This window comes from Pantherophis guttatus, chromosome 8, assembly GCF_059756535.1.
Source record: "Pantherophis guttatus breed Tessera chromosome 8, ASM5975653v1, whole genome shotgun sequence".
NCBI lineage: Eukaryota > Metazoa > Chordata > Lepidosauria > Squamata > Colubridae > Pantherophis > Pantherophis guttatus.
Genome location: NC_142070.1, coordinates 26674464 through 26796359, shown reverse-complemented (window position 1 = coordinate 26796359; position 121896 = coordinate 26674464). Strand labels below are relative to the sequence as shown.

Genomic DNA, 121896 nt, shown 5'->3' with positions numbered 1-121896 from the left:
TTCTTTTATATTTTTTTCAAGTAGCTAGGCAAATTTCTAAACAAAATTGAAGGTTGTAGACACTCACCTTTTCTATTTTCTATAAATTTTATGTATGTCTGTACATACATGTCTGTATTTTATGTACGTAAGTTATTCTGGTGAACAGTGATGCTAAAGGATGGTATTTTAGTTTGTAACTGCTAACTTCCTTTTTTTTTAAAGTAGGGCAGGGAAAATAATGAGCTAAGATAAGGTGACTGTGGACACACTGGCACAAGGTGGCAAGCTCTATTTTATTCTAAGAATGACTCTAATGATACAACAAAGAGTACATTCCTAGTAATCAAAGGCTCAAGGTTTCATATGAGTCATCTGGTTTGAGATGTTATGGTGAAATTTGTTGGGCTGTGATATGCAACAGATTCCTAAGTTCATCTAGAAGACTTCAGATGAACTTCACTGGTTTGTGAAACTGAGAACAAAATAGTTTCTGTTAAGAGATTTGGCAATATGCAAATTGGGAGTTTTTGATTCTGCAGCCATCATGATCAATATCTCAAAACAAACATGCACACCCCAAGGAGATTCTCCCATAGTGATATAATCCTATACATCACAAAAAGGTAATATGATTTTGAGGGGTCAAAGGATGAATTCTGCTATACTAGCTTAAACAAGTACATAGAATAAATCTTAATTAGGAAAAACTTCTTTTTGAGGACATTAGCTGTTCCTAAATGAAATTTTCCAAACCTGTTGCAAAAATCTCTCTATACGTAGAGTACATACCTAAGATTAATATTTTTAGTTTGATATGAATGAATATAAACTAATTCTCAGGAATTGTTTGGCTAAAATAGGGCAAAATACTTTCAACTGTCCAGGCTGACACTATTCCTACAGAAGAATGTAAGTCTTTCATGACTTAAATTGTATAAGCCTGGAATATACAAACAAAATTTTTAAAAAACTCTTTCAGAAGGCAACAAAGTGTAGTCATTGATTCCCAGCTGCTATAGTTCTTAAATAATTAACTTGTTTGGAGAGGAGCTTTTACAAAAATAAACCACATTATAAACCACCAAAAATAAACCACCATATTATGCTTCTCTTTATTTGAGAAGCATAATAATCTTTCAATAAAATTTTAAGACTAAATATATTATTGGTGTTGAGACAACTCTTTTTATAATGTAGCTTAATGCATAATCTTACAAAGTTACTGCATGCAAAATATTTATAAGATCATTCTGAATTTACTAACTTTGTGTACATGAATTCAGATTTTTCATTGTCTATTTAGAGCAGAGGTCTTCAAACTTCAAACAGAATCGGGATATGAACTAGCTGCTATTTATTTTTAAAATTATTTACAACTAAGAGTAGATCTGTAACTGTTTCTGGAAGCAGGTGAGACTATTGATTTCTCACACAATAGCTCTGCAATTTTTCTCAATTCTTTCTGTTGGTACAGCTAAACCTAACCGGTTCTATAATAAAAAACAAAAGAGCGGTAATTGTTCCATGTTATGAGGCTAGTGGATAGGTGCTTTCCATGTGCAGTGAGATATGAGATGATTTTCATCTATCAGTTGCAGAGATCTGCTATTTCCTCAAGGTTATTGGCAGATATAGTTCTTTTTCCATGCCATCATCTGGTCACATGTGGAGAATGGGACATGTGAAATATTGGTGATTAATTTTTCATATATCTTAATGTGTAATAATTAACTAATAATTGACTAAAAGTATTTTAATATCTGATCCAAATTATCCTTCTTCCTATTGCTACTATTAAATAATATATATAAAATCACATATATGACAATTTATTCTATTTCAATATTCTTGAAATATTTGCTGGTTGCCCGATTTCATCGAAGGACAAGACAAATCTTACATGATTCCAAATTTAGTTCCTAGGTATAGTTCTCACAATACTTCCATATGTGAACAGAGACATCAAAGTCCAAAAGGAGCTGAACAAACAACCTGTTCTACTGAACAATAAAAGATGATACTTTGCTATACAATAAGTTATGTATAAAATATTTTGGATGACTTGAGTTAGAGAGTTTAGCCTGTATGGTTCAGGATTAAGTTTCAGTAAGGTAAAGAACTGGATATGATACAGAAAATATACAGTTTTAAATTTAGATTTTAAATGATTTGATTGCATATTTCATCCTGAGACTACCAACTGCCTACCAAGCTACTTATGTTGAACGCCTCTAGAAACATTCCACTCAAGACAAAGGCATATTTTAGAGATGTCACCCTAACAAAGAAGCATTGATGCACCACAAAGCAGAATTTGGTCAAATGACCATTTTGTTATAACACAGCCTTTTGTTTAAGCATTTCATATCACATAGAGTTAAAAAAAAAAAGCCATCATTGTATTTCAGAAATATTCCTTCAAATCTTGGATATAAAAAAGCTGCTATCAAAAAAATAGGGCTAAGCTTTGTATTTCTCTTCATCCTTTCCTTCAAGATACTACATGTGAATTAAAAGAAATTTCAGGAGCTCAGCGGTTATAAGACAGGTTTGAAAAAGTACTGATATTTTATATTATTTACTTTTATTTAAAAAAATATAGATTAGAGGTGTATTGAAGAGACTCAAATAGGCATCCTAACCTACTGTACCCATCTTATACCCAAAGATACTTCACTTCTTCCAGACTCAAAAATAAAACTTCATTTTTATTGCTTTCACATACAGCTTTAAGAATAAAACATTCCTAGCTACCCATAGCTTATCTTCCGAAATTTCAGAATATTCAAAATGTTCTTTTATACTGCAATGAATAGTTTAGTTTCCTTAGCAACACGGTACTCATATTTAATTGAATAAAAGGATGTACTAGCTATAAATGACCCTTCAACCTTCTCTGTCTTAAACAGACAATTATGCAAAATCTATTTACAAGATTTAATTTTTATCAAACCAATGATCATAAAATCAAAATGAATTCTTTCAGTGTACTTCCCTAGCTTGTAAATCTGCAGTAAAAGTTTGGCTGTCTGTAAAGGCAAAGCTAATGAAATCACGGAAGTGTCCGTTACTCATTTAAAACGGCAAAGACAGCTGGGGGATTTGAAACATTGCCCACTTGCAGGCAGGGTTAATTTTTTTGCCTATAGAATTGTCCCAATCCAGGGTTTTTCTCATATTCGCTTTACGGGGTAAATACAGGACCACATATTTACCCTGTAAAATAAATGCCTAGACCAGTGATGGTGAACCTTTTAGACACCAAGTGCCCAAACTGTCTGTGCACGCATGCCCAAAGTGAAAGGTGCATGTGCACATACACATGTGTACACACGCACATGCGGACAGGCATGATCATGCACACATGCGCAGCAGAGACTCGAAGATCAGCTGGCCGGTGGGAGATAGGGCATCCCAACACCGGCAGCACAGCAAGAGGTAAGATCTTTTTCTTTCGTGAGCTTTTGTTTCATCATTTGCAAGGAAACAGAAGCTCACAAAAGAAACGCCACGGAGATCTGACCTGGTGCGACAGTGCACATGCCAGCAGAGAGAGCTCTGTGCCACCTCTGGCATGTGTGCCATAGGTTCACCATCAGACTATAATGTTATTATTTCTAGTGAACTCATAATTTGCCTTTTCAATAATCTTGATGAAAGTAGTTGAAGGGGAGAAAGCAATGAAAATTAAGCCTATCATTTGTTAGTGGAGAAAAAGTAGAGTCATTTAACAGCTTTGCACAAGACGTGAACTATGGCTTAAAGCTGAAAAGTATGAGTGGCCAATATATAGTATAATGTGTGATTTGAGGAGGTGTTATTTTCAAAAGCTAAACTGACTATTGTATTTCAGTCATTTATCAGAATATGAAACTAATATAACAAAGAAGGTCCAGTAAATATTCTGGATAATCAATAATAAATTGATCTAAATAAAGAATATTTCCAATTTCTATTACTACGAGTCAGCTATTTCCATACACTTGTCTATTGTTAAAGAAAGGTTGGAGGGAAATTAAATGGGAAAGTAATTGGAGAATAGGCAAGGGCATCAATTTCTTAGGTAGAGTCCAAATTCCCTTAAAGATGTAGCTATTTGTTCTCAAAACAAAAATACTCTGTAAAGTATGCTTCTTCATTTTCAGTGCAGGAAAGAAATGACAGAAAGACAAACAAAAAAAAGAAAAAAAAAGGGTTATCTTGCTTTCTCTTGAGGTTTATAAGGTCCAAACGTAGGCCTTTAAATAACATCTGGACATTTTAAGAATTTAGACTCTCTGAGGCGCAGAGGAAATGTAAGGTCCCAAAATATACTTGAGTCACCAGAATGTCAAAGAGAGAGACTCAAGATGAGGCTTGCAAAACGAAACAGATTTTATTTATGGCCAAAAACAAAATGGCCAAAATGGGTGGGACTATATCCAGAACACACAATTGCATGTGAGGAGATAGTCACACCTTGGGGAAGATATGGCGTCTTTTTTATACCCTTAGAGACATCAGCTTAGTACCCAATTCTGGCCTCCTAGTTTAGGTTTGTGTATTCCTTGTTGCCCTGCAAAGGAATAGAAGCCTCCCAATTAGTGTTATCTTTTTCTTGAGCATTCCTTTGTTCTTCCAATTGCTCATTTCGCCCTCCTGGGCTTCAGGGAACAGATCAAAGGTTTAAATTAGGGCTGAAGTGTAAATTATCTCTTGGATGATGTCTGCAATTCCAACTGAGATAGGTACCATGCTCTTAGATGGCACAAGAAAAATAGGAAGAAGATTGATATGGGTTCAGATCAAATGACAGGAACATATGTTTGACAAATACCAGATACATTACAGAGGCCTGATAACAGAATACGTTTGTTACAGGAGATACAAATATAAAAGCACAATATACAGTATGTGATACAAATACAAAGGCATATTTGTGTTACAGATATAAAGGTACAATATATGTATGTTATACAAATACAAAGGCTATATATGTATTACAGGAACCTAATGGTTACAAAATAACAAGTTTCTACTAATTCTAGTATACCAGTATATCATGTTCTAGTATTATTTATTATATCCTTATTACTGTTTCCCTTCAATATCCTTTGTCCCTCCTAATTATTTTCCAAGTTTAATTAGCTTTCCATCATCCTTTAACGGTAGCCAACTAGCCTAAATTAGTTACTCCCAATAAATATACAGGGAGGATTATTTTATGACATATTTGGAAGTATGTATGGGTTGTATGCATCAAATGCATATGAAGAGAACTTTCAAGCTATAAAGTTTTCCTCACCATCCTTTTGCTAATTTGGATAGATACCAAAACTCAGCTGATCTGAGGTATCCCCTTACATGTAATATGTGATGCAAAGTAAAAGTGTTTCAGCCCAACCTATGATAAACTCACAATGGGGCATGCATCCTAAAACTCAGTTTAAGAATAAGTCCAGGACAAAGCTACATCATTAAAGAAACAAAAGTTACTACATCTGCTTAATAACCATGTCACTATGGTCAAACCTAAATGCTGCTATTTTCAATGTGTGTTTCCATTTAACAGAATCCTATGTAAGGTCCCTTTGATGACATTCAAAGCCTTTTATAAGCTTTGCAAGCTTATCTAGAGGGCATCTCTCTTTTGCGAACATGACCTCCTGACAGAAATGTGAAACTGCACAGGGAATTTAATGAGCTACCAAGCCAAATCCAGTTAATCAGGGCAATGAGTTCCTGAAGACAGAAGCAGAGAGTTACATTGTGGAACAGAATTATTTTATTAGGTGCCAGTGTGCATTTGTGCTTAGTCATTTTAAGTAATAATAATTATAATTTATGAACAAAGGAAATTGTTAAATTGTTTCAATAGTTTATCAATCAGTTGTAAAGCATTTTTAAAAACATCCTGCTGAAATCTCTCTTCTAATTTCATTTTTAAAAAGTCTTCTTTTGTAAAGAGGTTTCAGTTTTCTATCTCATTCATACGGCTCTTGAGATCTTCTTTTAAATTCATTTGAATTGCTGGTTTTGAGCTTGACTGCTAAACAATGGCAGGTGTTACAATTCCACTTAGTGGGATGGGCTCCACCTTGCTGTCACTTCTAGAAGCCTGATTTGAAGAAGCCTAAGGGGAAGAGTTTCCATATAATATTTTCTCTAAGGATTTAATTGAAGTGGCAGGTGGCAGGGAGACTGTAAACTACTGGAGAGATGATAGTATTAGTGGAAAAGAAGATGATCATAGACAAATTTTGATTAATTTGTAACCACCATATGTATTAAGAGCCCTAGATCAGACCAATACAGATCTTACCTTAATGTTCCTTCTTTCCAGATGTAGGGAAAAAAAGCTTTTCATTTTTCACATAATTAAATGTAAGAATGATTGAACAGCATAAAACAATGCAGGAGACAGGTTTCTGCTTAGCTATATACCAACTAGTAGGGGAAAAGGGCTCATAAGAAAATACAAGAGTGTTAGAGCAGTTCAAAATTTTTCTGTTAATAATTTTTTTTCAAAAGAAAGTCAACTATACACTGAAAGGAAGTTCAGAAGAAGTTTGTTTTCCCATTATTCCGATATGACCAATATTCATTATAAGAATGGAGAACAAATGTTATGATTGGCATTATGATTTATCATTGCTATAGCCTGATTTTTAATGAATTTGGGCAATGCAATTTTAAAGCCTTTTTGTATGGATATTGTGATTTTCAGGCAATGAATGTAATATTTAAAAATGAAGCTTTCTGTGAATATAGGCCTGAGTCCAGTTGCCTTTTGAAAAAGCACCTTTAAGACAACTATGACTTGGATAACTGAGTATCTCCATATATATTCCTACATTGTTTAATTCCTGACTTGGCTCATATGGAAAGGCTGACAAAAAATGAACATGGGAATATACCTATATATATGCTTAGCTATCCAATAGCCCCTTAGTATCTGTTGATTGGCAATAGCTTTTCTTGTTGTGAATAGGATATCTTACTATTGGCCTTCTGCTATATAGCTTCTAGAAACTGAACCAGAGGAGATAATTATGATAAGTTTATACTTATTGCTGTGTTATGATCATTACCCTAAGACTTGGGTGACTGATAATGCTTTAAACAGGGTTGGAGATCCTGTAAACTTCATTCGTTCTTGCCATCAATTATTTTGATACATGTTTTATTTTATGTAATATCTTATCACAGGAAGTGGGTATAGAATTGCAGCCATAGAACAATTGTTTCAAAACTATAGGGACACATTTGGCCTAATAGAACGTTGCATTCTGGATAAGAAATGAAAAGATACTTTGGAAAGTCCTGAAATATGAACATTAATCACTTAAGCATATCATTACATTCTTCTGAGTTTGTGTGACTGTCCACCAATCCTAGAGGGAAAAAAAGGATATTTTAAAGAAGTATATAGAAGTATTAGGTTCATGCCACTGTACACTCCAAAATATATTTTGGAAACTGAAACAGAATGTTGCATAGCCATAAAAGAATGCCTCTGAAGTAAATACTTGGAAGCAATAATTAAGACCGATATTATTTTCAATGAAAATCTGTTGGGAAGACCAAAAGTGACTTTCACCTAACCTTACATATTGGCTTTACTGTGTTATCTAAATAAATATTAAAAATAGTTCTATATTTTCCTTTGTTTTATTTAATCAATTTAATTCTTATTTTAAGAAGAATTAAGAGCTCATAACAAATTTGAAAAGAAATTAGATAAAGGGAATCGGGATTCCGTCCATCAGCAAGATTACTTTCTGACAAAAGAAGAAAACATGAGACTTTTCTGCCATGGCACCTGTCTTTCCAAGATGAGGAAATAGTTGGTATTATTGTATGCCACCCAGAATCACTGTGTGGGATGGGCAATCATATAAATGTGACAAATTTAAAAAAAAATACTGTTATTAATGTTGTGACATTAGAGACGTTTTTTTGGTAGGGTATGCCTAGTTGTTAAGGGATTAGAAACTGGGAGGCCTTATGCTCTCGATCTCCTTTTTACTACCATAAGATCAGTACCAATACATTGGTATTTCCTGCTTTTGGTTTCAAATACATACAATTGCTATGGTATGGCAGTTAGTGGTTTACAACAGGAGACAACAAATCAAAGCAGAGTCTTTGACAGATCCTTACCTGAGTGGTTTGCTTTTAATAGGTGCATGCAGAAGAATAGTCCAGATTCAGTACAAGGTTCCAAGAGTTGAGTCAGGATTGTCAGCTAGTCTATAAGTCAGAAGTTGAAGGTTTCTTGCACAAACAGGATTCACAGGAACAACGTGAAAGAGTCAACAAAGGAACATGGGTCAGAGCTGCCTTTTAAAACAGATTGCTAGCTTTTTTGACAAGAAGCATCATAGAGCAGCTCTATTAACAGGTGTGGGAGCTGGGAGGTCATTTTCCTTATCTGACTTCTCCAGCTGTTCAGGTGATGCCTATGCTTGATCAGCATCATGTGATTCTTGGCTTTGTGTCTCCTAAATCTGACATTCCATGGGTCTTGCTGAAGCAGCTTCTTTGTATTCAGAATTATTGTCTGATTCCTAGGTTTTAACAAGTATTGGTATTCTGTGAAGTTGTTAAGATGATGCTGTTTGAAGAGGCATTGAGAATTTGATTCTGAATGTTACATAATTTTATAGCAAGTGGGCCATTAATAAGGTAGGTTTATTGTTGTAGCCACATCATAACATACAGCATGTCATGAAGACAACAGAGTAATAGAAAAATAGTAAGATTGAAAAATAAAGTAATAAAAAGAGCATTCGATGTAAAAACATTATAGCAAACAAAGCAAAACCACAACAAAGAACTTAAGCATCTCTTTCTAAATTTTAATGACAGCAAAAAGAGCAGCTTGGTTTGTGACAGCTGGAAACACATGCTCAAGATAGTTGGTCTGACTCCAGTTGCCTTTTGAAAAAGCACCTTTAAGACAACTATGACCTGGGTAACTGAGAATCTCCATAGACATTTCTACATTGTTTAGTTCCTGATTTGGCTTATCTGGAAAAGTTGACAAAAATGAACATGGGAATGTACCTATATTTAGTTATCTAAATAGCCCCTTAGTATCTACATTGATTCACTGAAGATTGTTGATTGACTGGAAATTGGGGTGATTGAAGGATATGTTCTGACAGGATGGGGGGAGGGGGAAATGGAAGGATTGTATTTCTTTTCAGTCATCTGCTCGTTAGCACTCTCTCTGAGCCATTGAGGCCACTTCAGGGTTTATCTGTGTCTTCAGGGTCACCTGAATCAGAATGCAAATGGTTGTGGAATCTTCTTGGAATTGCTGAAAGGAATGCGTTGTAAACAAGAGATCAGTGTTGTTGTTGAGGGAGGGCTTTGAGGGATTTGAAAAATGGGTAAAAGAGTCCATCTATATTAGAATTGAATATAGATGGACTCTTTTACCCATTTTTCAAACCAATGATCCTTTCTATCCAAAATGTGGACTATGTTGTTTTCAAAAGAGTGACCTTTGTCTTTCAAATACAGATGGACTGCTAAATCTTGTCCTGATGTTCTCCTATGTTGTGCCGTGTGTTTGTGAAATGATTGTTTTGTTTCTCCAATGTAAAAATGTACACATATCTCACTGCATTGTATGGCATATATCACATTGCTCCATTTGTGTTGGTGTAGGTGACACAGCTGAGACTGCTGACAATTGATCAGAGTTGAATTCCCTCTGTGGATTTTGGGGAGCCCATATATGCATGGAATAGCTGCTCCAGGAAATTGATGACCTACCAGGAGTTATAAGAAAAAAATAATTGATTTCCTGCAACAACTACTGAAGGACAATGCCATTGACAAGCCACAATATTATCCCCTTTACCACAGGGAAGCCATTCTATGTATATATGAATTCCCCAAAATCCACAAAGAGGGAACTCCAGTCAGGCCAATTGTCAGCAGCCTCAACTCTGCATGTACAACTTTGCAAAACATTTAACAATTTAACTTATTAACTCCTCTGGTCAGCAACACCACCCATCACATAAACAATTCACAGGAGTTTGTCAGCAAGATTTGAAATTAAAATTGGATCCGGATGAGATTATGGTTTCTTATGACGTCCCTCCACTCTTCACTTGCATTCCAACAACTGAAGCTCTCATAGTAGTGAAGAAACATCTGCTACAAGACAGCCCATTGGGCAATAGAACTAATCTCAGCCCAGACCACGTATGTGCCATGCTAGACTTCTGCCTGACCACTTTATTGATTTAAAAAACAATAAAGGTTTCTACAGTCCAAAATATGGCTGTGCTATAGGTTTGCCTGTGTCTCTCATTGTGGCCAATCTCTACATGGAAGACGAAGAAACCAAAGCCCTTCACAGAATTTCCACTCACTCACTGTTATAAGTATGTGAACTATACTTGGGTCAAGATTAAAACACAGGAGGTAGAAGCTTTCACCAAATACATCAACTCTGTGGACAGATACACTAAGTTCACAGGGGAAAATGTTTAAGGACAACAGTCTGGCTTTCCTGGACTGTGACCTGCATGTTAAGGAAAACAGAAGGCTTAACACTGAAGTTTACAGAAAATCCACACACAGAGATCAGTATTTACATTTTGATTCTCACCACCCACTGGAGCATAAAATGGGAGGGATCAGAACTCTACCCCACTGGGCTGAAAGTTTGTTTACCAGTAAAGAAGGGGGGGGAAACCTAAAACACACCAAGGAAACTCTCAGTACTTGTGGCTATTCTAACTCGGCTTTCATCAAATCCAAAAAAAAGACCCAACAGGAGCTCCTCCATTACAGACAAAGAAGAGAACAACAAATGAAGTAACATTGGCATTCCATACATCGCAGGAATATCTGAAAAGCCCAGGAAGATTTTCAATCAAACAAAACTGAGCAATGTGATACATACAATGCAGTGAGACATATGCAGACCTGTACATTGGAGAAATAAAACAACCACTTCACAAATGCCTGGCACAACATAGGAGAACAAACCCATCAGAACAAGATTCAGTGGTCTATCTGCATTTGAAAGACAAATGTCACTCTTTTGAAAACAATATAGTCCACATTTTGGATAGAAAGGATCATTGGTTTGAGAGAGGGATAAAAGAGTCCATCTATGTTATAATTGAACAGCCCTCCCTCAGCAGAGGGAGAAGAATACGACATCACTTACCTTCCGTCTACAACACAGCCCTTTCAGTAGTTCCAAGAAGATTATACAACCATTTGCATTCTGATTCAGGTGACCCTGAGGGCACAGATAAAGCCCCCAATGGCCTCAACAGCTCGCAGAGAGTGTGCTAACTACCAGATGACTGCAAAGAAATGCAATCCTTACACACAGACACACACACACACACCCCAATGCTGTCAGAATTTATCCTTCCATCATCCCAATTTTCAATCACAATTGATGAAGCTTCTTTGATGAGAAGCTGCTGCTTCTTCTTTCTCAAAAAAAATAAAATAAAAAAAAATCCAGTTGCCTTTTGAAAAAGCATCTTGGAGATAACATGATATACTTTTCAATCCTTTTGACCACATATTTTCCCATTGTTTCATTAGTATATTGTGCCCAAAGTTCTTTGCCCATTTTATCATACAGTCTTTCACTTCTTCTTCTGTTTCAAATTTTGGTAAGTTAATACATTTTAGCAATTAGATGTTCATTGCTTGTACTTCAAATTCTAATTTCTGCTGCTCAATTCCAAAAGTCTTATTCATCATCATCATCATCATTTTATCTATCCACTGCAAGATGAAGGCCTCTTCCGCATGTTTCCAACCAATACAGTCCTGAGTTTTCTTTTGCCAATTGAGCCCATAATACTTGCTGATGTTGATCCATCTTGTTTTAGGTCTCTTTCATGAATGCTTTTTATCAAGTGGGATCCATCCTGTGACTGCCTTGGTCCACCTGCTATCAGTTCATCTTTCTATGTGACCAGCCCATTTCCATTTCAATTCTTTTACTTTCTTGATGATGTCATATACTTTTGCTTGTTCTCTAATCCATGTGCAGGTCTTTCTATCTTGTCTCGTAATGTTGAGCATGTATCTTTCCATGACTCTTTGCGCCACTCATAGTTTTTGTATCGATTGTGAGTTTAGTGTTCGTGTTTCACTTAATCTCTGATTAAACTATTGATTTAATGAAAAATGAAAAAATGATGGACAATGAAGAATACTGGAAGCTTCACTAATAAACTGGAGTATGTTGAACTTTGCAAGACCATTTGCAAGAAAATGTATCCAAGAAGAAACCTGTCAGTTTAACATGAAGCTTGTGAAAAAAGCAATTGAAGAAAACAAAGGGATTAATCGAGCAAAATGCAAACTTATAAATACAAGAAAGAAGGTTTTTGCATTAAAATGTGGAGATGGTTCTGTGTGTAGAACAAGACAGGAAATGTTAGAAATAATTGGAAAATTCTATTCAGAGCTATACAAAGATCAAGATTACTCAAAAATAACAACACCCATGAAAGAGGAAATGCTGGATATCCTAGTGGAGGAAGTATCAAGTTCCATAAAATCAATAAAAAATGGCAAAGCCTCAGGAAATAACTATGTTACAATAGAAATGCTGAAAGCTGGTGGTCACAGTTTATACAATATACTAGCAAAACTATACCCAAGATGCCTTAGAGAAATATCTGATGCAGTGGTGGGTTGCTACCGGTTCACCCTGCTTCGGGCGAACCGGTAGCGGTGGTGGCGGAAGGCTCTGCCCACCCAGCCAGATGTCATCAAATATGTTCTGCGCATGCACAGAAGTGCTGCATGCGCAAACCGGTAGCAAAGGTAATTGAAACCCACCTCGACCCAATGCATGGAAAAATGCTGAAATTATTCTTATACACAAGAAAGGAGCCCAAGATAATTTAAAGAACCATTGCCCAATAAGTCTTCTTTCAGTCATCTACAAGGTTTTCACCAAAATAATAGCAAAAAGAATTTAATGAAAACATTAAATGATGCACAACCAAAGGAGCAGGCAGGGTTCAGAAGTGGCTACAGCAGAATGCATCACAGCCAGGTTGTGGCTGTGGTTATTCAGGTTATTCGGCAAGTCATTGAAAGACACGAGTACACCATGTCTCTGTGGTTAGATTTCATTAACTACAAAAAGGCTCGGTATTCCAGCAATCAATAATTAAGGCATTGCTCAACCAAGGCGTCGGCACTGCTTACATAAACTACGATCACTCTATGAAAAAACACTTTAATAATCTTAAAATGGAAATCAACATACAATGAGGTGTATGAGAAGGCGATACAATATCACCTATCCTTTTCTCAGTCTGCCTTGAAGGAGTATTTCACAAACTAGACTGGGTAAAATGGAATAAAAATCAATGGTGCCTATTTAAGTCACTTAAGATTTGCAGATGATGTTGTTCTCTTCTGACAAGACCCAGAAGAGCTACAAAGACACACACAAGAGCTGCACAAACCATTTAGCTTAAAAATAAACCTGAAAAAGAGCCAGATTATGTTTAATAAATTCACCAAAGAAAGGCAACATCTCTTATTATCTACCTTAAATCTTTCTCTTAACTGTGCACATGAAAATCATTGAAAACTAAACCCCTCTACAGCCAGTTGCTCTTTTAATTTCATTTTATATTGTCCATGGTCCTTTTCTAATAATTCTCAATAAATTAACAAATTTTCTTTATCTATTGTTCCTTTCCTATTAAGTGCTTCTTGTGCTGAAAGCCTAAACGCATTTTCACATATAGGCTGGGTTTATATCTTTTCCAAATTCTCAGTATGGCACTTCTAATATAGTAATTCTTAAAATCTGCATTAATTTCAATATAGAATACTATACCATACAAATCTCAGTTCATGCTCTTCTAATTTGAAAATTCAAAAGTTACAATACATTTGTAACGTTTTCCATCTTCCATGTCCTTAATTTCATTCCATGTCATAAATATTAATTATTGTGGTATAACATATTATTCATGTTAGTCATGTCGATATCCAAGTATTTCAGTTTTTTGTCAATCTTAAAATCATTTTCCCATAAATTGCATTTGTTTTTTCACTTTTATATTCTTTATTAATATCTTCATCTTTTGTTTATTAATTTTAAAACCAGCTAACACCCCCAAAATCCTTTAGCTTTTTTCATTAGTATTGATATTCCTTTCAGAGGGACTTCCAAAATTATTACTGTGTCATCATCAAATAGCAATAGTATTTCGACTTATGTATAGCTTCACAGGGCTTAACAGCCCTCTCTAAATGGTTTACAGAGTCAGCCTATTGCCCCCAACAATCTGGGTCCTCATTTTACCAACCTCAGAAGGATGGAAGGCTGAGTCAACCTTGAGCCGATGAGACCCGAACTGCCAAACTGCTGGCAGCCAATGATCAGCAGAAATAGCCTGCAGTACTGCATTCTAACCACTGTGCCACTGTGGCTCATATGCCCATAATTTATGTTTCTGATTTAATCTTCACTCCAACTCTTCTTTCATCACATCTTATATCTCTGTTCAATATTTCCAGCATTAAATACTTTTAGTACTTAAGTAGTAATGGTGACAATGGATATTCTTGTCCCTTTTTGTATCTTACAGGGTTCTGTTAATTCTTCATTCACAATTATCCATGCCTTTTTGAAGTATAAATAGAATTTATAGGCTGATAGCATCCAGGCCATGCCGCATTGAGGCAGTAATTGATGCAAAAGGGGCCCAAACCAAGTACTGAGTAAATATGCATGCTTAACTTTTCAGAGATCCGATATTGTTCTATGTACAATCCTTGTTTTATTGATTTTATGTAATATTCTAATTTTCTGAGATTGTGAATTTGGGGTTTTCATGAGCTGTAAGCCATAATCATCAAAATTATGACAAATAAAGGTTTGAACAATCTCGCTTTGCATGTAATGAGTCTATCTCATATATTAGTCTCACCTTTTAAGTTGCATTACTCCTTGGATAAGCCTGAAGGAAGCGTCAGTAATTGTAATAATTAATATCTTGGCTTTTATTGTTTTCTAGGAGTCATTTCTGAATAATTTGGCACCATACTTCATACAATCTTCACCTCAGATCAGTTTTCAGATGATTGGGAAGTGGAATAGCTTATAATCCTTAATAATGCATTAATAGCTCTAAGGTGAATCATTTTTTCTGATGTTGTATATATGTAATTGGATTAGCTCCCTCTAACATTGACTTGTTTGGATTCTCTGTGCATCTTCCTTTGGCTTGACAAACTACTGACTTAGCTTTGATGTTTTTTAATTTCATTAATCAATCATTTTTCCTTTGATTTAGAAATCCTTTAATGTTCCTCTTGTATGCTGATTATTGGGCTGTTCCTGAGATTAAACTAAAATTTGTGACTTATGCAAACACTATGGCTAGAGAGGTTTATCACAAATATACAGTCAGGTCCAGAAATATTGGGACATCGACACAATTCTAACATCTTTGGCTCTATACTCCACCACAGTGGTGGAGTTGGAATGAAACAAACACAATGTGCATTAACTGCAGACTGTCAGCTTTAATTTGAGGGTATGTACATCCAACTCAGGTGAACGGTGTAGGACTTACAGCAGTTTGTATATGTGCCTCCCACTTGTTAAGGGACCAAAAGTAATGGGACAGTTGGCTTCTCAGCTGTTCCATGGCCAGGTGTGTGATATTCCCTCATTACCCCAATTACAATGTGCAGATAAAAGGCCCAGAGTTCATTTCAAATGTGCTATTTGCATTTGGAATCTGTTGCTGTCAACTCTCAAGATGAGATCCAAAGAGCTGTCACTATCAGTGAAGCAAGCCATCATTACACTGAAGAAACAAAACAAACCCATCAGAGAGATAGCAAGAACATTAGGCGTGGCCAAAACAACTGTTTGAAACATTCTCAAAAAGAAGGAATGCACCGGTGAGCTCAGCAACACCAAAAGACCTGGGAGACCACAGAAAACAAGTGTGGTGGATGACCGAAGAATTCTTTCTCTGGTGAAGAAAAAACCCTTCACAACAGTTGGCCAGATCAAGAACACTCTCCAGGAGATAGATGTATGTGTATCGAAGTCAACAATCAAGAGAAGACTTCACCAGAGTGAATACAGAGGGTTCACCACAAGATGTAAACCATTGGTGAGCCTCAAAAAGAGGAAGGCCAGATTAGAGTTTGCCAAACAACATCTAACAAAGCCTTCACAGTTCTGGAACAAGATCCTATGGACAGATGAGACCAAGATCAACTTGTACCAGAGTGATGGGAAGAGAAGAGTATGGAGAAGGAAAGGAATTGCTCATGATCCTAAGCATACCACCTCATCAGTGAAGCATGGTGGTGGTAGTGTCATGGCGTGGGCATGTGTGGCTGCCAATGGAACCGGTTCTCTTGTATTTATTGATGATGTGACTGCTGACAAAAGCAGCAGGATGAATTCTGAAGTGTTTCGGGCAATATTATCTGCTCACATTCAGCCAAATGTTGCAGAACTCATTGGACGGCGCTTCACAGTGCAGATGGACAATGACCCAAAGCATACTGCAAAAGCAACCAAAGAGTTTTTGAAGGGACAGAAGTGGAATGTTATGCAATGGCCAAGTCAATCACCTGACCTGAATTCCATTGAGTATGCATTTCACTTGCTGAAGACAAAACTGAAGGGAAAATGCCCCAAGAACAAGCAGGAACTGAAGACAGTTGCAGTAGAGACCTGGCAGAGCATCACCAGGGATGAAACCCAGTGTCTGGTGATGTCTATGCATTCCAGACTTCAGGCTGTGATTGACTGCAAAGGATTTGCAACCAAGTATTAAGAAGGGAAAGTTTGATTTATGATTATTATTCTGTCCCATTACTTTTGGTCCCTTAACAAGTGGGAGGCACATATGCAAACTGCTGTAAATCCTACACCGTTCACCTGAGTTGGATGTACATACCCTCAAATTAAAGCTGACAGTCTGCAGTTAACGCACATTGTGTTTGTTTCATTCCAACTCCATTATGGTGGAGTATAGAGCCAAAGATGTTAGAATTGTGTCGATGTCCCAATATTTCTGGACATGACTGTATCTGAAGCATTGTGTTGACTTGCAGTTTCTTATGAATACAATTTAAGGTAGTTGTGATAACATATAAAGCCCATGCAGTTTTGCACTTAGCTATCTAACAGAGTATCTTCTATCACGGATACCTACTTACCTTTCAGTTCCCCCGTTGTCCTACATAGCTATTGTTTTTACAACCACAAATAAACCTAATTGACTGCCAACCTACAGGTTATCTTCATTTAGTGACTGTGTCATTTAGTGACCCTTTATACTAACAGTGGTGGAAAAAGTAATTTAGCAACTTTCAACGAACTCTTGCATTTACCACCTTTGTAAGTCTCTAAATCAAAGAAAAGCTGAAGTAAAATCATAAACACGGTGACAGTTTCATTTAGTAACCACTTAATAACTCACTTAATGACTGAGTTAATTGTGGTTGTTAAAGGAGAACTACCTATACTTCTTTTTGCCCAGTTGCTTTTTTGCAACAGTATGTCGCAAAGATCTGACTGAAAGATCTGTAGAAATTAAATTCTTGCACATTTTTGTAACTTTGGATTTGAGGGAAAGGAAGCTTACTGCTAACTGCTTAAGAAAGATTGATTTTGCCAATGCAGGGGTGGACCTAAGGAGAACAACTTGAGATGAGCGAGTCTCAGAGATTATCTGCCTAAGAGTTTATGCTGGAAATGAGGATCTCCAGAATTCTAGCCCCGTCACCAGAAAACAAATAGTGGAACTGTAACAATTGAAGTTTTCTTGTTCTGACTGTCCACTATGATTTACATGTTGAAAAACAATTATGCTTCTCTAACACAGAAACACACACACATAGCTGGTTTCAAGAAACTTATTCTAAGAAAATAAATATCTAGGATCAAACCTGAATTCAGATTTTGGGATACAAAAACATAACAATATAATTCATAATACCTGCTAATTTTAAAAATGTGTAGCTGGGGAAATGCCAAAGTGTTGGGAGAAAAACCCTTAGAGCCCTATAATTATTCCATGTCCAGGAGCTGAGATAATTAGATAATTGGGTTAGACAGGAAATTAGAATGAAATGGCTGGAATTCATGTTAGAAAAAAAAAAGTCATTTGAACTTTAATTGCAAGAACGAACATAATGATCAGTAACATGTTGAAGAAAGTATCCTGCATGTACTTTTTTTTCTTAGTAGTTATCCAGGTCATAAAAGATAACTCCTTTTAGAAATTATTTATAAAAAGGAAAAGCTTTTATAATTCAGGTAATATACAGGTACAAAGAAACAGCTAAGCTATTTCACAACATTTATTTATTGAATGTCAATACTGGGAATTCTTAGTAGAATTCAAGATATGTTGACTTAACAGAGTCAAACCATTCAAGACAGAACTGTCAAAATATGGTTATTCAGCTTTCATACTATGGGAAGCCATCCCTCCCCCCCCCCCGAAGAAATATTTTGGGAAATATTAAAAAAAGAGGCAGGATAAAATATTTCCCTCAAAGAAAAAATGAAAAAAAAAATCTTAAGGGAGACAGAAATCAGATCCAATTTTCCTGCTCCAGAAATTGAGGAGACCAGTTTTTAGAAATGTAGATTTGTTAATCCATTCAGAAAGACTGGGTCAAGACAGAAACTCAGATAAGGAACAAACAAAAGGTGGACAAAATTAACTCAGACAAACACTTAGGATTTGCATTTCATCTTTTGTCTATATATCCAGCTATGACCCTTACATAACCCTTACATGACCCATAGGAATCTGACAACAACCAATAGAATATTAAAGGATATGTTCTTGCACAGTAACAAGAAGCAAAAATACAAAGCCCAAAGAAGTTATAAAAACCCACCCACTCTAAACTCCATTTTGTCAGCTGTCCCTGAATCACATGTGGTTGGCGGCTCTGCTTCATCAATAAAGGGAACCTTTCTTTCCAGTCAGCCTCCAGACTCCATTTTATAGACAGTGCCTTTCCCTCGGCTTGAAACTGGACCTGGAAGTTTCTTCCAACAATACTATTTACCAAAGTATTTGCTTTTATAATTACTACATGTATAGAAGCATTTAAGGAAGCAATGTGAGTACCATTAAACTCCCAAAATTCTGACATAGCTAGAATATCCGAAGCTGGGCTACCCTATTTTAGTCTTTTAGGGCTACCTTCTTTTTCCCAAGTATCCAAGATTCATTTATTCATTGTACACATGACCCATTTTCTCTTTTAAAGTTCCAGGAGGTACACATGGTGCTATCTGAGATTTTATCTCCATTAAAGATAAAACATTAAGACTACAAAACTTTGCAGAATAAGTGACCTGTGAATAGAAATGCTGAAAATAATTTGTTTCAATAGAAAAATCAGAGGTTGAACTCACGTTCTTTTCTTACATGTTTATGTTATGTTTCTCCGTAGGAATGTTGGTTACTATTACTATTTTTGCTTTTGTTGCCCCCTCCCCCAGTCAAAATTAGGAGATTGATAGCTATATAAATCTAAATACATTGGTATTATTATTATTATTATTATTATTATTATTATTATTATTATTATTATTAATAGTACTGGTGTAGTTGTAATAGTAGTCTGTCTGGAAGGAAATAAAACTTTATTATGTAGAAATTTCTATTATGTAGAAATTCTTGCCAAACTAGGAGGAGAACTCTTCCACCCATGCTACAAATTTTTCTCCCTTTCTCAGTTTACTTGGTTATTCAACTTAAAAAATGTGAATATTTCATTGGTTGGAGGCGTATTAAGCGCATTCAAGTATCTGCATCAATTCCTGGTACTTCATTGTAGCAGGGTTAGGGGGCATTGTTCTAATTTTGCCAGAAATTCAAATTCTAAGTATGCCAAGAGGGCTATGATATATTTAATATCAAAGGTGCTTATAATCTGGCCAAATCTGGAAAAGGTCTTTATTAATGGCCAATATAATAGAGCAAGTAAAAGTCTTTAGGAAGAAAGGGGACAATTGTTATAGAAAGGCCAGGCAGTGTGTAAACAATGAGTTCTATTATTTATTTTCTTTGGTAGAAATGTTTGAATAAAGTGCATTGTGATAGTGCCGTCTTCCAGTGCCTGGCTGCATGCTCGCCCTGACCTTCAGTGTAGACAAATAAAAATTGACATTCTAAAAACAGGATTATATTACACATACATTATAAAAAAGCATATAAAAAGTATATAAGCACTGCTGTTGTGTAAGATATTTGGAAAAAAGAAAAAGATAAATAAGTGCAGCGCAGAGTATAATTTGTGGCTAATCATAAGATAGAATTTCCATTTTCATTCATTAAGCATACAGAAATACAGATGAAAATGTATTTTATTTTGAGTCCCAAATTGGATTTCCTGAGAACTCAGTGACTATGCTAAAGAGATCCAGTTTGGTGTAGTGATTAAGGTGCTGGCCTGGAAACCAGGACACTGAGTTGTAGTTCTGCCTTAGGCATGAAACATGGGCTTGTCACTTTGACCTTGGGCCAGTCAGCCCAACTCACTTCACAAAGTTGTTATTGTAGATAAATAGGAGAAAGAAGGAATATGCAGTGGTGGGATTCAAGTAATTTAACAACCAGTTCTCTGCCCTAATGATTTCTTTCAACAACCAGTTTGCCAAACTGCTCAGAAAGTTAACAACCGGTTCTCCCGAAGTGGTGCAAACTGGCTGAATTCCACCACTGGGAATGTGAACTGTAAATTTGCCACCTTGAATTAACTGCAAAGTAATAAAGGCAAGATAAAATAATAAATAAGAAAACAATATAAAAGTCTCTATCATAGAAATACATACTGTATCAACAAGCAATGTTTAGGCTTTAGAGCGATGGAATAGATGTATGACAGTTGCCTCCAAAACTTCATTTTGGACAACATTTAAATTATGCTTTCCAAAAACAAATTCCAGATACAGTATTTTGGAAAGATTGAAGCAAAGACTGTTTGAAGGAGAGGGAACTGTGACTTCTTGAATGTTCCTAAAAGGAAGAACAAATTATCCTAAAGTGGCAGGTTTTCTTCACTATATATGAATGCTTGAATTTGATTCCTGGGTAGTATTCAGTAATTTCAAAGGAGCCTTCTAACTCAATAGTTCTTTCTTTCTTTCTTTCTTTCTTTCTTTCTTTCTTTCTTTCTTTCTTTCTTTCTTTCTTTCTTTCTTTCTTTCTTTCTTCCTTCCTTCCTTCCTTTCTTCCTTCCTTTCTTTCCTCATTCATTCATTCATTCATTCATTCATTCATTCATTCATTCATTCATAGATTTATATGCTGCCCATCTCCTCTATAAACTTTTATATACAAAGCACTGCAGGCAGAATATAATAGTATGGTGACATATACCAAAGCAGTCTATTTATCTATCTACTCCAAAGACTGTCTGGAAAAAAATTATCTAATTATATCCTAACTGGAAATGCCATAAACTTTGACCTTCAGCATATACATCCATCAAGTGGTAAAATACATTTTTTTTTACTACCGGTTCTGTGGGTGTGGCTTGGTGGGCGTGGTGTGGCTTGGTGGGCCTGGCAGGGGAAGAATATTGCAAAATCTCCATTCCCACCCCACTCCAGGGGAAGGATACTGCAAAATCCCCATTCCCTCCCCACTCCTGGGGGAGGGATATTGCAAAATCTCCATTCCCACCCCACTCTGAGGCCAGACAGAGGTGGTATTTGCCGGTTCTCCAAACTACTCAAAATTTCCGCTACCTGTTCTCCTAACTGCTCAAAATTTGCGCTACCGGTTCTCCAGAACCTGTCGGATCCCGCTGGATTTCACCCCTACATCCATCACTGTAGTCCCTTTTAGTAAGAGAAATGAACAATCAGTAAAATACTTTAAGTGAGCAAAAAATGAAGACTAAACCTCTGGTCCCAGTGACCGAACCAAACTGGATCTTGCAATATTATCCTTGGACAAATATATTTGGTTTTATTCATTAAAAAAATGAACACTTGGTAAACAAATACTACATAGTTTGGGAGTATTATATTGTTAATCTTAAGAAAAAACAGAAAATTTAAATCATCCATATATACTTACAGATAATCCTTGAGTTATGATAGCAATTGGGACCAGAACAGCCATCAAAGCTCAACATCACATGACTGCATTGTTTAGTGACAGCACTCCCCATTTTCATTGTAAACTGAATTCCACAGGTGTTAGGCAAAAACCCAGCCAGATCCAAATCAATTTTGGTTTGGTCCTTCTCAGTCCTAAGCCTCAGCTCTTCCAAAGTAAGGAACTGCCTCCCCTTCAACTCCCCACAATTGCCTATTCCCCCCATCTCTGCTCTTCTGACTACCTTCCCTCCTGCCTTGTATGGTGGCAAGCAACCCGAAGAACCACGTAAGTCTGGAACTGCTTTCCAAAATGTGGTTCAGGGTTCTGAACCCTGATACAAAATGTGTATCATGGCTCTGGGGCTGCAGGAAGCCCTGAGACATAATGCAGTATGAAGTCGCAGCCACACTGGCAAGTCGCGACCATTCCAACCCAGTGTTCTGCCCCAGTGGTGAATCTAAAATTTGTTACTACCAGTTCTGTGGGCATGGCTTGGTGGGGGGTGATGTAATGTGATTGGGTGGGCATGGCCAATTTTTTTTCCCTTTTGGAGGGAAAATACACATTGGTGATTGGCTAGCTCCCTAGCCAGAAAACTATATAAAGCGAGCTATCTTGTTGCGTCTTTTGCTGGATTCACACTGTGAAATAAAGAGCTGTTGTTGTTCATGACCTGGCTCCTGTTGCCTCAATCACCCAACTTAACACTGGCGATGAGGATGGGATCGAGGTAGACAGGTAGCAAACAAAAAGAGCTGACAGCAATGAATTCAGCCAGGCGGACAAGCCCAAGGTGCCCAGCGCGACAACCACGATGTCTGCATTCGCACCGCCAACGCCTTTTGACCCATCAAAGGAGAAATGGGGGTCGTACATGACTCGATTTGAGTGTTTCCTTGAGGCCAATGACCTGCAAGGACTCTCCAATAATAGAAAGCGGGCCCTATTCCTGAGCCACTGTGGCCCCGAAGTCTTCGACATGGCTGAGTCACTATCTGAGCCAACCCCGGTTCAGTCGGTACCGTGGCAGGTATTGCAGACCTCGCTGAGGGCACACTATGCCCTGGTACCATCTAAATTTGTACAGAGATATGAATTTCGCCAGTGACTGCAGCGAGAAGAGGAGCCGATCAGTGCTTAGATGGCCGCCCTGTGCAAGCCCGCTACGCACTGCGAATACCGAGACCTCAATGATGCGCTCTTAGAGCAACTAATCTGTGGCATTAGAGATATTCACCTACAGAGACGACTTCTAGCCAAGTCAAATCTAATCCTATACATTGCGCTAGACGAAGCCAGGGCACACGAATCCTCCACTAAGGCTGTGGAGACCCTGCAACGACCAGCGCCACCTCAAGCAACCCAAAAGTCAGCTCCGGTGCACAGCGAAGTGGCCCAGACGGACAGTGAGGAAGAGTCTGATGAAGACGTCTTCAAAACCGAAAAGCACAAATGTGATCCTAAAGATCGTCGAGAGGTCTGTGCGAGCTGTGGAGGGTCCCACCAACAACAGACCTGCAAATTCAGAGATGTAGTCTGCAGACGCTGCTACAAAAAAGAACACTTGGCAAGGGTGTGCTGGGGAAGCCATCCATCCAGCCATAAGCAAAGATACACTAGCCAAATTCTTTTGGCCAGCACCAAAGAATCTACCCCTCACTTCCCATATAAGATATTTTACAGGTGGCATCTACCCCCGGCGAGGATAGCTAGAATGTTCCAGAATAAATCGGAGAAGGGTTGGAAGTGTCATCAGACTCCAGGATCTTACTACCACATGTGGTGGACATGCGCAGAAGCAAGGAGATATTGGACTAAGATACACATGTGGTTGGAAAAAATGACTAAGAGACATATCAACTTTAAACCAGAGACATTTTTATTAGGGATCTTACCAGAGACATACAGTAAAGAATTGCAATATTTAATTGTGAATCTTTTAACAGCGGCTAGAATTTATTTGCTAAAAATTGGAAAGGAGAAAAGATATCTATTGATGAAGAAATTATTAACAAAATGATTGAATGCACTGAAATGAGTAAACTGATCTTTGAAATTAGAGAACAGGGACATAAATAATATTACTTGATATGGGATTTATTTTATCAATTGATAGACAATAAATCTTGGAGATAACTATGTAATAAGTGGAAGTTGATATAAATTAAATGATATAATTTCTAAAGGAAGTGAGCTTGGGACGTCTAGTGATAATTACAAGAGGGGAGGAGCACAAAAGAATGTCACCAATCGATATACTGTCTGTGATTGTATAGAATGATGAACGTTTTTATGTTTTGTTTTTTGTTGTTTGTTTTAAAATAAAAAACTTTTATACAAAAAAGAAGAAGAAGAGAGGAGCATGCTTTCTGAACAGGGGGACAGAACTACTGTCATTTTACACTAGGAAATGGGATAGATTTTGAAATATTTGGATGGACCTCACCTTGACTCACCATGATTGTAAGTCTGTGTTTGAGTATACCCAAAATAAATATAATCTGCATGAAAACCTGTTTGGTAGAGTTTATCTGCCTGTTCCCAGAGGAGCCAGATGCCTGGGGAACAGAACATGTTTTCTTGCAGATGTTTCATTACCCAAGCATCATCATCATCAGTGCTGATGATGTTACCTAGTTTGGGTAATGAAAAGCCTGCAAGAAAAAAAACCAAGCTCAAAAAGCTCTATGGACTGCTTAACCCTGAACTACAAATATTCTTATTCATTAGTCTTTTATGACTCTGCTTCCAAACTTCTAATTTATTTGTTCCTTTGTAATTGCTCTTTTTCATAATTTGCCTACCGAAGTGCTTGCTGACGTGGTTGGAACTTGGAAGCCAATATTGCATTAGTAATCTAATTACTGATGTGCATGATTCTAGATTCACGCTGCCCTGGATCTCTTCCCCTGCTGATCAGTACATCCTAGATTATTAATCCAGTTTATATAATTCACATACATCCATGCACCTGCACATACACTATATGGTTTAGGAAAATAGAAATTCCTGAATTACCCATTTATAAGAGACCATGTAGCTATAAGAATGTATAAATACGAATAAAAAAAATAAAAAGTTACACAAAATAATCTGTATAACAAAGAATTGATGCAGGGAAAGAGAATGTGTGTGTGTGTGTGTGTGTGTGTGTGTGTGTGTGTGTGTGTGTGTGTATAAGAGAAGCTTTTAATAAAACCCATCCATTTTACATACCATTCACTGTCACATTCTTAAAGCTGAGTAAAAAATTGCACATTATGGATAGTAATAGTCCTTTGGATTACTAGGAGTGAAGAAACATTCCAATCATCACCTCTACTCGACAGTTGCCTTATCAGGGGTCAGATTAATATGGCTTGTAAATCTCAATAAAATTACAGTATGGTAGATGTGTCATATACTGAATCTTCCATAGCTCACATGACAAAAAATATTCATAGTAGATGAATTTTTTACTTTAAAAAATACACTTATACACCTCATTGACAGAACAAAAAAAAATGAGGAATAGCAGCATACATCAACAATCATTTAAAAACAAAACAAGTATACATAGACAAGGAGGGAAGGATCTTAATGACTGAAATACAAACAACAAAAAACATTACTACTGGTCTCAATTTATGCACCAAACAATAATCAAAATGAATTTGATAAAAAGATACATAACAAGGTAAAAGAACTAGAATATGAAAACATCTGCATAATAGGCGACTTTAATGCGATCACAGATGTGAAAAAAGACTATCAAAGCAACAAGAAAAATAAAACTAAGAAAAAGACATTACCAGACACATTTCACGGGAAAAAAATCTTCACTGTAGTTATCTCTAGGAAAAATTTCCTGAGTCCATGTCATCAATCATCCTCTGTCTGTTAATAGTTAGAAGCTGAATGAAATGAAAATATCCTTTTTAAGGGGAAAATTAAAATCAATTTTCTATGCAATCCTATATAATATTAATATTGAAAAGGAATGGTGAAGCCTAGAGATCCACATAATGGCAAATCTAGGAAATCCAGGTTATAGAAAGTTTTATTTTATTGTCTATCTGTTGTAAAACAACAACAACAACCCACCTAATTTGTATGTTGAGAAATGTGATATAAATTATCCTTCCAATGTTGTTTAATAATGGCTCTTGTCTCAATGTTTTATAGATATATTATGCTTAGCCTTTCAAGTTCCCTCAGAGATTATGGCCGTGGCACACTTATGTGAAATATTGCAGCATTTGGGATCTTAACAGAGAAGGAAGGAAAAGGATTATTCTTTGCTATAACAATTGTTTATATTCTACTCAGTAATGTCAATGTGTGACAACATAGATTTGATCTGTCTCTTATCTGTCTTCAGGTCTTTTGGTATATTAATACTCTTTGTAGTACTTTAGACAAATGAATGGTACAATGTAGTCCTGTTGTATATATTATTGTTTAAAAATGTTTTGTGAAGAAGAGTAAGAACTATCATGTTTGACCTACATGCCTGGATATTTACTGGAAAAGAAAGGAATGTACTGTCTCTTTCATCATTGGGAAGTTAAAAGTAAAATTAAGCAACTTTAGGCTTGGCATTGATTATGCTTATTAGTGTCTTCAAACAGTAATTTTGTCATAATTAGTCATAATTATTGTATGTATAAGAGATATTATCTGTACTTAAAAGAGATTGTACCCAGACAGTACACTGTTATTGTGAATATAGAAATTTTATATGCAACCCAAGAAACTTGTACCATAAAAAATAATAATATACAACAAAAAAAATGAAGTCATAAATAGCTTTTGGGGGTGACTCATAACTTTGTACAGTCTCTACTGTACTGGTCATAAAGCAAGGATCATTTGTTTTGTAAGTTTTCTAAGAAAAAGTCTTTGTAAGGGCTTCTTTGTTTAAGATTTAATTGAGCTTCAAGTAATTTTTCTCTCTAAATTATTAAAACCAATTCAAGCATAATTACTTTAAGAACTGTTTAGAAGTGGTTGAAATCCACAGTCTTTAAAGGAGGATTCAAGTACTGAAATATACATAGTAAAATGCATTTTTTTTTGTTTTTGCAGTTTTTAAAAATTATCGAGATTTTTTCTGCTCCACATTCCCATTGCTGATACTTCTGCCTCTGCTTTTGATTTAGAGCTAGTCTTCACTGGAGCTGAGACTGTAAAGAGAAACCATAGATGTTGGAAATATAGGAATATGCCTCTAAGAGAAACAGATATCAGGTGTGCCATTTGAGCTGGTTATCAATTGTTAATTGCCTAGGGATCCTTAAACTAAATACCTAAATTGAAAAGACCGCTATCAGCAGCATATGCAAATTATATATATCCTGTAGGTCTTCAGTTACCATATTGAAAATGGAAAGCATCATAAAAATATTAAAATAATATTCCAATATCTGTGGAGCACAAATCACCTTGCTCTGGGGCCTGGTGAAAAAAGAAACATCTTTCAAGGCTTTCCTAAATGCAATGTTGGGACTGTGTGGATCCAGAGGAGGATGCTATTCCAAAAGGCAGCTAACGAAAAAGCACATCTTCAACTTCCCTAAGATGGCCTAACTTTAGCAATTGGACCTGGAATATAAGTTAGATTTCTATAGCCGAGAATAAACTTGAATCTTAGTCTACCTACTTTGCTTCAACACTTTAATTGCTATACTACACTGTTGTTCAAAAGGACAATGGATTTCAGCAGAATGATGAACTGCTTTTCTCCAGTAGGAAAGGGCAAAATATTTCATTGGTCAAAAGACAGACAATCTACTGGACTTAATTGTTTTATCATGAGGCAAAGGGTAATAAAGATGAAGTTTCAAAACTGGTGACAGATTTACCTCCTATCATTCATTTGATCTGAAAAGACACTGAATCAACAGAATAAAGATCACACAGAAACTTCACTGCAATCAACAATGCCCTTCAGAGTGATACCTTTGTCCTTTGATGCTCATTCAGGTGCTTTAGGAAAATGATAGCTTAAGCATTAAAAATAGCAGAAAACATGCAAAGGAGAAGAGAAGGCCATTGTTCACATAAAATAATATATTGCACAGCTTTCTCCCCCTCCCTTTTCTGCCTCTTTATTGTCTTATGTTTTGTTTTATATTAATTATAACAAAAGTCTGATTAAAGAGTAAATGAAAGGATTTTCTCAGGCACCAGAAGCAATGTCTGTTCTTCAATATCAGTAGTAAAATTTATTTATTTATTTATTTATTTATTAGATTTCTATACCGCCCTACTCCCGAAGGACTCAGGGCGGTGCACAGCCAAACAATAAAAACACATACAATACAAAATTTAAAAAATAGAATAAAATCAAATTAAATAATTTTGGCCCCGACAAATTTAAAACCCCAAACTTTTAAAACCAATTTAAAATTGAATATATAAATACTAAAAAATATTTAAAATTTTAAAAATCTTTTATAAAAGAGGGGGAAAATTAGGCCAGGCCGGCCTGGTGAAATAGTAAGGTCTTTAAGGCGCGGCGGAAGGTGCGCAGATCCGGGATCCTCCGTATCTCTGGGGGGAGCTCGTTCCAGATAGTAGGTGCCCCCACAGAGAAGGCTCTCCCCCTGGGGGCCGCCAGTCGGCATTGTTTGGCTGACGGCACCCGGAGGAGCCCCTCTCTATGGGAGCGTACCGGCCGGTGGGAGGCTATTGGTGGTAGTAGGCGGTCCCGCAAGTACCCGGGTCCTAAGCCATGGAGCGCTTTAAAGGTGGTAACCAAAACCTTGAAGCGCACCCGGAAGACCACCGGGAGCCAGTGCAGCTCGCGCAGGAGAGGTGTTACATGGGAACGCCATGTCGCTCCCATTACCACCCGCGCGGCCGCACTCTGCGCCAGTTGGAGCCTCCGGGTGCTCCTCAAGGGGAGCCCCATGTAGAGAGCATTGCAATAGTCCAGGCGGGAGGTGACAAGGGCATGAGTGACCGTGCGTAAAGAGTCCCGATCCAGAAAGGGACGCAACTGGCGAATCAGGCGAACCTGATGAAAAATCCTCCCGGTCACGGCCGTCAAGTGCTCTTCTAAAGACAGCCGTGAGTCCAGGAGGACGCCCAAGTTGCGAGCCCTCTCCGTGGGGGCCAATGATTCGCCCCCAATAGTCAGTGATGGCGTCAACTGACTATATCGGGACGTCGGAAACCACAGCCACTCAGTCTTGGATGGGTTGAGCCTGAGCCTGTTCCTCCCCATCCAGATCCGTATGGCCTCCAGGCACCGGGACATCACTTCAAGGGCATCGTTGGGGTGATCCGGGGTGGAGATGTACAGCTGGGTGTCGTCAGCGTACTGATGGTACTCCACCCCGAAACCACGGATGATCTCGCCCAGCGGCTTCACATAAATGTTGAACAGGAGAGGCGAGAGGACCGACCCTTGCGGCACCCCACATATGAGGGGCCTCGGGGTCGACCTCTGTCCCCCTGTCAACACAGACTGCGACCGGTCAGAGAGAAAGGAGGAGAACCACCGCAACACAGTGCCTCCCACCCCCAACTCTTCCAACCGGTGCAGCATGATATCATGGTCGATGGTATCAAAAGCCGCTGAGAGATCTAACAGGACCAGGACAGAGGAGCACCCCCTGTCCCGAGCCCTCCAGAGATCATCAACCAACGCGACCAATGCCGTTTCCGTGCTGTACCCGGGCCTGAAGCCCGACTGGAACGGATCCAGATACGTCGTTTCATCCAGGTGCTGGGGGAGCTGTTGCGCGACCACACTCTCAACAACCTTCGCAACAAAGCGAAGATTGGAGACCGGACGATAATTTACCAACATTGCCGGGTCCAGGGAAGGCTTCTTGAGGAGAGGCCTCACCACCGCCTCTTTCAAGGCGGCGGGAAAGTCACCCTCACTCAGCGAAGCGTTTATAATCCCCTGGAGCCAGCCTCGTGTCACTTCCCGGGAAGCCAGTACTAACCAGGAAGGACACGGGTCCAATAAACAAGTGGTCGCGTTCAGTCTACCCAGAATCCTGTCCACGTCCTCAGGGGTCACAGGATCAAACTCATCCCAGATAACATTCTCAAGACCTGCCCCTGTCTCTCCCCCTGAGACTACCCAGTCGGAGTCCAAATCTTCCCGAATCTGAGTGATTTTGTCATACAGATACTGAACAAAATCCTCGGCTCTACCCTCCAAGGGGTCCTCCCGCGCTTCCTGGTGGAGCAGGGAGCGGGTCACCCTAAAGAGGGCGGCCGGGCGATTATCTGATGACGCAATAAGAGCAGCAAAATAACTACATTTCGCTGCTTTTATCGCCACTAAGTAATTCCTAATGTGGGATCTTACTAGTGTCCAGTCAGATTCAAGAAGACTGGCCCTCCAACTACTCTCTAGGCGTCTTTTCCGGCGCTTCAACTCCCTCAGCTCCTCGGTAAACCAAGGAGCCAATTGAGATCGGTGCCGGGTCAGAGGCCGCAAAGGCACGACCCGATCCAGAGCACCAGCAGCCGCCCTATCCCAGGCGGCCACCAGGTCTCCAGTCGAGGCGTGTGCCAGAACCTCAGGAAATGGCCCAAGCTCCGTCTGGAATCTGTCAGGTTCCATCAGGCGCCTGGGGCGGAACCATCTGACCGGCTCCGCCTCCCTGCGGCGGGGTGCAGCGGTTTGAAAGTCGAGACGAAGGAGAGAGTGATCTGACCATGACAAGGGTTCAGTAACTATATCCCCTATATCAAGATCCCTCAACCACTGTCCAGAGACAAAAACCAGATCCAGCGTGTTTCCCCCTGTGTGGGTAGGGCCATGAATTAACTGGGTCAGGTCCATAGCTGTCATGGAAGCCATGAACTCCCGAGCCATCTCTGACGTCTCACCCACGGACGGCAGGTTGAAATCCCCCATAACCATAAGCTTAGGGGTATCAACCGCCACCGCGGCGATGACGTTGAGTAGCTCGGGCAGGGCTGTTGCCACGTGGCAGGGAGCCAGGTACGTGATCAGCAAACCCATCTGAACCCCATGACCCCATTTCACAAAAAGGGATTCACAGCCGGCCGTCTGAGGAACAGTGGCCTCCCTCGGTCTCAGACCTTCTTTAATGATAACCGCTACCCCCCCGCCCCTCCCCTGTGACCTCGGCTGATGGAATGCTTGGAAACCTGGCGGGCACATTTCAACGAGGGGAACCCCCCCCTCCTGGCCCAACCAGGTCTCCGTAATACCTGCCAGGTCCGCACCCCCCTCCTGAACAAGATCACAGATGAGGGGGGCTTTATTTACTACGGACCTGGCATTGCACAGCATCAGCCGAAGGCCTGGGTCCTGAGGGTCTATGCAACCTGAGGAGCGAGTAGAGCCTTGGGGGCCGGAGCACGCCACCGCTCGTAGACAGCGAGTGCGCACTCCCCTAACACGATATGGCCCCCTGCTCCCGCCATATCTACCCCTCCCACCTACAGTACTGATGTTCAAAAAACTATCCGGACAAGCTCTAACCCCCCCCTCGATCCCGGGCCCTCCATCCCCCACACCACGCTTCACTGCCAGACCCGACCCTCCCCCTTGTGGGTTATCCCCCATACCCACAGCCCGAATTCCAATCTGACCCTCCCCCTCCCTAGGACCCCTTAAAAATTTGACTAAAAATTTTGTTAAAAAACCCCTCAATCCCCTCGTTTTCACATGCCACCTCTCTGGGTCCCAAAACCCTTCCTTGAGGTGGGCCCTCGATAGTGAGGAGGGCCACATCTGCGAGAAGGGGGAATCTCGCAGCGCAAGAAGATCTGCAGTCGTATACATCTCCAAAATGCAGCGATGGAGGCCCAAAGCTCAGACAGGGGACTTCACAAAAGATGTAACACAGCCAATTGTTCATCGATGTGCTGTTGGTGTCTCAACTGTCCTCCCACAACAGCAGGAGGGTCCTAAATTATCTCCTCCAATGGGGGCGACCTCCGGCCCGCCCTCTCACAGCGGAACCCCACGGGGCCGTAGATTGAAAAAGTTCTCCCACAGACAAGAGCCATGATGTAATAGAGGACCCCTCAACAGTTGCATCAATTTGGCTGACCATGGTCGGAAGAAAGATTTATCAGTCTATCAGTCAGTCTATGAGTCACGCCAGGGGTGAAGATGGAAAATCCTTGGCAAAGTCTTATACTCAAGATCATATTCGAGTAAGTCCCGATGAAAAAAAGGGAAGAAGGGAAGGGGAAGAAGGAAGAGGGGAAGAAAAGGGGGGGGGAGAAAGAAGATTCCCTCAATTAGGGCGAATAATAAGCCCATTTAGGCAGACACAGTACCTGGGAGGGGGAGGAGAAAAGGGCTGGTATCATTTGAAAAGTGCTAACTGTTAGGTATTACAGACTACAACTCTTAGCATAATGATCTCAACATCATTATTGGCTGATTAAATTTCACATTTAAAATAGCAATAGCAATTGCACTTATATATCGCTTTACAGTGCTTTACAGCCCTTTCTAAGCGGTTTACAGAGTCAGCATATTTCCCCCAACAATTTGGGTCCTCATTTTACCCACCTCAGGACTAAAGGCTGAGTCAACCTTGAGGCTGGTGAGATTTGAACTGCCAAATTGCAGTCAGTAGCCTGCAGTACTGCACTCTAACCACTGTGCCACTGTGGCTCATACAAAAAGTGTATAAATGCTATATATCAACTTTGTGAAAGTAATGTTCAGTCAATATCACTTTGTACTGTATTCATACTTTATCCAGTCACTAAGGATTTTAGTAGTTGATAGGACTATTGTTCTTATTACCATACACATAAATTTAATATATAAATAAATAGCCTATAATATTCTCAATTTACTGCTTTTATTGGTATTTGTTTAATGCATGAATGATTTAAATCACTTATAATTCACTGACTCAAATCTCATTACTTGATTAGTCAGGATACTTCCAGTGATGTTATTTGGGGAAATAGATAATTTTTAATAACCCCTTTCCTCTGAAGATCTTTTTTTCATTGGCACGATCTTGGATTTGACATCTCAGAAATATACACCTTGCGGGACAAAAGTGTCTGGAGGAAGGCAGTGGCTGTCCATTTTGTATGCATGTTGTGACATGGTATACACGTACAAAAGAAGAAAAATTTCAGCATGCCATCACAACTCTGCTTTCATAATTTCTGATGGAAACTTTGGATCCTGCTCTGTCTTCCATCTCATAGAAGATAGCGCTATCTCCCAAGATCCTAAAAGTTGCAAGTTGCCAATAAGAACAAATAAGCATTCTAACAAATGGCTTATTTAAATAATAATACAGCATAATGCAGACCTCATGCTACTCTACATGACAATCATTAAAATTATGTAAATATAATGCTAGATTTTGAAAAGTACATTGACTCAAATACAGACTTCTTCAATCAATTTTATCTAATTTTAGGTTCTATTTAATTGGGCCAAACTGTTATAATAATAATTTTAATTAGCAATTTTATGATGTTTTGTGTATCTATACTTTTCTTGACTGTACACCGCCTTGAGTCCTACGGGAGAAAGGCGGTATAGAAATATAATAAATAAATAAATAAATAAATAAATAAATAAATAATAAATAAATAAATTCTTCCATATTTAAATAAATATTATTAGCAAAGTACAAGATGCTGTTCTGTTCCATAAAAGAAAATACTAATATTATACTAATGTTATATAGTAGTCTGCAAGTGTAATCAACTAAAATTCATCTATATATTAAGTAATAATGCTATGTAAAACACATCAGAATTCATGACTATGTTAAAATATTCCTACAAATACCATTTATAAACAATATTTGGAAATTCAGAACAAACTACATGGAAAAGAGAACAAACTGTTCAAATAAGCAATAAAGGAGAATGTTTGTAATTCATGGTTGAAATGAGGTGTCTTTGGTGCTCTCTGAGTTTGGTTGTTTTCTTGCAGATGTTTAATTACACACACTAGGTAACTTCATCAATGCTAGTAAGGAGTGATATTTCCTCTCAATTTATATTCTAGTGACTTGCCCTATCAGTATTGGTGGGGATGGTCTTAGAAGTTCTTTGCTTGGGATGTTTATTGTCAGTTTCTTTGGCTGCTCCTTGTTTACTTGATGTTGATCTGATATTAATCTTGGATTTAATTTATGCTCATTTGGGTGCTGATGGGGAGGTGTTTTGGTCTTTTTGTTCCCTTTTTGGCTTTTTGATGGTCTCTTTTGCGTAGTATACAGATATTGTTGATGTCTATGTGTCTATTGATGGCTAATTTGTCAGAGTGCCAAGCTTCTAAAAATTCCCTAGTATTTTTGGACTTGGCTTGATCTAGGATGGTCACAGTTTCCCAGTTGAAACCATGTTAAATCTGTCCACATGCTGTGAAATTAAAGAGTTTTCATCATGTCTTCTGATTGCTAGTTGGTATTCATGGATGTGTTCTGCCAGTCTTCTGCCTGTAGTGGCTTTTGCAGTCATTACATTGTATGTTGTAGATAGTTCCTGTTGTTTCTTCTGGGTCTTTGAATCTTTTGGAATCGTTTGGTTAACTTAAAATGTTTTGAGGGGCTTTAGCTATGCTAATTCCATGTGCTTGTAGTAGTCGGTGGTTTCTGAGATGTTCTTGATGTATGGCAATGTTATTATTTCTAGAGCTTGTATGGGTTGTGCAGTATTGGGTTGAATGAACTTTTACATAAAGTTGCATGGATATCCATTTTGTCAGAAGATGTCAGAGGTTGGCTGCTGCTGGTTCGGACTGGTTTGGGCAAACCAATAGTTCCAACCACTGACTGGGCCCGCCCAGCCGCCCCAGTGCTATCCTGTCCTATATATCTCACTCTCTGGCTCGCTCACCCCACGCACACAGCCCAGCTGATTTCTGTGCCTCGCCCGCTCTACTCACCACGGCTGCCCAAGAACAGTGGTGGGTTTCAAATTTTTTTACTACCGGTTCTGTGGGCGTTGCTTGGTGGGCGTGGCAGAGGAAGGATACTGTAAAATCTCCATTCCCCTCCCCCCAATCCAGGGGAAGTTTAGTGCAAAATCCCCAATTCCTCCTGAGCAGCTGGGACTTGGGAAGCAGAGAATAGATGGGGGCAGGGCCACTCAGAATTTTTACTACTGGTTCTCTGAACTACTCAAAATTTCTGCTACCAATTCTCCAGAACTGGTCAGAACCTGCTGAAACCCACCAAGAAGGTGTGCTGGAAGCTGTGTGCAGGAATTCGCCATGTGTTTGAAGCTGCGTGCAAACTGGTGGCCGACGGGGCCATCACAACCCTTTTCCACTTCATTTTGCCAATGGTAACAAACAAGGAAGGTTTTCTCCCTTCTATTGTCTATTATATCCCAGCATTTACAAAAGTAGAAGTAATTACTATCATTTTCCTAATACCTTTGACAGACACAATGAGTTCAGATGAAAAGAGATTTTGTAACCCAGATAAACCAAGTGTAGCAGTTAGCGTTTGCCTACTTATGAGAATATAAAAGATAACCCATACATAAAAAGTCCAAATGAAATCTAGTCCTCCCACATTCCTAGGACTAAACTATCTGCAACAACCCATAAATGAAATACCTTCTGATATAAGTTCTGCCCTTTTATTTATGGTAATAGAGCATAACATGAAGAAGATTTTGAAATTGCACATAAAATAATGTGAAGGAGATTTGGAATTGTTCTTTCAAAATACCTCAGAGATACTTTGACATTGGATAAGCATTGCTTCCTTAGCTATACTGCTTGTTGTGCCTAGGATTTTCAAATACTTGACATTTATGGCAATATGTAAAACCCATGTATAAATGTTGTTCTATATTCCTCTTAGGCGGTTCCCAATCCTTTTCTTCAGCATCATATATTTGACATGGGCCAACACATTCTTCATGTATCTGCTTCTCTTTGCTGTCTAACAGGCATGCCACACAATAAATTCCATGTTTGTACATAATATTCCTAAAATGAATTAGGAATGACATCTTAATAACCCTAATGAATTTTTAGATGTAAAGGATGATGAGTACCATCCTTCAAAATGAATTCATATAAGTAAGCTTTCTTTTAAGGTCTGTTGTAATCTGGTTCATCTTAGTAACAATTAAAATGTCCAAAAATTCTACTGGAATTTTGTATCAAATTTAGCAATACTATGTACATGATTAAATTCTAATCTTGTCTCTGAATTCCATCTGATTTAAAACATCTAGCATTTCTGGGTGACAATCCAATGTGTAACAATAGGCTGTGTAGGTTAAATAATGTTTTTACTTTATCATAAAGGTGGTAATTTATAGATTTCTTTTTTTTAAAAAAGTTTTTTTTATTAAATATACAATTAAAAACATTGGGCATGGAGCGATTTTTCTGGTTTAAACATTTCCGTCAAGTTATTACCTTACAACAGATACAATTCATCTTCAATATATAAGTATGTACAGTCTATCACATTTCAAACACATATATTCTTTCGTCTGTGAAGATTACTTCAATACCAATACTATTCCTACCTCTCACAGTATACTAGCATAAAAAATTTCAAACTCTCAATTTATCAATATTCCTTTATCCCAACATTCCTCCTCCTCTCCAACCATTGATACATTTTATTCCAGATTTCATAATATTCCGTTTCACCATTATCTTTGAGTTCTAGAGTCAGCCTGTCCATTTCAGCACAAGTCAGTACCTTATTTATTATCTCTTCTTCGGTGGGGGTGGGTCTCTTTACTTTTCCAATTTTGCGCGAAGGCCAATCTTGCTGCCGTTAGTATGTGCAACATTATATATATTGTTCCTTTATTATATTTATCTTTTGTAATACTCAATAGAAAAAGTTCTGGCTTTAAATCTATGTTTTGATTTAATATCTCTTCCAGCCATTGTTTTATCTGCTTCCAAAAGTCTCTAGCTTTCGGGCATCCCCACCACATATGGTAAAAAGTTCCTGGCGTTGCCTTACATTTCCAATACATTGGTGACCATCCAATGCATAACAATAGGCTGTGTAGGTTAAATAATGTTTTACTTTATTATAAAGGTGGTAATTTATAGATTTTATGTCCACTGCATATTGGCATGTTCTAGTATACATCCAGATAACTGAGCATGAAGCCTTTTTAAGTAGAACAGAACATAAAACCCCTTCATTCAAACTTTATCTGAATAAGGTCAGCCATTTTTTTTTGTTTCCCCCCTCTTCTCAGCTCACCTACTTTTCTTTTGCAGTTAAATCTTCATTGATTTTCTTTATATGATCACGTTATCCAGTGGTGGGTTCCTCCCGGTTCGACCTGGTTCGGCCGAGCTGGTAGCGGTGATGATATGATGTCACCAAACCGGTTCTCTTTGTTCGGGAGCTGGGCCCTCCAGCCCTCCCCCCACATTATTCTTACCTTTTATTTGGCCCTGCCCCCAATCTATTTGCTGCCTTCTGAGTCCCAGCTGATCGGCTAGAAGGAAAAAAACTGTTTAAATTCTTGCCGTAGGGCTTCAAAGGGCCGCCCTGATCAGTGTTAAAAGGCAGTGTGGTGGTAGACCAGTGCACTCAAAAAAAAAATGAGTAGACCGGTGCCTCCAAAAACAAATGAATAGACCGATGCCTCCAAAAACAAATAGGTAGACTGGAACGCTCCAAGAACAAATGGGTAGACTGGTACAGCTCTGCAAGCAGTTAAAAGCCTGGAAGACCAGTACCTCTGCTAAATCCTAAAGAATTGTCACATGACCATCAAACCACACCCACAAAATAAGCCACACCCACAGAACTGGTAGTAAAAAAAATTAGAACCCATCCCTAACATTATCTCAATGTACACATGTTTGTATTCAGTCCACTTTGAGTATCTATGCATTATTGACCTGATTTTTTTTTACTGGACTTATTCTTAAATTCCTCATTCTCCTACATTCAATTTATTTTTATGTTTCCCTTGGCATACTCAGCTCTCACATCCATGTAACAAAAGTGGCAGAAACATATCCTTATACAAAGCTCTATTTGTTAAATTTCCTCTATCAATTTTCCATCTTCAGTAATTCTGTGGTCACATTTTCATGTATTTGCTCTATTTTTTCTTTGCCATTTATGCATAAGTTGCAAATGTTTACTCTGTTTTCCTAGTTAAACACAACAACCTGTCCTTGATACATTAATTTATACAGTCTGTCTAACATTTTCTACAAATTGAGGACCCAGTTGTGGGGGCAATAAGCTGACTTTGTATAAATATACAAAAGGATGAAGGCTATTGCTTAGCGCATTGTAAACCTCCCTGAGTCTCCGGAGAAGGGCGGCATATAAATCAAATTTTAAAAAAAATAATAATTCAAGTTGTCAGCCAACAATTAGCATTGTTTGCATAAAAAAGCACTTGTACTTTCCTTTTTTTCCAAGCTCCAGGATAAATTGGGTGTTCTGGAATCTATTGTCTGTTTAAGTTCTGGTATATGTTGATTCCACCTGTTGGAAGAAATATCCATCTGATTCAGTTCCAAGTGGGGAGAAAGACATTTGAAACAGGGAGGCTGGTGGAAAGATGGTTTAATGGTGAAGCAGAATCACCAAGCATGTGTGATTCTGGGTAGCTGACCACATGGAGTGGAAAATGAAAGGTATTTATACCCTCTCTTGGCCTTTGAATTTGAGCTTCCTGTTCCTGTGCCAAGAGCATGTATTCTATTGGTTGCTGTCAGACTCCCATGGGGCCTTGTGGGGTCATGTTTGTCTTGAAGTCAAGTTTGGTTGAACCTTAGGCTCAGACTCAACCCCTCCAAGACCGAGTGGCTGTGGATACCAGCATCACCTGATCTAGCTACCCCATCACTTTTGATGGGAGGGGAACTACTTATTCCCTCTGAAAAGGCTCGCAATCTTGGCATCCTCCTTGATTCACGGCTGTCCTTGGTGGACCATCTATCGGGCGTGACAAGGGGGGCCTTTGCACAGGTTCGCCTAGTGCGCCAGTTGCGGCCTTTCCTAGACAGGGATGCCCTCCGTACAGTCACTCAAGCTCTCATTGTCTCTCGGATGGATTACTGCAATGCCCTCTACATGGGGCTGCCTTTGTGGTGCACCTGGAGGCTCCAGCTAGTCCAGAATGCGGCCGTGCAGGTTGTTACGGGAGCTTCCCGTTACTCTCGTGCAACACCTCTCCTGCGCGAGCTGCACTGGCTGCCGGTGGCCTTCCGGATCTGCTTCAAGGTGCTGGTATTGACCTATAAAGCGCTACATGGCATGGACCCGGGGTACTTGCAGGACCACCTTCTACCAGCCTCCCACCGCCCTGTGCGTTCACATAGAGCTGCCCTCCTCCGGGTGCCGTCGGCCTGAAGACATGACTGTTCCAGCAGACTCCCTGATCATTCTACAAGGTTTTAAATTTGGGGATTTTAATTTTAGATTGGTTTTAGATTTTATTGTTATTGTTTTTTATTTATGTGAGCTGCCCCAAGTCCTTCGGGAGAAGGGCGGCATATAAATTTTAAATATAAATAAATAAATAAACAAATAAATAAATAAATAAATAAAGTAATGTGGGGCTTGATTGTGCCATGTGGTAAACTCTACTGATAGATAACCCTATTATGTCCTGGAGGGTCATGAGACTCATGTCTTAATCCCATCACCCTGGAGCTGGAGGCCTTTTGTCTTGTAGATAAGCTGGCCCAGTCTTTCTCAATGGGCACCAAATATCTGTTGGGGGCAGGGAGCTGCAGGGAATTGCTCTTTATCTTTAAAAACATGTTTCTCCTTTTCTCATCCAGTGAAATATAATATTCTGCCTTTTTAATATTTCCTAGAATATTTAATTCTTCTAGGAGAGGGGTGGGTGCTAACTTTCTACATACCTATTCTATTTATTCTCTTTTGCTTATTGGTTTTAGGTACCGTGCTGGTTTTTTTAAAAACTTGTAAGCAGAATCTATGTTGACTTGGGTAGCCTTATAAATTAAATTATAAATATAAATAAATAAATCCGAAGACAAAAAAAAATACTATTATAAAACAACAGTATTCAGTCATTGGTATTTCTTCCAAGCTATACCAAATATGTTCTTTTTCTTGGGGGAAAAAAAGCACCTTTGGGACAACCATGATCTGGATGACTGAGAATCTCCATGTCAGCGTTCCAGGAAAACCCCAACTCCAAGTAAAGACGCGGAAGCAATCATTTTCCAAAGTCCTCTTTACTAGAATAGGTAAACTGGCACATCTGGGAAAACCCGAATCTGAAAAGCCCGGGTTTTCCTTCAGTAAGTCAAAGCTCCCAAAACCATCCCCTTTCTCCCCAGTCGATCACATGATCCAATCAACGTCCGTTCCATCTCGATCCAGCCTCCTGACCACTCCTTTTTTTTTTTTAATTTGATTTATATGCCGCCCTTCTCCGGAGACTCGGGGCGGCTCACATTACGTTAAGCAATAGCCTTCATACTTTTGTATATTTGTACAAAGTCAGCTTATTGCCCCCACAAACTGAGTCCTCAATTTACCTACCTTAGAAAGGATGGAAGGCTGAGTCAACCTTGAGCCTGGTGAGATTCGAATTTACAGTAATTGCAAACAGCTGGTGTTAATCACAATGCTATCAGTCTGCTGAGCCACCAGGCCCTAGCATCCTTCTCCAGATGCTGGATCACCCTGACCTTGACCGACAGAAAGAATGCTATTATGTCTACTAACCCCCTCTCCTAAATCCCCCCTCCTACTTTCCCACACATGAGGAGATGGCAGCATTGAAGCTTCCGGCCTAATGTGGCTTCCAAGGCTGACATTCCATAGACTTCCAAGCTGTAAAATTTCTATTCTTTTCTTAGATATCATTAAAGTAACACCTTCCTAATTTCCTACTCAGAGAAAATCCTAATTATTCTTACATTAAAGCATTTACAACTATTCCAGCCTCTATAATCTACCCAATAAATAATATCTTCCAGATGCCAAAGCAGGATCATACTTTTTTTAAAAAGAAAGCTTGTTTTAGGAAAGCTCAAATATATGCCTAGTTTTAACACATCAGTTTTAATGCACATGGTGCAGAGCTATGGTTGTGAGTACTCTGAATCCTAGCTAGGTGATTAAAAGTAAAAAAGCAATGCAACTGCTATTCTCTGATCTTCAGGCAACTGTAAGGGTATCATACAAAAGAACATGAACTGGCCTATCTCATCCCAGAGTCAGGATGTTGAATAACAAATGATCAAAAAGCAGTTTTGAGTAAATCTTAGGAATAGCATTTAACTACAAGATTAATACAATATGAAATTAGTCTCCTAGGGATATAAAGTATGCACTAAATATGCAAGTGCAGGTTGAGGACACATCATAAATGCTGAATTGAATTTCTGCACTTAGCAGGAGGTTGGGCTTGATGGTATAAGTATCCTCATCCAATTCTGTTCTTCTATGATTCTGTGAGACAGGTCTTTTTAGTAGTAGTATTTTTTAATCCAGCTAAGGGATGGAATAGATAAATCAGCAATTTATATCGATGAACTGGAGTCATAAACCTGGTTACTATAGTCAAGATCTTCATCTTCAAAAGGTTTTCCCTTGTGAATTTATTTTATTATTTTTTAAATTTATTTGCCACCTATCTCGCCGTAGGGCATGGTAAATTTTCCTCCTTACATAAATATTTAAATTCCTTAGTCATGCACAATCACTTTCCATAATTTATACTGACTCCCAGACTGAAAGGTTTCTTTCAACTATTTAATTATTGTTTAATAGAAATACGAATAAAAATGGAACAAAACTTGCAAATGCAAATACAATAAAAAAAGTAAAATAACAATACAAAAATCTAAAATACTAACGCAACTGTGATAAGCTAGAAATTAGCAATGCATTTGTTATTAATCCTTACACATGTCTGAACTCTGAAGCAAGTGTTGGGAGGAAGGAAAGCAATCTGTTTTCTAATTTTTTCCTTTGATTTTACCGACAAGGAGCATGAGAACAGACAGTAGTTTTGCTTTTATAGGACAGAATGTTAAAAGGACAAGAAAGAGTAAAAACAGAGTTAACATCAAGGAGGGAAGTCTTAAAACTTGCAGGAGGACACATCAAGAGAATTTGGGGGAGAAGAAGCTGAGTAACGGGAAAAATTGACTGGCAGCTGGAGATACCATAATGACTAAAAGGACAGCTTGTGCAACTGTTGGAATTGTACCAATGGTGAAATTCAGCTGGTTCTATCCGGATCGCAGTTTCTGCCTGGATCATAAAATGTTGAGAATGGAAACCATCAACCTTGCCCTGTCCCTATCCTGTCCTGTGATCTCTGTTTAAATTCATATAGTATATTTAAATTGGATTATTTCAGCTTTAAAAGCAACTCTTAATTGCTCTGTCATCTCATCACCCTCAGAAAAAAGATGGACCTTAAATATCCTCATATCTGACCAACATATCTTGTGGCTAGAAGACAACTGTGATTTACAGCAATATATGCAGCATTCCTTCTATTGTATGATTTCATATCTTTTTTTAAAATTATGGTCATTAGACAAAACAAGACAAAAAGATTAACCACTACTTTTAGTTAAAATATTCCATATCTTTGTTCTCCATATCAGGTTTTAAAAATATGCCAGCAACACTTTTTTGAGATGTTTAATTAGAAATTTAATGAGTTTCTTTTGGTTTTCTCATCTCGGATTTCATACAAATGCTACTTCTGTGGTTCCATATTAGGTTTTAAAAATATTTGAGCAACACCTTGTTTTTGAGATGTTTAATTAGAAATTTAATAAGTTTCTTCTGGTTTTCTCATCTCAGATTTCATACAAATGCTTCTTCTGTGGTTCTATATTAGGTTTTAAAAATATTTGAGCAGCACCTTGTTTTTGAGATGTTTAATTAGAAATACAGTGAGTTTCTTTTGGCTTTCTTGATATGGAATGTGGACCCCTACTGGAAATGAGGATGGGTCAGTGGTAGATTCCAAAACTTTTACTACCGGTTCTGTGGCGTGGCTTATTTGGTGGGCATGGCTTGATGGTCACGTGACTGTGGGCATGGCTTAGTGGTCGCATGACTCTGGGCGTGGCTTGCAAAGTCCCTGGGACTTTTCCTGCACAGCTTTTGCCACAGCAGGCATCAGCGGCAGTGGCAGGGAGTCCCGGAACTCCCTGGGACTTTTCCTGTGTGGCTTTTGTGATGTCTGCCTCCCTTCACATGTGATACACATGTGCAGCAGCCCTGGGAAATGCACTCGCCCTAACGCAGCACTGCCATTGCTGCTGCCCCTCTCAGCCCCATTGCAATGGCTCCATCTCCCCGAAGGGCCACCTACCCACCCACTGGCAGGGCCGGGCCGGAAGTGGCACATCTCCCGTCACAGGCTGCATGTGTGTCCTCAGAAGGCAAAGGCATGGGGGACTGCTGGGAAGGCCACGTGGAAGGCAGGCAAGCATGCCAGGCTGCAGGGAAGGGAGTAGGCTGCTAGCTCCTTTCCCTATGGCCGGGCAGCCCTGACATGCTTGCCTACCTTCCATGCACCCTTCCCGGCGGCTCCTTGGCCAGGCCCACCTGCCTGCCTTCCTCCCCCCCCACCACCTCTTTTTTCGGCTGCTTACCTTCCATGGTGGCTGGTCCAGAGCGGTCCCCAGCCAAAGGTGACTGCTGGGAAGCTTTTTCTGAAGGCAAGCTGCTGCCATCGCCGCCTTGTTCTTCGCGTATGTACATCCCATTGGACTTGCAAGGCAATGGGATGTGCATGTGTGAATAACATGGTGGCGACTAACATGGCGGCCGGGGTGACTAAGTGGCGACTGGGCGACCGGTTCAGGACGTGGCCAGCCAGCCATTGCTACCGGTTCTGCGAGCAACTAAAATTTTTTACTACCAGTTCTCCTGAACTGGTGTGAACTGGTAGCAAACCACTACTGGGGTGGGTGATGAAAGGAATGCTGGGAGATCTGGGATGAGCCAGATATTTCTGTGGTAATTGGTATGGGCAGTTATGGTGGGAAACAAAAGGCAATTTGCTCTCAGGGATTGCATGCCCTGTGTTTGTTACCAGTGCTAGGCTCCAGCCTTCTGTGCTCAGTCCCAATTTCCAATCATCATTAATTCCATCGGTGGCTGTGGCTTCTGGCTATTTTTACTGAATGCCAAGTCAGTCTGTAAGGAACCCTCCCATATCAATGACTTGAGGACTGATCTGGCATGTATTACCAAAACTGGTTGGATCCTGAGGGGCAGGATCTCCATTTCTGAGTTGTGCCCAACTGTCCCGGTATTGATTTCCCTGAATCTCTCTTTACTTACTCTGTAACATTAGGTACAATAACTGTCTGGTTTGGCTCTGCAACCAAACAAGACAAACAGATTTCAATGGATAATTAGAACTGCAGAAAAAACAATTGCTACCAACCTGTCTTTAATTGAGGACCTGTATACTGCACAAGTCAAAAAGAGGACTGTGAAAATATTTACAGACCCCTCACATCCTGGACATAAACTGTTTCAACTTCTGCCCTCAAAACGAAGCTATAGGGCACTGCACACCAAAACAACTAGACACAAGGACAGTTTTTTCCTGAATGCCATCACTCTGCTTAACAACTAATTCCCATAACACTGTCAAATAATTTACTAAGACTGTATTACTATTATTCTTCTCTTCCTTATTAGTATCTATCACTTCCCACTTATTATTATAACTATGTTGCTTGTATCTTTCAATTATATTGCTTTTATTTGTTTCCTAATACGATTTAATAGCTTATTAGTAACCTTGACTATCACTAAGTGTTGTATCTTTTTATTCTTGATGAATGTATTTTAATATCCTTATATACACTGAGAGCATATACATCTAAGACAAATTCCTTGTGTGTCCGATCACACTTGGCCAATAAAGAATTCTGTTCTATTCTATTCTATTCTATTCTATTCTATTCTATTCTATTCTATTCTATTCTATTCTATTCTATTCTATTCTATTCTATTTCTATTCTATTCTATTCTATTCTATTCTATTCTATTCTATTCTATTCTACAAAAAGTACATTTTGCAAAGCTCCATTCAGCCCATGAAAGCCTTTTATGGCCCTCAAAGCTCTTTTAAAAATTCTCACTGAATTGTACTTTTTAATGTGACAGAAATATTAATTATGTTATTCACATTTAATTGGCTTAATTGAAAGGCCAAAGCAATCTTCTGCTTAAGGAAAGTTGTCTGCGTCTGTAGATTAACAGATGGTTAGTAGTTTTCTCTAATCCCTTTCAGAGTCAGCTTTTGATATGGCTACAGTTTCCCACTACATGGGAAACATTAGTCCATTTTTACAAAATATTAAAAATGAGCTTGTCAATCATATGATTCAAAAATATGATGTTTATTATATTTGTGAAATGTAATTTCGTCTATTCTACTTACACGGTAGGCTGTGTAGAGACTGATTTCCATAAAACTCAAACAGCGCGTGGTATAATGTGGAGTTTATCTGAGTGTGCATATTTGTGCCTGCTAATCAGAGTATGGTAGGAGGAATACATAGTGATAAATTTCAGATTAATCTGCACAGAATTTATGTTGTATTCTATTCTCATTAGCCAGTGCAAAGGAATGCTTCATATATTTTCGTGATAACCATATTTATTGTACTTCATGCAAGTGGTTAATGAAGATTTTACTTGAAGTTACAAAAATTGTTGGTTCCGAGTGAACTCAATAAATTTAGCAGTGGAGAAATGCAGGTATACCTTTTGTGATGAATTTATTGCTTATTTGATCAAAGGATCCAATTTTCTCCAGGTGGAGCAGTAGAGCAGGAGTCTGGTTTTGCCATAATCTGGATCCAGAAAGTTTTAATTTGATGCCTGCCTCTGGACTTTCCTAATGTCCCAACCCAACTAGCTACTTACAACACTTGGTTGACCATACCAAAGAGACATGTACCCAGGGTTATCCAAGTAGCCAGCCCTGATATTTACTGCATGACTGGAAACAAAATCAATAAAAATTTGAATATTCTTGGAGGTATAGTATCTCCTTTGCTGATCATGAAAGTCTTTCTGTATTTTATCTGAAATCTCAAAAATATTTTTGTAATGAAGAAACTTTTTTCCTCGTGTATAAATATTGGAAAGAACTTTTCAGTGGGCTAATCTGGAATTTTGCAAGCTAATGAACCTTGTCTATGTGATATTTCAAGCAGGCCATCTATTTAATACTGCAAAAGCAATGTTACTTCCTTTACTGCTAAGCAGTTAGATGATTTCAGTGTCCAAAAATTGCTCCCAATAGCCTAATCCATGATTTCAATTAATGACTGTTAATAATAAAGCTGAAAAATCTGCTTGGGAATTTTATGCTAAATATTAGCTGGAACAAAAATCTCCAAAGAGGAAAAATGTTAAAAACGACATTCCAAACAACATGGTGGGGAAGAACATAAAAATAACGTGCAATAGAGAAGGCATAAGGTAACAGACAGCAATAAAGCATGGAATAAATTGCTGCCTGGAAGGGACAAGGTTTGAGACCATTGGAAATGTCAGAAACACCCACATCATATAGCTACTGTATGATGAGAATAGAGTCATGCTGCAAATGGCTGAGAATGAAATGAATAAGGGAGGCTGTTTAATAAGCATAAGATGACATATTCATCTTATGTCCAGTTCCCTAGAGGTTAAGTTTCCCATAGCAAGTGGCTTCCTTCTATGGGTCACTTGGTATTAAATTGGGAGTTGGTAGTCTGCCTACAATGACTTTCAGAATAAAAACTTCCTAGGGATTTCGAATTGACCATATCTTGCTTTTGAGAGGATTATATTCACATTTTACCTCAGCAGATGAAGGCTGTAGAAAAGAACTGAGGTGCTTCCTGCAAGGCAGGCAAAGGGATACTCTGCATTTTGTGAAGGATATTGTGGCTGAAAGGCACATGGATGAGAGATTCAGACTGCTGATAATTCTTCTGGAGGATAGAGAAGTCTTGAGATTACCAACATACTGTATATTTTGAATAACTGTTTTGTTTTGTGAATCAAGAACAGAATTGGAGCTTTTTACAGTCACTTGTGATTAGCTGGGAAATATGGGTTCCATCATGGTCTGAGCCATTAATGTAGCCTTTCTAAAGGACTCAAAATTTGATTTAGATTCACTTTTTTAATCACCTTGAATTTCCTTTTTAATACTTCTCAGAGTGCAGAGAAGAGCAACACAGATGATTAGAAGAACTGTTGCAGGAATTGGGTATCTAGTTTAATGAAAAGACGGACTAGTAGTGACATGATAGCAAACATATGAAGAACTGTTGCAGGAATTGGGTATGTCTAGTTTAATGAAAAGAATGACTAGAAGTGACATGATAGCAGTATTCCAATATCTAATGGGCTGCCACAAAGAAGACGGGTCAACCTATTTTCCAAAGCACTTGAAGGCAGGACAAGAAGCTATAGAAGGAAACTAATCAAGGAGAGAACTAACCTAGAATAGGGAAAAATTTCCTGTCAGTGAGAACAATTAATCAATGACAAGACTTGCCTCCAGAGGTTTTTGGGTACTCAAACACTGCTCTAACACTCTTTTAAAGAAGAGATTGAGGGGAAGAGAAAGAGGGGGGAAGATAGAGAGGGAGAGGGGGAGAGAGAGAGATAGAGAGGGGGGCGAGATAAAGAGACACACAGAGAGCTATACAAAGAGACGAGGAGAGAGAGAGACAGAGAGACAGAGATAGAGACAGAGAGGGGGAGGGGGAGAAAGGGGAGAGAGAGACATAGAGAGAGATACAGAGAGAGGTGGGAGGGAGAGAGACAGAGATAGAGATACAGAGAGAGGGGGGAGAGAATGGGGAGAGAGAGTGGGAGGGAGAGACACACACACACAGAGATACAGAGAGAGGGGGGAGAGAGACACAGAGAGGGGGGAGAGAGAGGGGAAGATGGAGAGGGGAGAGAGAGGGACATAGAGAGTCACAGAGTGAGAGAGATACAGAGAGAGGGGGGAAAGGGGGAGAGAGAGAGAGAGAGAGAGACAGAGAGGGGGAGGGAGAGAGAGAGAGAGAGATGTCAAAAGGTTTTGTGGTTCCCGGTGTTAAGAACCGGTTCTCTTCCCTAATGACTAGCTGGATAGGTGTGGCGGGGGGGGTGTCATGTGACTGGATGGGAGTGAGTGACGTTGAGCTGGCACATCCTCCCAGGATTTGTGGCTCCTGGTGTTTTCTTTTCTGTGGGAAACAGGTCCAAATGGCTCTTTGAGTGTTTAAAGTTGCTGATCCCTGGCCTAGGCTATGGAATTTTTGTTGAAATCAGGACATTGGTAATTTGAAACATCTTCTTTAGATTTTTTTTTTATTTTGAGAGACATCTAATATTCATTAGATAGCAGGGAAAATGTTACTTGTAGAGACAAGAAACATGGTTTAGAGAATATCATCTTTCCCTCCCATTTTTTTCCTACCCTTAACATATATAGAACTCAACTTTATAGAATTCAGCATAGTTTAGATTTGGAATGCCCAGATTCTGCAAGCCCAACATTATTGCCTCAAAGTTATATTTATAAACATTGTAGTTGTAGTTTGGAGTCTTTTTAAATCATTGATTAGCATTGAGCTATCATTGGAAAAACAAGTCTCTATCCTGGATAAAAGCAATTGGTCATAAAAAAAAATAATCTGAGTCATCCAGTTTTACCAGGGCTTTCTTATGCTCCAAATCTGGGCAGGTGTCAAAATTAAAGCTATTTGTTAATGCCTTTCTTGATGCAATGAGTTAAAAAAATTAAAAATGTATATAGGTCTTGAAGTCATTTGGGTTCTTTTTCCATTTATTTGCTAGCTAGATTCTGTTTGCTTGTACTCAGCCAAATCCCTAACCTGGTAAAATATGGACATTGCATAGGTATGATAATAGAAACATTATTAAGCAAGACATAATGTTCAGTGGACAGTGTTGGCACATTTACTGTGCCAGATCTGCCAGGCCTAGCATAGACTGATCAAAATTATTCTTAGTACATTTGCCTTTGATTATATAAATGTCACCCTTTTCTGATTTAAAAAATGTTACCCATTCCAACTATTTTTCTGTTCTTCTTCTGTTCTTCTGTATATTGCTCCAGGGTAATTACCTTTCTTGGGAGTTTGTTGGACTATCATCCTCCCAAATCATTTTTATGAAGAAATTTGTCAACAGTAATCATCAGGTATCTGAAAAAAAGTGCAATGTAGATGAATGCCTCCTTACAGACTGAAGCAACTGGGCAAGGAGCAATATATATCACACCACACAAAAAGTGTTGCATTATTCAGACCTACTCAGACTTAAAGGCAGGCACAGCCACACAACTCTACGTATTAATGATTTACCTGTGGAAATGGTTAGCATCAAGTTTATGGATATGCAGCTAACGAGTAGCCTAGCTTTGTCACTCAACAGTGAGACACTGGTGAAACGGGCTCAGCAGCACCTACATTTTCTGTGTTGCATGATAAAAGTTCATCTTCCTTCCCCTGTCCTTACCACTTTCTATAGAGGGATGATCAAGAGCATCCTGTCATATTGCAATACTGTCTGGTTTGGAAGCATTACTGCAGGTGTGTCAAATAAGTTTGTTGAGGACTGAATTGTGTATGGTAATCACTACTTGGGCCTTGGTCACAACAGTTTGCTTTTCTACCTAACAAGGCTAATTACCAACAAACCTTTATCATGATGGAGCAGCTTCATGCTGAGAACCTGCAGCTTCAGCAGCAATTAGCTTTGTTATCTGCACAGATGGCTCAGCTCCAAGCTCCAACTGCAAACCCTCCCCGTAGATATACTGTATATATTGTAATGGTTGGGATTTGGTACTAGGAGTGGAGGAAGACTCAGTTCTAGCCTACCCTTGGTTTGGGATAATCATTCTCTCTCAGCTCAACCTAATTCACATGGATGAAATTGTAGTGGAAAATAGTGGGTATTACCTATTCGATTTACGAGTATAATTGAGCCCAAAATTTCTGTTGGTAAGTGAGACTGTTTTGTCACGACCTTTCTTGCCACAGTTGTTAAGTGAATCATGTTAATCTTATTAAGTTAGTAACATGGTTGCTAGATGAATCTGGCTTCCCCATTGACTTTGCTTGTCAGAAAGTTGCAAAAGTTGATTACATAACCTTAAGACACAACAACCATCATAAATATCAGTCAGTTGCCAAGCGTCTGAATTTTGATCACAAAACAATTGTGTCACTTTTTCCAGTGCCTTTGTAACTCCAGTTGCTAAATGAATTATTGTAAATCAAAGACTACTTTACTAGTATAAAAATTAAATATCTATCTAAGAAGAGTAGAAGAAAATAGAACTGACAATAGGTATTTATGAATAAGAATAAGAATAAGAATAATTTTATTTCTATACCGCACTTCTCCCGAAGGACTCAGGACGGTGTACAGCCTATTAAAAGCACAAGACAAACATCAATTAAAATTATTTAAAATTATTAAATAATTCAGCTCAATTTAAAACCCCAGAAATTTAAAACACCCAATTTAAAATTATTATGTTGATAGCCCGGCCTGGCGGAACAACAGGGTCTTGAGTGCACAGCGAAATATCCAGACCTGATCTGACCTGAAATCTGGAAGCCTGGAGCCAACAAGATTTCATTGCTTTTTGTTCCTTCATTTCCCATTGTCTTCCTTTGCAAAATGCAAGTGTAGGAGACAAACAGATTTAGCCCAGATTATCATGGATTAATTTTTGACTGGAACATCCCAATTGTTAGCATTGCTGAGGGCTGATTTGCTGCATGTGAATATAATTCTAACATATTTTCTGGGTTTTACATCAACCTAGACCTTATCCAGACTGAATCATACCCAAGTGGGCCAAAGTATATCCTCTTCTAGCATTTTTCTGTTCTAAAGGCAGTCTGTTACTTATGAACCCTGTGAAGCATATTTTCCTAATTCCTTAGATTCAGGAAAGCCTGTTCTGAATTTAAAATATGATATTAATGGTGGAAAATCTGATAATTAGGCTCTGTAAAACATGTGGTGAGCAGATTAATTAATTTACACAGAAATAGTTTTAATTTCCATCAATACACCATACACTTCTACCCAGTGATTATATAACACCCAATGACATCAAGAAAATTAGCATGCCATCATATATGCGCCTGTAATTCAGACATTTAACCCAAAATAGAGCCTAACTCATCTGCCTAAAGCTACAATTTATTCCAGAATAATTTACAGAATAATTCAGCTTTTTTATCGGATAGGAAAGATTCACTCCCACACTTTCTCTTCTCCAAACATCAGTTCTAGCTGCCAAATTTGGAACCTGTCCTTCTTCCCATCCTGTCAAAATGACTCTTTAGTTAACAATTGCCCAGTATTGAAACAGTGATTATTTATATCTTGTCTGTATGTTGTAGCTGCCATAGTTCACTAAGCTAAAACGAGCGTGAAATCATTGATCCAAACCTTGAAGCGCAAAATTATCTCTGTAATTGTTAGGTGTCTTAGCTCTCTTCTGAATTTGTAATATTTTCTTGGGTCATTTCCTCATTAGCTACCTAAATATATTCCTGGATCATGTAAGACACCAGGATAGAAACCAGGACACATTGAGTTCTAGTCACATTTAAGGCATGAAAGCCAGCTGGGTGAATTTGGGCCAGTCACTTTTTCTCAATTCACCTTAGTTCTCTTCACTTCACAAAAATGTTGTGGGAGAAATTGGAAGAGGAATGAGTATTAGATAAGTTTGCTGCCTTTAGTTATTTATAAAAAATAATAAAAGTGGGATAAAAAAAATAATAAAAATGGGGACAGATCAGTGGTGGGTTGCCCCCGGTTCGGACTGGTTCTATAGAACCGGTAGTAAAACCGGCGGGAGGCTCCGCCCAATGACCCTGACGTCATCAGAAGCGATCTGCACATGCGCAGAAGCAAGGCGCACGCACAGAAGCAAGGTGCATGCACAGAAGCAAGGCACATGTGCTGAAGCAAGGCGCGTGCGCGCGATCCTGTTGTAAACCAGTAGTAAAGGTAAGTAGAACCTACCCCTGGGACAGATGTTAATATTGCTGCAATGATGGTTATAAGTTGCTAGAACAAAAATGTCCTCTACATCCTAAAAATTCCATAGAATCAAAATTGCTTGCCATTTTTGCTTTATCTTGTCTTGTTTTGTTTTGTATTTATTGTATATAAAAATTCAAATATTCAATGCCTGAAACCTGAAAGAACAAATGGGTTAGCACGAAATCATTTCACAGGCATGCCTACTTTTCTTCACTAGCCCTTGATATAATCTATCCAATCTAAGTCTTTGCCCAACCCTAATCTTTGCAATTAGAGAAGCTGTTCATGGACTGTTGCAGGACTGTTTATTTCCTGTTTCTTAATTAGTATTTTGTAACTGTTTAGAACAAAATAACGCATGAAGATGAATTCCACCACCCAAACCTACTGGGTTACCAAGCACAGTCACACTGTGTATGGATCAGCCAAAAGTAGGCATTTCCGATTGCAGCATCCTGAAATAATATGAAATGTGTCCACAGTTGAGTTCTATCAGCACGCAAGGAGAAGGAGAAATGCTAAAATCAGCTATGATTCACTAATAGGAATCCTGCCCTAGTTGAAATACTGTAGGTTAATCTAGGCAACCATTTTGGGCTGTGGCATTACAGGTCGTGAGGAAATCCACTGCATGACTCTTTTACAAAGATGTGTCCATTGTCTGCTGCATCGGGAAACAAGCCATAATGCTGAATGCTGCAATGTAGAAAAAGCATGAACAACATGTGCCATTGCACAAACTATTCCTAGACTCCAGAATCAAATGGCCTTCATTTGATGGAACTTCAAGAACTAGTAAGTTTTTTCAGTGCCACTGTAACTTTGAACAATCACTGATTGAATGGACATAAGCCAACAATTACCTATAGAAATAATAGATACAGGAGTCCTCAACTTATGACAGAAATTGGGTCCAGAATTTACATTGCTAGGCAATGCTGACATAAAGGATGACTAGGTTGTTTAGTGATGGCAATCCCTGCAGTCATAATTGCCATTATTAACTGAATTCCATGATTGTTAAGAGGCCATCTCCTGCCAGCTTTCCATAACCAAGTCAGTTGTAATTATCATTCATTCAACACCATTGTAACGTTGAACAATCAATGACTGAATGGTCATATGTTGAGGACTATCTGTAATGTAAATCATTGCTATTGAGTCCTCTGTCCTTTTTACTTCTTTCATGTCTTTCTCCCTTTTATCTGTCTTTTATTCCATTTTACAATTTAACTGTTTTGATGTTTGCTGATGCTTAATAAACATAACATTGTATTTTTGCTAGGTGTACTGAGTGGTATACAGTATGTACTTGCTTTGCCCTGGATATAGGCATTGATTGAGAACCTGCCAGGTGCAATCTAAACTGAATATTACCACTGAAACCTTCCAATGATTAATTGATCATCTTGATTTGTAGAAACCTCATAGAAGACATTTTCTCAAAACTGAATATAAAATTATAGAAATATGTGTCTCTGTTGATAAAATATGTGACATCCCATAAATACCTTCTAAGAAGGCTTTGTCTTCCATGACTTCCCATCTCACTTCACCTGGTGTAGGAGCCCTTAAAGAAGGTATCCAAAAAAGGCTAGGATGTTTAAATGTTGACTACTGTAGAAATAGGATGTTGAACTCAATCATTTTCAATCATTCACTCTCAAGGAGAGATGGTGGATTTTGGCTTGATGTTTGTTTGTTTGTTTTGTTTGTTATATTGGAGAAACATAACTTTCTTCTTCATTAGAGTCAAACACTGCTTACTGTATAATTGGGGAACAAAGCACATTTGAGTAAATCCTCTGCTTGAAATGTAATTTAATTATAATTAAAAGGTTAAATTTTACGGATGTATCTTGAAAACTTTACACTTTACTGTTCCCTTGATTTCCCTTACATTAAAATAATGGAGATAGTAGAGGAGGATATGTGGTACATGGACACTAATAGAGTTATTGTCTTCACTTTCTGCTCCCAGATATTATGATAAGTACGCTTCATCAGCTATATGCAATCTGCAGGCCTATGCCAGAGTACATGAAAAGAAAGTGGTATAGGTCTTGTAGTTTGGGTGTGGAAAATGAAATGTAAGCTTTCCTTTACTTAGTAATTGTAATTTCCTTTGCAAGTTCCAAGCTTTGTGGACATCTAAGCCTTCCATTTCACCTTTAACCTCTCCAAATGGATTCCATTTTATCTACTTGGATGGCCCTTAATATGCTGCACAATGACTGATTCAGGCTTCAAGCTGATAGAAGTTATACATACTACAAACTAGTAAGGAGATAAGAGAACAAGAATGAAAGAAAGGGATTGGGAGAGGAGACTAGAAGGACAAAAATACAGCAGTGGAGAGCAGTAGAAACTGGAGAAATAAAGCACCCTGAAGAATGGGAGTGATGTATTGTCTGAGAGGATATATTGTCTAACTGTCTCAAACCTTAATGGAAATGTGACTTTTGGACCTTCTCTTTGCTCTAGTCCTGTGATGGCGAACCTATGGAACGCGTGCCACAGGTGGCATGTGTGCCACACGTGGCACGCTGAGCCATATTGGTGGGCATGTGAGCATTGTCCTAGTTCAGCTGCAGTGCACCTGTGCGCCAGCTGATTTTTGGGCCTTCCGGGCCCACCAGAAGTTGGGAAGCAGGCTATTTCCAGTCTCTGGAAGGCCTCGGGGGGGGGGTTGGGAAGGCCGTTTTCGCCCTTCCCAGGCTCCAAGAAAGCCTCTAGAGCCTGGGGAGGGTGAAAAACAGGCCTACCAGGCCCGTCAGGCCATCATGTGCAAAAAGTGGGAGGGAGCAAGTGCATGCACGGGGGGATGGGGCGCATTGCACTATGGGTGTGAGCACACATGCATGCGACCCTACTCGCGTTCCCCCCGCTTTTGGCACACAATGGCAAAAAGGTTAGCCATCACTGCTGTAGTCCAAAAATTGTCCATCTGGTCCCAGGAGATGGCATTGCATATATACATACATACATACATACATACATACATACACACACACACACACACACACACACACACACACACACACAGTGGGGCAAAAAAGTATTTAGTCAGCCACCAATTGTGCAAGTTCTCCCACTTAAAAAAATGAGAGAGGCCTGTAATTGTCAACATAGGTAGACCTCAATTATGAGAGACAAAATGAGAAAACAAATCCAGACAATCACATTGTCTGATTTGGAAAGAAACTATTCTAAAAATACAAGTTACAGGTATATTAGTAATACATACATTAGAGAGAGAGAGAGAGAGAGAGAGAGAGAGAGAGAGAGAGTATTTCCTATTTCTTAAGCACCAATTTCTGTCAGACAGGGGCTCTTGGTGATAAAATTATCACCTAGAGGAAAGCTCCATTTTGAAAGAGCCTTGTATCCTTCCACAAAATCTTATGCAATTATTTAAATAATTCTATCACATTACAGTTAGCTGTTATCCTTTCTTTACTTGGATTCCCCACTAATAAACTGTTTCAACTTCTTCCCTCAAGATGATGCTATAGGGCAGGGGTGTCTAACTCACGTCATCACTGTGGAGTCACATGACATATCGGGACTTTTTTCCCCTTCGCTAAACCGGGTATTGGTATGGCCAATGTGTAACGTATCTAGCCCGTGGTCCAGGAGTTTGACAGCCCTGCTATAGGGCATTGCTCGCCAAAACAACTAGACACAAGGACAATTTTTCCCCCATGCTATCACTCTACTAAACAACTAATTTCCACAACATGTCCTATGCCCTGGGATGTCAAACCACCTACTAGGATTGAATTATATTATCCTTCTCATCTTTGCTATTACCCATTTTCTTAGCTTCTTATGTCAATAACTTCGATGTTTGTATCTTATGCTTTATATTGATTGCTTTTATTAGTATTGTATTATGATTTACTGTATGTTGATTGCTTATTTGGTATCCTATGACTATCACTGAATGTTGTATCTTATGATTTATGATTATTGTATTTTATGATTATGTTCATAATTTATCACTTGTTGCTCGTATGTACACTGAGAGCTTATGCACCGGAGGCAAATTCCTTGTGTGTTCAATCACACTTGGTCAATAAAGTATTCTCTTCTCTTCTCTTCTCTTCTCTTCTCTTCTCTTCTCTTCTCTTCTCTTCTCCTCTCCTCTCCTCTCCTCTCCTCTCCTCTCCTCTCCTCTCTTCTTCCCTTCCCTTCTCCTCTCCTCCCCTCCCCTCCCCTCCCCTCTCTTCTCCTCTTCCATTCTGCTCCATTCTTTCTGTTCCATTCCATTCCATTCTAATATTTACTCATGGCTTGTGCCAGAAAATATGTATAGGCTGCACTTCACAAGGACACACCATTTGTTTACTTCACAAGGACACACCATTTGTATTCCTAATATTTGCATCTCTTCAGCATACAGTATTTGCATCCATAACTAAACAAGCACAACCTCTGCTTGTAATGTAAACTTTGCCAGCTCTTCTATGTACAAACTGCATTCCTTGCTTTGATCTTTTTGGCGAGGCCTCAACATGAATCTGACAAAAAGCTCATTTCCTAGGGCAATAAGCTATGTGTTCTGCAACAGCACTCCTTAATCCTTGATCAGAAGGAGCATTCATGGGTTTCTGGAGGAAGGCCCCTGGAAATCTGATATCCTATTTCTGTAGTGTCCAATCTATTCATGATTAGCATAACATGCTCAATAGCCTGTCTTCTTTACACTATTATTTTTTCCTATAAGTTTTTCTTCTTTTCCCAGGTAGTTGTATAATATTTTTTAACATTATAGTTTTATTTATTTCGTGTATGGCAAAATAAAACATCAGTAAATATATATATATATATATATATATATATATATATATATATATATATATATATATATATATTATATTTATATTATATATAAATTATATTTATTTATATATCAGTCCGGCCTGGACTGATGGGGTAGTATATTTTAAATTTTTTAAAAAACTTTTTTATTCTTTTGTGTATATTTGTTGTTTTTGTTGTTTTTAACAGTCGCTTGATCGATTGTTGTTGTGAGCCGCCGTGAGTCCTCGGAGATAGGGCAGCATACAAATTTTATAAATAAATGAATGAATTTATTTATTTATTATTTATTTATTATTCGAATTTCTATACCGCCCTTCTCCTTTCGGACTCAGGCCGGTGAACAGCCAAAATAAAAACATTTATACATAAATACGATTAAAAATAGATTTAAAATAATTAAATTTGGCCCATAGTTTAAAATTTATCAATTTAAAATCCATATCAAAATTTAAAACCAACCATAAAATCAAGAGAGACCGGCTAACTGAAAGAGATGAGTTTTTAGGGCCCGACGAAAGGTCCGGAGGTCGGAGATCACTCGTATCTCTGGGAGTAGATTGTTCCAAAGGGTAGGTGCCACCACAGAGAAGGCTCTCCTCCTGGGGGTCGCCAGCCGGCATTGTCTAGCTGACGGCACCCTGAGGAGGCCCTCTCTGTGGGAGCGAACTGGCGGGTGGGAGGCTATTGGTGGCAGAAGGCAGTCCTGTAAGTACCCTGGCCCTAAGCCATGGAGCGCTTTAAAGGTGATCACCAACACCTTGAAGCGCACCCGGAAGTCCACCGGAAGCCAATGCAGCTCGCGCAGGAGAGGAGTCAAATGGGAGCGCCCAGTCGCTCCCATAATCCCCCGCGCGGCCGCATTCTGCACCAGTTGGAGCCTCCGGGTGTACCCCAAGGGGAGCCCCATGTAGAGAGCGTTACAATAGTCCAGACGAGAAGTGACGAGTGCTTGAGTGACTGTGCATAGGGAGTCCCGATCCAGAAAGGGGCGCAACTGGCGTATCAGGCGAACCTGATAAAAAGCCTGGCCACGGCCATCATATGCCCTTCTAAGGACAGCCGTGCATCCAGGAGGACACCCAAGTTGCGGGCCCTTTCCGTGGGGGCCAATGATTCACCCCCAATAACCAGCGATGGCGTCAGCTGGCTATACCGGGACGCCGGCAGCCACAGCCACTCGGTCTTGGAAGGGTTGAGTCGAAGCCTGTTTCTCCCCATCCAGGCCCATCACTTCCAAGGCATCGTTGGGATGGTCTGGGGTGGAGATGTACAGCTGAGTATCATCAGCGTACTGATGGTACTCCACCCCAAAACCACGGATGATCTCACCCAGCGGCTTCACATAAATGTTGAACAGGAGGGGCGAGAGGACCGACCCTTGTGGCACCCCACAAACAAGGCGCCTCGGGGTCGACCGCTGCCCCCCTGTCAACACGGATTGCGACCGGTCGGAGAGATAGGAGGAGAACCATCGCAAAACGGTGCCCCCCACTCCCAGTCCCTCCAGCCGGCGCAACATGATACCATGGTCGATGGTATCAAAAGCCGCTGAGAGGTCTAACAGGACCAGGATAGAGGAGTAACCCCTATCCCGAGCCCTCCAGAGATCATCCACCAACGCGACCAATGCCGTTTCCGTGCTGTACCCAGGTCTGAAACCGGACTGGAGCAGATCCAAATAGACAGCTTCATCCAGGTACTGTGGAAGCTGTCGCGCCACCACACTCTCAACAACCTTCGTAATAAAGCGAAGGTTGGAGACTGGATGATAGTTAGCCAAAACAGCCGGATCCAGGGATGGCTTCTTGAGGAGAGGCCTCACCACCGCCTCTTTCAAGGCGGCCGGCAGGACACCCTCACTCAAAGAAGCGTTGATAATTCCCTGGAGCCAGCCTCGTGTAACCTCCTGGGAAGCCAGCACCAACCAGGAGGGACACGGGTCCAATAAACATGTGGTGGCGTTCAGCCATCCCAAGATCCTGTCCACGTCCTCGGGAGCCACAGGATCGAACTCCTCCCAGATAACATTCTCAAGGCCTGCCTCAGTCATCTCGTCTGAACTAACCCAGTCAGTGGCCAAGTCTTCCCGAATCTGAGTTATTTTATCATCCAGATACTGTACAAAATCCTCAGCTCTGCCCTGCAAGGGGTCCTCCCGCGCTCCCAGATGGAGAAGGGAGCGGGTCACCCTGAACAGGGCGGCTGGGCGGTTATCTGATGACGCGATAAGAGCGGCAAAATAGCTAGATTTCGCCACTTTTATCGCCACTAGGTAGGTCTTAATATGAGACCTTACCAGTGTCAAGTCGGATTCGGAACGACTGGCCCTCCAACCACTCTCTAGGCGTCTTTTCTGGCGCTTCATCTCTCTCAGCTCCTCGGAGAACCAAGGAGCTAAGTGAGTTCGGTGCCGGGTCAGAGGCCGCAAAGGCACGACCCGGTCCAAAGCCCCGGCAGCCGCACTATCCCAGGCGGCCACCAGGTCATCAGCCGAGTCGTGAGCTAGAGTTTCAGGAAATGGCCCAAGCTCCATCTGGAACCTATCAGGATCCATCAGGCGCCTGGGGCGGAACCACCTGGTCGGCTCCGCCTCCCTGCGACGGGGTGCGGCGGTCAGAAAGTCAAGTCGAAGGAGCGAGTGGTCAGACCATGACAAGGGTTCAGTATCTATATCCCCTATATCAAGGCCACTCAACCACTGACCAGAGACAAAAACTAAGTCCAGAGTGTGTCCCCCCATGTGAGTAGGGCCGTGAATTACTTGGGTCAGGTCCATGGCTGTCATGGAAGCCATGAACTCCCGAGCTACCTCAGAAGTTTCACCAATGGATGGCAAGTTGAAATCCCCCATGACCAAAAGTCTGGGTATCAGCCGCCACCTCAGCTATAACATTGAGGAGTTCGGGCAGGGTCGTCGCCACGTGGCAGGGAGCCAGGTATGTGATCAACAGACCCATCTGCACCCCACGACCCCACTTCACGAAGAGGGACTCACATCCGGCTATCTGAGGCACAGTGGTCTCCCTCGGATCAAGACCCTCTCTTATAATGACCGCCACCCCCCCGCCCCTGCCCTGAGCTCTCGGCTGATGAAATGCACGGAAGCCTGATGGGCACATCTCCACGAGGGGAACCCCCCCCCTCATGGCCCAACCAGGTCTCCATAATACCTGCCAGGTCCGCTCCCCCCTCCTGAATAAGATCACAAATGAGGGGGGCTTTATTTACTACGGACCTGGCATTACACAACATCAGCCGGAAACTCGGGCCCTGAGACTCTAAGCAGCCTGAGGAACGGGAAGAGCTAAGGGGACCGGGGCACGCAATCGCTCGGAGATAGCGAGCGCGTGCCCCCACCACATGATGCGGCCCCCTGCTCCCGCCATACCTGCCCCTCCCACTCAGCGTATTGATGGAAAAGCCCTCAATAGAGGGCATTCTAACAGTCCCCTTTCCCCCAGAGTCCGTACCCCCTATGGCACCATTAACAACAGGACTGGCCTCCCTCCCCACCCCCCTCCCCAAACCCCTTAAAAATTTACACAAAGACAATTTTAAAAAACCCCTCACCCCCCTCTTTGCAGCATGCCACCTCTCGGGATTCCAAAATCCGTCATCGAGGTAGGCCCTCGATAACGTGGGGGGCCAAGCCTGCGAGAGGGGGGAATCTCACAGACCAAGAAGCTCCGCTGCTGTGTACATCTTGCCACAGGGATGGGGTGACCTTCCCCTAAAGGGTCCATACAGAAAAGTCCGAGGGAGAACATAAAAAGACAGGAGCCACAAAAGGATTCAAGACCCAGTCCACTGTTCTCTCACAACAGAGGCCAAGTCCGTCTCCAGGTCGACACAGTCCAAGGGGGGAGGAAGAATAAATCATACCGCCCTCTCACAGTGGCTTGGCTCGATGGTCTACCCCCTTTACTGGTGAGATGGAAGTAATGGTTCAACTTGCGCACTTGGCACCCATAATATAGGTCCAAAATCCGCCCTCTCACGGCGGATTCGATGATCCGTCCCTCTGCCAGCAAAGTGTAAGTGTAAAGTGCAGGTGCCGAATGATGGTACAACAGAGACAGTACAGCACCCAGGATATAAGTCCCCAATCCGCCCTCTCACAGCGGTTTGTCCGATGGTCATTCCCCTGCCAGCAGGTACAAAGTGCAAAGTGCAAAATAGCTACTGCCATCCCAGCTCAGCCCGTGGGGCTCAGAGCCCAAGTCACTCTCTCACAGTGGTTAGGCTCTTGGCTGGTCCTCTCAGCTGGTGGGATGGAGTCATATACCAGCTCCTGTTCAGATGATATTAGTCCTCCAAACAAATAGGGGAAGGGCTCAGGTGGAATAAGCGAGCTATTTATGTCAGCGAGGTGAAGCCAAAAGAGGGCGCAAGTCCGAGAAGGGCGTGTTCCAAGGGGGGAGAGATGGAAAGAGGGGGGGGTTACACTTTAACCCCCCCAGTCCCCGAGGGCACTCTAAAACACCCCAGTGGAGACCCCCCTCGATAACACACCCAATCCTCGTCTATCCTGGCTCGAAAAGATGGTCCTCGGCCACACTAGCGCCCCTCATCAAGGCCATGGGGCGCTCCTCTCCCCGCCAGAGCCAGCCGGAAGTCTTCGCGGTTGTTGCCCTCGTCGCCATCCCCCACTGCCGTAATGAAATCCCGGCAGCGTCCCTGAGATTTTTTAGGGAACTGGCAGCCCCAACAGCCACGACAGCACCTCAACAAAGCCAGAGCCTGGGGCAGTGTCCACGTGGTAGGCGCCCCCAGCGCAATGCCACCGCCGCCGCTTCCACTCCCAGCGAGCTCCAGCTGGGGAGGAAAACCGCCGCCCCGCTGCCTCTCAGCTGTTCCGAGGCTTCCGAGCCTCGCCGACGCTGTGCTCTCTGCTCTCTGCTCTCTGCTCTCTGCTCCCACCACGATGTTCAAGAGGGAGCAGAAAGCCATCCCCGGAATGGGAAGAAGTTCCCCCAACTGGACCCGGGTCGCCAGGTCTTCAGGGCGACCCTCAGAGGGTCCCAAAAGGTAGGTCAGTGCTCATCCTCACGCCGCGATCTCAGCTAGCGTCACCATCTTGCGCATGAATGGATGAATGAATGAATGAATGAATGAATGAATGAATGAATGAATAAATAAATAAATAAATAAATAAATAAATAAATAAATAAATATAAAAATTATATGGACAATACAGTATAGGATAGTGATGGGTAACCTTTTCTGGACCAAGTGCCCAAAGCACGCCCAAAGCGCGCCCAAATCCCCAAATGCAATGTGCGTGCAACCCCCACACATGCACTCCACCCCTGTGCACGTGCACGTGGCCCCTGCACACGTTCTGCCCCCCGCACATGTGTGTGTCCTGTGTGCCCTGCCCCCCAGGCGCATGTATGGGTGGCCCCTGCACGAGCCCCATTCCCACGCATGCATGGCAGAGACCTAAAGATTACCTGGTCGGTGGGAGGTATATGTGCATGCGCAGCAGAGCTGAACTGGGGTGACTGTTCACGTGCCATCAGAGAGGGCGTTGCATGCCACCTCTAGCACATGTGCCATAGGTTCGCCATCAGGGGTATAGGGGATAATACACTAAATTAAGACAAAACCATAATACATTAACATTATTGTGATTTTTGTGCATTATAATTTTGTATTATCTTCTGTTATTTCAGTTACCATCAAGGCAGTTGTCAGGGGTAAGTGAGAGAACTCTTCGTCTGGCCAGGGAGGCAGGAATACGTGAGTATCAGTGGAAGAAAACACTCTTTGATATTTTTGATGGCTTTGCACCTTATGTAAAGAATAAATTACTGCCAGCAACATCAATAGCACCTCCCTCTTTTTCTTTTTTCTTGAACATACACAAGTTTGGTCCCACTTTCATTATTTCAGGTTCCCCTTGCACATATTTATTTAATTTATATGCTGCTCATCACACAGTTCAAAGGGGACTCTGGGTGGCTTGCAATATAATACAATGCCCTGGTGACGCGGCAGACTAAAGCACTGTTATTAACATCAGCTGCCTGCAATTACTGCAAGTTCAAATCTCACCAGGCTCAAGGTTGACTTAGCCTTCCATCCTTTCTAAGGTAGGTAAAATAAGGACCCAGATTGTGGGGGCAATAAGCTGACTTTGTATAAAATATACAAAAGTATGAAGGCTATTGCTTAATGCATTGTAAGCCGCCCTGAGTCTCCGGAGAAGGGTGGCATATAAATCAATTTTTTTTTAAAAAATGTTTTGTTTCCTATTGAGTCCTTGGTGTTCTCTAATCCTGGTTGTTTGATTTCCGTTAGGTAACATCAACACTGTGTGTGTAAAGTTTGGTCCTAATTATATACTTATATATATTTTGGTTGGGGTGTGGTTTATTTAATAGGATGTTTTTGCCTAATTGTTCATCTTGGGTTAATCCCTTATTAATTTTCTTAACTATGCATTGGCTGCTGGAGAGAATATGCTATTTTCTTCTTAGATTTTTTTTAATTCTCTGTTTTGAGTGGCATGTAAATATGGTTTATTTACATGTCAGTGCTATGAGATTATAATTGTTGTTTTTGATACAGTATTATTACGTTCTTTTTTATAGATTGTGCTATAGCTAGTTGTGTTGTAGTGGATTGAGTAGTCAGGCATTTTTTTATTAAAGAAAAGTACAGAATAAGGTATTTTGGAGATCTTTTAGTCCAATCCCTTGTTCAAGCAGGAGACCATCTACCATTTCAGACAAATGGCTGTCCAATCTCTTCTTAAAAACCTTCAGTGATGGAGCACCCACTATTTCTGAAGTTAAGCCACTGGTTAATTTTTCTCACTGTCAGGAAATTTCTTCTTAGTTTTAGGTTGCTGGATTAGTTCTTCTTGATTAGTTTCCATCAATTGCTTCTTGTGTTGCCTTCTGGTGCTTTGGGAAACAGGTTGACCACCTCTTTTTTGTGGCAGCCCCTACAAACACTGCTATCATGTCTCCCCTAGTCCTTCTTTTCACTAAATTAGACATAACCAATTCCTGCAACTGCTCTTCATACGTGTTAGTAAAACCTTACTTTTCTCTCCATTGAATTTCACCTTGTTAGATAGGCCCTAGTGTTCAAGTCTGTGAAGATGTTTCTGGATCTTAAGCCTATTTTCTGGGGTATTGACTATTCTTGCCATCTTGGTGTTGTCTGCAGATTTGATGAGTTCCCCTTCTATTCCCTCATCTAAATCATTTATGAAGATGTTGAACAGTACTGGACCTAAGACAGAACCTTGGGCTACCCTAATGCTTACTTCCCTCTATGTAGATGCAGTTCCAGTAAGGACTACATGTTGAGTGCAATTTGTCAGTCTGTTATGAATCCATCTGGTGGTGATACTATGTTTCTGACATTTTTGTAATTTACCAGAAGTAGAATGTAGTCTACTTTGTCAAATGCCTTACTGAAATCTAAGTATACTATGTGCACAGCATTCCTCTGGTCCACTAATTTTGTCACTTTGTCAAAGAATGAAATAAGATTTGTTTGGCATGATCTATTTTTGACAAACCCATGTTGGCTTCTGGTTATAACTTTGCTTGCTTCTAAGTGTTCGCAGGCCTCTTGCTTGATTATCTTTTCCAGGACCTTCCTAAGTATTGATATTAGGCTGATTGGCCTGTAGTTTCCTGGATCTGTCTTCCCCCTTTTGAAGATGGGAACCCCATCACTCTTTTTTCCCCTTTTTTGATGATGGAAACCACATCTGGTAATTCCTCGGTGCTTCAGGATCTTTGAAAAACATAGTTCAATGGTTCCAAGATTACATCTGTCAGCTCCTTCAATACTCTGGGATATAATCTATCTGGTCCTGATGATTTGAATTTATCTAGAATGGACAGGCATTCTCTTACCATTATCTTGCCTAGTTTAATTTGTATATTAATTTGTTTTGATTTTGCTTTGTTTATAGTCATTATATTAATTTAGAACTTTAGATTTAAATGTTTATATGCTTACAATTAAGATATTTTAATGGTAATAATGTCATTCTTAAATACCCCACAGTATCAGCACCAAGAAGATAAATCCCTAATTTCTTTCCAGTGAATAAGTTCTCCACTCCAAATTGATTGCAATGGGAAGTACTGTACATAAAAAGCATGTAATGCTATTTTACCCAGGTGATTAAAAAATTCACAAATATTATCCATATTTTTCTAACTTTAATGAGATTGTTCAGATTGCAGTCTTCTTTGAAAGTATGCACATGTCTGTCATATATTTGACCTTGGTGGAGAAAAGCAATTCTGTTTTATCTGGAGAATAGACAACAGAACAGGAGATGAGGCAAGTTCTTCTTGAAGACTTTGCTACTGAATCTTTAGGTGCTTTGAAATTCCATTCTCATTGCCATACACTATAAAATGGCTTGGTGAAATCTACCAGACCTTTGGCTGAAACATCATTAGCATGTTATAGGCCAGTGATGGCTAATCTTTTTGCCATCGCGTGCCAGGAGAGGGGGTGGGTGGGGGAGGGTCGTGTGCGCACGTGCCCACGCGCATGCGTGCGCAACCCCCTCCACCCCAGCTCCTGGCACATGATGGCCTGGTAGGCCCGTTTTTCTTTCTTACCTGGTTCCAGATCCTCTCTGTGTATCTGGGAAGGGCGAAAACAGCCTTTCCCACTCCCTTGGAGGCCCTACAGAGGCTGAAAGGACCCATTTCCCAACTTCGGTGGGACAGGAAGTGACATTTTTTGCTGTCCCCAGCCTCCAGAACCTCTCTAGGAGTCTCCAGGAGCCTCTCTAGGAGTCTCCAGGAGCCTCTCTAGGAGTCTCTGGAGGCTGGGGACAGGAAAAAATGTCACTTCCTGTCCCACCGGGAGTCAGGAAATGGGCCCTTTCAGCCTCCATAGGGCCTCCAAGGGAGTGGGAAAGGCTGTTTTCGCCCTTCCCAGATACACAGAGAGGATCTGGAGCTAGGTAAGAAAGAAAAACGGGCCTTCCCCCCCCCCCCCACAGGCCCCCCAGAGGCAGGAAACAGCCTGTTTCCCTACTTCTGGTGGGCCCAGAAGGGCTGAAAATCAGCTGGCCGGTGCGCGCATGCACCCCAGAGCTGAGCTGGCATGCCCACTAATATGGCTCCGCGTGCCACCTGTGGCATGCGTGCCATAGGTTCGCCATCACGGTTATAGGCGGTTGCATCTGTGTTTCTTATTTTCTTATTCTGAACAGGTAACAGAGACTTGAAACATTGTGTGAGGCAATTTGGGGATAAGTGAAGGCATATAAACTTATATATAACTCACAAGGTTGACTCAGCCTTCCATCCTTTCTAAGGTAGGTTAAATGAGGACCCAGTTTGTGGGGGCAATAAGCTGACTTTGTATAAAAAAATATACAAAAGAATGAAGGCTATTGCTTAACGCATTGTAAGCCGCCCTGAGTCTCCGGAGAAGGGCGGCATATAAATCAAATTAAAAAAAAACAAAAAACATAAATCTCAAGTGTTGTGGATTACAGGCAAAATGCACTTGACTCTATTTTATAAATAGAAGCTGAGTAGGTTGTCTATTGAATCTTGGTTTCTATTCAGAGATGATAATCTGAAGATATACTACAACCACGTCTGAACTTGGGACCTATGGTTATAGTATGTAAACTGCCTTATTTATTACAGTGAAAGCAATTTCTTTTCACTCCAGCTTTACAATATCATCACCATTATCATCATAAGTAAACTGTTTGCGATGAATTTGATGCTTCCAGGTAGTTTTCAAATCAGGTTTCAAAACTGTTCTCACTGAAAACTCAGAAAATTTGTAGAAATGTGCACAAATGACCTTGCAAATTCTCTACCACCTTTTTAAAATTAAATGTTACAAAAATAGTTATAATACAATACCTTGAATAATCAACCAGTAAATAATCAAATATTTATAAAACTGTATCAAAACATAGAGCCAATATTAAAAAGTTCAAGAGTGGATTAAAAACATGATCTCTCTGAAGGAAAGATTTTAAAGTATAAAAATAATTTTTAAAATTAATTTTGAAACAGCACTGAAGAGACTAAGTAGATGAGAGAATTTTAACCACCACTGAAAAGTCCTGGCCTTAGTATTCTAGATAATTTTCTTCTCAAGTAGCACATTAAAAAAATTATTCAAGGAAAGTACTTCACAGCCAATATGTCCTACAGATATATATTTGTAATGGTCAGTTCCCAGATTGAAAGATTCAGAAGATGGTGTATAAATAACTGTTTACAATTCCCTTTCCTATTGGTACTTTTTCAGAAAAAAAGAATAAAAAAAGTAAATGAGGAAAGCCTTGTCCTAATGTACTTTAAGAGATTAGAAAAGAACTATAGTTATCACAAATGTTGTAATATCACTTCTAGTAAAACTTGCCAGAGACTCCATGAACATTAAGTTTAGAAAGTACTTTCAGTTTTTACCAGATGCCAAAGAACTTGATAGCCTATTATGGATCTATGTATTATAACAACGACCTTGACTTTGATTCAGAAAACTATTGAGAGCCAATATAGCTTAGCCAAGCTGAGCCATGGCTCCTAATCAGAATACATCTAATTGAAGCTTGGAAGCTTGGCCACTATATCTTGGATTTCTGGAATTTCTTCAACGGCATCCACAAATGGGATGTGTTGCAAAAATCTAACTGGGAGAAAACTAGAGCATGGATAACATTACCTTTCTGTCATAGCTGGTATAAATATATATCTAATCGGAAAATCTGTTCCAGGCATCAGAGGTCAATGAGCACTCAAAACTGGCATCCCTAACATGAAAAAGAAACTTCTGCCATAGCAGAAAAAGTTTCTTCCAATTGCTCTGTCTGCATATTCTTTCTCTCATATCATCTCACTCTTACAAGGTCTTGAAGGTAGATAGGAATTAACAAATATTTAAAAAAAACATTGAAAGTAACACACAATATTGTAAGGGACAAAAACCTACTGAATAAAATAATCTTCACAACTTTTTTGTATCCAGAGTATAAGGACTGGGTACATTTCTGGGGAAAGGGTATTCTAGAACAGGGGTCTCCAACCTTGGCAACTTTAAGACATGTGGATTTCAACTCCCAGAGCAAAGCTGGCTGAGGAATTCTGGGAGTTGAAATCCACAAGTCTTAAAGTTGCCAAGGTTGGAGACGCCTGTTCTAGAATATGGGGATGTCCTAAAGATAAGCCTCCATCTCCTGGATCTTATGTAAATTCTTCTGCCCATTTTAGCCAAATGTGAGCCCCGCTCATTCCACTCATCATTTTATAAAGAGAACTTGCTCAGTTAATCTCTCCTTACTCTCCTTACATAACCATGGCTATGTTCCCTATATCCCAAAGAAGTACTGATACATCTTTCACTATCATATCATTTTGAAAATGGTGGCAACCTGTTTCCGGAAAACTGCAATTTGAACTTCTCCCCCCCCCCCAGATTGATGCTATGGGTAATCAGGACCTTCTTTTTAATTAAAATATACTATATTGAATGTTGATTATATATAAGTTATTCGGATGTATATTGGGATGGTTACCTGAGGGAAAGGATAATTATCATCCATATAAAGTGACACCCATCCTCACAACTCCCGACGGGCATTCTCCTTTAGTTTGAAGGTTGTCTACCAGGGAGGAGATTCTGTGGTACCTCATGGCTTAGACCTTTATATTGAAGTTGTCTAGCATGGGGGAGATTTTGTGGTACCTCACAGCTTAAAGACCATAAGTTTGTAACAATTCTTCCGAGTAGATGTTTGCTTATATTTTATCTTGTTGTAAGTTGTTGAGAATGTGAATGATTTAGTAGTGATAAAAAATAGACCCAATTATTTTAACCCTCTTGCCCTTTAAAACAACAAATAACCCTCCTCAGCAATGTTCTATTTAAATAAGCAGAACATATACAATAAATGTAACTTTTCTGGTTGCCACACAGCTCTTTGCTGCAACTAGCAGCAAAAGCTGCAAAGAAAATGTAATTTCCCCATTTGCACAGCCACAACTAAAAAAGTACCTTCTTTAATGACTTCCATACACCAAGAAATAATCACCTAAAGAAACCTAAAAATCAAATTCTCCCCTCATGGCTCTCTTCAGTTCTTCCAATGGTACAGAATGTTCTTTATGTCCATGAATTTATTATTTCTTCCTAGACCTATTCACTTCTTCTTTCACAGTCTGTCACAAACAATTCTTATGTCCTTCACTGTATCAGTAGAATACTTCAGTTAATAATTAGCGAAGGTAGATTATTGTAGTCAATAATTAGCAACAGTTCCTTTCCACCATACACACAATATCTTACTACGCCCATTTACAACAAGCTAGTTACAGTTTATGATTTTCACAACTTTCCTCATTCTTTTTTCCTTGTCCACCACACATTACCATTGACTTCACATTTATAATCTTCAATCTTTTTTCTGACTCCCATCGTTCCTTCTTTTTTCCTTTACTTTCTGACTTCATATACCATATACATGATATATTTCCAACAATTTCTAACTCTTCTAAAAATTACACCAAATTCCACAACGGCATTCAGAGATCTGACCTGCCCTTCATATCTTCTAACAGGCAACCATAGTTCTTATTTTTAAAAAAGTATGCTTTCCTCACAAATGACAATATGTATAAAATCTGATGTATTTTGCTGCCCATTCCACTGGTGATGAAATCAGGTGATCAGCTGGGAACTTACTGGCTACATTAAGTTGCCGTGGACATTCTCCCTCTCTTCCACCGACACCATTTTATTCCCTACCAAATGCACCATTTTTCATAAAAGGCATATTCCATGAATCTAGGGAACTTTTCTGCCTCTACCAAATAGTGGGGGCCTTTTTTTTTGTGACCTTTCATCCCTGTTTTTATACTGTATGGTAGATGCAAACAGGGCAATTAGCTGAATTGCAATTATCTAAAACTTACCTTGTAAATACCGATGTAAGGCTGCAGCTGCTGTTGCTGTTGCTGCATAAAGTAAAATTGCATAATGGTATTAGTGCTGCATTTTCCTGCTTTTCTTGTGAGTGATGTGTTTTCCTGTGTGTGGGCGGGTGGGTGGGTAGAAGTATTTAATCTTTATTTATCAACAGAAAAGGCACAAAATATCAGATTTCATCCCATGCCCATTTCATCAAAATGAATGATGGAGACTTTCCCACTTATTTGTGATGTTCAAAGTGGAAAGTTAAGCATAGGCCAATGATGGCTAACCTTTTCTGGACCGAATGCCCAAAGCGTGGCCAAACCCCCAAAATGCAATGGGTGCGTGGCCCCATGCATGCACCCCCATGCATACATGCGTGGCCCCTACACGTGCCCCCCATTCTCTCTGCCCCCCACGCATGCGCAGCAGAGACCCAAAACCCAGCTGGCTGGTGGGAGGCGCGCTCACATGTGCAGTGGAGCTGAACTGGGGTGATGGCTTGTGTGCCATCAGAGAGGGTGCTGCGTGCCACCTCTGGCATGCATGCCATAGGTTTGCCATCACGGGCATGGGCTCTGTGTTCTGAAATTGCAGAATCAGAACACCACTACTCATAAGGAATTATAAAAAAAGACTTTTAGGAATCCAAAATGAGAGGACTGTGCTAGTATAGTTTTCTATCAGTTCAAGAAAAGCTAGCTCAGCAGTAGAGAAAAGTCCTTAGAGATTTATGTCTCTTCCTTTCTTTCATCAATTTACAAGGGAGGTAATGATTCTATTCTATTCTAGGAGTTCATAAGGAAAATCATGCTAAATGGTTAATTATTCATTAAATTGACTTTTCAAACTGGTTATATCACATCATTGTACTCCTCTTCAGAGAAACACCCACTTTCTTAAAATTTAGTAATATCAGCACTTGGGTCTCCTGTAGCTCACTGTTGGTCAAGCAGTGACCTCTACTGGTGTTGGATAGAAAAATATGTTAAAATCTTGAAAGCTAAAGTTGTTCCTTCACCTTAAATCCTACTTCTAGATTTCTGACTCAACAGTTATGGATACATAACATTGAAGCAATTTAAATTGAATGTGCCTTATATATGTCGACATCCACAGCTTTCTTGTCCAATGTCTCATACATCCTTTAACAGAAAGAAGTAGAAGAAAAATAAGTTTGACTTATGCTTAGATTCAGAAATGAGCATACCAAAAAACTCAATTTAAGAATTTTTTCTCCAACTTGGGGAAGCACTTTTATCTTTTTTTTCTTTCAGTTTTAAATTGGGGAAGTCTAAGGGTTGTTGAGAGTATATAAAATGATGTTTAAGCTACTGAGGAAAAAGATTTTCAGTTCTTTTCACATTTGGGTGAGGAAATTGGGAATGTTTAAGATACAAATAGAGGCATCAAGGTGGCTGTCAAAAATGGTTGTTTTGTTCCAATTTTTGATAATAGAATATGGGCATATTCTATAGCTATGAAATAGGGCACTGGGTACAAAATGTGGCAGGGGATTTGTTCATTCTGTATAAAGGAAATATACACAAGAATGCAAATAAAGCTCGTGCAACACATTTCATAGAATAAATGAATTTAGATGACAGCCTTGAATGAAGTTGAGGTAGTGATAGTTCTTATTTTTGTTGTTAAGTTTTTAGTTGTATCCAACTCTTTGTGACATGATAAACATCAATTTGCCAGAACTATCTATCACTAAGTACTTTGTTGAGTTATTGTAAGGTTATGTTTTTGTCACCAGACATAGAACCTGGCCTCTTACTTTTCATCAGCCTCATTTTCAATTACCTTGAGTTGTTTGTTTTTTTTTAAAAAAAAACATCAGGGTCTTCTCCACTGACTCTTCCAAACTACTTAAGCTTTAGTTTCATTACTATTACTTCAAGTAATGACATACATCTGTAAATCTGCACCTAGTAATATCCAAGATGTTTCAAGTGCTACATTTGTAAAGTTGAATTTAAGTTTTTTCTCAGATTTAGGGTTCCATGTTAGGTATATTTGGAGACCTAAATTTTGCAGTGGGCCAGAATATTTTCTTCAAAGACCAACACCTTCCAACACAATGTGAACAATCTGAAGATCAGCTATGTCTGTCTGTTCAGAAGAAATAGTAAAATAATAAGTTAATGAAATATAAATCTCTAAATATAATTAATTGCATGTTTTAAAACATTTATTTCCATTTAATTAGCTGAAATATTCACTTAATGAATTAAGTAAGTTACCTGAAGGATATATACAAATTATTTTTACTAAATGCAAGAGAAATTATAAGATAAAACTACCTGGATTTAGATATTTTAGGGGCCCACTCAAATGTCTTGGCAATTGGCAAAAGCAAATGATCCTAGGGTTAATTTAGCCTACTCCTCATGAAGTTCTTCCCCAAACCCCCAAAATTTTAACCTTAAACTGTCTACTGTTGACCTCATCCCATTCCTAAGAGGTCTGTAAGGGGCATGCATAAGTGCACCAGCGTGCCTACAGTCCCTGTCCTAATATTCCTTTTTATTTACTCTTTTCATGTATTCAAATTATGTTTATATTTTTACCTGTTATCTTATATATGCTTGACAAATAAATTTATGATTATGATTATCAGTTTGCTTAACAGAACTGCCTAGAGGCAGAGCTTTCCTTTCCTTTCCTTTCCTTTCCTTTCCTTTCCTTTCCTTTCCTTTCCTTTCCTTTCCTTTCTTCTCCTCTCCTCTCCTCTCCTCTCTTCTCCTCCCCTCCTCTCCCCTCTCCTCCCCTCTCCCACCTCCCCTGCCCTCCCCTGCCCTCTCCTCTCCATCCTGAATCCTTGTCAATCACTTGATGCCATTGATACTCTGGCCTGCTGTTTTAAGAGATTTTCTCAAGGTAATAATGCTAAAAACAATATTATCCAGCCAACACTTTTTGGGCAGTGAACATGGTGGCAAAATGGTTTAAAGAGCTTAGAGACGATAGGTGCAATAAAGCAGCTTCCCCAGGAAGCATGTCCAGAAAACAGCATACTGAATGTGGATTTAAAGCAGCTGTTCTTAAAGATCGGGAGATCTCCAATGTTTCTTTTTTCTTTTTAACTACCCTTTTCTATTATACTGTTAACATGATCACATTTACTGAACCAAACACTGTCTTATCTCAGTGTAGGTGCTGTTTTTAAAATAAATTATAGAGAGAAATAGTTCTGTTACATCAGGCAAACTATTTCTTGTTCAAAGATTAATTTTAAAGGATATTATCTGGAAACTTAGGTAATGCCACACTTAAAGCAGAAGATGTTACAGAGATGTGAACAGACAATGCTATATAAAATAAATTGCCCTTTTGTTCTGAGTATGTATGTACCACTGAATGCACAATAAGCCAGCACTTACAGGGCAATTTTCATCCTGAGGAGACACAGTTGCGTATCTTGGGAATATCTCTCTGTAAATGAATCTAAGGATAAACATGAACAACATTCAAACCTTTTCTATTTATTTTCCAAACAGATAAAGCTTGAGGTGAGGTGAGCCATAGAAAATGGCTACGGACCATAACTGAAGTATGAAGATATAGAGTATATTATAGGTTCATGTTTTCCCAATTCTTGAAGGAAAGTATAAGGAGATATTTCTACATGTAGAATCGGGCTCTTATCAATTTATTTCCATTGAAGTCAATTAAAGATACCACAGAACTGAATGTGACCTGAAAGATAATCAGGTCAAACTTCCCAATATAGGAAATCTGATATTGCAACAATACTGATAGGAGGTCATTCACCATCTTTCTACATGGGGCTCCCCTTGAGGAGCACCCGGAGGCTCCAACTGGTTCAGAATGTGGCCGTGCGGGTGATTACGGAAGCGACATGGCACTCCCATATAACACCTCTCCTGCGCGAGCTGCACTGGCTCCCGGTGGTCTTCCGGGTGCGCTTCAAGGTGTTGGTTCTCACCTTTAAAGTGCTCCATGGCTTAGGTCCAGGGTATTTACGAGACCGCCTTCTGCTACCCATAACCTCCCACCGGCCAATACTCTCTCACAGAGAGGGCCTCCTCAGGGTGCCGTCGGTCAAACAATGTCGGCTGGCGGCCCCCAGGGGGAGAGCCTTCTCTGTGGGGGCACCCACCCTCTGGAATGAGCTTCCTCCCAGAATAGGACTGATCCCGGATCTCCGCACTTTCCATAAGGCCCTGAAGATGTTTTTATTTCAGCAAGCCGGCCTAGCTTAATTAGGTTTTTTATGGGTTAGTTTTTAATCGTATAGCTTTGGGGTTTTAAATTGGGGGCCGATTGATTTAATTTATTTTAGCTATCTTAACTTTTATATTGTATGTATTTTAATTTCGGCTGTTCACCACCCTGAGTCCCTAGGGGGAGAAGGGTGGTATATAAATTCAAATATAAATAAATAAATAAATATAAAATCTGCATCAAAATTTCAATGAAGGAGAGCTCCACACCCTCGGGGCCATCAGCTAAAAGTATCATACATCTCATGCTAACATTTAGTTAAAATATTTATGTTCTTGGCTTCCTAAGCAACAATAAAAGCTTCTATCCATTCTTCAAGCATACATATTTAACCAACGATGAATCCTGAGAGATTTAAAATATCCAGTAGCATATTAGCTACCCAGCTTCGATGGATTTCTAAAACAATAAAGTGACATAATTAAACCATAATTAAGTATTTATTTTTTTTTAGCTGTAAGCGCAAAGTTTAGGAAGTGGTTGTAAGTGTGTTTCAAGGATAAATCATTGTCCAGCCAATTTTAAACTGGTGGTGGTACCATAAACTTTTGTAGTAGTGGCAGATAGATTATAGGTAGTCCTTGATTAACAACTGAAGTTACCACAGACCCCAAGTACCTAAAGGTAAAATTATATTAAAATTATATTTCTATACCATCTAAATGGGATCTCCCCCAATTATACTTAGACTTTTTGAATTGTCTTGGTAAGCGATTAATGTTAGAAAGATTAATGTCACAAACTGTTTGAATCAGGGGTGGGTTCTACTTACCTTTACTACCGGTTCGCATCATGCCCACGCATGCTCTTCTGTGCATGTGCAGAAATTTCTGTGCATGCGCAGATCGCTTCTGATGACATCCGGGTCAGTGGGCAGACTCTCCCGCTGGTTTTACTCCCATTTCTATAGAACCGGTCCAAACCGGGGGCAACCCACCACTGGCTTGAATCTACTAGTTCTTCTGGATTTCATTGCAATTTTCTATTGACCAAGACAATTCTACAGGCCTTATTGACTCTATTTTGCAATGGTTCTAGTCCTTCCTAATAACATCACTCAAGTGATGATTCTATGGAACTATTGTTTTACACCTAAGACTGTGATATCCTGGGGTATTTATCCTGTTTTTTATATTGTTCTAACATCTATAGAAACTGTTAGTTATATTATTTGGCATTTTGAAATAGGATTCTGGCATCAGCATGCTTATATAACTTCGTTCTATTGTTCTAATTTTTAAAAAATAAGTTAGCATCCTTGAATGTTACTTAATTGTACGGGATCTAGATAAGGGAGAAAAGGGTAACACTGAATCCAGATACAATACAGGCACGTTCAGTGAAAGCTTTCCATGGAGATTGAAATGAAGCCCATTTTAGATGTGGCTGCAGATTCACAGTTGGGAGCTGCCCCTTGATACCAGCGGTCGTTGAGTTGGCAGGGGTTGAGTTGGCCTCAGGCTAGGTTCACAGAAGTTTAAACAGCTCAGTTAAAAGAGCTCTGGCTCAGGGGTGGGTTCTAAATTTTTTTACTACTGGTTCTGTGGGCGTGGCTTATTTTGTGGGTGTGGCTTGGAGGTCATGTGACTAGGTGGGCGTGGCTAGCTGGTCAGAGTCATTTCTGGAAGGTCCTCGCACTTACGACCCAACTCATTTGTTTGCTTTTAACACTGATCAGCTGTAGGACAGCCCTTTGAAGCCCCGCGGCAAGAGTTTAAACAGTTTTTTTCCCTCTAGTCATCAGCTGGGACTCAGGAGGCAGCAATAGATTGGGGGTGGGATCAAATAAAAGGTAAAAATAACGTGGGGGGGTGGGAGGGCGGGGGGGGAAGAACCGGTTCGGTGACATCATATCATCACCGCTACCGGCTCGGCAGAACTGGACCGAACCAGGAGGAACCCACCACTGCTCTGGCTGCATTTAAACAATGTATGAAATGTGATTAATATTAATCTCTCACACATACTCTTTTTCTTTTCTTGTTTTCTTTTTTGGTCACTAGGTAACTTGTACAAATATAACTTATGATAGCTGACTTTTGATTCAGTCACTGTATGTTTCATATTCAGAAATAGGATTAATTTAATTAAACAAGTTGTATCAAACGTGCACTATAACGGTGTGCTTTTAACGTTTCTCAGTCTCAAAGTGCTTTGAGAATTTCATTGATTAGACAATGAAGCTCTTTGTAATTCTGAGATGTTGTACTGCACTACCTCTCTTCCGAATCCATAGGTTTCCTGGTAGAAGTTAACAGTTATATATACACCGCAATAGCAATATTCACATTTTGCATGGGAATTCAAGGTGACACACATGAGCGCCACTCTTCATTTTATACCCCTGAGACAGTGAAGATAGTTGAGCTAAGAGGGAATGACTGCAGGAAATCCATTCAGCTCCAAGACCAAATGTTCTATGGCTATGAGATTTACACTTTGCTCGGCAATAAACCAGCAGTCTTAAGATAAGCAGCAGCAAACAAATATAAATAGACAATCAAAGCAGCATGGCAAGCTACAAATGCATAATTATTCATAGCCAGAATCTTTTGGCAGCGGGTATAAAATTAAGGATAGCAATTGCAAGCAACTCCAGAAAGAAGCAATAAGGTTGTTTATATCTGCCAGTTTTTTCTAGGATGCCTGAAAAAAAATCAGTCAAGTTGGACCTTTTTCTTCCTCCTGTTGGTCTCAACCAATCACTGTGCCTTAATTCCTTCCTTTAGGACCTGAAAGAAGCATAAATTCTAACAGCTCTTGTTTTCTTTTCTGCTTTAAGAGTATTTGATTCTTTATCCTGTAATTCTGAAACAGCATCACTTGCCCTTGTTTTCTGTATTGTTATTTTATTGTACTGCATAGTTACTTTTTAGTTTTATTAATTGTGGATTTATGTATTTTATTATAGTGCTTTCTGACCTAAAAGCCGTAGCAAAAGTTTTGATTTTTAATTTGATAATTCTATAACCTTATAAGTGCAATAAATAAACTTATGAATAGAATATATTGTATTAATTTGGGAAACTAATATCCATTCTTCAAAGATACATTGTTCGACTTTTCACTGAAAAGTCACATTTTCACATTTCATCACATTTCAAAAATGTATGTATGTATGTTTGTTTGTTTTTATCCCATCTTTATTATTTTTACAAATAACTCAAGATAGAATGTTCATATTTTATATTTGACAGTGAATTTGGTCAAAATCCTGCCCTCTTTAGAGTTTGAGATGTTCTTCCTCTCTCTTAATCAAACTTGCTTTTAGTAAAATTACTTTCAAAATCAATACATTCTAGATTCCATATTATTATTTCATAGTTTAAATAGCAGGCCATCTCCCTACATAACCCTACTATTTTGCTGAATATCCAGCAATGCAAAGAGTTCTACAGACATTATGGTAATTCCTAATAAAGAAGTAATTGTTACTTAAGTAACTTAAGTAATGCATTGGATGCCAGTTTCCTATTGGCAGCCCTTAAGGCTCACATTGCTTTTTTCATTTTGAATGTTGTTGTGCAACATTTTATCTCAGAAACTTGCTCCAGGGTTCGGGGGAAAATGATTACTGAACATTTGATATTGCAAAACTGCTTCAGGCACTATTGAAACTGATACTTTTCTCTCCAAATCAGCTGTTCTTTTTCTCAGCTGTTATACTGATATATTGTGTAAAGATACTACTGGGTTGTCATTGCTGTTGGATCATGGAACAATGGTAAAACACCAGATATTGTGTTCCATTCCAGTTTGCAATTGACATCATCAATATCATCCTTATTGTAAATCTCTCAATTTGGAAAAAAGTAGGGTTATTAACAAGTCATTTTCAGTAGCTCTATTATTAGAAACTGAAGGTATACATTCCTTTAGAAGTTTGTTTTATAGCAAATAGAGTAAAAATCTTGGTATCCAAAGACTTTTTTTTGTAAATTTTCACCGTGCTATTGCTTTTATGGGCTTCTATTATTTTTATTCTTTAAAATATATATCAATAATAAGCAAGCAGAATCTTCCCAGAATTATCAGGGACTCTAAAGAGACCCTACTTATTGACTTAAAATGTTTACTTAGATCTGAGTTATGTGGATTATATTTTTGCCCACTTCTATATATAGTATGGTTAGTGTCATAGCATAGAAAGAACTTTAGCCTTCAATTCAGGGGTAATACCCCAAAGAATCAGGACAACTTTAGAAACAGTGCAATCCTAAATTGCTATGAGACAAGACTGAGACAAGTCTCTGGGCAAACATCTTCAAATTATCCTGGCAGATTGGAGAAGACAGTCAAATCATGACCATTTGACAAAAAACAATGGATGGAAATTAATCAAGGAGAGAAGCAACCTAGAAATAAGGAGAAATTTCCAAACAGTGAGAACAATTAACCAGTGGAACGGTTTGGGTGCACTATCATGGGAGGCTTTTAAGAAGAAACTGGAAATCCACTTGTCTGAAATGGTATAGGACTGTAATGGCGAACTTATGGCACGTGTGCCACAGGTGGCACGTGGATCTCTCTTTGCGGGCATGTGAGCCATCACCCAGATCAGCTCCAACCTGCATGCGCTTGCACTTCCTGCCAGCCACTTGTTTTCTGTGTCTCTTCCGCGCATGCGCGGGGGACGGGACGCATGCAGGAGACCCGTGTGCATGAACGGGGGCGGGGGAATCACACGGGCATGCCCGGGGTGGGGGGGTCACACATGCATGCCTGGGGGTGTGGGCGTCGCATGTGCAGGTGTGTGGAGTACGGGGAGCATGGGGGCACCCATGCATTGCCTTATGGGTGCAGACACACAAGCGCACTGTTGCGCATGCGCACGCACTTTCCGCACACGCTGACAAAAAGGTTAGCCATCACTGGTATAGGATCTCCTGCTTGTGCAAATGGTTGGACTAAAAGACCTCCAAGGTCCCTTCCAATGCTGTTATTATGTTACTTCTGTTAGATGTAGAGAAGAATGTTTTAAATTCTATCTTTAAAAAACGGTATGGTCTAAAAACCCAACTGTTCCAGTTACAGCTTGAGGTTCCATCTACAACATGAACTAGTGAGACAAACCTTAATATGAAACAAGATAAATAGTCAAATAATGCATAAAACTTACTCCAAATTACTAGGAAAAGTTACTGACAAAGTAATAAATGATTCATATCTCAAGGCGCAAACTCATTCTAGATTATTTTGCTTTAATGGCCATCTCATCTTAATAGTTTAATTAAAAGGAAAGCAAACTTGGCTACCAAATTTCAGTGGCCTGCATCCAGCTCTGGCTTTCTGGGTGACCTAGCAATAATTGTCAGCCAAATCAAGATGTTTGCACTGCATGACTGAATTAATGCTAAGAAAAATCTAATAGTTACCAGAAATCCTCTGAATCTGAAGACAGAGAAGAAACTTCCCACTAAGGTAGTCAATTCAGCACTGCATTGTGTTTGACACCTTTCTAATTATGAAAAAATAATAAAAACTAAAAGTGAAGAAAATGTGTTGTTGAGATCTAAAAAGATCAATGTTTCATTGTAATAGCAATAGCAATAGCACTTAGATTTATATACTGCTCCGTAGTGCTTTACAGCACTCTCATATGCTGATAATGGTTTACATTATCAGCATATTGCCCCCAACAATCTGGATCCACATTTTACTGACCTCAGAAAAATGGAAAAACCTTCAGGATCGAACTCCAGACTGTGGGTAGAGTTATCCTGCAATACTGCATTCTAACCATTGCAGCACCAGTGGTTAGAATGCAGTATTGTAAATGGTGCAGGTATAAAATCTTTTCATTTTTTTAAAAAAAGAAAAACATTTTTCTTTCAGATGCATTAGAAAAAGACATGTTCAAAAGAATCTTCTCTACCCTTTTGAATCATTTTAGCTTAGACTATTTGGTAATGCTGCAAAATGATTTATTTTAAACATTGAACATTTTCATCCTACATAGCCTTATCTGGAACAGGTTTAATTGAAATTAATCAGACCTATTTCGAAACAAAAAGATCTGAGATGTGGGTAGAAATTATGAAAAAAAATACTTGATTGGTCTTGATTCATGCATGGGAATTCTGATTTAGAGATCGGTGCAACATATTATTAAGGCATAGATCTTGCTTTCCCATCAAAGCTAAAAAAAAAACGCATCAAATTTAAAAAAAAAACCAAAAGAAGACTTCTATAATTAAAGGTATCTAATAAGCTCATTTCTTTCCTTTGTTCTCACTTTGTCCCTTTCAAAACCAGTTGCCTTGGTAACTTGTTTCTGTTCATATCATTTGTTGGTCTTCTCTGTAAATAACTATTCAAGCTACCTGGATTGGGAATATGTCTTTCCCCTTTTCTCTAGTGCGGGTATACCTAACTTCAGCACAGATGTTCAGCACAGATGTTTTTCTAATTTCTTAACCCCAAACTCACTTTGAACATCACAGAAATTGTGGTCTATAAAACTAAAAGATGCTAAGAATACAGAAAAAGCTTCTTCAGATATGTTTAACATTAAATTTTTAGAAAAGCCGAGTAAAAGATAACAGAGAAAGAACAGAGCTACTCAACTCTTATTCTCAAATGTTCTTTAAAAATAAAGTACGCACTCAATTAGGTAATTTTAAGAATTAGATTTGAGGAACAAATTCATAGCTTGAATCTGATAGACATAGGCCTTTTGCAGAACACTATTTTTTTACCACCTCAAACCTAGGTGACTTACATAGCAGAGTTAAAACTATCATAAAACCAATTTAAATAACAACATAGATTATACCACATAACCATACATCATTAGAAGAGGGGATTTTGCAGTCAGTCTAGCAACAATATACAGAAAGATTCTAATCAGATTATAATGTGTTCAATCTATAAGCACTTTGAAAATAATATAGTGATTACTAGAGAGCTGCACGAGTTTATCATGAAATTTTTATTAGCTTGTGAGAATGCTATCAATTTTATCCTGATCTGAGCAAAACAATTTGATAAAATACCCATGGCATGCTGTTTAAAAATTGGGCTCTAATAACAACTGTATTAGATGGACATATAGCTAACTTGAAAATGATATTTAAAGAGTTCTCATCAATTGTTCTCCATTTTCTAGGATAGATATGAAATGGGATGTCACAGGCCAGTATTGTGAAACAACTTTATTAATGATTTGAATTATATAAAGGAGGAAATGTGTCAGATTTGTACAGCACACAAAATTGAATGAGACAGTTAACAGTTTAGAAAATCAAAAGATCTTGCCACTTCAAAGAAGCAAGTTAAAAATAACAATTTAAATATAGGCATGTGCAATTCCTTTTCCCTTATGCAAAATAAATCAAATGCACAGGTACAGACATTGCTGGGGGATATGTAGCTTCCTAATAGTATACATGAAAAGTATCTTGGAATTACAATTGAAACTAAATATGAATTAGCAGTGTAGCAGGGTTGTAAAAAAAAGAAAGAAAGACAGAAAAGAAATACAATTTTAAGCTCCAGCAACACAAATAATTTTAAATCACCAAAATTAGAGGTTTATTATGTTTTGCACTGATTGGATACCATCTCAGTTCCTGGATTCTGGATATCACATGTTTAATAACAATTCAGAGAATGTATTTCAGTTATAAAGGACAAAAAGGATTAGGAAACTGGAAATTAAATCTTCAACCCAAACTTGTAAACATTAGTTGCAAACTTTGCCAAAGAAAATGATTGTTTAACCATGCTAATTATGAATGAAGGCAGATATATGTGTCTCAGGATAATGTTGCAGGTTCCAATCTGGGTCAGCCACTGGGACCATAGGTTTAGTCTTCCGAGCTTTCAGGGTCATGCTGGAGCCCATCCTCAGGGAAATTGAGAGAGAATTGTTCGCTTTTAATATAGATGGTCTTTTTGAGCCTTCTTTCAAATCAGTGGTCCTCTCTATCCAAAATCTGGACTTTGTTGTCTTTGAAAGAGTGACCTTTGTCTTTCAAAAGCAGATGGACTTGAATCTTGTCCAGATGGGTTTATTCTCCTATGTTGTGCCATGCATTTGTAAAGTGGTTGTTTTGTTTCTCCAATGTGTAGATCTGTAGATGTGTCACTGCATTGTACTGTATATATCATATTGCTCAGTTTGTGTCTGTGTGTTTTATCTTTGGGATGGGCAAGCTTTTACCTTAGTGTATTTTAAAGTGTGTATGTATATTGTGTTTGTTGAAAATCCAACTGCCGTTTCACATTTTCCTGCAATGTACAGAATGACAACATTGCTTTGTTGTTCTCTTCTTTGTCTGTTATGGAAGAGCTCCTGCTGGGTCTTTTTTCTTTTTTTTTTTCAATTTGATGAAGGCCCAATTGGGATAGCCACAAGTTCTGAGGGCTTCCTTGATGTGTTTTAGTTCTTTTTCTGTTCTTTAGTTCTTTGCTGGTAAGGTAAACCTTCAGCCTGGTGGTGTGGGGTTCTGATCATTCCCATTTTGTGCTCCAGTGGATAATAATAATAATAATAATAATAATAATAATAATAATAATAATATATTATTATTATTATTATTATTATTATTATTATTATTATTATTATTTTATTTATATACCGCCCTCCTCCCGAAGGACTCGGGGCAGTGTACAGCCAAAATTAAAAACATAAATATACAATATCATAGTTAAAATTAATTAAAATCATTAAATAGTTTTGGCCAAATTTTAAAACCCAAAGTTAAAACCCAATTTAAAATCTTTCAATTAGACAGCCCCGCCTGTCAGAACAGTAGGGTCTTGAGGGCACAGTGAAAGACGTGGAGATCAGAGATGTTACGAATATCCGGGGGTAATTCATTCCAAAGGGCAGGAGTTCCGACAGAGAAGGCTCTCCTCCTGGGTGTCGCCAGCCGGCATAACTTGGCCGACGGCACCCTGAGGAGTCCCTCTCTGTGGGAGCGGACTGGTTGGTGGGAGGCTGTTGGTGGCAGAAGGTGGTCCCGTAGATATCCTGGTCCTATGCCATGGAGCACTTTAAAGGTGGTAACCAACACCTTGAATTGCACTCGGAAGACCTCTGGGAGCCAGTGCAGCTCGTGCAGGAGAGGTGTTACATGGGCATAACGAGGTGCGCCCATAACCACCCGTGCAGCCGCATTCTGGACCAGTTGGAGCCTCCGAGTGCGCTTCAAGGGGAGCCCCATGTAGAGAGCATTACAATAGTCCAGACGGGAAGTGACGACGGCGTGAGTGACTGTGCGCAAGGCATCCTGGTCCAGAAAGGAACGCAACTGGTGGATCAGGCAAACTGATAAAAAGCCCCTCTGGCTACAGCTACCTTAAATTGGCTCCAAAAGAAAGCATGGCATTTAAAATGCTCCTCAGTGCTAGAATGAGTATTAGAATTTATGCATAAACTTTTGAGTAAATTGATTTTGTACCTAGCCTACTGTAATTAATGATTCCATGACAATAAAGGTATTTCTGAAGGGGATAATTAGGAAAATAGAATAAATATACTTGTACAGCATTTATACATATTGCATAGGTAATCTGGCAATTTCATTTTTGCTGCTATATGCCACTGTGTAGACCAGCCAAAAGAGCATAGATTTTTTTGCAGTGGGGAGGGGGGGAAGTTGCAGCACCGAGATTTTTAAATGAAACTATTTTTGAAAAAAGCAGCCATTTTGTTTTACCCGTAAAAAGAAAAATAAATAAATAAATGCGATATCCATATTTTATTCATTCACAAGCAAACAACCATTGTGAGGTTTTCTAAGTTCTAAATTCTCTCATTACTGCATATATTACTGTATTGGTTTGATTTGAATCCTGATATTTCTCCATCACATCTGATTTACCACAACAGAATTACTGACAAATCAATTTCTAAGAATTCAGAAATATGTTCTCAATCAGTACTCAATGTTCTGTTATAAGTATTGCTTTTTTGTTGGCTAAATATAATAAAACATGGCAACAAATATTTGGGGATAGTGTGTAAAGAAACACATGGGAGATTTGCATCCAAGCGTATGTGTAAATAAAAACATGCAGTGTTTCTAAAAATTGAAACATGGTTTTCATTAACTGATTTTTTCCCCTCATTTTGAGACCTTGAAAGTTGGCAATTTTCAATCTGTTTCTTTCTTACTTTCTAGCACTGAAAATAGAATTATATGGTTCAGAAGCAATACAAACTTTAGCTTAAATATGTATGTTTTGGAAATTTATACATGGGAAAAATGATTTCATGCTCTCATCTAACATTGGCTGCTAATATCAACCAAACACTTGTTAAAAGAATAAAGCGGTTTATGAATTGCATATGATTCTATCTATTAATGTGCTATTCATATTAATACATTATTACTGTCACATATATATTACTGGGCACTAGTTTAGTAAAATATCAGCCAAATGAGGAAGATAAAAACTACAGTCACAGAATTTTCAAACATTTGCAGTGTTTCTTAAGGTTACTGATGTATATAATCTTTCATAATTTGCTTAGACAATATAATGATTTAAATGTATCTGATTTCTTATTTTTCTATTAGCCATTATAATTAAATTCCTAACAACATTTTTATTAATACTGCATTTTGCTTCTATATTCGCAGTTAAGGCTTGGGAAGCACTTACTTTATAAGCAACTTTTTAACATTGCTTATAATTGTTTGCTAAATCAAAATCATTACTAAATGCTATTCAGTTATTCAATAGTGATTGTATAATACAGGGTGTCAAACTCAAGACCCGTGGGCCTGATCTGACCCACGGGGTGCTTAGATCTGTCCTGTGGGGCCGACCTGGAAACAGTGAAGGACTGGCCTGCAGAGCCTCTGCCAGCGAAAATGGAGCCCATTTTCACTGGCAGAGGGTTGTAGTAGGCCGTCACAGCCAAAAACAGAGCTCACAAGGGCCACGTGTGGCCCTCCCAAGCTCCATTTTTGCTGGCAGAGAGTTACAGGCACCCCCCATATGAGTGATGTCAAACTGGCCACGCGCACCCTGGCCATGCCCCTCGAGGTCAAATACAACCCTGATGTGGCCCTCAATGAAATTGAGTTTGAAATCCCTGATATAATGTAATTTGGACTTGATAAATATGTTACCAAAAAGTCATAACCGACAAGAATGCGTTCAACTTGTAAATGAAACAGAGTTGAAAAGTCTAGCACCTGATTAAGTTAAATATTTGGGAATCTTGTAAATGTCAGATATTTTGCACAGCCAAATAAAGAGAAAATTTAGCTCAGAATATTGCAAGCAATTAAGGAAAATTCTAGAGTCTAGCCTAAATGATGGAAAATAGAGCTGATTCAATATACTTCAGTAATAATTGATAGGAGTCAAATGGTTCTTGCAAACCAGAAAATTGATGTCTATGAATAATGTCCTACAAGTTCTAGTTATCTTGATAGATGATATCTTCGAAACAAGACTGGTGAGTGTGGACTCTTACGGTAAAACAAACTGTGGAGGAAGATATATGACCACTTAATGATTACATTAAGACCAAGGAAGAAAGCTTATTGAAACAATCTCATTTGTATTTGCTGAAATGTAATCTAAACATATTATAAAAACAATAATTTAATATGAGATTATTGGAAATTGGTAACCAAAGTATTCCATGAGGAATTTTAAAGAAAGTGAGGAAAATCATACCACACTAGAACACATTGCATCATGCTTGTGTCAAAAGCATGATGGTGGTTCTGGTGTGATGACCAGGGGCAAGGCACAGAGGCAACACAGTCAGCTGATAGTTCAAACTCCCTTTTATTGCTCCAATTTCCCCCCAAATGCTCCCACGTCTATGTCAAATCCTGAAGCAAAATGCTCACACACACCCCTCTAGCAGCCGCTGGCTGCAAGCAATCCAGCAAAACGTTGTTAGCACAACAACTTCAAGGCAAGAAAGGCAAAGGAACAAGGCAATGAGTCCACAAAGCAAAGGAATTAGGCAATGTGTCCACAAAGGAACTAGGCAAGAAGTCCAATGAAATACAGACATCGGCAATGGCACACAGAACTCCACGAATTCAGCACTTCTTCCCAACAAGCACCCCTCCTCACAGTGTCTCCTTAAGTCTCAGTTCTCAAATGTGCCTTGTGAAAAGGGGCAGGGTGCTCTCCTCCCAAGTCGTTGGGTTGACCTGCACTGTTCCCACCTCCTCTCCACTCTCCGTGCTCAGGGATCAGGAGGGGACGATCCTTGCTCATCACCTCAGCTCTGTCGCTCCTCATCTCCACTGCCTGCCCTATCTTCCTCCCTCTCTCAGTTATCCTGCCCCTGTTCCTCCCTGCTGGCAACCCATCCCAAGGGGGTGGGCCTACCTCCTCAACCTTCGTTGGCCCCAACTTCGGCTCATCTTCCTCCGTGGACTCAGGCTCCGATGGGGCCATGACATCCAGGTTAAAGGATTTGCAAGTGAATCACTGTTGCCCAGGGGATGCACAGCTGAGGGCTCCTGTCATGTCCCTGGCAGGAGCTGGAGCAAATGACAGGAGCTCACCCCATCCCACTGCAGCACTTGGGTCTTGAACACAGGCTTGCTACTTGTCAACACAGTGTCCTAACAATGGGAGCCCCTGTGCTCCTTACTAGAGCACATAGTAGCTTAAAAATAATAGGTTAAAAAATAAAACAAAAGAAAAGGGTTTTTTGTTGCCTGAGAACATTCTACCCATTACATACAAATGTCATCAAGGCAAAGGTGCCAGGGTAAGGATGAAATAATGGATTATATAACAATGAATGCAGCAAAATTGCTCAGAATGATTCCACATACACACACACACAAAGAAGCATGATTGATTTGAAAAGATATTACACTGGTAAGGCTGAGGAGAGGAAATAATTTTGAGCAAGGGGGCAAGCTGGACTGAATCTGTGCAGATTATTAAATCATTTTTTCTTTTCACAACCATTCTTATTTTCCCAGGAAAAATGCCATGGGGAAATTAATAATCCACATGCTTAAAAAACAGTATTCTGTTCTCTAGGTTAATCTAGAACTCCCATATGGTCCATTTCTACATTTATTAGTCAAGTACTACATGTATGGATGTACAAAAATGATTTTCTATGTGCAAAGTATATGTAGTTACATTAACTTACACTAGGAAGCACCATATGAGTACTCCAGTTTTATTGAAACGCTTCAAAGACAGGTAACCAGATGTTACTCAATGATATTCTTCTATTAGGAATGTGCAAATCTTCATGGTTTTGATGATTATATACAATACATTAGTTTTAGGAGCTATCTAGATCCTGTTTTTCAATGGTTTCTAGAAAGGAGATGTAAAAACACTTTTAGAATGGTTCCAGTATATATATTTCACCTTCTCTAGAGATGTCACATTATGTTATGCCCACATGCAAGGGATTGAAGTCGTATAAAATTCATGCATGGGAACATGATATAATGTAACATTTTTATCTATTTTCTTCCTAAGGTAAACTGTATATATCATTTGAAAGACTTCTATCACACCAATTTGAGGGTGTTGTAATTATGTAATTGGTTACTATTCTGTTTTGCAAATGGAAACTTTGACAGTCCAAGGTTTTCCTTAATGGAAAACAGATAATTTGATTTACACAGAAGTCTAGCTGTACTGAAACCAAATAGCATTTCATACTCTGAGTAGTAAAGACATTCACCAATCCCTTGGTGATACATAAATGACCATATATGTTCTTTAGGCAAAGCAAGCAATCTTTTAATCTCTAGAGAGATTGATTTATTTTCCTGGCATTGTATGTAGACTGAATGACTTCCGTGTGTGCCTAGCACAATATAATTAAAAACGAATAAATTTGCTCGCAGCAGAGGATCTTGGAATGAAAATTTGCTTCATGAAAAAGAATGCATAGTTGCCAATTCCCTCAAGCAAAGGTCTAAGTTAGCCAAACATGACCTATGTTTCAAAACTGGATGATTAAATATAACATATTGCGAGTTCTTCTCATTCTAGCTGAAATCTATTAAATTCAAACATTCATAATACTAAGAATATATCATAACTAGTGAGAAAGAAGCAAATGTATTATTTAAAGCACCCTGTTATTAACACAGCTGCCTGCAATTACTGCAGGTTCGAATCTTACCAGGCTCAAGGTTGACTCAGCCTTCCATCCTTTCTAAGGTAGGTTAAATGAGGACCCAGATTGTGGGGGCAATAAGCTGACTTTGTATAAATATACAAAAGGATGAAGGCTATTGCTTAACGCATTGTAAGCCGCCCTGAGTCTCCGGAGAAGGGCGGCATATAAATCAAATTAAAATTAAATTAAATTAAAAAATTTAGTTGTCATCGATATTTTTCAAAAACTCAAAGAACATCATTTAATCATTTATTTGTACAAAAATTGAAAGGCCATCTTTCTAGTGCATACACATCATTTTGGATGGATAGGAATGGTTAAAATAGTTTAAAATTAAAATTATTTAAAATAAGAACAAGACAAAGCCAGTTTCAAAATAGAAAGTGAAATTATCTCATAAATGCAAACAGATGTAGCAGATAACATATGCAAATGATTTGTACAATATCTAAGAAATAAATGCTTTCAAAATTAGCAAGGCCTTCTCTGAAAGGAAATTCTGTAGTAAAATCTGTGCCATCAACAAGACCCTTCCTCTTTAAATGTACAATTACATTACACTGTATAACAATTGGTGAACTGGTGCAACGGGGCCGTGTGCGAGTGAGCTTTGTTCACACGCGCGCACTCTTCTTCACAGAAGCATTTTGGTGACGTCGGGGTCAGTGAGCCGAACCTCCTGCTGGTTTTACTACCGGTTCTATAGAACCATTGCGAACTGGGGGCAACCCACCACTGGAGTGTTCGTACAGCGGCATTAGTGGGTGGTGTTAGCGGAGGGTGACGCTGCATCAGCACAGGGCAGGTATCAACACAATGTGGGTGGCGGGGGCAGGGCATTGGTGGCAGCCCTCCACAACAGTCCCAGTTTCTCACGTGGTCCCTTGGGAAAATTAATTTGCTTACTTCTGATATATACTGATGAGAACAGGGCAAATTTGGCCCAACATTGGAAAAGAGATATTATCTCTGCCAAGAATATCAGACTTGAAAACTTAATTTGAGGAATATGCAGCAATGACAAAATTAATAGTATGTATCCACAATGGAGGTTGACTAAATTTAAGCAAATACTTCCCCATTTGTTACATGTCACACAACAAGGCAAGCTCAGATACTTATGCTGGTAGTCCTCGACTTTCACTTAGTGACCGTTCAAAGTTACAACTGAAAAAAGTGATTTATGACCAATTTTCACACTTGTGACCATTACAGCATCCATATGGTCACGTGATTAAAATTTGGATGCTGGGTAACTGGTTCATATTTCGTGATCATTTGACAAGCAAAGTCAATGAGGAAGCCAGATTCACTTAACAACCCTGTTACTAATTTAACAACTGCAGTGATGCACTTAATAACTGTGGCAAGAAAGGTCATAAAATGGGACAAAATTCACTTAACAGCTGCCTCACTTAGTAACAGAGATTTTGGGCTCAGTTGTGGTCATAAATTGAGGACTACCTGTAGTGTCATTTTAAGTAGGAAGCATTTGATGTAAGGATGTAGTTTGATCTTCATATATTGCTTGATGTTTTTGCCCAATCGAGTACAATCGAATCTAGGACTTAAAAATTGTTTTTGTTTTTTAATATTTTAATATTTTATTTTAAATGACTGTACATTTAGCATATCACTAATACTGATACTAACATATCACTAAATGTATATGTTATTTCCCATCCTGTATATCCTTTCTCACTTTTATGTGTCATTTATTTTATACTTTCAATGTTTTAAAATAAAAGAAGGCCCTTTTATTTATTCTTTTAAAGTGAAAGAAACGGTGCTTTTTCATTTAGAAATCATAGGGTTGGGCTTATGAGAGAAAGACATACAAACAATCCTGAATGTTGGGTTATCATTATTTCATTATATGCTTCATAGGACAATGAAGAGACAAGACTACTGAATGAATTCAGAGTCAAATTCAGTTTTCAACCAGTTCGTGATCTACATTCAAGATGTTGGAAAGCTGAGCAAGTTGAACTTAAGCACCAATCCTGTGCTTCACCCACTAGTTAATGGAGAGACTAATGTGGCAAACCCTTCTAGCCTGTAAGAATTAGCAGTGCCAATAAGCTTGCATCATTTCTGGTTAACACAGCAGTGGCCACTCATTTGCTGTGTAACTTAGAATTTGGCGTAGTTCTACTACTGTCACTTCAATGAATTGCATCAGCCGGAATAATCATAACATTTGCCAGCAACAGTTCATGTGGGTGAAATTCATTTTTTTTTACTACCGGTTCTGTGTGCGTGGCTTGGTAGGCATGGTGTGGCTTGGTGGGTGTGGCAGGTGAAGGATACTGCAAAATATCCATTCCCATCCCACTCCTGGGAGAAGGATATTAGAAATTCTTCATTCCCACCCCACTCTGGGACCAGCCAGAAGTGGTATTTGCCGGTTCTCCGAACTATTCAAAATTTCCGCTACCGGTTCTCTGAACTGTTCAAAATTTCCACTACCGGTTCTCCAGAACCTGTCAGAACCTGCTGGATTTCATCCCTGTTCCAAAGGTTTCCACAACATGTTTGACTCAAGTGTAGCTACTGCATTATGTTATCAATGCAGTGTTTTAATTAAGATCCTGGTGAGGTTGGTGGAAATTCTTTCTTTCTTTGGCATCTGCATGACCTGTCCATCACATCAAAAGAGAAAGAAACAATACAGCAAAAATCTAATTTGCCTGTCAATTCATTTAATGGCCTGTTTTGGCAAATGAATATCTAATCGTGCGATGAGCTCTGTGTTCTGAGATGACTGAAAACCTGTAATTCATTTGCAAGATGTAGCTATCTGGGGAAATGCTGAGTATTAGAAACAGACCATCTGCCTTGCCTTCTGTGGATAATATATTTTAGCAGAATGTATTCAAAGAAGCAGACATTAAACTGGTTGTATTTTTCAGTTAGATTTAACGCTGTATATCCACTTTAAGTCCATTGAGTTTAAATTGTTGTGCATAAATTTGCAACCTAAATATTGTCAAAAACTCCAGCTGTGTACTGAGTCCTATCATCAATGTATTGGGCTTGTTGCTTCCATCACTGTGTTACTGCTACATAATGATTGCTTCATGCACAGTGGTTTTGTGCATATAAAATATAACATAAAATGCCTACGTTCTCTGCATTTTGCAAGGATTTAAACCATACAGGAAAATCACAAGCAAAGCCAATAGAAATGAGCCATAGTTCACATCTTTCTTTTGTACCTCAGTCAAAATGTATGAATGTTTGAACTGAAGGTTTTTTTTCCAGTCTATTTGTAAGAATATTGCACAGTAATAGTCTTTCTTATGAATCTTCCAGCTGTTTGTTGGAAAAGAAATCAAATCTGGAACAGAGATTCATGTGGAGTGCCTCTTCTGATCCATTATTCTTTTTCCAGAAAATCCAGCCTATAGGAAAATAATTAGTGATTAATTACTGGGACAGCCATAAGAGAATGTGGTAACCTGCTGTTAAGTTTGAATATCTAATAATTTCTAATAAACTACTGTCAAGCCGAAATCAATCCAGAATTTTCTTAAACTGGTTTAAGCTTAAACTGGTATGAGCACAGGAGAGATGTATCTTAAATGGTAAGTATGGATATAAAGTGTGGATTCAGAATTTAATAAACAATAAAAATGGAATCATAATATTAATATATTAATCTGGGACCAATGAGATTACTATTTGTAAAGCAGAAATTATGAGATGATATCATAGTAGCATCATCATAAAATCAATCAGCTTTAAGATTTTCATCCATTTAAGATTTTTAAAATTTTGATTAGACTTCACTGCAAAACATGCCAATTCACCTGAAATTATTTTAAAGAAGATATGCATTTACAAATACATTTTCAGGTACTTAGTAATAATTAATAGTTTCCTATTTTAAAATCAATTAACTGATATTGTCACTACTTTATTTTACTGTTAACATGCATGAAATATCTAATGTAAAAGGAATAAACAAGATGGTATCATTTTGCTGTCTAGCAGGAGCATTTAAAAAAAATGGTTCACATGCACCATAATCTAAAACAAACAAACAAACAAACAAACAAACAAAAGCACAATATTATTGTTAGGTTTGTGAAGCTGATTCTTGCAGGGAAGCAGTAGAATATGATATAGCAGTTTTTTCCTAAGATTTTGAGAATCCTAAAATGAAGAACATAGAAATCCGTCCTCACAAAGCTACCCTACCCAATCCACCCTAACCTCGGCACATTCTTTGAATAATCTAAGGAGACAGGATTGACAAAATTCGAAGCAAGAATCTTTATAGTTTCCTTAAATCCTTAGCTAAAACTTATTTATTTTTCCTCAAGGCCTTGATAAATCCTTCCATGATAAATTCTCCTGTTCATGGGTCAAGGCTGTTGAGTCCAGTCTTGTCAAACTAGGTTTTTCTCCCTGCTCAATACTTGAAATGGACTACAAGCAGGCAAAACAAACCCTGAGACAAAGGATAGAGCAGGGATCCCCAACCAGAGGTGGGTTTCAGCAGGTTCTGACCTGTTCTGGAGAACCAGTAGTTTGGAGAACCAAAGTTCTCCAAACTTTGAATAGTTTGGAAAACCAGTAGTAAAAAAATTCTGACTGGCCTCACCCCATCTATTCTCTGCCTCCCAAGTCCAGCTGATCGGGAGGAAATGGGATTTTGCAGTATCCTTCCCCTGCCATGCCCGCCAAGCCATGCCAAGCCACGCCATGGCCACCAAGCCACACCCACAGAACCGGTAGTAAAAAATTTTTGAAACCCACCACTGCCCCCAACCCTCAGTCTGTGGACCGGCACCGGGCCGCAACATGCCAGAAACCGAGCCACGCAAACAAGCTAAGCCTCATCTGGGGAGTTAAACCACACCCTCTCTGGTCCGCAGAAAAACCTCTCTCCATAGAACCCATCCCTGGTGCCCAAAAGGTTGGGGACCATTGGAGTAGAGGACTCATAGAGAGGCAAGCAGACTTAGAGAAAGCTCTATTGTTTCTGGCTCCAGATTCTATCAAATATACGGTCACCCCTGCCAGTTAGAGATAACAAATCATTGGAAAGTCTTTTCACCTGCACAATGCCATGTAGCTCTATCAGCCATCCTGCATGGCAACTATAAAGGGATACTATTGGCTGAAAGGCTCTGTCCCTTTGATTTTGGAAAGGTGGAAATCTATGGACATGTCCTTCTTCACTACTCTTTTTCTACAGGCATTTGAACAAAATTTATCTCATTCTAATTTATCTTATCTAATTAATAGGTATCCTGGCTGTTCCAACACTGTTTATCTTCAGTAGCTGCGACGGATCGTAGTCACAGTGCAGTTTCTGTGCAGCAGCACTAAAGATTCATCAGAACCTGATAAATAATCCATTATAGCTATTTTTCACAATTAATGCACTAAATCTTTTGGTATGATCACCTGGTTGCATTTTAGTATCTAATGCCTTCATGGTTTAAAGACTAATATTATGTTGTAGCTTAGGCTACGGACTTGCTTATGTGCAACTGACAGATAGGATGCTAAATTATGATTTTAACATAGATTTTATTTGTTTTTGTTATTATTTTATTCTAGAATTTTTAACTAGATCCTAGTTGAATTAATACAAGCTCTGTCTGCCAGTAGCATACAACACATTACAGTTGGTATGTCACATTGCATCCTGTAATTATTTTAGCATATTGTGGTCTTTCCAGCTGCCACAACAGAAGCTGGAAGGCTATGATTTGTGTCCTCACTCTTTTGGATGGTTTTTAAAAAATCTGTTATGCTACAATTGGGAACACATACATATTGCCTACAATACAGAAAACAATAGCCAGAAATGCTAGCACCATTACAGATTCAAGCAAAAGGCTATAATTTATTATAATTTGATAACTAATTTGATAACTAAGGAAGCTAGACCACTGCTTCTGGTGTAGTTGTGATGGTACCTGAACATTTTCTGAGGAGACATTCTTGAACTACGTGTGTTATAATTTGTTCTGGTACACCACAGTTTCATTGCGGACTCTCGGCCATTCCCCGCTTAAAGAACTTTGCCCTAGTTCTGGCATGGCCTATCCTGACTCTATTCAGGTGGCTCTATATTTGGTGGGGGAGGGGGACTGCATTCCTGGAAGTGGTTTTATTAAGTGGATTCTCGACAGACAGACAGACAAATTAGCCTATAAGCCATATCAATGTACAGGTTCAAACACATATTACCAATAAAATTCTAAACAAACAATTTAAAATGAGAGTAGGGTAAAATACAATAATTTAATACATAAATATGTAAAATAGAATAAAATGACATAAAATTATATTTCTGTATCACCCCTGCAATCTACCCCAATCAAGCCCACATATGCTGATCTCAGTCGGACCATTTTAGTCAGAAATTATGCTGTATTAAATGTCATTTTCAGATTCTGGTCATATGAGACCATATTGTTTTAATATGGGCCTCCCACTGGGCCATACATCTAATATGTGGATCAAGGTACTTATCTCCCACCACCTTATACAAACAGCAATCGAATAATATATGAGTCAGATCTTCTACCTCTTCAGCTCCACAGATACATGTAGTTCATTGTAAGGGATAGAATGGAATCTCCCAAATCTAACCATTGTATCAAGCTGTTCAAATCTTGCTCGGGTAAATGTCTCCCTGAGATGTTTTGACAGTTGTAATTTTAAATAGTTGTACATTTGGGAGTTATGTTTATATTTGCTCAGCCATTTCAGGCTACCAGCCTTACTAAGTGTTTGATGTGAACCAGGCTTCCTGAGTCATTAAAACACACATGAAGTCCCAAAAACCTCTTTTATTGCAACAGCTGTGAATTACATTCATTCACAGCTGAGTCCCAATTAGTTGCAAAAAGTCCTTCAGAGAAATCCTTCGGGACAATCACCAACCTTTATCTCCCTTGACACGCTGCCAAAGACCTACTTGGCAAAGCCACACCGGAGTCCAGAATCAAACAGAGATTCCAACTGGGAACAAAATTAACAACGTTGCTTTCCTGCAAAGGGCCCATGTGCCTTTGCTCCTCTTTTAAGCCTTATGGAAGGGGCCAATCATCTCTCAAGTCGTCCCTTTTGTTTTAACTGTTCTTGCCTTCTGGCAGCTCTGTGCATGTGCGCACTAGGCACAGGATCCTCCTGTTCCTCTGCTCTCTTATGTCCAACTCTAGAGGCTCTGGAGTCCGCGCATAACTCCCAGATCTATTATCTTTGTCCCAACGGTGCTTTTTCAAAAGGCAACTAAAAACAAACAAACAAAAAACGAAGTCCAGTTGCCTTTTGAAAAAGCACCTTTGGAATAACCATGACCTGGGTGACTGAGAAGCTCCATAAATACTTGTTATCTGGGCTGTTGGTCGGAGGTCCGAGCTTGGCAATTTGGCTGCAAACATTTCATCACCATTTGAGGAGACATTGTCAGTGCGCTTTGAATTGTGCTTGTCTGTCAGAGCACTGGCCTTTAAATACCTTTTTATGTGATGCAAATTAGTGTGGATGTTGTTTGTGCAAGCTCGGAGCTCAGACCAACAGCCCAACTACCAATCCAAGCTACTTATAATCAAATACATTTCATACTTGTTTACCTTCAAGTATGGATGGTGAATATATAAGTACTTAGATTTTGTTCCTTATTTAACCCCCCTTTTAATATTGTTGATGTGTTTAAATAATTTAAGTAATCTTATTATAGCTTTAATAGTTAAGGGGTATTTGCCATTCAAAATGTATCAGCAATCCTGTGTAGCAGTGGGCTGATGTAATATAATTGTATGTCCTATGTATGATTAAACTAAATAAACATATATGTATATGTACAATTCTGAGAGAATTTTTCATCTTTTAACCATATTTATGTAGCCTGAATTGTAATACTGGAGTTCTAATTGAGTTCAAGAGATGAATCTCCCAGATATTTTCCAAGTAATTTCTTGTAGTTCCTATACATTTTATTCTCTCATCAAGCTTGCTGCTGCACACCTTTCTACCAGTGAGGGCAATCTTAAGAGTAGCTTCCCTCCTTGCCATAAAAAAGAATACTTCACTTCTGAGAACATTTACAGTATTTGTTCATATCATTAGGAAAAATCACACAGATACATGAACAGTATACTTTACTTTAAGCTATTAAATGGAAAATCCATTAACCAAACACCAGTCAACTGCTGAGCCAGTGATACCCAAAAACCATAATTTAAGGGCATCATCAGTTCCAAAGGGACCACCACTAATATAATAGGAGTTGGCTAGTAGAAGTGATGCCATCTCAATTGAGCAAGAGACTCCGCTCAATTGAACTATAGCAAAAGAAAGGCTGCCTAAGGTTTGAAATAATTTTTGTTATAGATATTTGATAGCTTTTTTTTTTCTTGGGGGAAAAAAGTCAGCAGATGATGTTGTGAAAAAGACAAAAAAAAAATGAAAGAGAAAAATTTAGAGTAAATAATTTTAGAATAAATATTTGAAATCTGTCTTCATAAATATAGTACAGTAATATATTATAAATTCTAGGAATTCCTTGTCAGCATTCATATCAATAAATATTCCAAAATATTATATTTAATGATACTGAAATCATAAAAGAGGTAAATTTTACAGAGGCTTTTTCTCCCTTCTTTTTCCCCCCTTCTGGCTAATTATTATTGCATATTTAGATAGCAGCATTAAATATTTGACATATATATTTCATCTAAGTGATAAAGAAAAAGAAAAAGATCTATGTCCTACCAGCAGATGTTGCTACAGCAAGCTGGAAGTGAATAATGCAGGCACACATCAGTTGATTTGCTGAACATGTTAGCCAGTGATGTCTCTCTCTTGACTTCTGGCACTATCTTTTTATATATATATATAAGTTTTATTTGCAGTTTTTCTTTAACAACTGACATTTTTTTCTGGACAGTGTAATGACTGGGTTAACATATTTTTCACACAGTGTTCACAGTAATAATACAATTACATATACAAATTTTTTATCTTCCAGTTTCTAACCTTAATGTGCTCATGATAATTGCAATGTATTCTTTTATATACTTATCAACTCCTAACATTTTGATATTATAGATGTCACTCAGTGCTCCACCATTTTCAATATCTCAACTTTCTATAAACACCAATAAAACCAGTTATCAATAAGATCTAATCAGTCGCAAGGTTATATCTCTAAGTCCCCTGGATTTATAGTCCTTAAAAGCTATATTTTCTGATCTATTTTTTCCATCATGTTAATCATAATAATACCTTTAGATATACCTAGTCCTAGTCTTCTCTCTCCTAATCTTAATATATCTGTATTTATAATAAATTCTATTACAGTATATATCTATATATGTGCTACTATTTTCCCAATTTAAACTTTCTACTTATTTCTGTTGGTTTTCAATATTGTTACTATATTGCAAAATATCATCTCTCTATCCATCATCTCTCAGCCTTTTTAGAATTTCATCATTTATTGATTTTTTGGTGATTCTTTTATATTTCTCTCATGGAATCCTATATGTCTTCCTAACATTTTTACACAAACTGATTATTCCCTCTGTTTTATCCTTTATCTCCTTCTGCTGCGTCTTTTGAATATCCATCCATAACCCTTTCTTTGTTTTTGTAAGCTCCTCCTTTCCCCCCTCTATTATAAGCTCTTAAGGGATTGTCTATTTAATTTTTAGTATTTGTCATTGCGGTCTTTTCAGTATTTTTCTCTGCTTTTAACTTATTTTTATCTTTTTGTAGTTTATTTTGCATTGCCCCTCCACCACTCCTTCTAATTTCTCAGCTGTCTTCTGTGTATCGCAATCATCTTTTCCCACCATTCGTTCAGTGCCCTCTACTTTCACAACTTTATCTTTAAATATTCCCAACTTCTTGTAGTTCTTTGTCGCTATTTCTAACATTTCTTCATAAAACTTTATTGTCTCCTGCTGGGTCATTTTGTAACAAATTAATATCCCTCTAATATCCCATTATCCCAGGAGTGAAATGCTCCCGGTTCGGACCGGATTGCCCGATCTGGTAGCGATGGCGGCAGGTACAAAATTTCATAAACACTTATATTTGAAATGAAAGTTTTGTATATAGCACTGGCTAATTTGTCTAATTAGAAAAGCTAGTTTGGTGTAGTAGTTATGGCAGCAGCAGACTGTGAGTTCTTGTCTCACCTTAAGGATGAAACTAACTGGATGACCTTGGGCCAGTCAGCCTGTTTTAGCCATAGGAAGCAGATTATTTATTTATTTATTTATTTATTTATTTATTTCATGTATTTATATGCCGCCTTTCTCCCGAAGAACTCAGGGCAGCGAACACAAGTTTAAAAGCATGCAACAATAAAATCCCCTTAAAACCAAATAAGTAATAAATAATAAAATATTAAAGCCCAGAATCATAGTCAGCCCATTTGTTTGAACAGCCAAGTCTTCAGCTCACGACGGAAGGAGCGGAGATCAGGAGCCATAATGGCAAACCACTTCCAAAAACTTTGCCAAGAAAACTGCAGGGACCTGTCCCAGCAGTTGCTGAGAGTCAGCACTGACTCAAAAGCACAAAAAATTACATAACTATAAATTGTAAAATAAACTATAAATTAAATCTGAAGAAGCTTCTAAAATGACAAAAGCTTTCCAACTATGAAAAAAAATGGCCATGGCTATATTTAGAGGGAAATTACTGATCTTGGCCTCCTATATGAATGGTGTGCCTCAGAAAGTTGGGTTCAGTTTTTAAAATACCACATCAAGCTATGCATCCATTAAGCTATTTAGTTGAATATAATCCCAGTAGTTATTTCAATATTTGGATTTCCCCACCAGTCCTGTTTACCAAGCTATTGACTTAACTGAAGAACAACAAAATCACAAGGATGCAGTGAAGTGAAAATGTATACAAGGTACTTGAAATTAATACTGTGTTTCATATCACTGAGTTTTAAGAGAGAATGGAAATACCAGTCGCTTATCTTTAAAGCAGAGGCAATGGATGTTTAAAACCAAAAAGCCTCTTTCAGTGCAGACTTCACAAAAAAATTGCTGAAAATAACATTCCTGTGAGCAAAATCTAGTGAGAAAATAAGGCATATTAAGTATTTCAGACATTTATAGAGCATGAATTTCTAGGAGAATGATAATTTAATTGTATTGGTAAAATAAAAATGCAGTGTAGGATTTAATAGTTCAAAATACAGATAGTCCTCGATTTACAACATTTCATTTAGTGACAATATTACAACAGCACTGAAAAAAAGTGATTTATGACCGTTTTTCACACTTACGACCATTGCACAATCTCCATGGTCACATGATCAAATTTCAGATGCTTGGCAACTGATTCATACTTCTGACAAGGAAAGTCAATGGGGAAGCCAGATTCACTTAACAACCGTGTTACTAACTTAACAACTGCAGTGATAAACTGCACTTAAAAACTGTGGCTAGAAAGGTCATAAAATGGGAGGGAATTCACTTAACAAACGTCTCGCTTAGCAACAGAAATTTTGAGCTCATTTGTGGTCATAAATCGAGGACCACCTCTAGTCGGAATCAATAGAATATGCTCAATTTTTAGCTGTATCATGCAAATAAGTAGCAGAACTACTCTTTGCTTTGCTTTCCTGATGTTTGTGTACAGTTTTGTGATTCAATTACCTTATTTCACATTCTGAGCCATGCTGCATTCTTGCTTATGAAATATATCATCAAATTATTGCAAAAATGTCTCTATTACTTATGAGAAAATATCTCATGTATTGATTGATTACTCCTTGCATTGGATACTGTATTCAGAGTATCCAAATGCTCTTCTGTAACAGTGCAAAGGGTGGGGGGGAATAGTACATGGTATTTAGACAGCTGTTCAGATGCTGCTTCTTGTCTCACATTTTTGCTTTCGGAATACACTTCCAGCTGGCGCAAACATAGTCTGAAGTAGAATGAAGCCCAGCCAAATAAACGTTCTTTGTGAAGATCAGCAGCAGTAAAGAAGAGAACAGAAATGCATGCACAAGATAGAAGTAAAGTAACATCATCCAGCATCTGATATTTTTTTCTCCTGAATAAAATTACAGATTTTGTGATTTAACGAATATCTTAACATTTAAAAAGAGCCATGGTGGCACAGTGTTTAGAAAGCAGTATTGCCCACTGCCAGGAGTTTGATCCTGACCAGCTCAAGGTTGACTCAGCCTTCCATCATTCTGAGGTTGGTAAAATGAGGACCCAGGTTGTTGAGGACAATATGCTGACTCTGTAAACCACTTAGAGGAGGCTTTAAAGCACTGTGAAGCAGTATATAAGTGTAAGCGCTATTGCACTATTGCTATTTGTTGCATAGTGCAGGATTACTTACATAAAATTTGCAGATATTACTTGCAAATTAGATTAATCTGACAGATTAATCACCACTAGGGATTTAAAAAATTCTGCCATGGATGCTTATTGTTAGGAAATGGTTATTGCCTAATTGGTTGGCCAGGAAATATATAAACCAACATTGTATGTTTGTATTATGGGAATGTATTATGTAGCTTTAACAATTGTGCTGAGTCATTCTGCATCCTGATTGGCTGAGCTCTGTAGCCAATGTATTTAAGGAGAGCTAAATTATAGTTAGTGTGGACTACTACACCATTTTACCTGCTGCTACGCTGTAACTCTTTTTGATCTCTCTATGGTCAACTGTTTGATCATGATTACTGCTTTCTGATATTTATTGAACTGTTTTTATATTGTTCCTGATTGTTCCTTGTATTTTTCTACAAACTGGTAAGAAGATTTTATATCCCTGGATTGATTTTACATTGCACTTTATATGGCTAAGACTTGGATTGTTAAAGGACTATGATTTTGCTTTTCCCTAAAAGTAAAATACTATAAACCCAGTTTGTCTGTATGTTATTCACAATTACTCTCAAAACCATTTCCGTGCGTAAAACTCTAACGATACTCTGCTTTATAAGCCACAACTTCGGGTGTAACTCAATAATATCCTTAACACTTATTGGGAGTAATCTCAGACATTTCATTTAGAGTGGATCCATGATAAGATGAATCTAATAGAAACAAAGTTCAGTTCATATGATGATTTATGAGAAACATTGGATTGATGAACTTATTTTTTAAATAGCTCAACGTCTTTCATCTTCTGTTTTCAAACTACAAAATATCCCGAGTCTCTTACAATGGAACAAGATTTTTATCCCAAATATCTGATTTTACTTTCTGGATTCAATGATAGCACAATTGAATATAAACAAATTGACTTACTGAGCCACTGGTTCCTAACTGATTCTTCTCCCTCTTGCTCTCAGGGTCAATTCAGGTTGCTGAATGTTTTCTTAAGCAGTTCACATATACTGGGGGCATGGCATCTCAAAGGTTTGGTAATGAAGGCAGGTCACATGTGTAGGAGAGGGTAGCACACAATTACAATTTAAAAAGTTGGCTGGCAAAAGCCTGCTCCCAAAAGCAGACACATAAATGAAGTGTATTTATTCTGGTCCATTTGACTCTAGAGTGTAGACCACAGGTGAAATTCAGCCGGTCTCACCAAACAGTTAGTAAATTGCTTAGGCCGGTTAAAAATAAAGTGCAAGAAAGGTCTCTCCCTCTCTGTCTCTGTCTCTGTCTGTCTGTCTGTCTCTCTCTCTCTCTCTCTTTCTCTCTCTCCCTTCAGATAATAGCTCCACTTAACAGTTGCAGTTGGAATGTAGCCGATACACGCTGAAACAAATCAATAAACAACAGAAACTGACAGGATTAGGGCAGGGAAACCCATCAATCACCCATCTAGGGATGGGATTAACCTCTTCCCTTCAGGAAGAAGGACAAGATTCTAAGGACAATGTTCTCCTTAGTCCTAGGTTGCTTCTCTCTTTGGTTAGTTTCCATCCATTGTTTCTTGTTGTGCCTTTTGATGCTTTGGAAACTAGATTAATTTCCTCATTTTTGTAGGAGCTCCTCAAATTTCCTGACAGAACAATTAATCAGTGGAACAACTGGCCTCCAGAAGTTTTAAATGCTCCAACACTGGAAGTTTTAAGAAGAGATTGGATAATCATTTGTCTGAAGTGGTGTAGGGTTTCCTGCCTAAGCAGGGGGTTGGACTAGAAGACCTCCAAGGTCCTTTCCAACTCTGTTATTCTATTCTATTCTAAATATTGAAACAGTGCTATTTTATTGTACTATTTTATTGTGAGTTGGACTAAGGAGAAATTTCCTAAGATGAGACCAATCAAGTTGGCCACGCCCACTCAGTCACATGACCCATTTTCCACAGAAAACACTGGGAGCCACAAAACCTGGGTAGGTGTGACTGGGTGGGAGTGACATTGAGTTGACCATGCCCAGCCACTCACATGACCACCCAGCCATGCCCAGCCACTCACATGACCACCAAGCCACACCCATCAAGCCACACCCACAGAACCAGTGGTAAAAAAAATTAATTTCACCACTGGTGTAGACATTATAAGAAAAGTTATATTTGCCATGTTTTTCCTAACCGTTTGAAATCATTCTTTTAAATTGCCTCTTTTTAAATTTCAAAACAAAGATAGCATTTATTAAACTGACTGAATATCAATTAAGCTAGAATAAGAATAACTTCTTGTGTCCCTACCTTTCTTGTTATGGATTTGTGCTTGTCCTTTGCTGTATAAAAATAAATGGATTGAATTTTATATTGTCCAATTCACAAAACGTGGAAAGTATATGTTTTAACTGAAATAGCAGGTGGTGATTGTTTTATGTAGGATTTGATTTTTGTTGGTGTTTTAATACCTGGTTTACCTCATATATATATATGGATGAATAGACTATACCTTGACCTGAAACCTGAAAGCACAAATACCAAATTCTATCACTTCCCTTAAATTTATCAGAGTTGGAGACAATGGAAGTGGCAATAATTCTAGCAATGGATGTAATGCTCCCTTCTATATCCAAGCACTTAAAAGACTGGTTTATCTAGTTAAGAGTTGACTAAGGGATCAGACAGTAGGGTGGAGATGCATTCATTTCCTTGGAACAGGACCAATAGTGTTACCAGGAAGCTGAAAATTTGGCACATATGTTCATAGGTGCCTCACTTTGACTGGAGCCTGAAATATCTGGGGCAGCAATTTGCAATGTTAATCTCTAAAAGAACAAGTTACTAAATGGTTAATAAAACATCTACTTTAGATTTACCAATTGATATTATGTAGTAAGTTAGTAATTTGTTAATCTATTTTAAATGGTGGCAATGGATAATTAATTGCTATGGGTATACCCACAAAGGATTTGTAAAGCTCTCTGGAGAAACCATTAATTTTGCTAAGTGATATATGAAGTGGTGAGTGAGGGACATCCAAATGGTTTAGAAAATAAAATAAAATATGAAATAAACCCTCCATTTCCTGCTACAACAAAAGCTCCTGAAATGTAGCTGCTTTTCTGCTTTGGGGACATGGTTTTTCATGCTGAACAAAGGGGGTCTTTTTGCAGAATATATACATCTAGAAGTGAATTTATGGATATGCATTCCTCAGTAATTCAAGGTAGCTCTTTATTCTCTATGGATTTCTGTTTTAAGGAATCCTTAGGCAATATATAATCATATTTCTTCCCTTTCATTTACTTTATACTGTCAAATGCACATCATGAGAGTGGCTAGAAAATGTTCTTCCTATTGCCCAGTCCTTCAATCTAAACTTTGCTATTAGGAGTTGTGTGTTTTTAATGAGAAATTCTTTTAATGAGGTAGGTTTTTAATCAATGCTATCACTGTATATATCTATATTTACACTTTTCTGAGTTAATATTAAAACTGGATTCGCAATTCTGACATAAGACATTTTTTCTATTTACCACAGGGAGTTGGTAGCCCTCCATCTGCTTTTATGAAACTGAACTTATAATAGTAACATGCATGTAACAATATTGTACTTACTTCCATTTTTCAATCCATAATTCAGAACTTTAGTTTGGCAGAAATCACAGAGAACAATTTCAACAGGAAATAATACTAAGTTCTAAATACGAGCAGGAAAAATCAAAGGCACAGTTATTAGATGTGGAGGGACCATACTGGACAGCAGGATATATTTTAAAAAGTATCTCTATGCATACATAGAAATATATTGGCAATATCAAAATTGATAATACCTCCCTATTCTTCAGTAATCAGCTGTTTGTTTGACTGCATTATTAGCCAGCAATATTTTGTAGCTAACACAATGGGTAGTATTTTCAAAGACAGGAATGATAGATGTGGCAGTAACACAATATTACCAAAGAAGCAGAAGTGGAACGTTTTACCTTTTTTCAAAGTTTGAGAGCTTTTGATTTTTTGATTTTTTTTTAGAAAAAAGTTTTTCTGAAAAAAAATTTTTAGGAGACCACTGGTTAGCTATTATTCTAGGTTTTAGAAAAAATCCTATTTCTAGGAACAAAAACACAATATTTAGATTACTCATGCAGTACAATGAAAAGCAACTTTTAAAAGAGGAGCTGGGAAAATATTATTTCAGAGAACAATATGGACTAATGTGACACATTGTTGTCTCTGCCATAGTAGACCAATCTTTTAACTATTCGCATCTTAGTCTGCTGGAAATTAGTTCGTTTTCCAACAGTCCTGTTTATGGATGAGCAGGGAAATAAATGTCTTGTTTCTTAGACTTCATACAAGTAGTCCTTAAGCACAACTGTGACCTGAATTTCTGTTATTAAATGAAGCAGTTGTTAAATAAATCGTGCCAATTTTTATTACCTTTTTGCCATGGTTGTTTAGCAAATCACTGCAGTTGATAAGTGAAATGCACAGTTGCTAAGTAAATCTGACTTCCTCTATTGACTTTGCTTGTCATAAGTCAGCTGGGAAGGTTGCAAATGGTAATCACATGACTCCAGGATGCTGAAACCATCATAAATACATCAAAATAAATTTTGGTCATGAGACAGTGGGGATGCTGCAATGGTTGCAAATGTGAGGACCGATGTCTTTTTCTTTTTTGCCCTTATAACTTTGAATGGCAGCTAAACGAATGGTTGTTAGTCAAGGACTACCTGTAATTGAAACTATATTTATGCTATGGTGCTCAAGAATATAGAATCCTTCATTCTGTTCTAGAAATGTCGTCATAGTGTTCTAATGGGTTAATATTCTGAAACTTCTAGGAGTGATATAAGGACAAAAAACTGTACTGACCTTAACTCAAAGCTTTTTTCTGGGGTCCAAACCAGGGGTGAAATCTTCTTACCTTCCCAACCGGTTCAAAAGTACATGCACCGCACGCTTGGACCCTCTGCGCATGCACAAAACAGGTTACTTCCTGGTTAAAACCAGGAAGTAACAATGACCAGGGGGTGGGCGGAGCCTCACGCCATTATTGCTACTGGTTCTCTGAACCACCGGCTACCATTGCTATGGTTCAGTCGAACCGGTCCAAACCAGGAGCATTTCACCTCTGGTCCAAACTTATGTCCATTGGAATCATTCTGTCCCCCACGCCCCACTTTCTATTTTGATCGGACACCCATGCTGTATAACAAAGTGCTTTAAAAATATTTCTGCATGTGTGCGCTTAAGGAATCAGAAGTTTGAGAAATGCAAGCTAAAATTTCCATCATTAACTTTACAGTATTTTAGATCCTAACCCGTAACAGTAGAGGCAAATTTCAGCAGCAAGCTGCCAAAATGAATCCAACCTTCTTTTTATATAATTTTTCTTTAAAAGATACTTCATCTGTGAACTATTCTGGTTATGCAAGTATGCATTCCACAACTGTACAGCTACCACAATAAAAATGAACTTGAGAGTACTCTAAGAATATTCTATATCCATGTAAGAGGAGATAATTTTAAACAAAAATTAGTAAATCTTGGTATGGAGCCTAGAGGTCTTTATTTTCATGCTTAAGTGATGCTTCATCTTATGATCATACTCTATGAATTAAAAAGAAAGGAACAAAAATGAGAATGTAATGAGAAAAACAGATTTATTATGGCTTCAGTGGTTTGATTTCTGTGCTTTAAAGGAAACATCTTTGGAGATGAATTATCAGCTATTCTTTCTATGTGATAATTTTAATAAAGCACGGACTGAAATTTTTAACATTCCCGGTTAGAAAGTTAAGAAACCAAGAATTGCCAGTAATCATATACTATAGAAAACAATGGCTGTGCATGGATGAGAAATATTTGGGCTAAATTTACGCCTTTCAGAAAATATTTGAAATATTTTCAAAGATACTTCTCATTTCCTCTAGACAATGAAGCATTATATCAATGGACAGTGAGAAATTCTTTCCCATCATTCAACATCAGATTTATTTAAATTGCTTCTATCATCAGAAAGTTTGTATTACTGTTTGTTTTGTTCAACTGTGGCAGAAACTCATTTTTATCATGGTGCTGGAGCCAAGTTCTAAGGTACTCCGTTCTGGCAAAGGATAAATGCCCCTGAGCAGGCATAGGAAACTATTTGAAGATCATGTTTTTAAAAAGTAAGATTAAAACGAGCACATTAACTTATATTTGCATAAAATGGAAAGCTTATATTGTGATTATTTCTTGAGGATTAGCAGGGTTGATATTTAAAGAGGGCAGGAAAGCAGTCATTTTGTATGTTTAGTAGTCAATAGTATCTGACTATTACTAAGAGGTGCTGATATCTCTAGTTATGTAAATTTTAAAAATGTGGGAGATAATAGATCAATAGAGTTAGATAGAGGATAGATAAATAATAGATGGATAGATAAATGATAGATGGATGATGGATGGATGGATGGATGGATAGATAGATTATCTAGATCCGTTCCAGTCGGGTTTCAGGTCTGGGCACAGCACGGAAACGGCATTGGTCGCGTTGGTTGATGATCTCTGGAGGGCTCGGGACAGGGGTTGCTCCTCTGTTCTGGTCCTGTTAGATCTCTCAGCGGCTTTTGATACCATCGACCATGGTATCATGCTGCACTGGCTGGAAGAGTTGGGGGTGGGAGGCACCGTGTTGCGGTGGTTCTCCTCCTTTCTCTCCGACCGGTCGCAGTTTGTGTTGGCAGGGGGGCAGAGGTCGACCTCGAGGCCTCTCATCTGTGGAGTGCCGCAGGGATCGGTCCTCTCACCCCTTCTGTTCAACATTTATGTAAAGCCGCTGAGCGAGATCATCCGTGGCTTCGGGGTGAGATACCACCAGTACGCTGATGACACCCAGCTGTACATCTCCACCCCAGGCCACCCCAATGATGCCCTTGAAATGATGTCCCAGTGCCTGGAGGCTGTGCGGATCTGGATGGGAGGAACAGGCTCAAGCTCAACCCTTCCAAGACTGAGTGGCTGTGGCTCCCGGCATCCCGATATAGTCAGTTGACTCCATCACTGACTATTGGGGGCGAGTCTTTGGCCCCCACAGAAAGGGCTCGCAATCTGGGAGTCCTCCTGGATATGCAGCTGTCCTTGGAGGAACATCTGACAGCTGTAACCAGGGGAACCTTTTGTCAGGTTCGCCTGATTCGCCAGTTGCGGCCCTTTCTTGATCGGGATTCCCTGTGCACAGTCACTCATGCCCTCGTCACCTCTCGCCTTGACTACTGCAATGCTCTCTACATGGGGCTCCCCTTGAAGAGCACCTGGAGGCTTCAACTGGTCCAGAATGCAGCAGTGCGGGTAGTGATGGGAGCAGCATGGCGCTCCCATGTAACACCGCTCCTGCGCGAGCTGCACTGGCTCCCAGTGGTCTTCCGGGTGCGCTTCAATGTGCTGGTTATCACCTTTAAAGTGCTCCATGGCATCGGGCCTAGCTATCTTCAAGACCGCCTGCTGCTACCGATGACCTCTCATCGTCCCGTGCGCTCCCACAGAGAGGGCCTCCTCAGGGTGCCATCAGCCAATCAATGTAGGCTGGTGACCCCCAGGGGGAGGGCCTTCTCTGTGGGGCACCTACCCTCTGGAATCAGTTGCCCCCAGAGATAAGGAGAATCCAAGACCTTAGTGCCTTCCGCCGTGCCCTTAAAACCCACTTTTTCCAGCAAGCCGGGCTGGTTTAAGAAGAAATTTTAAATGTTTTAATTGGTTTGTATTTTTAATTTTGGGCCAAATTTATATATTTTTTAATTGTTTTTAATATTTGTATTTTATGTTTTTTAATTCTGGCTGTACACCGCCCTGAGTCCTCAGGGAGAAGGGCGGTATATAAATTTAAAATAAATAAATAAATAAAAATAAAGATAGATAGATAGATAGATAGATAGATAGATAGATAGATAGATAGGCAGGCAGGCAGGCAGGCAGGCAGGCAGGCAGGCAGGCAGGCAGGCAGGCAGGCAGGCAGACAGACTTTTAACATTTATGCATATCTAATCAATCTTCCAGCATATCAAAATCAGAATATGGAGTAGTTGTGCTATGCTTCCAAATTAAAATATAGCCAACCATTCAAATATAATATTTATAGTGGCAAAACCAATTACAAAATTATATCTTTCCTCCTAATCTATTTTGCAACTAACCTTTTTTTAATTAGCTGCCTCTTATATTTCATGCAGTCTTTATTTCAGATGTCATATTATAGCCTAGCTATTTGCTTGCTTGAAGCAGAAAAGGCAAGAAGGCGTTTAAAAAAATGTTTTAAAAAATTAATCCACCCCATAGTGCAAAATTGAGATATACAAGTAATATTTCAGTTTCTTACCAAGCTTTTGAAACACACCTGTAGCATGATTTAATAGAACATCTACCTTTTTTTTTTTAATTTGATTTATATGCCGCCCTTCTCTGAAGACTCAGGGCGGCTTACAAGGCGTTAAGCAATAGCCTTAATACTTTTGTATATTTATACAAAGTCAGCTTATTGCACCCACAATCTGGGTCCTCATTTTACCTACCTTAGAAAGGATGGAAGGCTGAGTCAACCTTGAGCCTGGTGAGATTTGAACTTGCAGTAATTGCAGGCAGCTGATGTTAATAACAGTGCTTTAGTCTGCTGCGCTACCAGGGCTTTAAGGGCAAATATTTTGAGAGGTTTACTATAGCATGAATCAGAAAGTTTTGAGAGCTAATTCCATTTCCTAATGAGGAGTTTAAGTAGAAAGTATACAATTAAAATATGAGGTGTTGCCACAGTATCCACTAATTGGTTCTTTTCTCTTAAAGTTGCACTTCCTTCTGAATAGCTATTCTGTTTCTTAAGAGGAATGCTTGGAGGAAATGTAAACTCTAGTATAAAACGTCAGTAGTATAATATTCAAGCAGCTACATGCCTACAGAAATATGCTTTCAGAAAATTTGTCCCTACTGCTTTCACAAAATCTTCAGCTATTTTCATGGTTTACCCTTCATTCTCCACCCAGTCTCAAACTTTTCTTCTCATTTAATCATAGGGACAAGATACCAGGCTCCCAATTCTGCCTGGATGTACTTGATGCTGTTATTTGCATGAACAAAGTTAAAGAGGATACATTGGCGAATCTCACTTAGCACCTAAAGCACAGCATCTGGTATTAAAATATAGAAATATGGAAAGCATGACAACTTGATTAATCAATGATAAAATGATGTATATTTTGAAAATGACAAGATGTACCACAAAAAGGAATAATTAAACAATGAAGAATGACAGCTGTTGGCAAAAACCATAAAAGAAAGCCTATTCATTGAGCAAAATTCTAACATCAGAAGGTTATGCCAGAATAAAATTGTAGGAGAAAAATATTTAGAAAGGCAATATGATTTTGAGAGTACATACTATAATCAGAGTACCTATAGTGCTTTGCAGATTGCACCTGGAAAAATCAATTCTAAAAGAATCCATTCCCCACACTTTTTATGTAGCACACTGCTTTATTTTATTTATTTATTTATTTATTTTGGCAAATCTCTATAACCAAATCAGTTTCAGATGCATTTGAGGCTGCTTTTCAATGCAGTCAACAAGTAAGGTAAAAAGAATACAAATTTACAGAACAAGTTAAATGTGGCACGGATATCAATATCCCCATATTAGGCTTTACAAAATGTCACAGCCAAAACACTATTTCTTTTCTTTTAACCAGTAGAGCAATACACACTTAGATTTCAGCGCTAACCAATATTTCTCTGTTTGTCTTTGGAGCCATATTGCATAAAAATAAACAGACTTCTTATTTATCAATATTGTTTTCATTTTCAGGAAACTTAAAATAAAGATAAGACCAAGAATGCATTGCTGTTGGAATGGTGACACCGGACAATCGTCAAATACCTCATGTTAATTTCTACTGTTATTATATTGGCTGAGATTGTGTGTTCTGCTAAAATTATCTGGAGGTACCATATCAAAGAATGCAGTGATCAGTTGCAAGCTTATTTCCAGTCTTCAACCAGTTATGCGAATTGAAAGATGTCATAGTAAACATTTCATTTTTATTTTAGCATTGAAATATATTTGCCAATGACTTGAAAACATAAGGTGGAAAATCTGATTTCAAAATTAAAATTTAAAAGCAAATACATCTGCTGAGGAGAAAACATCTGTCTTGCTATCTCAATTACTTTCCTATAATATACACTATTTCATCATCTTCTCAGGTGATTTCCAATGTAGAAAATTATCTTTGTTGTAAGATAATTTGGGGTAGAAATGATACATGATACAGTCACAGTTTGGAGAGTATTTGCTTTCTTTCTTTCTTTTTTTAAAAATGTTCTTGTAACCATCCTCTTCTGTTTCAGAGATGAACTGCTCTCAGTATTTTCATCTCACTCATTTCACTGCCATTCTTAAATGGCAGAGAAAGTCTGCAAACTAGACTTTAGCTTGCTGTGGGGAAAAAAATCATCCTATTATCTTAAGAGAACTCAGCTAACTCATTTGGGACTGTCCATCAATGTATTTCCTGAAGCTTTCTGCAGAGGTACCCTCTTGCTTTAGCTAATCAAGGAACCACCAAGGAGGAAATCACCCCACACACATCAAAACTGGCAGGAAATAATGGAACTGACCTACCTAATCTGTGCTGACAGAGAAGGCATGCTCCAAACCCAGCCTGGCTTGGTGGGCGTAGCAGGGGAAGGATACTGCAAAATCTCCATTCCCTCCCCACTCCTGGGGGAAGGATATTGCAAAATCTCCATTCCCACCCCACTCTGGGGCCAGCCAGAAGTGGTATTTGCCGGTTCTCCAAACTACTCAAAATTTCTGCTACCAGTTCTCTGAACTACTCAAAATTTCCACTACCGGTTCTCCAGAACCTGTCAGAACCTGCTGGATTTCACCCCTGTATAAACCCCAGGGAATTCCAGCTGGCAGGATCTAGGAGAAGGGCCTTCTCTGTTGTGGCTCCTGCCATTTGGACCATCTTGTCCCCTGAGGTGAGACTGGCTGCCAACCACCAACATTCCCTAGGGGCCTTAACACCTAGCTCTGTCAGTTGGCTTGAGCCCAATGGGGAAGTATCATGGTGGAAGTGGCTGATAATATCAATCGCAGATCCCACCTCTCCACTCATACATTCTACTCCCTTTCTCTTTTAGCCATAATCTGTTTTTTTATTCTGATTAGATATATATTTTTATGATTTTATTGCTTTCAGTGTTGCAAATTGCCCAGAGTCACCTCGTGGCAAGATAAGCAGCAAAGAAATTCAATAAATAAGTCAATAAATAAATATAAACAGGCAGAAAATGCCATACTCATTTGCAGTGATGCTGTTATCTAATGAAATGTTTGCAAGCTAACAACCAAGTTCAGAGAATATCAAGAACTCCACATATCAGTTGCGGTTGTATACTGCCCAACTCCCAATAACTCTGGGCAGTTTGCAAAGTAAAAAAAAAGAACGTTTTTTTAACATAAAATAAAACAATACAACATAGAATAAGAATAAAAGATGGCAAGATGGACAAGAGCCAAAAATAACGCATACTACCCAAGAAGGACTTCAATTATTCTTGCCAAAGGCCAGAAAAAAGACCCATGTCTTCAAGGTCCATTGAAACACCAGGAGGGTGGAGGTCATGCAGATTTCAGGGAGGACCTCATTTCAGGGTAAAGGTACAGGGACAGGACCAACAATTCTGCAGCCCTCAGAACATTCTGCTGACACAAATTCCAGGCAAAACTCTTATACTCAAACAAGTATTTTTTTAATTGTCATCTGCTTCAGCATATTTGTCTTTAAAAGAAATCTATAAACATTTGCCCATATGTGAGCTTAAACTAAGGAATGTGCTTAAATATAACAACTCAGAACTTCCTATTCTTCATGCAATAATTAGTTTTTTAAAAACACAAGTTCATGCAGCTTGTATGCATTCCAGGTTAATGAGGCATGGTGATTTAGTATGTGACTTTAGAAAATGGCATAGTTAAAAAGCACACGAACGTGGTTGTTGACATCCTGTTACCACAAGTAAAGCAGCAGCATTTCAAATATATTTTTCTTCCCCATTTCTCCCAATCTTGGCTGCAGTAAGTGGCCTATTAGTTGAGTGGTGATGTCTAATTTAGCATGTCATGAAGAATGTGAAAAGCCAGGCATATTTTGTTATGGATTGATCCTACATGTTATGCATGTAGAATTTGTTTCACAAAAGTTTTCTCTGCTGAAAAGTTATACAGACTATACCTGTGATGGCGAACCTATGGCATGCGTGCCACAGGTGGCACGTGGAGCCATATCAGTGGGCACGCGAACTCAACTGATTTTGGGGCCTTCTGGGCCCACCGGAAGTAGGGAAACAGGCTGTTTCCTGCCTCCAGAGGACCTGGTGGGTGAGGAAGGCCCGTTTTTTGTTCTCCCCAGGCTCCAGAGCCTCTCTAAGAGCCTGAGGAGGGTGAAAACAGCCTTCCCCACTCCCTGGAGGTCCTCTGGAGGCCTAGAGAGGCTCTGGAGCCTGGGGAGAGCAAAAAACAGGCCTACTTGGCCCACCATGCATTCACATGCCAAAAGTGGGATGAGCATGGGGGGGCCATATGCACATGCAAGGGGGCGGGGCGCATAGAATTATGGGTGTGGGCACACGCATGTGCGACCACCCCCCGTGCTCCCGCTGCTTTTGACACACGAAGGCAAAAAGGTTAGCCATCACTGGATTATACCATTACATATAGCTCTCATTTAATGTCTATTTCTTCAGTGACCATTCAAAGTTATGGCAGTACTGAATGAAAAGACTTGCTACTAGACCATGAGGTTCTGGCTGTTGCAGCTGCCTGTGGTCACATGAACAAAATTCAGGCCCACTCATATGACCATCTTTTAGGTCTCTGTATCCGCCACTGTACCACCTCACCCCCCCCACCCCCAGCCTGGCTTGGACCTGCCTGCTGCTGTCACTGCCACGGTACGCCATCCTATTGTATTGGCTTTCACATCACCATCTTTTGCACCAATTTCTTTCGTGCCTTGCCTAGAGCCTCCATTTGCATCAGTGATGAGATCCTGCTGGTTTAACAATCGGTTCAGTGATCACGCACTTCACTGCATGCGCGTGCGCAGTTTTACAAAAAGTTACCTTCCGCGTTACTGCTAGGGAGTACACAGCTGAGGCGCGGAAATACACTCTGCCGCGTGAATCAGCTGAGAAGATATAGGTCAGTAAAGCGCAGGGGAGGGCAGGCGGGCCCACCTGATCATCAGAGTAAACTAGTTCGCTCCCAATTGATCGTCTGAGCTACCGGTTCACCTGAACCAGTCCGAACCAGTAGAATCCCACCCCTGATTTGCATGCCAGACAGGCCTTCATTCATACCCTGCCCAGGGCCTTCATTTATGAAAGAAGCCTGGTGTGTAAAAGAAGGACATTTCTACAGATAGTTTTCTATTTAGGGAGGCTACAGGTAAGCATGAACACAGGGAGGCTGGGAAAAGAAGGTTCTGTGGCTCAGGGATTTTGGCATGCCATGGCTTTGGGCTACAAGAAGCCCCTGACCCACACACAGCATGAAGTTATGGATTTATATTACCAGCTAAAACTAGAAATAAAACATTCACTCTAAAAAAAATGTTTCTGCCTCACATGTAAGTTTTCAATTTAAGAATTGTTCTTTCTGATTAAGCCTTTCAGTCTGTTGATGATATCTCAAAATTAAACCATAAAATTGTATTTTTGATAAAACTGCCTATTGCCATGGAAATAAAAATATTCATTGCTTGTCTTCGCTGGGGAATCCAAACAAATCTATATGTTCTGTACAAATATGAATTCATTTAGTCTCACGTCACCCACGAGCACAAGGCTAGGATTTTACAGATGGGAAGTATTAAATACAGAGGAAGTCTGTGGCTGAATGGGGAATAGACTCACAGCGCTTTGCCTCTCTAACCTCTTCTTTAATCACCAGATTGTTGACTTATTACCCTACAAATGTAAAAGTCATGTTAATGCAGACTGAGCATGAGAGCATGATGCTTGCCCACACCAATTTTAGCAAAAGGGGAAAAAATCCCGATACGTCACATGACTCAGTCGTGATGACATGAGTTTGACACCTTGGTCTAGTGTGATTCTTGTAAATAGACATGCTGCGATAAAAAAAGTAATTGATCAGCATATCACGTCATTTTGGTTCATTGTGCCTGAGAGTTTACAATTATTCCTATGTTCCTTCTTTTTTTTTTCTTTTTAAAAAAGTTGTTATGACATCCTAATTATATTAGATGGGAGACACATATTAAATTTAATATGCATCTATGTAACAATAGATATATTCTGAATGGTGCTCCCTTCCATACCTCTCTATTTAAATAATAGTTGTCTATGCTTGATTTATAACTGCTGTGACTAAAATCAAGTCTATTGTCAGTCTGGACATCTAGTTAAGCATTTATTACATTCTTTGGTTATCATTTGTTTTCCTCCATGTCTTCCTGCACCCTCAAATTAGGTAGATGCAGATTTTGAAGTAATATATTTTTGATTATGACATCTTGTTTGTCAATTGCCATTTTTACAAAATATGACTTATGATAGCTGTTATCAATGCGATACTACAATTTATAACTTTATTCCTCATTTAAGCTTCTAATGTTGGTTATATTTATACTGGATTTATTCATTGTGCTGATCTATAAGAATTTATTTTAGGCTCAATAAGCAGATACCACTTTCATAGTTCCTTTCAGACTTTACAAAATTGATCATTTCTTATTAGTAAACTTGGAAAGGAAATTAACAATTATCTGCTACAGATAAATTAACAATTATCTGCTATAACGTCCTACCGGTCAATGACTACTTCAGCTTCAACCGCAATAATACACGAGCACACAATAGACACAAACTTAAGGTAAATCACTCCAAACTCGATTGCAGAAAATATGACTTCAGCAAGAGTGGTCAATGCCTGGAATGCACTACCTGACTCTGTGGTTTCATCCCCAAATCCCCATAACTTTAACCTTAGACTGTCTACTGTTGACCTCACCCCATTCCAGTGGTGGGTTCCTCCCGGTTCCTCCTGGTTCTGCTGAGCCAGTAGTGGTGACAATATAATGACACCGAACTGGTTCTGCCCCCCCACCCACTCCCTGCTCCCCCGCGTTATTCTTACCATTTATTTGGCCCCACCTCCAATCTATTGCTGCCTCCTGAGTCCCAGCTGATCAGCTAGAAGGAAAAAACCTGTTTAAACTCTTGCCATGGCGCTTCAAAAGGCCGCCCTACAGCTGATCAGTGTTAAAAGGCAGTGTGGTGGTAGACCGGTGCCTCCAAAAACAAATGAGTAGACCGGTGCCTGCAAAAATAAATGGGTAGACCAGTGCCTCCAAAAACAAATGAGTAGATCGGTGCCTGCAAAAATAAAAGGGTAGACCAGTGCCTCCAAAAACAAATGAGTAGACCAGTGCCTACAAAAATAAATGGGTAGACCAGTGCCTACAAAAACAAATGAGTAGACCGATGCCTGCAAAAATAAATGGGTAGACCAGTGCCTCCAAAAACAAATGAGTAGACCGATGCCTGCAAAAATAAATGGGTAGACCAGTGCCTCCAAAAAACAAATGAGTAGACCGGTGCCTGCAAAAATAAATGGGTAGACCAGTGCCTCCAAAAACAAATGAGTAGACTGGTACAGCTCTGCAAGCAGTTAAAAGCCTGATAGACCAGTACCTCTGCTAAATCCTAAATAATTGTCACATGACCATCAAGCCACGCCCACAAAATAAGCCATGCCCACAGAACCAGTAGTAAAAATTTTAGAACCCACCCCTGCCCCATTCCTAAGAGGTCTGTAAGGGATGTGCATAAGCGCGCCTATATGTCTACCATCCCTGTCCTGATGTCCCTATTGATTTGTACCCATTTCCTGTATTCATAATCATGTTTATACTTATATCTGTTATCTTGTACATGTTTGACAAATAAATGAATAAAAATAAATAAATAAAAACAAGAATAATTTTTAGAACTTCCCACTAAACCGTGGCTCTTCCAACCTTTCCAGCTTTGCAGATCTGTGGGGAGGGGGCAGAAGGGACCACAAGCAGCTCCATTCACACAAGTGGACCTTGGCGCGCAAGTGCCAATTTATACAAATGGAGCTTCCCATGCAAGTGCCCACTGCTCATGCAAATGGAGCTTGCTCAGATAACAACCGGGGCCAGCAACTGCAGGATTACTGGAAGAAATATTGTTTACTTGTCACAAGTATATGAAGACTGAAAATGATGATCAGCTATTACAAATCCAGTCCAACAAGAAAAGGATGTCTGAAAAGATGCCTACTTCTGGAAAGAAAAATATCCAGAATCAAAAATAATAGAACAGAGCTAGCAGATCAATGTTGATTTATAATATGAGGAATTACAAATAGAGGAATTACAAAGAACTTTCCAGGGCAAAAAAATTGAAGCCTTGCTAGAAGTAGATCAGACTGTAAAAGCAAACCAGAGAGAGTTGGTAGAAGATGAAGCCAGCATAGCCAGTGGTGGGATTCAAATAATTTAACAACCGGTTGTCTGCCCTAATGACCAGCTGGGTAGGCCTGGCTTGGTGGTCATGTGACCATGTGGGCGTGGCCAACTCAATGTCACTCAGGTCAATGGACGCTTCACCTTAGCTGTTACAATGTAATAAGGGTTAACTAGAGAGGCAGTTTCTGTAAGTGGGGCAATAAAGATTAGGCTAGAAACAACACCAGAATGTTTCCTTCCTGCCTTCCTTACAGGATTAGCCCTGTAAAGTGGAATAAGATTTCTTATTCCAACAACTGGTTCTCCGAACTGCTTAGAAAGTTAACAACTGGTTCTCCCGAATAGGTGAGAACTGGCTGGATCCCACCACTGAGCATAGCTATTGAATTGTTTTCATTCCCAAACCAGGCATCCTCTCCTCTTCCTTCTCCTCAGAAAGAACAAGCTCTCTAACTAAAAGACAAGAGGAATTACAACATCTGAGCATCTAGAATAGTACAAAGCAATAGAATAAAGTTGCCTGCACTGAAGCTTGTTAACAAAGAAAAAGCTAGCAGAAGCATTTAAAGATCCCAGTACTATTATATCAAATATAAGCATCAGCTTGCGGCAAGAAATAAACCAGCTAATGTGCAGCACAGGTGCCATCATAACTGAATGCAAAAACAACAAGCAGACAGCCAAAAATCAAACAGTGCATCACCAAAACAGAAGATCAAGATAAAAACAAGATCAGCAAGCTAAGATCAGATGCAAGCAAGCTAGAAGAGATAATAGAAAACAAATGGAAGAACCAAAGAATACCTGATCAAGAATTATCACTTACAAATAAGGAAGATAAGGAAGCACTGGAAATAATCAAGTAGCAAATAAAAGCTGTAGCCAAGAAGATCAGCAGATACGAAGTTTGAATTGCACACTATAGGCAGAATCTCCAACTTCAATTGAAACAGAAATGTTTCCACCAATGGATAGAATGCAATGAACATGTCAACAACTGACAAAGAAGAAACAGTGCAGTTATGGGACAACACCCCCCCCCAATAGAAGAATGCGGTTTGGGCAAAGTATGTGGAGAAGGAAAAAAAGCTGAAATGAAATAACTTGTAATAACACCAAAAATGGGGGAGAAAAGGGCAAAAAAGATCAAGAATTGGTGAGCACCAGCTGAAGATGAACTGTGTGGTTTTTGGTTGAAACATCTGACTGATGTGGTAGCTAATGCAATCCAATAGCATTATTTTTATTTATAAAAAAATAAAAAAACTTCCACCTGAGCAAAATGGAAACTGCTCAAACAACATAAAAACAAAATATCATCTCCTAGTTGAGAAGATGATCTTGGAAAACTGCAAGAGAAAAAAGAACAACTTGAATGTGACATGGATTGATTACAAGAAGGCATTTGACTGCCTGCGACGTGATCGGATAATCAAGTGCCTAGAAATAATAGGAATCAGTAGAAACATCAGAAACTTTATGCAAAGATTGATGGCATATTGGAAGACACAGTTGCTGGCAATGGTGAATGACTGGGAGAGGTTAATATCAAGAGAGAAATCAGCACTACTGATTTCTACTCTACCCCATCTCTACTACCCCATCTCCTTTACAAAGACAATTTGAAGTTATATGGAAAAACATTGTCTGAAATAGAACGGTTGCTCCATTGTCTGTATATACAGCCACAATATCACAATATAATTTGAACTGGACAAATGTTCCATCCTGGGCAACAGGAGAAAATTAGTGAAAGTTGAAGGAATCAAGATGCCCTGTGGAAATAACATCAAGAGTCCATATCAAGATGATCATTACAACCTGAGAATTCTTCAAGCTGACGACATCAAATACACTGAAGTTCTTCACTGAAAGGAAGAAAAAGTTTAGAAGTGAATACATCAAGAGAGTGAAGATGATCTTAAAGTCCAAACTCAGTGGAGGAAATATCATCCAGGCAATTAATGGGCACATGGGCAATTCCAGTCATTAGACACACAGCTGGACTCAAGCAGAACTAAAAGCCCTGGATAGAAAGACCAAAAAAATAATAACAATGAATCTTGCTCTTCATCCACACAGTGTTACTGACACTCTACTTATCAAGGAGCATAGATGGCCATGGAATGTTACAGGTACAACCAAACAGTTGAAGAAAAAAAGGCATTGAAAGAATATCTGAAGGACATCACCTTCAGTTAAATGCAAAGGCAGTTTTACTTGGAACAGCTTACATCCTGTGAGGATACCTTTAACACCATCAAACAACAACATCTCCTTGTCCTAGGTCTTTGGAAAGGACTTGATAGGTGGATAAAAATGCCAGATCCAATCTAACCATTTGGCTGACTGGAGGAGGAGGAGGAGGAAGAGGAGGAAGTATTAGTTACAGGAATGCTGTCTGTGTGAGGCATGAAAAAACTCCAACCTGTGTATAAAAACAATTATAAAAATTGTTGTTGGCTTCAATACAGGCTACAATTAGTCATTCTGGAAAGCTGTGGATATTTTCCTAGAATATAATAGCGAGAATAAGACTGAGACTATCCAAAGAGTTGGAAGTGTAATAATTTCTGTGTATCATGTCTAAAATCTGAGAATGGTGTGTAAATGTCTGTAGAGGAAAAATTCTTCTTGGAGAGATCATAGTTTACAATGACCTCATTTAAGAAAAATCTAAGGGCCATATGTTCTCTTGGCCTGGTTTTTATTTCAGTGAATGCTTTTAGAATGCTAATATCCTTGGAAGAACTGACTCTGAGCATATGATTGCAAGACTCCCTCTTCCTATATCTTATTTTATTTGTGCTAATAGTTATTTATTCACATCAAACAGATGCTGGGAGCCAGATATAATGTCCCTGCAGAGAGAGGGTGTAATTATATAACTTTCTGTTTTTCGAGTTAAAATGGGGGAGGAGGGGGAAACACAATATGGAGGATCCATTTTCACACACACAGACTCACACAGACATGCACACTTCAGACCAATCCACACAGTTTGCTACATTTTTTTTAAAAAAAGCTGATTAAATATTATGTGCTTAAAATCTGAGTCCAGAGAAAAATATAAGATATGAAGCCTGTTTTAAAGTAAAATGATAAATAAATATACTGTTTTGCACCTTAACACATATCAGGAGATGACTCAAAAATGATTGTTAGTAGGAGGGTCAACAAGGGAAATATATTTTCAAGTAAGTTTCCCCAAATTGGTGTCTGCAAATGCACTGAAATAATAAACCAGTTTGGAAAAAGCTGACCTAAAGTCTACAGAGCAGACATGATTCATCAACCATGTTATCTAATCCTAAAGAAAAACCCTACACGATGCTTGCTTTTTAAATACTTCTTGTAATGGTATGTGAGAATGACTTTGGGAGAAGAGATGCAGCCAAGGGATTGGTCAGATAAAAGGAAGCATAACCTGTAGCAGGAATGTGGATGAGGCAAACAACTCAGAAGAAATCCTCCCTAGTTTCTTGGGCTGTAAAGGGGACAGGGGAGATTTGCAAGATTCTGTTAATGTCACCTCACAATTAAGTAGCGTTAGCTCATCTGATTGGGTTTCCTGTCTGGTCTACTTCACAAGGCTGACACTTGTTTACATTTACATCAATTAATGATTAGCACTACAAAAAAACTGTTTGTAGCAGGATGTTCCTGTAACTTCAAAACCTGACTTACTGACTTATCCAGCAGCACAGGAATCTGCCTTATTTGCACAAAAGAATAATTCTGTACAATACCCAGAATAATTCTGTAGAATACCCAGTTGTTCCTAAGCTGCGTCACAACATAAAGAAATATTAAATTTAATAGTTATATTCTTCAGATCAGATGATTTAGCTACTTCATTTAAAAATTCACAAAGATTTACTTTTTAAAATTTCCTGTTCCTCTTGGTTCTACCAACAATATCCTTCTCATTCTGTCTGCTCCACCATTATAATGCATCCTATTTCAAAATGTCCTTGAGGAAGAAATGGTTGACTGTCAGTCTTACTGCAATGTGAGCAAAATTTCTGATTACTACTGATGATTGTATTGTTTTGAAACATTTTAGTTATGTTGAATTGTTAGCCATTTAGATAAAAGTGTACAGAAACTGTATTCTGTTCTGTTTCAGGATTGGCAAGGATTGCCATTTGTTCTGAACTTTTCATTAGCAAAATTTGCCTAGGGCCTTCTGTCTTTGAATTAAAATTACTTCTCTCCTTTTCTAAGTGAGAACAATTCATGAAAGTAGGGTGTGGCACATCATTTCCTGGCTGGCAAAACTGAGAGAGGATAACTACCTGCCTAGTAGCTGTTGGCTATGGGCCTGATTTTCAAACAATCATAAAGAAAAAATGGCAGGCAGAGATTGCAACTTAGATTACACCTCTCTTTATTTGACCTGCAGCAGTTGAAGGGGATGCGTAATAATTTTTTTCAACCACCCACCCACCCATCCTGCCTGTCTACCTTCCTGCCTGCCACCCTGCCTGCCATAATGGGATGGGCCAAAAGTCCAGCTAGTTTAATATCCTGTTTCTTACAATAGCCAACCAAAGAGAGATTCCACAGTACATCTCTACTTGTTTGCTTCTTGTACTCAGAATGATGGCAAACGATATCAATATTTTCTAGGAGGAAAAACAGACAGATATGTTAGGAAGTAATGGGCATAATGGGAAAAGCTGTAGCTGCTACATGTTTCTTACTATTCCTAGATAATATAAGAATTGAGGCTTAGAGTCAATGTTTATGCTGTAGTTTTTAATGTAATTTTTATGTACAGTTTTATTTTCAGGTAGCATGTC

At 39.0% G+C, this 121896-nt stretch overlaps 1 pseudogene; it reads left to right on the top strand.

Moving 5' to 3' along the window:
* The first annotated feature begins 22917 nt into the window (after positions 1–22917).
* On the top strand, positions 22918–62005 carry LOC148112573 (uncharacterized; annotated as a pseudogene).
* The last annotated feature ends 59891 nt before the right edge of the window (positions 62006–121896 follow it).